Source organism: Periophthalmus magnuspinnatus, chromosome 8 (genome assembly GCF_009829125.3).
Source record: "Periophthalmus magnuspinnatus isolate fPerMag1 chromosome 8, fPerMag1.2.pri, whole genome shotgun sequence".
Lineage (NCBI taxonomy): Eukaryota > Metazoa > Chordata > Actinopteri > Gobiiformes > Gobiidae > Periophthalmus > Periophthalmus magnuspinnatus.
The window spans coordinates 6,456,485-6,564,257 of NC_047133.1; the positions used below are offsets into that span (position 1 = coordinate 6,456,485).

Consider the following 107,773-nt stretch of genomic DNA (forward strand, 5'->3'; position numbering starts at 1 on the left):
CATCCAGAGCTAAAAACAGTTTAAGACGGGCTCACATGGACCCAAACCACAAAGTGCCAGAAACATGAAGGAAAGCGGCGCTGTATAAAAATAGCGCCGCGCGTCGAGACTCAAACTGAATGGATCCAGAACAGCTGCTCCTGACCGGTCACACCACCACAGGGCTTTTACTGTGAAGAGACTTCCGTCAGGTGGCCCGGGGGGAGATACACAGGGGGGAGGAAGAGAGGGAGGAGGGAGATGCACAGGGGGGCTCGAGGGGTGAGGGAGGGGGTGGCCCGGGTGAAGAGTGGGAGGCAGAAAGGGGGGGGGGGGTCCCGGGGCAGAGCGCTGCTGCTCGGCTCTAAGTCCAGCGGCTCAGACTGTGGCCGCGGGCTGACTCTCGCACACGCCGCGCTGCTCGCTCCGTTCCCCGCCTGCCTCCTGCCTCCGTCCCGCTGTCATGGAGCTGGACCCCGTCGTGCTCATCCCCGCGCTGCTCTTCACCGCGGTGGCCCTGTACTTCGCCACTTCGCTGCTCGGGAAGAAGTCCGACGACTCCTCCGCATCCAAGAAGCCGAAGCCCAAAGTGGGCTACGGAGATGACATCCCGCCCTCCAGAGCCCTCGGAGCCCCGCGCCCCGCAGAGCCACAGCCCGAGGCGAAGATAGAGCCTCCTCCCCGGCCAGCGGAGCCCGCCAGACCCGCGCCTGTTGTGGAAGCCAAGGTACGGCTCCAGACTTTTATAAACATGTATAATTTACGTCTCATACCAAAAGTTTACGTTATACTTAAATTCTAAAGCATTTTGTGTTTTATTTTTGTTAAATAGAAGCTTTTAAAAGCTTGTAAAATAGACGCTGAACTTGTCTCCCCAGGGCGGTTTAGGTTTAACGGTTTTGTATGAAGTTTCATTGCTGTTTATTTAGTTCAGTTTAAAGCCATAAACCATCATTGTAATAAGGGTGTTATTAATTTTATATTAATATTGCTATTTTAATAATGTTATTAAGACTAAATCTTGTGTTATTTATGATGTAATTAAGAGGTAATAACCTAACGAATGATGTCATAGTCTGAAATAGAGAGAAGTGCAATCCTGTGAAATGGTGCTCTTTTCTGGTTTAGACCTGGTTCAGTCCTGGTTTAGACCTGGTTCAGTCTTGGTTCAGTCCTGGTTCAGTCTTGGTTCAGTCCTGGTTCAGGTTGGTCCAGTTTGTGCATATACAGTGTATTTCTGGACACTGTTTTGAGCTGTCATTTTGAATGCAAAGGGTGCATTCTTTGGGCCCTGATTTGAGCCCAGTTTAATCCAGATGTAGACCTGGCCCTAGTTTGGTTTATGTGTTTAGACCCTAAATGTGTCAAAATCAAACTGCTGATGCTAAATGCTAATTGTGGTGCTAACAGCTTGTCTCACGGTGAGTTAGTACCTGTAACACTGTAACACCCCCCCCCCCCCCCCCCCCATGGCTGTGCCTGTCTGTGCCTATGGGTGGGGGGGTCTCACGTGTGCTGGGTCTATGGACATCCTCGTGTTGCTGGTGCGAACAACATGCGTAAGATCTTTGAGAACTTGAGGCTGTGACATCTTAAACCACCCCTCCCCAGAGCCAGGTGGTTGCTGGTTCGATTCCCAGTCTGAAGGGTCACTCTGACCATCGGACCAATCACATTGGTGATTTGGGCAAAACTAACATGGCGACACACATGAATAAGCACATTTTCACAGAGGAGGTATAACACGACGTCTATGGGGTATTAAAGAGGGGGTATTTTAGGTCTATGGGATATTAAAATCACTTTTTGTAACTTCCCCTTCAGAGCACTATCACAAAACTCTGAGCATGCATCCCACTAATGAAAGTACTGCACATCACATCAGGTTTGTCAAGTTGCTGTGTACAGTTTTGTATCATGTTTTTGTATATTTATGGAGAATTGTCATGTGGGAGCATGGGTGATGTAGGCTTGTGGGTGGAGCTTATACTGCTAAGGAGGGTTTGAATAGGGCCTGGGAGAGATTGCTAGATTACGCATTATGCATGGATGACATCTAAAATCTCTTCAGACATGTTTTTGATGAGGGAATAGCACCATAACATGGGAGAAAGATACAAAAAATCTATTTTACATAATACCCTCTCTTTAAATACAGACTGTTTAGTTTTTCAAAGATGTCTGAGCTTTTCTCTAACTTGACTTAACCAAACATTTGATTTATCGACTTGTTCTGCTGTTGTGAGGCTTCCACCAATCAGATTCAAGTATTGGTCTGGACATTCTGCTTTGGACCAAAGGCTTCAACGAAGTTTCATAATGTGCAGAACTACAGCTTGAGAGTGTGACTGTGCCAGAGTGGTTAGTCTGTCTCCTCCCTCTAGCCAGGAGGTCGGGGTTAGACTCATAGACTGTATAAAGAAGTGCACTAAGTGAGTGTGATGTCACCCATAGCATTCGGCTTCAGTCAAATGAAGCTCATCGAGGCGAGCAGGTATACGGGTGAATTTGGAGCCAAGTTGCATATTAGAAATTTCAACCATGAGTATCATAGCAACCAAAGAGCCAATCAAGAGCGAAGCCGTTGAACTCCCCTTCCCGCCCGCACAGTTGGTTTAGCAGGGAGTGGGCGCTCAGCAATGCTGTCAATCAAACCTGGGGCTGTGGTAGAGTGGTTATCCTGTCTGGAGGTTGTGGGTTAGACTCCCTGTGTGACTGTGGCAGAGTGGTTATCCTGTCTGGAGGTTGTGGGCTTGATTCCTGCTCGTATGTCCATATCCTTTAGACTGTGGAATGTGCTCAGCGGCTGTAACATGCACCGCCCTGTGGAGAGTATATTTAAACCTGTATTTTTACCTGAGTGTCACCTGTCAGCGTCATGTGCCACAGAGAGAGAGAAGAGGGGGGAGGGGAGGAGAGAGAGAGAAGAGGGTGGATAGGAGAGAGATTCAGAGGGGGGAGAGGAGTGAGAGAGCTGACTCAGGACCAGACCACCCCTCGGTACATTACACAATCCAGAGAACATTTGTGTCTTCCAAAGTCAAATGTTTCTAATACATTTCCTAATGTTGTGCTGTGTCAGATGCCCTCCCATCCTCCCTGTGCTGTGGTTGGATAAATATAGCAGGAGAATGGCGTTGTCACTAATGTAGAACACACACATATAAAACATAATGTCCCTCTCCACATGTCAGTCACAGTCACCGTGTTCTGCTCATAAACTCTATACAGAAGTGACTGAGAGAACGTCACACACCGAGTTCAGCTCCAAATGAAGCTAGTCCAGGCTAGTAGTTATAGTGGCTAATCTGGGGCACAGTTCCATATTAGGACTTTCGACCACAAGTATCATAGCAATCAAAGAGCCAATCTGAAGCCAGGCTGTTGACAGTAAGGGACCTTCCTACCCGCACCACTGTTTTAGCAGGGAGCGGGGGCTTAGTGACGCTGCCAATCAAACAAACAAAGGCGCCTGATTTGTCTGTTTGTCTGTCATATCTTGGAGACAGTAGTGAAAATAAAAACAGGACCATGTAGAGTGGGTTAATATGACCATTTTAGCCAAAATGATGAGGCCACAGTCAATGGAGGCGAAGAATGCCCATGATCACTTCCTGCTTGGAATGCCACGGTTAGCAGGTTAGCTATGCCTGTTTATATTTAGAGTCTATGGTTCTGCTCCAGTCACAGAGTCATGGAGGTCAAAGGTCACCCTGAGGAGTGAAGCAGATTGACCCAGAGTCTAAAGGTCAAAGGTTACACTGAAGAGTAAAGCAGAGTGACCCAGAGTCTGGAGATCTGCACTGTAAAAACATGGAGGAACCAAACCTATTTGTCATTGTCTGATCTGATCTCTAGAGCTAACCAGGGCGAGGTGTGGTTAGTAGTTGGATGGGAGACTGCTGCTGTCCTTTGGCAAGACACTTCACCCACATTACCTAGTATGAATGTGATGAGTAAGTGGTGGGAGGGCTGGTGGCAGCCTCAGTTCTGTTAGTCTGCCCCAGGGCAGCTGTGGCTACAGTAGTGTTACTGTTTTGAGTGAATGAATAATACTGTAAAGTGGCACAAAAGCACGAAGGCCATTCAACACATTATTATGATGATAACGTAAACGTGTGATGCTACAGTGGCTCTTGTGTCGGATTAAACAAGGCCTCAGTGTCTCAGACTGACCTCCCTCCATCCCTCCATTCTACTGTCTCTCTCTCTCTCTCCTCCCATTCATCTCTCTCTCTGTCTCTCTTGCTCTCTCTCTACCTCTTTCTCTCTTCTTCCTCTCTCTCTCTCCCTCCCTCTCTCCCTCTCTCTGCTTCCATCCTGTAGTTGAACAAAAGAACAGAATCCCTTTGTGCCCTGATGCAGAGGTTCTTGTTCTTTGGTCACACACTCGTTCACTCACACGTCAGAATCTGGATCGGGCCTAGTCCAGTTTAAACTGATTTATCAAAATGCTGTAAACCCAGGAACTATGACTGAGGTGTCGTAGGAATCTCCCAGGTCTCAATGACCTATCTGGAGAAGCTGACATGTAACTGCTCAGTCTGATTTACATTTATGTAAGAAACAGCCAGGCAAATATTCGATATGTGTTGAGACGTGTACTCACTCATTTTAGATCAGCAGAGATGTCAAACTACAGCCTCTCCATGAGCACATGAGGTTTTGTTTTGATCGGCTACATTAAAGTGAAAGTTAAACTTACTGGAGCTTCTGTGTTTATTTGTGCTACAGACACAGTGTGTGAAAAGCAAATACTCAAAGTAAATGAGGCTCATTGAGGCTAGCAGTTATAGCGGCTAATCAGGAGGAGCTCACTTTGCCAAAAGTGTGGTTATATGTATGACAGTTGTTTTTATTAGTAATTATAGCTGCAGACTTTTAGTGCTAATGCTAACTTAACTTACCACAAGCACCTGAATGCCTCGTAGCCCTTGTTCATACCTGTTTGAATCTTTGATCTTTGAGAAAGACGATTTGAACTGAGTTGTTTAGGTGAACTGAGTTGTTTAGTGAGTTAGGTGTGCATGCGAGAGGAGATGGAAATGAGACAAATGCAAAGTTCCTGGAGGGGCACTGAACCCCCAACCTCAGGATCAGAGGTCAGGATCAATGCAGTTACAGATGTGTCTCTGTCATGATCAGGGCACATCCCATTTCTCCTCAAACCCTTCTCAGCTCTGTCATGCCTGAGGAGAGGAGCCAGAGGAACGTGTTAAATATGAAACTGATTTAACCTGGTGAATATTCAGACATGTTTCCACGCTAATGGCAGATGACTGTTTCCAAACAGCTCTCACTGTAGACAGGGGACGGGGACAAAGGTTTTAGGAGGCTGGGTTATCATAATCCATTGTAGTGATGACTGTTATTGTCAACAAACAGATGATTTGAACAAATTGAAACTTCAAGTTCAAACTCCATGTGAGGAGTGTGTCCTTTGCATTTGACCCATCCTTCAGTGTCTCTGGGTTAAACCTGCATTTGACCCATTATTCAGTGTCTCTGGGTTAAACCTGCATTTGACCCAAACTTCAGTGTCGCTGTTTTGGGGTGAGGGGGGGAAACCTGAGCCCTTTACTGTTGTTTCTTTGAACAAGACACCTCAGCACCATTGCTGCCTTAGTGAATGTAAAAGATGGAATTGAACCCTGCACTTTCAGGGTCAGGGGCAGTGAAAGTTGGGTCTCAGGGAGCAACCGGTGTGGATGACTCTGGACAGTTGGACACAGCTGCTTCTCTGCACTTTTTCTGTCCCTCCTCCCCTCTCACACATGTACATTCACACATGCACGCATGCGCACACACATACACACACATACAGACACCCATCTTCTACACTGTTCTGGGGTACAGACATGCACTCAGCGCCCCTCCTTCTGTCTGCACCTTCTCTTATTCTCCTACACATTTAAATATACACACCACCATGTGAGGACGGGAGGGCATCTGACACACAGGGATACAGGAGCATGGAAGGGCATCTGACACAGGATTACAGGCATATCCTGTATATAAGTGGACATATCTATCCTGCTAACCACCACGTTACAAACAGGTAGTGAGCCTGGACGCGATTTGGCTCCATTGACTCTGGCTCCAATGGCCTCGCTCTCTGTAACTGCTGCTGTCAGGCTCGGTATTTTGGTCTGAAAATGTTGCTTTTAACTGGCTCTACATGATCCTGGGGTTTTTATTTTATTATTCACTAGTTCTTCCCTCTGCACGTTTGGCACAAACTAGGTAGTCTGTATTTGTTTGAAAATAGGCTCAAGTCTGCCTGCGCCGCCATGTTTGTTTTGGTTCTTTTGGACTCTTCAACTTAGTCTCTGCCCACACCACAATTCTGCTAAGCTATTGGTCAACTACTGGTGAATGCATATATCACTTTGGTGTTGACACAGAACTCCATAGGAGGTTGGAAGGGCATCTGACTCTTCTGTCCTATACTCTTTCATATACCCTCCTCCCCCTCTGCACCTGATCCCCTGTGTGACATTTACTGTATGTTCTTAGTGTGTTGCAATGTTCCCGAGCTCAATTACAACCCCCATGCCTCCCTCCACCCGCATGTGCCAAGTGACCCCCCACCACACCCACACACACATATAGACATACAGACCACTCCCTCTGTGAACTATACCTCAAACACTGCTGCCTATAGATGTCCAGGTTTACAATAAGTGTTTGGTAACAGGCCTGTTACCATAGCAAATGTACCTCACATGTTTTAAAGGCATTTATCTGAGCCTTTGTCCACCACAGACTGTATGAAGAAGTGACTGAGGGTGACATCACCCACAGTAATCAGCTTCAAATGAGCTCATCCAAGCTAGCTGTTTTAGCGGCTAATCTGGAGCAGAGTTCCATATTTGGAAATCCAACCAAAAAGTATCATAGCAACCAAAGAGCCAATCCAGTGCAAGGCTGTTGAAGGTAACACCCATTCCCAATCCCGTCCACACCGCTGGTTTAGCAGGGAGCGAGCGCTCAGCAACTCTGTCAGTCAAACCTATTGCTAACACTAGCTGGTGCGACCTCAGAGAAAGATGGTGCCTGATTGTCTGTTATTAATGTTTATATCTTGATTTAGTGACAGAATTGTGAATAAAAAAACAGGATCATGTAGAGCAGGTTAATACGAACATTTTAAGACCAAAATGACAGGCAGCATTTACAGAGAGAGGGGCCACAGTTTTTCAGTAGAAACTGAATTGGAGCCAGAGCTGATGGAGCCAAAGCACTCCCATGTGCTCTTCCTATTTGGAACGTGACAGCTAGCGCATTAGCTATGTCCATTTATATATACAGTCTATGGTATTGACTTTCTCTCCTCTCTTCTTCCCTCCTCTATCTTTCCCTCTTTTCTTGTTCCCTCTCCTCCTCCAATCCTCTACTCTCTACTGTCTCTCCTCTCCTCTCTTTTTCCCTTCTTTCTTCTTCCCTTGTTCCCTCTCTCGTGCTCAGAGCAGACAGTGTTGCACTCTGAACTAGTCTGAACTATTTCCTGCTCATTCTTTATCAATGACTCCTACAGAGAACAGGGCTACACCTTATATGGGCCTGAACCAGGACTGAACCAGGACTAAACCACTGAAGACACTGAAGGATGGGTCAAATGCAGGTTTAACCCATAGAGTCCTGACCTAATGTTTGTGGAGCTAATTTTTGTTTTTGTTTGTTTTGTTACAGCCTGAACCAGTGGAGGTCCCAGAGCCCACACCGGAACCCGTGGTAGTCCCAGAGCCAGTCCCAGAGGTGATCCCAGAACCCACCCCTGCTCCAGTTATTGCCTCAGAGCCAGAACCAGTACCAGAACCAACACCAGAGCCAGTGAAGGAGCCCGAGCCCGTACCAGAGTCTAAACCAGAGCCAGCCCCAGAGCCAGAGCCGGTGGTACCAGAACCAGAACCAGTGAAGGAGCCAGAGCCTGTGTTACCAGAACCAGAACCAGTGAAGGAGCCAGAGCCAGTGTTACCAGAACCAGAACCAGTGAAGGAGCCAGAGCCAGTGTTACCAGAACCAGAACCAGTGAAGGAGCCAGAGCCAGTGTTACCAGAACCAGAACCAGTGAAGGAACCAGAGCCCCAGCCTGTACCAGAACCCGTGGTACCAGAGTCTAAACCAGAGCCAGCACCAGAGCCGGTGGTGGAGGCTGCACCAGAACCAGAGTCTGTGGTACCAGAACCGGAGCCAGCCCCAGAGACCGTCCCAGTGGAAGAGCCTGTGGTGGTCCCAGAACCAAAGAAACCCAAAGAGACAAAAGTCAAGGAGCTGAAACCCAAGGAGCCGAAAGTGAAAGAGCCAAAAGCCATTCTGGATGGTAGGTGTCACTTTTGTCTAAGCCAGGACTAAACCAGGACTGCACCAGAACTGAACCAGGACTAAACCAGGACTGAACCAGGACTGAACCAGGACTGAACCAGGACTAAACCAGGACTGAACCAGGACTAAACAAAGGACTGAACCAGGACTAAATCAGGACTGAACGAGGATTGAACCAGGGCTGAACCATATTGTTCTTGTTTATGTAAATAGTTTGTGAAACTGTTTACCTCAGCGTCATGTCCAGTGTTTGTTTGGTGTGAGTGATTGTTGGCCCCTCCCCCTGGCCCCTAGCCCCTCCCCCGGCTCTTATCTTCATTGCCAGGCACAGATCCAAGCTGTCAGGGCCGATTACACTGCATTGCAGGTCACTTTTACACAGTTAAAGTAAGGTTACCACACTTTATAGAGTGCATGACTGACAGGCGTATTAACCAATCAGAGAGACGCTTGGTCTGTTTGGGTCAAAACAAACATGGCGGCTCATGTGTAAATACCTCAGAGGACAGAACAGATACATACTCAAAGAAGTGACCAATTTGATACGAGACAAGAATCTGTGATTGGGCCATCCTAAATAAGAAGCTGTGATTGGACCGGCCCAAATTAGAAGCTGTGAGTGGACCGGCCCAATGCCCCAAATAAGAGACCGTGATTGGACCGGCCCAAATAAGCCTGAATATTCTCCCCTGATTGGCTGATTGTGTCTCTCTCTGTTCTCTGATTTCCCACTTGCTGCTCTCTGATTGGTGGATTATTTTTCAGACATAGAGACGCGGCGTTCGATGCTAATGCTATAATCTATTTAGCAACTTAGCTAGTCCAGAAAGATTTGATTGGTCCTCTGTATTTCAGATGCAGCAGCGACCGAGGAAAAGGTCACTTTCATGTGTCTATCTCTCTCCTCTGCTGTTTGCATCTCGCTGTCCTCTGATTTGTTTCTTATGTTTCAGATGTAGCGGCGGCCGAGGAGAAGGTCACATTTGCTCCGGGTAAAAAGAAGAGCAAGTTTGAGACGCTGATGACCAAAGAGGAGATCGAGGAGGAGCAGAGGTCAGTCAGCCCCGCCCCCAACCACGCCCCCTGCATGAGTCCCGCCTCCTGCACCAGCCACACCCATTCACACCTGAGCCTCGCTCCCTCCCACACGCCCCACAGCATGATGGGAAATCAGCTGTGTGTGTGACGTTGCTCTGATGGCCCCGGTTTAGTCATGGGTCAGATTTAACTTCATAATGAACCAATGAGACAGGACCCTCCATTAAAGCTGCAAAGTGTAACTTTTCTAATGGGAGCCTAGAGAGATGTTTAGCGATATTATACTATTATGTTGTTTCCTCATCACAAACATACCTAGAGTTGTGTTTTGTTTCATTCACACATGTTTAACAAACACTGCATATTTAGTTCTTCTCTCAAACAGAAAACACTCTGTTCCACCTTGTGATGTCATGTGGTGATGCAAGAAGTGCTCCACTGTGTTTTTAAACTCCATACACCTGTATCGCTAGAATCATTTAGATCATTTCAGCCCCTGGGACTGTATGAAAACTACCACTTCATGACATCACAAGGTGGAACCGACCATTTTGAGCTTTGGAGATGTAGGCAGACTAATAATAAAGGATTACTCATATATATGTGAATGAAATAAAACACAACTCCAGGTTTTTGAGGAGGTAACATAACATGGCTTAACACTCACAAGATTCCATTTTGTGTAATATAGGACCTTTAAGGTGAAAACCTTCAGATTCAGTTGAACTAAAGTTTGATGAGGTTTAGTTGATGGTGTTGTGAGGTCTTTACATGGTCTAGTCTAGTGTTTCTCAAGCTGTGGTCCCGCTCCTTCAGGTGGGACTGGGGCAGAGCTTCAGTTTATGGGTTTGTCTCATTACAGTTCATTTGATCCACTTTTCTGTCCTTATTTGGATCATTTCTTTTTAAACTCCAATGGAAATGATGTAGTCCACTTTTAGACCTGGTTTAGACCTCGTTTATATCTGGTGTTATTTACATTACCTAAAATAAGATTCACAAATTATTCAAACATCTGCAAAAAACAAAACAAAAGAAAAAACATAATTTTCAAGACACAGATCTGGCAGCCCTGTTTTAAACTGCTCTGTGTCGCCTCGAGCTGTGCACATCTCCATACCTCCTTCCTCCATACCTCCTTCCATACCTCAACATTTGGTATCGATCCTTCTAAGAGCGTAAGTCCTTGTACGAGGACTGGACAGAAACACGACTCTGACGCTTGGAGTGAGGAGGAGGATGAGGAGGAGTGAAGCTCCTCAGTACAATACGGAACTCATTTAGTTATCGATATATCGATATTTAGGATCGATCTGCACAGCCCTGGTGTCTCCTATGTCCTGAGGGACTTTGGTCCCCTCTGTCATTCTGTCCGTCTCTGTCTCTCTCTGTCTCTTTCTATCCTTCTCTGTCTCCCTTTGTCCCTCTCTGTCCCTCTCTCTCCCTCTCTCTCTGTCCCTTTTCTCTCTCTGTCCCTTTGTCCCTCTCTGTCCCTCTCTCTCCCTCTTTCTCTGTCCCTTTTCTCTCTCTGTCCCTTTGTTCCTCTCTGTCCCTCTTTGTCTCTGTCTGTTGCTTGTGTTTCTGCCCAGTCTAAATGTGTGTTGTTTCAGGGTGGAGCTCACGTCAGAGCTCACATCTGTGTAACAGTCTGTGGTAAGACTCACATATTATTATTATTATTATTATTATTATTATTATTATTATTATTATTATTATTATTATTATTATTATTATTATTATTATTATTATTATTATTATTATTATTATTATTATTATTATTATTGTCATAATATTGATTTAATATTCAACAAATTTGATCATTATTAATGACTGACTATAACAGCTAATTTGTCTCACCAGAGGTTTTGTAGTAGTCTTGGAGCAGTCCTGGCTTAGTCCTGGCTTAGTCCTGGTTTAGTCCTGGCTTAGTCCTGGCTTAGTCCTGGTTTAGTCCTGGTTTAGTCCTGGTTGAGTCCTGGTTGAGTCCTGGTTTAGTCCTGGTTTTGTCCTGGTTCAGTCCTGGTTCAGTCCTGGTTCAGTCCTGGTTCAGTCCTGGTTTAGTCCTGGTTGAGTCCTGGTTTAGTTCTGGTTTTGTCCTGGTTTTGTCCTGGTTCAGTCCTGGTTTAATCCTGGTTGAGACCTGGCTGGGTCCTGGTTCAGTCCTGGTTTAGTCCTGGTTTAGTCCTGGAGGCTGTGGGTCAGAGAACAAAAGCTGCTCGAATTACATTGTGTCTCTATAGTGTAGAATCTACTGTAACATATGACCCAGAACAACAGGAGCCACAGTGAGCCCTGAGTCTGACCCACTGATATTTGACCCAGTTAATAGACCTGTCTCACACACGGTCCCCTCCCACTGAAGTGTAGACGCCTCACTCTGGGAAAAATCAGCAGTTAAAATGTGTATTATAACATTTATTCAACCTAATCTGAGCCACGTCTGAGATGAAGAACTGTAATGAAAATGTCAAAAACATCCAGCCGGTGAAACGATTTAATCCGCCCTATTGTGCTTTTGTCTCTCTATAGTTTTAATCTCTGACACCTGTGGATCATTATGTTATAATTTACACATTTTAAATCACATTATTCATCTAAAATGACTTAATAAAAGGAACAAGTCCGCTGAGTTCTACGTTAGAAAACTGAGGTGCCCAGTGCCATAAACGTCATCACAACAAAGTGCCGCATGCTGTCGGCGCCCCCTATGGATAGCTGAACATCACACTAGTGAGTGGCCAATTTGTTTTTCATTTGTACAAAAACTACATGGCGCTGCCGAATCCTACGAGTGTCACCGATTTAGAAAATAAAACTGGAGAAGGGAGTGTGTACGTCACAGTGGGCGTGTACCGGTGGAGGTGAAAACGGGGGTAGATCGGCAAAATGGTGTCTTGAAAATAAGAGATTAAATATTACTCAAACATGTATCACTCCAAATACAAATTCAGAGGCTCAATGAGAAGAAACGACTAGAACATGAATACAGATTTGAACAGAACAGTTTATAGGACTGGAATGATTTAAAGGTTTAACTCACGGATCACAGGGGACAGTACACATATGACACAACTCCTCTACACAGCTCCTCCACACAGCTCTGCTCTGAGATGAATACTCGTATATTTGTATTCAGTATACAAGTATACGAGTACATGTTCTACTCAACAAGAATAAGTCTGAAACTCATAATGATGTTCAGAATCGGAGACTGAACAGAACAGAACAGTGGGACTAATGACTAATGAGATGAAGATTAAATACCTGAGCAGTAGCGCCCTCTGCTGGACTTTATGTGGTGATATGGGACAGGCTGCCCTCTGCTAGACACAACCTGAATGTCTTTAAAGCACTAATGCACTAACTCTGGCTCCTGATACTGCATCATGCTACTAATACTACTACAGCTACTACTACATTTACTACAACTGCTACTGCTGCTGCTGCTGCTGCTGCTGCTGCTGTTGCTGCTGGTACTACTACTACTAGTCCTACTACTGCATCCAGCTCATGGTGAGTGGAAAACACTAACTTCTTTGTCACAGCACAGCCACAAAACTCTAACTAAGATAAATGTGATGGATTATTAGTTATGTAACATCTGTATCTGAGAAACACTGTACCATCACACAGATAACGAGGGCCTGGTTTAGTCCTGTTTTAGATCTGGTTTAGACCTGGTTCAGTCCCGGTTTAGTCCTGATTTAGTCCTGTTTTATATTATTATCATGTTGGACACATTTATCACACTGACGTTTGATTCAGTGAAACAATCTGTGTTTTGTTTTTCAGACCCGAGTGATGCCTCGTCTGAGTCTGCTCCTCCACAGCTGAACAAATATAAGATTTATACAAACACGGTGGACTGCCCCAGGCGGCTGTGGCTCTGTGGACTGGAGCATTGTGGGAAATGTAGTACAGTTTTTACTGGGATTTAGCTCAAGTCCTAGTTTAGTCCTGGTTTAGTTCTGGTTTAGTCCATGTTTAGTCCAGATTTAGGCCCAGGTTTAGTCCAGGTTTAGTCCAGGTTTAGTCCAGGTTTAGTCCAGGTTTAGTTCTGGTTTAGTCCATGTTTAGTCCAGATTTAGGCCCAGGTTTAGTCCAGGTTTAGTCCAGGTTTAGTCCAGGTTTAGTCCAGGTTCAGTCCAGGTTTAGTCCAGGTTTAGACCTGGTTTAGTGCAGGTTTAGTCCAGGTTTAGACCTGGTTTAGTCCAGGTTTAGATCTGCTTTAGATCTGGTTTACTACCTGGTTTAGTACCAGGTTTAGTACCAGGTTTAGTCCAGGTTTAGTCGGATTGTTAATACAGACTTTAAGATGTTTTAGGTAAACTTCAGGTTGACACGTTTGATGCCAGTTTCAGTTTCAAAACTCTAGATTTGACCCAAAACCAGGATGTGGGGTTTGGGTCAGAGCCTTTTACACTAAACCCACTTTTCGAAGGTTTGACTCTGTAAAAAGATGACATCATGTTCTCCTCTTTAATAATTCATTTTTATTTTGATGCATGAAACATTCGCTTGGCTTTAGCGTCTCCTTTTGCTGTTGTGGCTCGTAACAGTCGGACTTTTTACTGTTAATGAAAAACAATATTAAGAACTTTATGAACTTTGTCCAAATATGGTTACATTCAGACTTCAAACTATTTACACTTTTGTGTCTGACTTAAAGCTGCACTCTGTCTCTTTACTGGAGGAGGGAGTCCACCTGCTTGTCTCCAGGGAGATGCTATTGCTTTGTCTGGAATGTCCCACAGAATGGCATTAAACGTATATATCTAACATTTATTCACTTGTGTATACCTTGAAAATATCTTGAAAAACATTTGATTCCTATATTGGATTCTTGAGCTAGCTTGCTTCCCCACAGATCTGACCAGAGTGGCCTTGTGGCATCTCATGTCTGTTTCCACGGAAAAACATGTTGGGATATTCCAAGCAGGTGGCAAACTATCCATCAGTAAAATTACACAGTTCAGCTTTAACTTAAAACTTATTTTTGTTTTCATTTAAGTTATTATTGCGTTTGATGCAGTTTGAGACTCGTGTGATTTCAGATTTTTGAGATTTTATGAATTTGAATTTGAAATGGTGAATGTGTTTACAGTGAAAGAGTGTTCACATCGGGACAAAATAAAGACATTTGTCCAAATCTGTCTCCTGTTTGTTTTTTAATAAAATATATTTGATTAAAAGACCTAAATCTGAACTTTAAACTCAGCCAAAAATTACATTTCACAACATGTTTGTAGAGGTCAAAACTACTGGGTTATAGAAGCTTTTACACAGAATAAGACCCAAGGAGACACAGGGAGGGCATCTGACACACATTGGGGACTTGACTACAGTCGTAGTAATTCATAGTTTAGATTCAACCATTTTAGTTTGAACCTTAAGTCTTTATTGAATCCATTTCATTTCCAGAGCATAAAGCGGCGCACAGAGACACGGTGAAGACGACAAAAAAGGAAACAGTAAAATTTAAATACATAAAGATTAAAATGGTCGATGTTGTGTTTATCCTTGGCCACTGTTTGAGGATCACTCATGAACAACAGAGGGGTTTGAAAAGTCTAAAGTCAAAATAATGTAATAATAATATTGTGTTTTTGTGAAGTACGGCTGCACAAAATATCTCCAAAATATCTATATCACAGTACTGGAATACTGCAGTACAAGTCCATTTTACAAGTCCTCCATTTTATAGAAAACAACAGTAAAAAGACAAAAGGCAGATTTGGTCAGGATTTTAAGTCTGACATCAGACTTGGGTTGGTCTGGTTTAGTTCAGTCTGACATTAGACCTACATAAGTTCAGACCAGATCCTGATGAAGTGTGTGCACATCCTGATGTGTATCTCTTTCTTCCTCTCCTCTTTATCTTCCTGTTCACTATCTCTCTCTTCTTTTTACCCCTCCCTGTTTCACTGTCTCTCTTTCCCTCTATATCTCTTCCCTGTTTCTCCCTCCCCTTCTCCCTGTCTCTCTCTCTCTCTCTGTTTGTCCCTCTCCACCTTCCTCTCTCCCCATCACTCTGTCTCTTTCATCCCTCTCTGCTCCTCTCCTCTTTTTTCCTGTCCTATTTTTCTCTCCACCTCTCTCCTCATTCTCTCTTTCTCTCCCTCCTCTTCTCCTATCTCCTTCTTCCCCTCTCCCTCCTCCTATCCTCTCTCTTTGGCTCTCTCTCCCCTTCTCTCTCTTTCTCTCTCTCCCTTCTTTTCTCCTGTCTCCTTCCCTCTTTCTCTCTCTCCTCCTCTCCTCTCTCTTTTGCTCTCTCCTCCTCTCCTCTCACTTTTGCTCTCTCTCCCTCCTTCTTTCTCTCCCCCCTCTTTCATCCCTTCCCTCCTCTTCTCTGTTTCCCTGTCTTTCTCTCTCATCTCTCCCTCTCCTCCTTTGCCCTCTCCTTCTCTCTTGCTCCTCTCTCTTTCGTTCTCTCCCTCCTCTCCTTCTTTCTCTCCCTCCCTCTTTCACCCCTTTCCCCCTCTTCTCTGTTTCCCTGTCTCTCCTCTCTCCCTCTCCTCCTTCACTATCTCTCTCTCTCCCTGTTTCATCCCTTTCCTCCTCTTCTCTGTCTCTCTCCTCTCTCCCTCTCCTCCTTCACTATCTCTCTCTCCCTGTTTCATCCCTTTCCTCCTCTTCTCTGTCTCTCTCCTCTCTCCCTCTCCTCCTTCACTATCTCTCTCTCCCTGTTTCATCCCTTTCCTCCTCTTCTCTGTCTCTCTCCTCTCTCCCTCTCCTCCTTCACTATCTCTCTCTCTCCCTGTTTCATCCCTTTCCTCCTCTTCTGTTTCTCTGTCTCTCTCCTCTCTCCCTCTCCTCCTTCACTATCTCTCTCTCTCTCCCTGTTTCATCCCATTCCTCCTCTTCTCTGTTTCCCTGTCTCTCTCTCCTCTCCCTCTCCTCCTTTGCCCTCTTCTTTTCTCTCTCCTCCTCTCCTCTATCATTGTTTCTCTTTCTCCCACTTTCACCCCTTTCCCCCTCTTCTTTGTTTCCCTGTCTCTCTCTCCTTCTCGCTCTCTCTCTCTCTCTCTCTGTTTTTCTCCCAGGGTTCAGCAGGAGCAGTTGGCGGCCATTTTCCTTCTGCTCAGAGAGAGTCAGGAGATGAGCGAGGGCGAGATGGAAGAGCAGCTCAAACTCTACTCCCTGTGACCCCGCCCACATCTGTGACACAAGCCCCGCCCACTGCACACACGTGACCCCGCCCACACCTGTGATACAAGCCATGCCCTCTGCACACCTGTGATACAAGCTCCGCCCCCTGCCCCACCCTTTGTACTTGTGAGCGCCGTCATGTGGGACACTCTGAATTTCCTCTATAAACTGTTACTGGACCAGGACTCAACTGGCACTGAAACGGGACCAGACCAGGACTGAACTGGACTGAGACCACCCAAATCTAACCCCAGAGAAAATGAGGCAGATAAACCAGGTTCAAATATGACCTCTGACCTTCTGACCTCAGAGGACGAGCTATGACTAATCTCAGCCTCCAATGATTCTGTTCCAAAATAATGGGGTAAAGTTGTATAAAAAATCATGTTATGTTTTGACTTTTGTGTAGTCCCTCTTCTGTCCACATGATGGCGCTGTCTCCTTTTCAAAAACACTCAGCTTATTTTGTCCAGAGAATTTTTTGTTTGTTTTTTATAGAAATGGCTCATTTTTATTCAACTCGGAAATCTTAAAATAATTTTGGCTCAACGATTCTCTGCTCAAGCATCAAAGAATCGGTATCAGTATCGGTATTGTGAAATGAGAATCGTTCACAGTAGTTTTTACTTTTTTTTTTAAAGAGAGAGAGAATGTGAAATACTGTGTTTTTCAGTTTGAATTTTTTATAGAGAAGTGAAAAATAGAAAGTTTTATTGTGTTTTAAATAAACTGTTTTAGTAACAATAAAAATTTTTTTGAGGTTTTTTTTCTGATGATTTGTGATAACAGCACCAGGACTAAACCAGGACTAAACCAGGACCAAACCAGGACTAAACCAGGACCAAACCAGGACTAAACCAGGACTAAACCAGGGCTGAACCAGGACTAAACCAGGTCCAAACCAGGTCTAAACCAGGACTAAACCAGGTCTAAACCAGGTCTAAACCAGGACTAAACCAGGTCTAAACCAGGACTAAACCAGGACTAAACCAGGACTGAACCAGGACTAATAAAAGCGTCATTTGCAGTGTGACAGACTGTCCAGCAGAGGGCCTCCCTGAGCTGCAGTTGGTCGCGGACTGTAGTTCTATTTTTCCAATTAAAAAACACGATTTATTTTTGCTCAGTCTATTTGAATAATTGACCACACATCATATAAATATGAAATAGAGACTTGTCTGCACGTCTGTGATAACACAGACATGTGCAAGAGAGCGGCAGCATCTGTTCTGCCTCAGAAAACTTTCGTACTTCCAGGTGGACAGGACTTTGATGACTTTGTTTTATAAATCTTGTGTTGAGTCTGTTTTAACTTTTTCTATCTTGTGTTGGTATGGGAATCTGAATATCAAAGCTAAAAACTCACTCAGTAGAATTGTACATTTGAGTGAGAAAATCTTGGGGGCCCAGCAGGCTCTGAGCATCTTGTCTGATGATGCTCATCCTCTTCATGATGAGTTTAGTTTTCTTCCTTCTGGCTCTAGGCTCAGGTTTCCTACAGTGAGGAGTAATAGGTACAAGAACTCTTTTATTCCTGCGGCCATTTTGCTTTTAAATGCTGCTCAGGGTAGAAACACATTTTAATCTTACTTACCGCTGTGTATTTTTCCTGTTCTGTGGATGGACAAATATGTACAGTTTTTTTTTTTTTTTGTGTCCTTTCAATGTTTTTATGTGTTTGTCTTTTTTGTATTCTCTCTGCTGTAAAACTAATTGCCCCATGGGGGACACAAATAAAGTGAAGTTGAAGTTGTATTAATACGTTTGATCGTTTTAGAAGTCACTTTGTGACCACAGCCTCTTAAACTCTCACGTCCCTGACATGAAAACACTTTAACACAGCCGTGCTCTGTGGGAGGGCATCTGTGACACCAGGGCTAAAGGACAAACATACATATACTATTATAATAATTAAAGCTACAGTGTGTAGTTTTCTGAACGTGACACGTCATCTGCATGCTTAAAGCCATACTTTAGAACATTCCCCATGGAGATAGATTTTATACCATACTGTGGAATATTATAGTCAAAGCCCACTCACAGTAAAGACGCATTTCACTGCAATAAACAAACAAAATACACAAACAAAGAAACAAAAAAATTAATTCTTGTTTAAGATGTTTGTCACTGGCTCCTTGACCTTATTTCCGTTATACTGGTTTGACCCGCATGTGTTCTCTTCTTTTTACTAAACATTACTTTTTCCTGTCAGCGGAATAGTTATATTGTTTTGTGTGTTTATTGTGAAAGAGTCTGACTTCCGCTTGTCCCTGCTCCGTGTTTTATTGTGAAGACGCGGCACCGGACGTTCTGTCTGTGCGTAAATCCCGCGCGCTCTCACCTTTCCGAACCTCTCCACTCTCCGCACACTCCAAAGGGAAAAGTCCCGGGATCCGAGCCTTTCCACGGGGCTAAAACTGCTCCTATCCCCGCTCCCATGTCCTCCCGTGTCCCGCTGCAGGGGCCCACGACACTTTTAACAACTTTTATCAACATTTTAACCCATTTCATGTCGGATTTAAGACATTTTAACGGAATTTAGGCACAAATCTGGATATACTTAACTTTTTTTTTCCACCAATGCGACACGACTCTTCCTACAAACTCTGTTAAACGGCAGATTTCTGGCTTCCACGCACGTTTGACCCAACTAAGGTAAATTTCACCACTTTTAAACATTCTACAGCTAAATATTGGTTAGAATTTATCGCATTTTTCACATATTAACGTTAGTAAAGTTGTCGCAAAGGTCGTGAGCAGATCAGACCAACGTCCAGTCTAACTTTATATACTTTCTCGGCTTAAAACCTCACAAATTATCTTGAAAAACTAAAGTATATTACTGTTTTATCGCGTTAAAACGTTATACCTAAGGATACGTAAAAGCAGCGCCGTAAATCGTAGTAAAGTCCCGTGAAATGTGCCGTTTGTTCTGCGTTAAATGATCCGTAGCGGTGTGGGCGTTTTCAAACACTCTACCGGGTATTTAGAAGACTTGTGAAGGTTATAAACAGAAATAAATCGAGCCGAATTTGACAGTTTACCCCGACGTTTAAAATTTATGACATATATCTGTGTTACAACTGATTTATTACGCATTTGTTAACTAAAGATGGAAGAATTATGATATCTCGGGGAGGATTTCGTGCGTAAAGGTGAAAGTTGACGCTTCCCTTGGGATTTGGACATCATTTGAGACTAAAGTGATTACAACACGGACCACAGGATTATAAATACATTTTACGGGCTATTGAGCATTCATAAGAGTTTCACAGAGTTTGTGTAGAGTTTAAAATAGCCCAAACATGTGTCCGAGTCGCGGGTTCCATTCCTCACGGGGCTCGGCTGGACTTCGGCGGTCACATTCTTCATGACATTTGGAGACAAAACGCGTAATTTGAGACTAAATATAGGGAATAATAGTAGAGGACTAAGTTTAGACCTGGTTTAGTCATAATACTGGTTTTAATCCTGTTTTGGACCTGGTTTTGATCTAGTTTAATTCTGGTTCAGTCCTGGTTCAGTCTAAATTCAGACCAGGTTTGTCCTGGTTTAGTCTCGGTTTAGTCCTGGTTTAGTAATAATGCTGGTTTAAATCCTGATTTAGACCTGGTTTATACCAGGTTTAATACTGGTTCATCCCTGATGTAATGCCGGGTTCAGTCCTGGTTTAGTCTTGGTTCAGTTTTGGTTAAGTCCAGATTCAGATCTGGTTTAGTCTTAATTCAGTCCTGGTTTATTCCTGGTTCAGTCCTTATTCAGTCCTGGTTTAGTCCTGGTTTAGTCCTGGTTTAGTCCTGGTTTAGTCCTGGTTCAAGCATGGTTTAGTCCCTGTTTAGTCCTAGTTTAGTCCTGGTTCAGACGTGGTTTTATTCCTGTTTTAGTCCTTGTTTAGTCCTGGTTCAGACGTGGTTTTATTCCTGGTTTAGTCCTGGTTCAGTCCTGGTTCAGTCCTGTAGTAGTCCTGTAGTAGTCCTGGTTTAGTCGTGATTCAGTCCTGCTTCAGTCCTCTTATATAACCCACTTGTAGTTTCTTTAGTTCTGTCTCTGCCTCAGGCTCAGTCCAGCACCACTCACACAGACCTGGACTAAAATCAAATCAGGACTAAACCAGGTCTAAACCAGGCCTAAGCTAAAACTAATTGAAAGCCAATGTTTACTGTTGACTAAACCTAGACTACAACAAAAACTAAACCAGAACTAAACCAGGATCTGAGGACTAAACCAGGATCTGAAACAAGATCTGAGGACTAAACCAGGACCAAAGTCGGGTTCCACGTCTCATTCTGAGTTAATTACACAGTGTTAATAATGTTATATAAAGTTTATGAAGAGCTCTGTGTTTCATCCCGTTTGATGGTTTCAGGTTTTCATTTGGACTGAACCAGGACAGAATTAGGTCCGGATTTTGTGGTCTCGTCCTTGTCCCAAATCTGAGCTGGTTTTAAAGAGACCACATTTTACAACTCAATAAAACTCAAATAAACTTGTTCATTTTGTTCAAACTCAAACAGTAAAAGTTTATTTGAGACGACACATGTCAACAGACCACAAGAACCACCTCTAAACCCGGACTAAGCAAGGACTAAACCAGGACTAAATCTGGTCTAAACCGGGACTAAGCAAGAACTAAACCAGGCCTAAACCAGGTCTAAACCAGGAATTAACCAGGACTGAAACAAGAATAAATCAGGACTGAACCAGGTATAAACCGGGACTAAGCAAGAACTAAACCAGGCCTAAACTAGGCCTAAACCAGATCTAAACCAGGTCTAAGCCAGGTCTAAACCAAGACTAAACAAGGACTGGACCAGGACTGGACCAGGACTGGACCAGGACTGGACCAGGACTGAACCAAGACTAAACCAGATCTAAACTAGGACTAATTCAGGACTAAACAGCACTAAACCAAGTCTAAAACATGGAATTAACCAGGATTTAACCTAGTCTAAGCAGGGAGTAAAATGGTAATAAACTGAGATTAAACCAGGACTAAACCGGGTCTAAACTAGGACTGAACCAGACCTAAACCAGATCTAAAAAAAGAGCTAAACCAGACCTAAACCAAGTCGAAAGCAGAACTGAACCAGGTTGAAACCAGGACTAAATCGGGACTTAACCCGGACTGAATCAGGACTTCCTCACTGAAGTGCTTGTAACATCAGATTTTTGTTTGTTACTGAATCTAGGCCCCTTTTCTCAGTCTGATTTGCTCACACTGCTCTGGAGCCAGATCCCACTCTGGAGCTGAGTCCCGCTCACAGACTGAGGGACTGTGACGTCACACACAGCAGTCAGCGAAAAATGAAGCAGTTATAGGGGCCAATTTGGAGCCGAGAATTCTGACCGCAAGTATCACAGCAACCAAAGAGCCAATCCAGAGTGAGGCTGTTGAAGGTAACGCCCACCTGCACCGCTGGTTTAGCAGGGAGTGGGCGCTTAGCAACGCTGTCATTCACACCTGTTGCTAATGCTAGTGTGAGCAATCTCGGGGAAAGAAGGCACCCGATTTGTCTGTTTTTAATGTTCATATCTTGATCTTGATTTAAGGACAAAATAGCAAAATAAAACCCCCAGGATCCCCCAGAATTTAAAATTTGGAACCGTGCTCCAGATTAGCCGCTATAACTGCTAGCCTCGATGAGCTTCATCTGGAGCCAGACGCTGTGGGTGAGGTCACACTCCCTCAGTCACTTCTTCATGCAGTCTGTGATGACAACACATACCTGCATTTGAACAAGATTCATTTTATCTGCTTCATCTGTGTTAAATATGATTGGCCTGTAGAATATGTGATGTCATCTGTGTTAAATATGATTGGCCTGTAGAATATGTGATGTCATCTGTGTTAAATATGATTGGCCTGTAGAATATGTGATGTCATCTGTGTTAAATATGATCGGCCTGTAGAATATGTGATGTCATCTGTGTTAAATATGATTGGCCTGTAGAATATGTGATGTCATCTGTGTTAAATATGATTGGCCTGTAGAATATGTGATGTCACCTGTGTTAAATATGATTGGTCTGTAGAATGTGGCGATGTCATCTGTGTTAAATATGATTGGTCTGTAGAATGTGGCGATGTCGTCTAAACACAGCTTTTGTGTTGTGTTCTCCTGACAGGTGCGTCTGACCCCGCCTACTGCTCCTGTCCTCTGTGTCCTTAGACCTGGGTCAGTCCTCAGATGGACCTGTCCACAGACCCGCTGTAGTCTGGACTCAGGACCAGGCTGTTGTCTGGTTTCCGGGGTCTAAATTCTTTGGCCTTGGATCAGATCTCTGGTCTAGTCTAAGTCTGATTTTGGGTCTAGTCCTGGTTTAGTCCCAGTCTAGTCCAGGTCTGGAGGAGGACCATGGGGAAGGAGCAGGACCTCCTCCAGGCCGTGAAGAATGGAGACCTGAGCCAGACCCAGAAGCTGCTGTCCAAACTCAAAGCCAACAGGAGCAGTGAGTACTATTACTTTACTACTGCTAGTACCACTATACTACAACACTGTTACTACTACTACTACCTCTACAAATAATACTATTACTATTACAAATACTACTACTACCATTTCAAGTACTGCTACTGCTATTACTTTTAGGAACGGCGTCTACCACAAACAGGATCCCACTCCTTTACACTCGTCTGTCATCCCTCCTTCCTCCCTCATCTCCTCATGTCCTTTCCTTGTCTCCTTTCCTTCCTGCATCTGTTTTTGTTCAACGGTCTCTTTCCAGGACTAAACCAGGACTAAACCAGGACTGAACCAGAACTAAACCAGGACTAAACCAGGACTGAACCAGGACTGAACCAGGACTAAACCCAGTCTAAACCAGGACTAAACCAGGACTAAACCGGGACTAAACCAGGACTAAACCAGGACTAAACCAGGACTAAACCAGGACTGAACCAGGACTAAAGTAGGGCTAAACCAGGACTGAACCAGGACTGCACCAGGACTAAACTAGGATTCTTTTCTTTGTGAGTTACATAACAAGTCTTTTATGTGAGTGTCATGTGACCAACAACAGAACACTGCCCTGAGAGACAGCTCCCACGATGCACTCTGTGTGTCAGATGCCCTCCCATTGTCATGTATCCCTGTGCCTCAGATGCTCTCCCATGCTCCTGTATCCGTGTGTGACAGGATCATGGGAGATGTTCTCTCATGGTCCTGTCCTCTGTGTGACCTGAACAGGAAGTCCCGCCCTGTGCTGCTCCTCACATTTTGGCTCAGGAACAAAAGAAATAGGAAATCTAGATGAGACATGTTTGGGCTTTTATAGACCTGTTTAAGTCCTGTTTAAGTCCTGGTTTAATCTTGTTTAGCTCTAGTTACGTAATGGTTCGGTCCTGGTTCAGACCTGGTTCAGTCCTGGTTTAGCCCTGGTTTAGTCGCGCTTCAGTTCTGGTTCAGACCTGGTTCAGTTCTGGTTCAGACCTGGTTCAGTCCTATTTTAGTCCTGGTTTAGTCCCTGGTTTTGTCCCTGGTTTAGTCCCTGGTTTAGTCCTGGTTCAGTCTTGGTGTAGTCCTGTAGTCCTGGTTTGGTTCTGATGGATTCAGAGTTTCCTGGAAGTGGCCTCCCTGTGATATCACTTCCTTTTCCTGAGGCCATTTCTCATTTCATTCCTGAGACCTGAGCTCAGAACTAAACCAGGACTGAACCAAGACTAAGCCAGAACTAAACCAGGACTGAGCCAGGTCTAAACCAGGACTGAACCAGGATTAAATCAGGACTAAACTAGGACTGAGCCAGGACTAAACCAGGACTGAACCAGGACTAAATCAGGGCTGAACCAGGACTAAACTAGGACTGAACCAGGACAAAACCAGGACTAAAATATCACTGAACCAGGACTAAATCAGAGCTGAACCAAAACTCCTTAGTGTGAGTCTATATGTAGCCTGGACCACACTGACCCTAATCACAGCCTGAGTGCATTCCTCTGCAGCTCCTCCTCCTCTGAAGACCTAGAACCAGACCAGGACTAAACCAGGACTAAACCAGGACTAAACCAGGACTAAACCGGGACTGAACCGGGACTGAACCTGGACTGAACCGGGACTGAACCAGGAATAAACCAAACCAGGACCCAACCAGGACCAAACCAGGACCAAACCAGGACTAAACCAGAACTAAACTAAATCAGGACCAAATCAGAACACCTAATCAGGTCCAAACCAGGACTAAACCAGGAATAAACCAGGACTAAACCGGGACTTAACCGAGACTTAATCAGGACTAAACCAAATCATAACCAAATAAGGACAAAATCAGGACTAAACCAGGACTAAGCCAGGATTTTGCAATCAACCACATAGTAATCAGGATTAACTATTTCTCTCATCAGTCATTTCAGTACTAATAAATGTCTTTCTGAGGAGCCAGGATGCTGGCCTGGACCAGATCTGGTTATGATCCCGGTCAGGACCAGCTCTGGTTAAGGTCCTGTTCAGGACAAGTTCTGGTTAATGTCCTGGTCAGGACCAGATCTGGTTAAGGTCCTGGTCAGGACCAGATCTGATTGGGCTGCTTTAATGTGCTGAGTGGGGTCTTTCTCTGATGAGTTTGCATGTTCTGCCGGTGTCTGCCTAAAACACGCAGAACAATCCTCCAGCGAGATACTCTAGACCAGAATCCTAACCAGATCTGGTCCTGACCAGAATCATAACCAGACCTGGTCCTGACTGGGATCCTGGCAGACCTGTTTTTTCTCCTGATTTGTTTTGTTGTCATTTCTGATTTTGATTTCATATTTTTCAGAGCTGCTCGGATCAACCAAACGCCTGAACGTGAACTACCAGGACTCAGACGGGTGAGTGACCACAGCCACATGGATCTAATATTTGAGAATCACAAACTCCAAGAATCCATCTTGGCTCCCGCTGCTGTGATAGGGCCAGTCACAGAAAGGTGAAGCGCCTAAACGAACCAAAGCAAACATGACGGAGCAGGCAGTCCGCCGACGGTCAGGCTAATTTAAAGCTAATTTCCATCCGTTGTCCCAAGGGCCAAAATAAAACTTAGCATAACTTACTTAGCATAGACTTTAGTTTGTGCCATTCGTGAAGAGGGAAGAATGTTATGCTTTTCTGGAGGGAAAGACATCTGAGCCTTTCAGGATTTCACTGGATTTAGCCAAAGTTAGATTTTTCAGCAGTTCCGCTGTTGTGACGTTTTTACCAATTAGATTCAAGTGTTCGTTTGAACGTCCTGATAGGTCCTGATCAGTGTCAGAGCCGCTACAGATAAATGTGTAGAACTCAATTCAGAGTGACAGTGTCAGTCTGGAATGAGTGAGTACTGGTTAGGTGAGTACTGGTTTAGATCTAGTTTAGACCCGGTTTAGTAGCAGGACTAAACCAGGACTACTCGAGGCCAAAAACCAGGTCTAAGCCAGGACTTCAGCACTGGCTCTGTGAAATGTGAACACTAATATTTGCTGAGACCTTTGTAGATGCTTTCACGTTTCCAGGGAGATGTTGGAGGAAAGATGGCGACTAAATCAACAGGTCATAAATCCAGAAGAAGACTTTAGGGTCAGGGTCAAAGGTCGAGACTCATCTACTCCAAAACCACTTCAGACTAATTTAAGACCGCTCCAGGATAGGGATGGGATGATAATCAATAATATCGTTTATCGTGATAAAAAGGGTTGACAATAATCTTTTGTGGTACTTTTTATATAATTTTGATAATCGCCAACAAAGATAATCACCATTGTGTCACCAGAATGTGCAGAAAAAAAATACTTCTCCCTGATGATCTCTGCATCACTGTTGTTTTCACTTACAACAAAGTACAACATTATAACTGCTGTTTAAATATGGAAGTTATTCATAATATTAAAATTGTAATTATTCATATCCAGAATATTTTTAAACTATCAGCAACAATAATTATCGTGATACAATCGTTCCAGTTATTTTGGACATGATAATTGTGACACCAAATTTCAATATCATCCAGTACCTAGTGCAGGGAATAAACCAGGAGTAAACCAGGGACTAAACCAGGACTGAACCAGGTCTGAACCAGGTCTGAACTAGGACTGAACCAGGTCTGAACCAGGTCTGAACCAGGACTGAACCAGGAATAAACCAGGACTTTTTGTTTGTCTGTGGCCCCAGTTCAAACGCCTGCTTCTCAGTGTTGACAGAAAGGAGAGCAGTGATTGGCCAGTTTAAAGGGGTGCTGCGCTCTGATTGGTCGGTTGAACTGGAATGTGAGTGGAATGTTCAGCTGTAGTGAAAGAGCTCAAACAAAAGACACATCCACATGTAGTCCTGGTTTAGTCCTGGTTTAGTCCTGGTTCAGTCTTGGTTCAGTCCTGGTTCAGTCCTGGTTCAGTCCCGGTTCATTCCTGGTTTAGTTTTATTTTTAGTTTGGACATGCTCCTACTCTGAAAACATAATTCCTTTTTGTTCTTTGAGAGTTATCAGAGAGAGAAGAGGAGAGAGGGTGAATGACGGACAGAGACGGACAGATAGAGAGAGGGGAAGAGGAGAGAGAGAGGGGAGAGAGTGACAGATAGACAGATACAGAGAAGGGAAGAGGAGAGACATACAGATAGAGAGAGGGAAGAGGAGAGAGTGAATGAGACCTGAGTCCATTAGACGCTCTGCCCCCAGGCTCCTCTCATGCACAAGGAGGACACAGAAGAGACGCAAGAGAGAAGAGATGGAAAGAGATGGAGAGTGAGGAATAGGGGAGGAGAGCTGAAGGGAGAGAGATGCAAGAGAGAAAGATGGAGAGAAGTGAAGGGGGGAAGAGGGGGGGGTGTCTGACAGAGAGAAGGGAGGAGAAAGAGAGGCGAAAGGGAGAAATGTGGGTGAGAGAGAGGAGTGAGAGCGAGGGAGGAGAGTATCTGATGGAGAGACGTGTTTTCTCCAGTTCATTGAATGTGTTCAGAATGAGCTGGTTTCATGTCTGACACTAACCCACAGGGATGTCACGTGACTCAAGCGACCCCAGCGAGTGTGCATGTGACCTGAGTGAGCGTGCACTTGACCCGAGCGAGTGTGCACCTACCTTGAGCGAGTGCGCACGTGACCCGAGCGAGTGTGCACGTAACCTGAGCGACCCGAGCTAGCGTGCATGTGACCTGAGCGAGTGTGCACGTGACCTGAGAGAGAGCGTGGATGTGACCCGAGGTTCAGTCCTGGTTCTGTCCTGGTTCTGTTCTGGTTCTGTCCTGGTTCTGTTCTGGTTCTGTACTGGTTCTGTCCGGGTTCTGTCCTAGTTCAGTCCAGTCTAACGGTCGTGTTCTCTTTCAGGTTCTCTGCTCTCCATCATGCTGCTCTCTGTGGATCCTCTGAGCTTCTTTCTGCTCTGCTCGACGCCCAGGCCTCAGTCGACATCAAGGACAGCAACGGTCAGTCTGGGTCCAGACCGGGTCCAGACCGGGTCCAGACCGGGTCCAGACCGGGTCCAGACCGGGTCCAGACCGGGTCCAATTCTGTGCATTGCTTTCTCATTTCTTAAAGAGGGGGTATTATGCAAAATTGACTTTTTTGCTTTCTCCCATGTTCTAAGGCTGTTCCCTCACCAAAAATATGTCTGAAGAGTGTTTAGTGTCATCCATGCATGTTTCAGTAATTTAGTGATCTCTCTTTAATACCCTCTTTAATACCCCAGAGAAGTAAATACCCCAATTTTAATACCCCATAGAAGGAGGAACACAGACATGAAGGAAACACCTTCCTCTCACCTCACAGCCAGAAGGTCCCTGGTTCCACTCCCAGGCCTTTCTGTGTGGAGTTTGTGTATTCTCCCTGTGTCTGTGGCACAATAGTTCAAATTCTCCCACTAAGGTTCTCCTGACCAAGACTAGCTGAAGATCTGGAGATGGGTCCCACTGCTTCTGACAGATTTAACCCAAAGACACTGAAAGATGGGTTTAACCCAGATGATATACTTTTATTTTTACAAAATCCATAAACATCCCTGGATGAAACCAGCAACCTAATGAAAACATTCTCTCAAATCTCAAATCTGACTATTTGATAAACTGGCAAAAGTCTTCCATTCGTTCAATAAACACTACATGGGATGCAACAACAGACAGACTCCTACAACGGATAAACCTCCCACTCTCTCTCACTGGTGGAATAGCTGCAGTCAAAATGCCCATACTCCCCAAAATTAACTACCTTTTTTCCATGCTTCCCACTCACCCTCCAAGTACGTGGTTCAACTCTCTAGACACAATAATCATACAATTCTACTGGAAAAATAAACCATCAAGGATCAAATTGACAACACTACAAGAACCTAAATTACAAGGTGAACTTGATACCCCAAACTTTTACCAATACTTCATCTCCAGCCAGCTTCAATTCATTTTAGAATGGATCCAGTCTGACAGTACTTGGTTAGACCTGGAATGGATGCATAGCCATAATCTCTCACTTTCGGACATGCCATTCCTCAGCCAATCAGTTACATCAAATCCCTGTTTTAGATATACGACAATATCCTCTGCTCTGACTGCCTGGTGGAAACTCCATGAAATTACTAACTCACTCCTAGGCACTTCAAAACCAACACATATCTGGAACAACTCAGAAATTCTTAGCAATAACGAACCGCTTCACTTCCGTACATGGTCAGAGAAAGGCATAACACACATAGAACACATCTTTCACAACAACACAATCTCCTCCTTCAAACATCCTATCCTTGAATATGGCATCGGGATACACCAACAAACACTGATCTTCTCATCCTAAAGACAAGAAAAAAACTCAAAAAACTATCAAACAATCGCAAAAATACATCTCTTTACCTCCCCATGGCCAAATGGGAACAGGACCTGACGGTCACTCCTGATGCCATATCAGATCTGCCAAAAGATCTACACCATGACATCCAACACAAATTTACAACTGATTCAATACAAAATTATCCATAGAATGCACTACACAGGACAAAGATTATCAAAAATGGGTTTCACCTCAGTTAACTACAACTGCAACCAAAACACCCGGGACACCTACATCCACGCCTTCTAGCACTGCACCCCGGTCTATCATTTCTGAGAAAGGATCACAAAACTACTAACACCAGTCTTTGGTCCAAACCCTCTCCTCTGCATACTTGGCAACACATCCACAACCAAACTGAACTACGCAAAAAAAACAAAACACTCTTTCTTACCCTGGCTGTCACCAAGAAAATGATCCTCATGAACTGGAAAACAAGACATAAAATAAAATGAGCATTTCTTAATGGAAAAACCTCCTTCTGGACCATATCACTCATGAAAATACACCCTCCTCATCCAACCATACCAATTTAGACGCCCCCTCCATCAGCTCCCCGCTTATAACTTTACTCACAAATTAATCTGACCTCCTGCACACATCTCATTTTTCTTTTTTTTCTCCTTCCATTCTATTCTCTGTCCCTTTTCTCTCGTATGTATGTATGTATGTATGTATGTATGTGTATATATATATATATATATATATATATATATATATATATATATATATATATATATATATATATATATATACATACTCAAATGCCACCCACATCACTATCAACTTCTCACTTTTTCTTAATTTTTCTGTAAATTTATTAATATTTTGAAAAAACAATTATTATATTACGAAAACAGCTCACCTTAGTCTGAATCAGTAATTCAGAGGGAAGGAAGGGGAGGAAGAGGAGAAGAAGGGAAAAAATAAAAAACAAATCTGACAGAGCTGCTCAACAGATGAGGCAAACCAACTCCCTTATGGGTCAGAAGGTTGCCTCACAATAGAGCCATACTGGTCAGCACCCTCAGGGTCAAGGTGTGACCAGGAAGAAGGCCGCCGCCCCTGGCTGTGCTGATCTTATTTAGCCAAAAAAAAAAAGGAAAAATTGAACCTCACTAAATTACTTATTTACTTATTCTCTCTTTTTTTCCAATATTGTGGCCTTTCCCTCACATTTCCTTGGTTTTCTTTTTCTATTTTATTACTTACCTACTCATACACACACGTGCGCACACACACACACACACCCCCCCCACACACACACACCTACACTCCAATATAAGAAGAACAAATGCCATTCTTAGTGTTGCCATGCCCTTAAAACCTGATGTATGCACTCCCTTTTCCCTCAAATCAAAATGCCTAATGTCTTTTTTAATTATTGTCTCACAATTTCAAAAAATGCAGGTTTAACCCAGAGACACTGAAGGATGGGTCAAATGCAGAGAACACTTTAGGAGAAGGAAGTGTACCATAAAGGGCCTGTATTACTCTATGTTATGACCTCTGCTCTAATGTTGTTTCCTCATCACAGACAGACCTGGAGTTGTGTTTTGTTTCATTTGCACATGTTTAAAACATAAATCCTGCATATTTAGGCTGTGTTCTTCTCTCTAACAGAAAATACTCTGTTGCACCTTGTGATGTCATGTGGTAATACAGGAAGTGCTCCACTGTGTTTTTAAACTCCATGCATCTTCATTAAAATAATTTGGATGTTTTCACCCCTGGAATTGCCACTGAACTAAAGGTAAAAGGAGCTGTTAACTTGAAAACTACAACGTCATGACATCACAGGGTGGAACAGAGCATTTTGAGCTTTGGAGATGTAAACAGACTAATAATAAAGTGTTACTCAAACATGTGTGAATGAAACAAAACACAACTCCAGGTATGTTTTTGAGGAGGTAACATTATGTGTAATATAGGACCTTTAACATTCCCTCTGTACTGCCCCCTACAGGCATGCGTCCTCTGCACTACGCGGCGTGGAGGGGCGGGGCTGACTCTGTGCTGCTGCTGCTCAGGGGCGGCGCTTCTGTGAATGGGACATCACAGGACGGACACACACCCCTGCACCTGTCCGCCCAGTACGGACACTTCCAGGTGGTGAGTACTGGACCAGGACTAGACCAGGACCAGACCAGGACTGAACCAGGACTAAACCAGGACTAGACCAGGACTGAACCAGGGCTAAACCAGGACTAAACCAGGACTAAACCAGGACTAAACCGGGTTCTTTCCTCTTTCAGTCTGAGATGTTGCTGCAGCACCAGTCAAACCCATGTCTCCTGAACAAAGCCAAAAAGACTCCTCTGGACCTGGCCTGTGAGTTTGGACGCTTCCAGGTCAGTGCTCCCTGTTCTTGTCTTCATCCTCTCATCTCCTCGTCTCCTCTGTTCATCCCCTCTCCTCGTCTCTTCCTTTGTCCTCTGTCCACCTCCCTCCTCGTCTCCTCTGTCGCCTCCTCTCCATGTCTCCTCCTCTGTCCTTTGTCCACCTCCCTCTTTGTCTCCCCTGTCTCCTTCTCTCGTCTCCTCTTGTCTCCTCATTCCTCTTCTCTTCGTCTTCTCTCGTCTCCTCTTCTGTCTCCTTCTCTCCTCTTGTTTCCTTTTTCCCTCCTCTCCTATTCTCTTGTCTCCTCTTTCCCTCCTCTCCTCATCTCCTCTGTCTCCTCATCTCCTCTTGTCTCCTCATCTCCTCCGTCTCCTTGTCTTCTCTGTCTCCTCGTCTCCTGTTTCCTCCTCTGTCCTCTGTCCACGTCCCTCCTTGTCTCCTCTTGTCTCCTCCTCTCATCTCCTCGTGTCTCCTCTGGGGGTTGGAGCTTACAAAACTTCCAGCTACAGACTCTACTGAGACTTTTTTTTCACGGACCTTTAATATTTGGACGAATGATGAAAAAGACCCAACATTTGACTGATATCAGAGCATTAATGATCACTGAGAGACCAGACCAGAGACCAGACCAGAGACCAGACCAGAGACCAGACCAGAGACCAGACCAGAGACCAGACCAGAGACCAGACCAGAGACCAGACCAGAGACCAGACCAGACTAGACGAGTCCAAATCTGAGGGGTCTATGTTTAGAGGGACAGCTGTCGGATTTCATTCTTTCACTTGCTACTCTCAGCACCCCCCCAGTGGACATTTACAGACACTTCACCTGTGCATGTGCGTGACAGGGACATTCACCTGTACATGTGTGTGTGACAGGGACATTCACCTGTACATGTGTGTGTGACAGGGACATTCACCTGTACATGTGTGGCAGGGACATTCACGTGTACATGTGCGCGTGGCAGGGACATTCACGTGTACATGTGCGCGTGACAGGAAAATTCACGTGTACATGTGTGTGGACATGTTGGACAGGTGGCTCAGCTCCTGCTCAGTAGTAACATGGCTGCCGGGCTGTTGGAGGGCGAGAGGAAGGAGCCGTCAGACTCGTCCTTCACGACTCCTCTGCATCTGGCTGCGCGCAATGGACACAAAGACGTCATTAGGTCAGTCAATCCATTGCTTTTTTTCCTTTTTCATTTAAGATGGATTGTGTTTCGTACTGTGCAGTACTGTGTAGTACTTTACAGTGCTTTGCAGTACTTTATATCTTGTATTTTCAGATGGCTGTTGAAGTTGTAATGTGTAGTACTGTGTAGTACTGTTTAGTACTTTACAGTACTTAACAGTACCTTGTATCTTATATTGTCAGACTGCTGTTAAAGTCGGGCATCGACATAAACAAAACTACCAAATCAGGTACAGCTCTGCATGAGGCTGCCCTCTATGGGAAGACCGAGGTGGTGCGACTGCTGCTGGATGTGAGTCTGTTAAGGATTCCAGTATTTTAATAGTAATTGGTATTTTTACAGGAATAAATACATAAATAAAATAATAACTGTTCCTTCAGTCTGTGCTGCCCTAGGGCAAGTCTGACTGCAAAGGTCACACAGAGGTCACACAGAGGTCACAGGTCACAAACGTTCTGCACTTTACGTTCCTCAGGCCGGAGTCGACGTGAACATCAGAAACACATACAACCAAACGGCTCTGGACATTGTCAACCAGTTCACCACCTCCACAGCCAGCAGAGACATCAAGCAACTGCTCCGAGGTACAAGCCTGTCCTGGTTTAGTCCTGATTTAGACCTGGTTTAGACCTGTTTTACTCTTGGTTCAGTCCTGGCTCAGTCTTGGCTTAGACCTGGTTTAGTCCTGGTTTTGTCCAGGTTCAGTTGTGGTTCCGTCCTGGTTTATTCCTGGTTCGGTCCTGGTTCAGGTCTGGTTTAGTCTTGTTTCAGTCCTGGTTTACTCCTGGTTTAGACCTGGTTTACTCCTGATTTAGTCCTGGTTTGGTCCTGGTTTAATCCTGGTTTAGTCCTTGTTGAGTCCTGGTTCAGACCTGGTTTAATCCTGGTTTAGTCCTGGTTCAGTCCTGGTTCAGTCCTGGTTTAAACCTGGTTGAGTCCTTTTCAGTCCTAGTTTAGTCTTGGTTTAGTTCTGGTTTTTACCTGGTCTTGTTGCAGATGCCACTGGGGTGCTGCAGGTCAGAGCGCTGAAGGATTATTGGAACGTCCACGACCCCACGGCCCTGAACATCCGAGCGGGCGACATCATCACGGTAACAACACAGAGTTTGCTGTAGTAGTAGTAGTAGTACTGTAATACTACTTGTAGTAGTAACAGTACTTTTTTATATTCAGGTGATGGAGCAGCATGCCGACGGCCGGTGGAAGGGTCACATTCACGACTCTCAGAGAGGAACCGACCGAGTGGGATTCTTCCCCCCGAGTATCGTTGAAGTACTGAGCCGACGCCTTGGTAAGTACTACGAATACTATCACTACTACTACTACTGCTATTACTACTGTCTGTACTACTACGACTACTTTGACCATAAAACAACTCTACTTACCTACCTGCCTACTCTGCACCCAATGTTATTGTAACTGCTTTCACAAAGTCTCTGGTCCAGACCTGGTCCAGACCTGGTCCAGACCTGGTCCAGACCTGGTCCAGACCTGGTCCAGACCTGGTCCAGACCTGGTCCAGACCCGATCCAGACCTGGTTTAGACCTTTTGTCATTTCCCAGCCATCACTGAAACAAATATGTTTTACAGAGTTCTGGTCCAGTCTGAGCCTCGTCAGCCTCGTCTGAACAATCACAGAATAAAAAAAAAATACATTTTCAAAATTGTGTGAAAAAAGCATTGCTTAAAGACAAGCGCTGTGATTGGTTGTGGGCTGACCAGGCTCCACCCCTCCACTCCTCTGTGTCTAACCTCACCCTGCTCCTAACCTCCTGCAGGGGGCGCTCTCTGTAGACACGCCTCTCTGCCCACTGCCCACCGCCTGCCCCGCCCCCTGGATCTGCCCCGCCCCCTGGACCTGCCCCGTCCCCTCGTCACGCCGCTCCTCTCTCAGACGGACGACGGCTACACACTGTACGCCCACTTCACTAACACAGGTACGGCAGGTCAGCCAATCAGAGAGCAGAACGCACCTGTACCAGCCAATCAGAGAGTTCCTTTGTGACTCATTCTGATTGTTTCACTACAAAACTAATCAGAGACAAACGCACACTCTCCTCAGCCAAACACGGTGTCTCTCCCTGTTAACCCAAAGTCACGGTTTGTTTGTTGTGTTAATAACAATTTTACAGTAATAACACGTAACTTTAAAACCATGAAACTAAAACCTTAAAACATTTTGTATTTTCATTCTTGGTATTTTAACCCTGCATATTCACAGACCTGGTTTAGTCCTGGTTCAGTCCTGGTTCAGTCCTTGTTTAGTCCTGGGTCAGTCTTGCTTTAGCCCTGGCTCAGTTCTTGTTTAGTCCTGGTTTAGTCCTGATTCAGTCTCGGTTCAGTTCATGTTTGATCCTGGTTTAGTCCTGGTTCAGTCACAGATCTTAAGACCTATTTTACCTGAAATAGTTTGGTTATAGTCCATGTTTAGACCAGTTGTAGTCCTGGTGTAGTCCTGTTATAGTCCTGGTTTAGACCTGGTTAAGTCCAGGTTTAGAACTTGATTAGTTCTAGTTTTGACTAGATTTAGACCTGGTTCAGTCCTGGTTCAGTCCTGGTTTAGTCCCGATTCAGTCCTGGTTCAGTTCTTGTTTAATCTTGGTTTAGTCCTGGTTTAGACTCATTAGGTGCTTCATTACAGACAGTGGTGTTTAGAGCCAAAATTGCATCTGTTGTTGCAGCGGGAGACCGCAGCAGTGTGGGCAGCACTGCGAGCGTGGCGAGCACACGCAGCGCCGGCAGCGGACAAAGCACAGAGAGCAACAGCGCTACCAACGGGTCCACACAGAACTGCAGCCACACGCACCATGATAAGGTACTGTCTTTCCTGGGGTTTATCCTGTAAAGGGTTAAGGTTCAGATTTAAACATGTGTAGAAATATGTTAAACACTATATCCTTAAAAGGTCTCCTGATTTTACTGTTAAAGTCATTAAAAACAGAATTTGCTGTGGTCCATAGTTATTCCTCACTTACCTTATGCATTCTGAGCATCTCAAGTATTCACCACTTTTGTCGTCTCAAGATGGCTGCTGCATCAAACAGACAAAGATGCAGACATAGAGACTTTACTTTATCTAACATTATAAACAATGAAGCAGGAAAAAGGGATAATCCTTTCACATGTAAAGCAAAATACTGCTTCAGATTTGTTAGTTTAGCTAAGCTAGCAGCCAGTAAATGTAAATATAACAGTTATTTTGAACTGTTTTTAAAACCAATTAAGACTACAAAATAAGTGTTTTTATCTGTAAAGGTATTGAAACTAACAAACAAAACATACGTAGCAGAAAACTATTGTTCCCATTGACACTTCAGTCCTGTCAATTATTAGTTTAAATCCCTTTTAAATCCCACAGGTTTAGAACTGGTGTGGCTTCTATGATTTCTATGGTTCCTCAGGAGCATTAGGCCCTACTTCTCTGACATAGATGTTTTGTGTCTTTTTGCAGTTGACACCATCTAGTGGAGACTTCAAACAGCATGACTCCCCCACAGGTGCGTTAAAACATCACAATTTATATCTGAGACACAGGTATGTACGACATCACAGTTTATACCTGAGACACAGGTGTGTACGACATCACAGTTTATACCTGAGACACAGGTATGTACGACATCACAGTTTATACCTGAGACGCAGGTGTGTACGACATCACAGTTTATACCTGAGACACAGGTGTGTACGACATCACAGTTTATACCTGAGACACAGGTCTCTTCTAAACACCTGCTCACACCTGCACACAGGGGTGTGTTATATACATATTAACTTTAAAGAGGGAGTATTATTCAAAATGTACTGGCACTCTCTCCCATGTTCTAACATCAAAAACATGCTTGAAGCGGTTTTAGATGTCATCCATCCATGTTTGAGTAATCTAGCGATCTCTCCAAAGCCCTATTCAAACCCTCCTCACGATTAACAGTACGAGCCTGTAGACTCCGCCCACAAGCCTACATGATGCACAACTACACCACAACTTCACAAACCTGATGTGATGTGCTGTAGTTTCATTAGTGGGATGCACACTGAGTGTGTTGTGATGTCACTCTGAAGGGGGAGTGACTTAGCTCAGAGCGAAGAGCAAAGAGAGGGGAGACTCAAAGCGTCAAAAACAAAAGTGACACTTTGTTAATACATTGTTTGCAGTGAATATAATAATAATTCAAGACACATACAGTGATAAAGGCCCCCGCCACCCCTTGCGACCACGGGGATCATGCCTCTCGTCTGCAATTTCATTGCCCCTCCCCCCAAAACTGCGTCTAAATGTCACTATCAATGTCACTGTCACTATCCTATTCAGTAGGAGGTATGTCCTCATTGGGTTTTTTGTTACGTATGTTGTGGAGAATAAGTGCCAAATTTCAGTGATCTATGACAAAGTAATTTTTTCAATCGAGTTAACCAAAACCCATGTATTTTTATGACAAATGTCATAAAATGGGCGCTGTAGAGCAATGTAATGTCTCTACATCGCTATGTATATTGTATATCATTGCGTTCAGAAAATCATTATGGAGGAAATGTATATTAATGCAGGTGAAAAGAACACTACATGTGTGAGTTACACACAGTTGAATTCTTGTAAAAAAGTTTTTTTTTTCTTTGCATGTTGGCCACACCCACATTTTATGACTTATCCTAATTCAAGAGTAATCTGTAATTGCACATGGGTCTAGTTCATTTTTTCTAGTTCCAATTTTCAAGCTTTTTTAATGAAAATCCACATGTAAAAAAATTCAAAAGTGAGAGGTAAACATTTGCAAAAATTTTGTTCTCCCCACAATGGCCAACTTCCTGTAGGGTTTAGGATGGGATCATAATATAATTTTTTACTTGACTAGAGATGTGCTATGCTTGTACCAAATTGCATTTGTCTACAATGAAAAAGGTCTGGCATTGCCATAATATATTTTCATTTTTGAGATGGTGCTATTGAGTCATTTTGAAAGATTTTTTTTTTTAAAGTTGAAAATAGAACATTCACTTTGTGACTGGCGAGGGCCAATAATGAATATGAGTGATAACCTCCCTCTCTCTGCCTGTAGGGGGCGCTCCTCGGCGGCACACAGTCACAGTTCAGTCCAGAGCAGAGCCAGTCACGCAGCAGTTTGTGAGACCTCAGCAGCTCCTAGACGGAAAGGTCAGACCACCCTCATGTACACATATTTACAGGAACACACAGACACACACTGACGTCACACACATCAACAGCAACTCACATGTTGGGTTTCCATGGTTTTTGAGGATATTCCATTGATTTTTGAATCACTGGAAAAATGGAAAGTAGTCCAGTATTGTCCAGTATTGTCCAGTATTGTCCAGCATTGTCCAACATTGATTCTTGTTTGTAGAGGTCTAAACTACAGGGTTAGGAGCTTTTACACAGAAAGAAACCCCATGGAGACACAGGGAAGGCATCTGACACACAGGGAGGGCATGTGACACACAGGGAGGGCATGTGACACACAGGGAGGGCATCTGACACACAGGGAGGGCATCTGACACACAGGGAGGGTATCTCGCTCCTGTAGCTTAACCCTGTTTGTTGCAGGATGCGGAGGCCATCTTGCAGTGGCTGAGTGAGTTCCAGCTGGAGCAGTACACGCCAAACTTCTTGAACAACGGATACGACGTTCCGACCATCAGCCGCATGACGCCCGAGGTTTGGGTTCTTAAGTCTGTTCCATCAGGGCTTTTAAGGGGAGCTATTTACATTTATGTCATTGGTAAAAGTTGCAGTTCGTTTTTATCAATAATTGAAAAAACGTACAGCTGTGAAAAGTATCAGTCATTTCATAATCAGTCCAAATGCAGAAAAGGTGAATGGCCATTTTGAAAATACAGTCACTCAGTGAGTGAGCAATTTAAATGAGTCTGAAGGCGGCACTGCGTTAAGGCGGCGCTGTGTGTTTAAGGCGGCACTGTACGTTTAAGGCTAACCTCTGCTCTCCTCAGGACCTGACAGCGATCGGAGTAACCAAACCTGGACACCGCAAGAAGATCGCCATGGAGATTACTAACCTCAGCATCCCCGAGTGGCTCCCGGACTACATCCCTGTGAGATTAATAACCAAAAATACACAGAAAATACACAAACACTGCACTAGTACAAGTGTACAAGTAGTGCACATCGATACTACTGGACTACTGCAGTTTTATTATACTGTAGTAGTACTGGTAGTATCAGTAGTAGTAGTATTTGTACTTACAGACAGACCTGGGTGCCTGGCTCAGTACCATCGGGTTACTGCAGTACCAGAGGAGACTGTGTGAAAACGGCTATGACTCTATGGAGATTGTCAGAGACCTGAGCTGGGAGGACCTGCAGGAGATCGGCATCACCAAACTGGGTCAGTCCTTCCCTCTTTGTACTCTGTGTACTAGTACTGTACTCTGTGGCCTCTGTGTACTTCAGTATGTATGTACCAGTGCTGCATGTGTGTACTAGCAGTACATAGATGTGACTGCAGACAGAGTAATAATACTGAGGTGTTTGTGCAGTGCACTGATGAAGTATGTCACTGCAGAGACTGTATATATAAATAAACTTCATGTGTTGGAAATTTAAGAATATTCATGTTGTGGAAAAAATATTCTTACCGTATGTCTTCAAATGCATTTGATCTGTGTCAGTGTGTCAGACCCAGACCAAACCTTAACATGTGTGACGGCTCTGTCTCCATCACACAGGAAACTCTATGTTGTTCTACCTGTGTAAGTGTAAAGTTCATTTTCTCATTCACAAATAGATCATTTTTCATCTAGAATTGTAATTTCCACAACAATTAGCTAACTGGCTAGCTGCAGCATTCCAAATAGGAAGTGAGCATGAGTGATTCGGCTCCAATTCACTTTCTATGTAAAAAGCGTGACCCTTCGGTCAGACTCGCCCTTCTGACCTCAAAATGTTCGTATTAACCCACTCCACATGACCCTAGGGTTTTTATTTTACTATTTTGTCCCTTTACTATTTTGTCCCTAAATCAAGATTAATGAGAACATCAATAACAGACAAATCAGGCGCCTTCTTTCCCTGAGGTCACACCCGCTAGCTTTAGCAACAGATTTGATTGACAGTGTTGTAAAGCGTTTGCTTCTTGCTAAACCAGCACCGTGGGCAGGAAGGGGCCTTACCTTCAACAGCCTCGCTCCTGATTGGCTCTTTGGTTGCTATGATACTCACAATAGGAATTCGAAATATGGAACTCAGCTACAGATTAGCCGCTATAACTGCTAACCTCGATGAGCTTCATTTGAATCACAATCTTTATTCAGTCTGTGTTGCAGACAGAGTAATAATACTGAGTGTTTGTGCAGGTCACCAGAAGAAGCTGATGTTGGCTGTGCGTCGTGTGTGTGAGCTGCACAGAGCTGCGGAGCAAGAGGAGGGGCCCCTGAGGAGACGAGCCCCGGGGCCCCCGAGCCCCAGGAACCCCAGCCTCCAGGTAACAGCGTGTATCCACTGCTGGTGCAGGGGCAGGGTAAATGAGGCTAACGCTGTAGCTGTTTGTGTTTAGGACAGTGACCTGAGCGCGGAGTTACAGTGCGCCCCCTGTGGGCCAGACCAGTCCCTGAGCCTGTCCCAGAGCGAGGAGAGTCTGAGTGCACGCTCCCGAGGCTCCGGGCGGTCACAGGACACACCTCTGGACACGCCCCTTGACCCTCTTGAGTCCAGAGACCAGTCCCGCCCCAAACAGGTCCCCCAAGGAACTGCCACGGTCTTCAAGTACCCACCCATCCCCGCCAAACCCTCGCATTATGGCCCTGCCTCATCCCCCCGTGGCCCCTCCTCTTCCCCCCGTGGGCCCTCCCTCCTGAAGCAGCCGCACGTGTCCCGGGGCTCTCTGTCCGATGGCGAGCAGGGCGAGGATGAGGAAGAGGCAGTTCTTCCTCCATCCTACGCCACATTGAGCCGGCGGCGCTCGCAGAGGGGTGCCCCCGGTGGCTCTGAGGGGGAACGTGTGGGGCGGAGCCAGTCCTTTGCTGTCAGAGCACGGAGGAAAGGCCCACCCCCTCCCCCTCCTAAACGCCTCAGCTCCGTCAGCTCACCAAGTGACGAGCACAGCGACAGCAGCGTGTCCGATAGCCCCGGGCGAGTCCGGACCCTTGCAAAGGCCCTTGAAGGGCCTGCAGCAGAGACCAGCCACCAGGTACGTGTAGACCTGGGTCAGATCTGGTTTAGACCTGGTTTAGACCTGGTTTAGTCCTCGTTTAGTCGCTGTTTAAACCTTATTCAGTCCTGGTTTAGATCTGGTTTAGATCTGGTTTAGACCTGAGTCAGACCTGGGTTAATCCTGGGTTAGATCTGGTTTAGACCTGAGTTAGTCCTGGGTTAAACCTGGGTCAGACCTGGTTTAGACCTGGTTTAGTCCTCATTTAGACCTGGATCATACTTTGGTCAGACTTGGGTTAATACTGGGTTAGATCTGGGTTCAAACTGATTTAATCCTGACCTTGGGCTGTCCATTTGTTAGTTTTTTCAGTCCTAACAGCTCATTGGCTGTGTCCTCTCCTTCTGTTCAATCACAGGAGGGTGTTGTGGTGCGAAGGCGGGTCCAGAGGTTGGACTCAGATTCGGAGGAGCCGCGAGCTTTGGGCGGAGCCTCTCAGAGCAGCTCCAGTGAGTGCATCCCATTCGCCGAAGAGGGGAATCTAACCATCAAGCAGAGACCCAAAGCCCCTCCCCCACCCCGAGCTGAAGAGGTCCTGCAACTGAGCCAGAACCAGGACAAGACCAGAGACCAGACCAGAGACCAGACCAGAGACCAGACCAGGGACCAGAACAGGGACCAGAACAGGGACCAGAACAGGGACCAGACCAAGGACCAGACCAGAGACCAGACTTTGGAGTTTAACCTGAAAGAGTCAGACACAGTGAAGCGAAGACACAAACCCAAAGACCAGGGTGAGGGGTCTCCCAGTCGTGGCTCCCAGGAGCAGGGGCCTGACAGCACCACGTCCAGTCAGGAGGAGCTCAGGGCCTTTCCTCTAAAGCCTGCCCAGGATCGAGCCCCCTCCCCTGGGTCCCCTCTCCGGCCAGAGCCCCCCTTCCGACCTGGATCTCCACTGAGAGCAGGATCTCCTCTCAGACTGACCCAGGACCGAGCCCCTTCCCCTGGGTCTCCTCTCAGACTGACCCATGAACGAGCCCCTTCCCCTAGGTCTCCTCTCAGACTGACCCAGGACCGAGCCCCTTCCCCAGGGTCTCCTCTCAGACTGACCCAGGACCGAGCCCCTTCCCCTGGGTCTCCTCTCAGACTGACCCAGGACCGAGCCCCTTCCCCTGGGTCTCCTCTGAGACTGACCCAGGACCGAGCACCCTTCCCTGGGTCTCCTCTCAGGCCAGAGCCCCTTTTCAGACCTGGTTCTCCCGTTTCTTCTCCGGGTTCTCTGCACAGACCTCCTCTCTCTCCCAAACCTGTGGTGGCTCCTAAACCAGTGCGCCAGAGTCTGCTGAACCACGGTCAGTCTTTTTGGGTTTCATAATAATCTGTTAACGTTAATGTTAGCATTAGTGATGAGCAATACTTAGTTACAATGATTTAAAGAGTCGAGTTGTCAGTTATTCCTATTAATTCTTGCAGCTTTCACCCTGCTCCATAGCCTGGACATATCACACTTCTTTACAGTCTACGGAGTGCTCCTGTTTGCTCCAGTCTGTTCTTGTCTTTGCTCTTGTCTCTTTAACCCTGTCTGTTTCTCTGCTCCTCAGGTTCTGGTCGGTCGTCTCCTGGCGTCTCCGTCTCTGTGGTCCAGAGTGTGGCCTTCTCCTCCCCCTCCTCCCCACGCAGCCTAAGCCCCGCCTTCAGTCCTTCCCACTCCCTAAGCCCCGCCCTCAGCCCCGCCCGCTCGCCCTCCCGTAGTCACATGATCTCTCCCGGGTCACATGATTCAGAAGTGCAGCTGCGATTGGATCAGACCAGTGTGAGTCTGGAGGCGGCTCTACATGACGTGGAGCGCAGCCTGGAGCACGGCACCGCCAGGTGAGAATAGAGTACTGCAAAGCACTACTGTCAAAGTACTGCTCTCAAGGTACTACTGTCACAGTACAACTGTCAATAAAAATAATAGCAGACCAATCAGGTGCCTTCTTTCTCAGAAGTCGCTTCCGCTACCGTTAGCAATAGGTTTTATTGACAGCATTGCTAAGAGGGAAGGAGTCTTACCTTCAATACCCTCACTCTTGATTTGCTCTTTGGTTGCTATGATATTCATGGAATTCCAAATATGGAACTCCAGGTTAGCCGCTATAACAGCTAGCCTCGGTGAACTTCCTGTGGGTGGTGTCAAACTCCCTCAGTCTCTTCTTTATACAGTCTGTGACACTAGTGTAGTCAGAGGGTCAGAGTTCAGGGTCAGTAAACGACTCTAGATGTGATTAATCAGTAAACTGGTGTCAGTGAAGTTACAGGACATATCAATTTAACTTATTTTTATTCTCAACAATCACGTTTTAAAATGTTTTAAAATACAGATTCACAAACTCCGTTTTTGACTAAAGTGTCTCTTTCCTCAGCTCCATCGGCTCCGTCAAATCTGCAGGGACCATTCTGGACGACATCGGGACCATGTTTGACGACCTCGCCGATCAGCTGGACGCCATGTTGGAATGACCTCCCACAAACACAAGAGACACTGACATCACTCTTTGAACAGTTTTACAGTAAAGGACTGAGCCGATTGAAGAACCTAGTTACAAAAACACAAACTTCACTGAAGAAAGAGCATAAACAAGCTCAGTGATCTCACAGAAAGCCGCCATGTTGGAATGACCCTTCAGATCCTAAAAATCTGCACTAAAAACTGATGCAAAGCAAAGAGATGAGAGAGCGCTGTTACAAAGGGACCTGCCGCACCACGTTAGAGTGACCTTTACTGACCCCGAGAGATGCTGGATCCAGATGAAATCTACTAAGAGACGCCATGTTGGAATGATCTTTGAAATTATAGTATGAAGTATAGACTTTAAATACAGAATAACTGACTCAAAACAAGCATCCTCTGCTCCTCCAACCCTCTTCTCCTCTGCTCCTCTCCTCTGCTCTTCTGACCCTCTCCTTTGCTCCTCTCGTCTGCTCCTGTGACCCTCTCCTCTGCTTCTCTGCTCTCCACCTCTCCTTCTCGTCTTCTCTGACACTCTCCTCTTTTCCAAATGTATTTTCTGTGTAAAAAGTACTTTATATTTGATGTCAAATTCCATAATTCCTGAAATGTATGAAGTTTATTTTTGTTGACTTTTATACTTAATATTTTATTGAGAATTCTGATCCGTCCAAATGACTTAAAAATATATGTTTTATTTTATTCTCTGATTAAGAGTAATGTGAGAGATGTTCATCAAAACGCACACTCCTGATTCAGAAGAGCAAGAACTGAACCAGGACTAAACCAGGACTAAACCAGGACTAAACCAGGACTAAACCAGGACTAAACCAGGACTAAACCTGAACTAACCTAGGACTGGACCACGACTGAACCAGGACTAATACAGAACTGGACCAGGACTGAACTGGGAGTATTATGACCACTGTTCCTTTAAGCATGTTCAGGTCATTCCTTTATATTTTGAATTATGACTGAAACAAAACCACATTCATATAAAAGTATGTGTTTATTTGGTGTATTTTCATGTATTTAAAAGTATTTTAATCTTGTATTCTCCATAAAGCTCTTTGTACTTTTATTTTTCTTATGTTGTTCATAAGAGTCGTCGATAAGCTGCAACGAGACCACAGCAAAACATTACAGAATATTAAATTAATTAATGTGTCTTTATTCATGAAATGTCCACAGGCCCGTATGTGCAGGGTCATCTGCACTTGACCCATCCTTCAGTGTCTCAGGGTTAAACCTGCATTTGACCCATTCTTCAGGATCGGTGCTCCTCAAAAGAAGAATAAAACCATTGTCACATTTGACTTGACACAAAAGGGCGTTTGATCAGATCACACTCGACCTTTACACACAGCACACACAGCTGATCTGAGGAGGAGAATGTGAGGAGCAGACTGCAAGCAGGAGTAGACTGTGAGGAGCAGAGTGAGGAGACTGTGAGGAGCAGACTGGGAAGCAGACTGAAAAGGAGGAGACTGAGGCATAAACTGAGAGGAGAAGACTGAGGAGCAAACTGGGGAGCAGACTGTGAGGAGGAGGAGACTGAGGAGGAGAGTGAGGAGTACACTGTGAGGAGGAGAAGGCTGTGAGTAGACCAAGGAGCAGACTGTGAGGAGCAAACTGTGAGGAGCAGAGTGAGGAGCACACTGTGAGGAGGAGACTGAGAAGGAGAGTGAGGAGCACACTGTGAGGAGGAGAGTGAGGTGCAGACTGTGAGGAGGAGGAGACTGTGAGGAGCAAACTGGAGAGCAGAATATGAGGAGCAGACTGTGGAGGAGACTGAGGAGGAAGAGACTGAGGAGTAAACTGTGAGGAGCAGACTGAGGAGGCGAATCAGGAGCACACTGTGAGGAGGAGACTAAGGAGGAGTAAACTCTGGAGCAAACTGAGAAGCAGACTGTGAGGAAAAGACTGAGGAGCAGACTGTGAGGAGGAGGAGACTATAAGGAGCAGACTGAGGGGGAGACTGTGAGAAGCAGACGAGGAGGAGACTGTGGAGGAGACTGTGATGAGGAGGAGACTGTGATGAGGAGGAGACTGTGGAGGAAAGTGAGGAGCAGACTGAGGAGGAGGAGACTGTAAGGAGCAGACTAGAGGGCAGATTGTGAGGCGGAGCAGACTGACAAGCAGACTGTGAGGAGGAGGGTGAGGAGACTGTGCGGAGCAGACTGAGGAGGAGGAGACTGAGGAGGAGACTACGGCAAGCAGACTGTGAGAAGCAGACTGTGGGGAGCAGACTAAGGAGCAGACTGTGAGGAGCAGACTGTGAGGAGGACATTGTGAGGAGCAGACTGTGAGGAGGACATTGTGAGGAGCAGACTGTGAGGAGGACATTGTGAGGAGCAGACTGAGGAGGAGGAGGAGATTGTAAGGAGCAGACTCTGAGGAGGGGGAGGAGGAGATTGTGAGGAGCAGACTGTGAGGAGGAGATTGTGAGGAGCAGACTGTGAGGAGGAGGAGGAGGACATTGTGAGGAGCAGACTGTGAGGAGGAGGAGCAGACTGAGGAAGCAGGAGGAGGAGATTGTGAGCAGCAGACTGTGAGGAGGAGACTGTGAGGAGGAGAAAGAGGAGATTGTGAGGAGCAGACTGTGAGGAGGAGAAGGAGGAGATTGTGAGGAGCAGACTGTGAGGAGGAGACTGTGAGGAGGAGGAGCAGACTGAGAGAAGGAGGAGCAGACTGAGGAGGAGGAGATTGTGAGGAGCAGACTGTGAGGAGGAGGAGCAGACTGTGAGGAGCAGACTGTGAGGAGCAGACTGAGGAGGAGGAGATTGTGAGGAGCAGACTGTGAGGAGGAGGAGCAGACTGTGAGGAGGAGACTGTGAGGAGCAGACTGTGAGGAGCAGACTATGAGGAGCAGACTATGAGGAGCAGACTGTGAGGAGGAGACTGTGAGGAGCAGACTGTGAGGAGGAGGAGCAGACTGTGAGGAGCAGACTATGAGGAGCAGACTGTGAGGAGGAGACTGAGGAGCAGACTGTGAGGAGCAGACTGTGAGGAGGAGACTGTGAGGAGGAAGAGACTGAGGAGTAAACTGTGAGGAGCAGACTGAGGAGGCGAATCAGGAGCACACTGTGAGGAGGAGACTAAGGAGGAGTAAACTCTGGAGCAAACTGAGAAGCAGACTGTGAGGAAAAGACTGAGGAGCAGACTGTGAGGAGGAGGAGACTATAAGGAGCAGACTGAGGGGGAGACTGTGAGAAGCAGACGAGGAGGAGACTGTGGAGGAGACAGTGATGAGGAGGAGACTGTGGAGGAAAGTGAGGAGCAGACTGTGAGGAGGAGGAGACTGTAAGGAGCAGACTAGAGGGCAGACTGTGAGGCGGAGCAGACTGACAAGCAGACTGGGGAGCAGACTGTGAAGAGGAGGGTGAGGAGACTGTGCGGAGCAGACTGAGGAGGAGGAGACTGAGGAGGAGACTACGGCAAGCAGACTGGGGAGCAGACTGTGGGGAGCAGACTCTGAGGAGCAGACTGAGGAGCAGACTGTGAGGAGGAGACTGTGAGGAGGACATTGTGAGGAGCAGACTGTGAGGAGGACATTGTGAGGAGCAGACTGTGAGGAGGACATTGTGAGGAGCAGACTGAGGAGGAGGAGGAGATTGTAAGGAGCAGACTGTGAGGAGGGGGAGGAGCAGACTGTGAGGAGGGGGAGGAGGAGATTGTGAGGAGCAGACTGTGAGGAGGGGGTGGAGGAGATTGTGAGGAGCAGACTGTGAGGAGGAGGAGCAGACTGAGGAGCAGGAGGAGGAGATTGTGAGCAGCAGACTGTGAGGAGGGGGTGGAGGAGATTGTGAGGAGCAGACTGTGAGGAGGAGGAGATTGTGAGGAGCAGACTGTGAGGAGGAGGAGCAGACTGAGGAGCAGGAGGAGGAGATTGTGAGCAGCAGACTGTGAGGAGGAGACTGTGAGGAGGAAGAGGAGACTGTGAGGAGGAGAAGGAGGAGATTGTGAGCAGCAGACTGTGAGGAGCAGACTGTGAGGAGGAGGAGGAGATTGTGAGGAGCAGACTGTGAGGAGGAGACTGTGAGGAGGAGACTGTGAGGAGCAGACTGAGGAGGAGACTGTGAGGAGCAGACTGTGAGGAGGAGACTGTGAGGAGGAGACTATGAGGAGGAGACTGTGAGGAGGAAGAGCAGACTGTGAGGAGGAGGAGCAGACTGTGAGGAGGAGACTGTGAGGAGGAGACTGAGGAGCAGACTGTGAGGAGCAGACTGTGAGGAGCAGACTGTGAGGAGGAGACTGTGAGGAGGAGGAGGAGGAGCAGACTGACGAGGAGACTGTGAGGAGGAGGAGCAGACTGTGAGGAGGAGACTGTGAGGAGGAGCAGACTGTGAGGAGCAGACTGTGAGGAGGAGACTGTGAGGAGGAGACTGTGAGGAGCAGACTGTGAGGAGGAGACTGTGAGGAGGAGACTGTGAGGAGCAGACTGTGAGGAGGAGACTGTGAGGAGGAGGAGCAGACTGTGTGTCACAGTTCTCCATGATTTTCCTCAGTCCGGCTCCGTTTTTCAGCCTGTTCCGGTCCTTCTTTTGGCCCCTCCCTGGTTTCCCTGCCTTGTTTTGCTCTTGTTTTGTTACTCAGCCCAGAGTCGCCTATTTACGCCGCTTCTGTTCAGTTAGTTCTTGCTCGATCGTTGACGCGTCAAGAGCAACATTCAAGCTCATCTGAAAAACTCTGTTTACTTTTCTGCAATTCTGAACTTACATTTATATCTGTTTGAGTTCTGTTCCTGAGTTTATTTGCCCAGCCTGTTTCTCTTTTTGAATCCCCAGTGTGGGAGAGATTTTTGTTGACATTAAATAAGACATTATTCCTCAGTTGTTTAGTCCCTGATTTACCTTCTTAAAGGACACTTTCTGTTGTAGTTTGAGACATTTGACGGTTCTCTTTGTGTTGCATTTGAGTCCAGTTTACCCGTGTGACGCTGAGTCTGTACTGACGCGCTCTTTCCAGTTGGGGTCAGATTGGTAAAAACACCTGGGACTTTTCTTGTATAAAACTGGGTTAGGGTTAGGGCGGTGGGACAGGGAGCACGGGGGTCTAACCTGGAACTGTCCCGGGTCAATAGAGACGTCACAGATCCACGCGCTCTCCCCAGATGTAATCAAAGCTACAGTCCTGACCACGCGCGCACACGTACCGTCAGAGCCGAGAAACCACGTGACTGTTCACTGCGAGGATTTCCGGGATCGCACTCACTCAGCGACGCACCAGGGCACGGACTCGAAACCGTCCTGTACCTGAGTCTGAGGTTTTCTCCGAGTCCGAGCTGAACCAGAGTCCGTCCTGGTCTAGAGCTGGTCCTGATTCAGACCCTCCGTCCTGGTGCACGAGCCTCTGCGCGCACGAGCTTTGGTAAGTGACCCGAGGAGCGCGCGCTCTCCTTTAAGAATCTTTTTTAAATTATAATAAACTATGCCACTTTTATTCCAGCGTTCTGGCGCAGTTGGAGCTCGGTCTGCGCTTCCGCGTTTTCAGACTTTACGTTTGATTTCCGCGTTAGACAAACCTCCACAGAAACCGCAGAAATTCAATGTGCTGTTTTAAAATGAAAAACAGTTTTTGTTTTTTTTCATTCATCGTGGTTCAAACTCTCCCTGGAAACCCTTCTGTGCGCTCATTTGCACTTTTAACATGCGCAGTTTACAACATTTTGTTTTTGTTTTGTTACTGTATCAATTTGAAGTCTCAAGATGTTGATGCAAAGAGTCGAGTCTGAAATAGTCTTAGGGGGAAATAGTTTGCAGACCTACTCAATTTAAAAGTCTTATCTTATCTGCGTCAAAATGTGAATTAATCATTATAATCTGATGAGTTTCTATAAAGCTGCGCATGCGCAGCTCGGCCTCTCGTGTGTCATTGATCCTCGGGGCCAGATTCAGTCATAATAATGTGATTTCATGTTTTTCTGTTGATCTTTTTCCTAATGTGAAAAATCTGTGCAGTATCACGCATGCGCAGTGGGAAGAGTGCGTGGACGTTTCTTCCTCGTTTCAAACAGTCAAAATCTCTGCAGTAATAAAAGTATCAGTATTAGCAGTAGTAGTAGCAGTAGTAATAACAGTAGTAATAGTAGTAGTGATGCATAGATCTTTTTTTTTTTTTTAACTTTAGTACTTTATCAATATATTCATAAACCAAATGTCACATGACTAAAAGTGATCCTGGGCTCTGGTCTCTGGCCTCAGTCCCGGTCTCAGTCGCAGTCTCAGTCCCGGTCTGGCCCGGGACATGGCTCTGATCCTGATACAAAGGGTAGTTTGCGATGATGTCATTGAGCTGTGCAAATAATCACATTAAAGTCCTATATGACTCTTCTGAGCTTTAAGGCGTGTTATAATGCTGTTACCTTCTCAAATTCACACATTTTTGATCTCCAAAGCTCAAAATGCTGTGTTCCACCTTGTGATGTCGTGAAGTGGTAGGTAGTTTTCAAGTTAACAGCTGCTTTTACTTTTAGTTCAGTAGAGTTAGGCAATTCCAGGGTTGAAATGATCCAAATGATTCTCGTGAAGGTGTGTGGAGTTTAAAACACAGTGCAGCACTTCTGTATTACCACTTGATGACATCACAAGGTGGAACAGACTGTTTCTGTTTGAGAGACTGTGGTTTGGAGGAAGACATGGGGTGTTAAATATTTAAAAGTCTTGTTTTTGTTCAGGAAATTGGTTATTATTTAGAAAAATCATTTCAAGTGACAGTGGCTCAGTGGTTAAAGCATGTGTCCTGAAGGTCAGAGGTTTGATTCCTGCTGGGGCCAAGTGCTGTTGCTGTGTCCTTCGGCAAGACACTTCACCCACATTGCTTAGTATAAATGTGATTTGTGAGTATGAGTGTTGGTGGTGGGAGAGGCTGATTGTGTGATTGGCAGTCTCATTTCTGTCATATGGAACAATTTGGCCCCTATAACCTCGATGAGCTTCATTTGACTGGAGCCGAACGCTGTGAGTGACGTCACTTCTTTATACAGTCTGTGATCTGAAAACTGCAGTGCTGTTTGTGGAGCATCATCATCAGACTCTCGCAGAACAAAATCTATACAGAGAAGAGTGTGGTGTGCAGAGGAGCAGTGCATTCTGGGAGTAATGTAGGACTGCAGGTCTTAAGTCGATTAGTCACTGGGAGGTAGAATATGATGATGTGAGGGAGTATTTACTTCTATGGGGTATTAAAGAGGAGGTATTTTACTTCTATGGGGTATTAAAGAGGAGGTATTTTACTTCTATGGGGTATTAAAGAGGAGGTATTTTACTTCTATGGGGTATTAAAGAGGAGGTATTTACTTCTATGGGGTATTAAAGAGGAGGTATTTTACTTCTATGGGGTATTAAAGAGGAGGTATTTTACTTCTATGGGGTATTAAAGAGGAGGTATTTTACTTCTATGGGGTATTAACTGTAACACGTAAGATATTTAGATCACCATGTTTCCTTTGATTGTTTTGAAAATGCTATATTCGCCCAAAACAACATATTAACATGTTTTATAAATTGCACTTTAGTTTTTGTCGCTCTAAGTTTCCCCTACCTTTGCTGTCTGTGCTAAGTCACTCCCCCTTCAGAGCATTATCGCAGCACAAGCAGCTGCACCTCACTAATGAAACTACTGCACATCACAGGTGTTGTGCTGTGCACAGTTTTGTATCATGATTTTGTATATTTATGGATAATTGTCGTGACGTATGTTTGTGGGCGGAGCCTTGTACAGAATCTTACAGCTAACTGTAGCGAGGGTTTGAATGTTATAACTTGGTAGAAAGCTCAAAAACATTTATTTTGCATAATACCCCCACTTTAATAAAGATTTGAAGTTTTCTATAGTTCTACAGTTTTCTAATGCTCAGAGGGACAGTTTCCTCGACGTCTGGACTGAGGGCGGTGCAGCAGACACAGCTCAGACCTGAGGCTCTGGCCCTGGTGTGAAACACAGCATTTCTGATAAATGTTAAAACAAGGCAGGCAATGACAAGGAGCCCACAGAGTGATGTTCAGATGGACTGGCTCCATTGAGCAGCTGCTCTGAGGAGATCTGTAAACAAGGCTTTGGGGTCTAATTTACATCAGAATATAGAACAGTCCAAACAGGAGGTGATGAGTATACCACCACCTGCTCAGACTGGTTTAAAAACCAACGGGTGATTCACTTTTCCAAGAAGTCAGAGCCGGAAGCAACTGGTTGTATTGATGGATCTGTCCATTCCTCTTATGTCAAACATGTGGTGGGTCAGAATCAAGATTTAGAGCTTTTGTCAGTTCCACACCTCATTTATTTGATTCATGTCCACCATGTATTTGGTTTTTATACAGTACATACAGTCTATAGATACAGCATGAGAGCAGTGCATTGTGGAAGCTCAGGTGTGGCTCATACCTCACAGGCTTATCAGAGTTTACTGTTCCCTCAGACCCATAGCAACACACATCAACACTGTCACACACCTTATAGATAGTTAGATAATAACTACAGAGGGACACAAGCACAACAGCTGATTCAAGAGTCACTCCTCTGGATTCTGAGGCAGTAAAGAAGGAGCCGCTCCCCTCTGCACAGTGTAATGTATGTGTATGTTCATGGACATACATACATACACATGCAGTATATATGTATGTATATATGTCTCTACTCTCTCTCCTCTTCTCTCACCTCTCACTTCTCCTCCTCCTCTCCTCCAGATCTTACAGTGATCCCTAGGAATGTCGAGGAAGTCTAGCTCTCGTGCTGCTGATGTAGAAATGTCTGTAGACGCGTCCATCATCCGTATCCCTCCTCATCACTACATCCATGTCCTGGACCAGAACACCAACATCGCCCGGGTGGAGATAGGACCACTTACCTACATCCGCCAAGACAATGAGAGGTCAGTCCTGGTGTAGTCCTGGTGTAGTCCTGGTGTAGTCCTGGTGTAGTCCTGGTGTAGTCCTGGTGTGGTCCTGGTGTAGTCCTGGTGTAGTCCTGGTGTAATCCTGGTTCAGTCCTGGTTCAGCCCTGGTCTTTTTGTAGGGTCCTCTTCCCTCCCATGAGGATGGTGATGGTTCCACCGCGCCACTATTGCATCGTGCTGAATCCTGTTGCCCGTGACGACAATGGCCAGGTGCAGTTCGACCAGTCAGGACAGGCCAAGCTGCGGCACGCTGACCAGGAGATCCGCCTCACCCAGGATCCATTTCCCCTGTACCCCGGGGAGGAGGTCCAACAGGTACTGCCACCTATGGGAGGGCATCTGACACACCACAGGGAGGGCATCTGTCACACAGGATACAGGTCTTTGGGAAGGCACAGCACCTGACTCTTTGTCTCTACAGGATGTGACTGCACTGCAGATTGTGTTCCCGGACACGGCTCTCAGACTTCAGGCTCTGCTCGACTTCACTGATGCCTCAGGGACCAAGAGGACCGCAGGAGACGAGTGGCTCTTTGAGGGACCAGGTCTGAGACTAGTCTGGCTTTAGTCCCTGGTTTAGTCCCTGGTTTAGTCCAGGTTTAGTCCAGGTTCTGACCCAGTCTTTCCTCTCTATAGGGACTTATATTCCGCATAAGGAGGTTGTGGTTCTGGAGACCATCAAAGCCACAGTGATCCGAGAGAACCAGGCCATCAGACTGAGAGCCCGGAAGGAGGGAGTGGACCGCAGCGGAGTCAAGAGGGTCACAGGTAAGGATATGCTAAAAACACGCCAAAAACACACCAACAGCAAAATAGGAACATGCCAAGAACACACCAAAAACCTGCCAGAAACACCACAAAACACTCTCAAACCAGGCCATCTGACCATCTCCTTAGAGTGTGAAGTGAATAAAGCCACATTGCGGAGCTTTGAGACACAAGGAACAGTTCCCCAACTCTGCAGGGACGAGCTGAATTATTTTGTCCCTGGTTTCAAATTGCAATGTATATTTAATGTAATATTTAGTCAGTTTGATATTTTTGATGTGAATGTTTCTTGATACTGATCTCTCGTGTTTGCGTCTCTTCAGGGGAGGAGTGGCTGGTGTCTAAAGTCGGGGCTTATCTCCCTGGAGCTCATGAAGAAGTCATCGACATTGTCAACGCTTTTATCCTCACAGACAAGGTCTGAACCAGGACTGAACCAGGACTGAACCAGGACTAAACCAGGACTGAACCAAGTCTAGACCTCTGCTCCTGTCTACCTTTAGAGGGCGCTGCATGTCCGTGCGCTCCGGCCCTTTAAGGACGCAGGGGGGCGGGACCGGCGCACAGGGGAGGAGTGGCTCGTGACGATGGCGGAGCGAGAGGCGCACATCCCGTCTGTATCCGAGGAGGTAGTGGGTGTCGTCGCGGTAACCACGCTCAGCAGCCGCCAGTACTGCGTGATCCTCGACCCGGTGGGAGATGATGGGAAACCCCAACTCGGAAAGAAGAGGGTCATCAAGGTGAGTCTGTCTGCTCCTGTCTGCTTTGGCTCCTCTCCTCTGGCTCCTCTGGCTCTACTCCCTCTGATGGTTTTTCTCGTTCAGGGGGAGAAATCCTTCTTCCTTCAGCCCGGAGAGCGTCTGGAGAACGGGATCCAGGATGTGTTCGTTCTGTCTGAGGAGGAGGGGCTGGTGCTCAGAGCTGTGGAGGCCTTTGACGATACAGACCCGGTAAGACCCCGGACTAGACCCCGGACTAGACCCCGGACTAGACCCCGGACTAGACCCCGGACTAGACCCCGGACTAGACCCCGGACTAGACCCCGGACTAACTCATAGACCATATATGTAAATTGACATAGCTAAACTGCTAGCCGCCACGTTCCAAACAGGAAGTGAGGGGCGCACTACGACACCACTGACTCTGGCTCTGATTCTCTTTCTATGTAAAAAGCGTAGCTCCTCTCTCTGTACCTGCTGCTGTCAGGCTCATCGTTCTGACCTTAAAGTGTTTGTATTAACACTACATGATCCTGGGGGTTTATTTCATTATTGTGTTCCTAAATCAAGACATGAACGTTAATAACAGACCAATTGGGTGAATTCTTTCCCCGAAAGTCGCACCCGATAGCAACAGGTTTGACTGATTGATTTTGGCTGCTATGATACTCGCCATTGGAATTCCAAATATGGAACTCGGCTCCAAATCCGGCCCTATAACTGCCAGCCTCAAAGAGCTTCATTTGACTGGAGCCGAACACTGTCACACTCCATCAGTCCACTTCTTTATACAGTCTTTATGTCTAGTCTGAACCGGGTCTAAACCGGGTCTGAACCGGGTCTGAACCAGGTCTGAACCGGGTCTGAACCAGGTCTGAACCGGGTCTGAACCGGGTCTGAACCGGGTCTGAACCAGGTCTGAACCAGGTCTTTACTGCCTGGTGTGACTGCAGGGCTGTGTCCGTTCCCACAGTTCAGGACTGAGGCTTTGTTAATGTTGATAAATGAGTTTGTCAAAGACTTGTTGGTGTAGAACATGAGTCAGAGACAGGCCTCAGATCTGTGAGGACCCAACAAAGGATTACACAGATATGTATAAACTTTATTTGTGTTTGTGGTGGGGCAGAGTGGCATGTGCTGCGCCCGGTTCAGCCCAAACATACGTTCTGTTCACTGGAAAAATGTACATGGATTTAAGACTGAGAAACAGGTCCAGTGACGTCCTGTTCTAAACCGACAGACTCCACCTCCTCAGAGCAACACTGGAACACGTAGCAAATTTCAATTATGTTTCTGCTGAAAAACATTTTTGAACCCACACATCTGTTTTTTTTAATATTATTAAAGCATATTGTACAGAGCAGTGGGCAGGGAAAGGGGGTAGGTGAAAACAGAAATTTGAGTACTCAACCTTCCAATGCAGGACTACAGAATTACTCAAACCTGTAGGAGTCACTCTAAATACAAGGTTAAATAAAAATAATGAGTACGGTTAAGGTACGCTTTATTGTCTGTGTCTCTGGGTTAAACCTGCATTTGACCCATCCATCAGTGTCTCTGGATTAAAACTGTCACCCTGAAGGCTTATAAAAGGCAATTTTGTCTCCTTTAATCCAGGTTTACTACCAGTTTAGCACTGGTTAGACTGGTTTAGACCTGATATAGTCCTGGTTTAGTGTTGGTTTAGTAACTGGGGTGTTTAAAATAAGTGTTATTTTAATTTGACTGCCTGTGCTGCAGTTTCAAGATGATGAGGAGGATGACGAGGAAGAAGAGGAGGCAAGCGGGGCCAAACGCCGGCGCCGCTACGGGGTCCTGCGTCGCCCTGGAGACCGGTGGATGCTCCGCGGGCCCATCGAGTATGTGCCTCCTGCTACTGTCGAGGTGGTACTGCGACGCCAGGCCATTCCTCTGGATGAGAACGAAGGAATCTATGTGAGAGACATCAAGACTGGGAAAGTGAGTCATCCTCTGCATCTCTGGTCCTCTGCACCTCTGCATCCTCTGTACTACCGTCCTGCCTTTTTACCATATGTTCCCTGCCTCCTCTCTGTCCCCCTCTGCCCCTGTCTGCCCCCGTCTGTCTCTCTGCCCCTCTCTGCCTCTCTGCCCCTCTCTGCCCCTCACTGCCTCTCACTACATCTCTCTGCCTCTCTCTCTCTCTGTCCCTCTCTGCCCCTCTCTGTCCCTCTCTGCCCCTCTCTGTCCCTCTCTGTCCCTCTCTGTCCCTCTCTGTCCCTCTCTGTCCCTCTCTGCCCCTCTCTGCCCCTCTCTGCCCCTCTCTGCCCCTCACTGCCTCTCACTACATCTCTCTGCCCCTCTCTCTCTCTGTCCCTCTCTGTCCCTCTCTGTCCCTCTCTGCCCCTCTCTGCCCCTCACTGCCTATCACTACATCTCTCTGCCCCTCTCTGCCCCTTTCTGCCCCTCTCTGTCCCTCTTTGTCCCTCTCTGCCCCTCTCTGTCCCTCTCTGCCCCTCACTACCTCTCTCTGCCTCTCTCTGTCTCTTTGCCCCTCTCTGCCCCTCTCTGTCTCTCTCTGTCTCTCTCTGCCCTTCTCTGTCTCTCTCTGTCTCTCTCTGTCTCTCTCTGTCCCTCTCTGTCTCTCTCTGTCTCTCTCTGCCCCTCTCTGTCTCTCTCTGTCCCTCTCTGCCCCTCTCTGTCTCTCTCTGCCCTTCTCTGTCTCTCTCTGACCCTCTCTGTCCCTCTCTGCCCCTCTCTGTCTCTCTCTGCCCTTCTCTGTCTCTCTCTGCCCCTCTCTGCCCCTCTCTGTCCCTCTCTGTCCCTCTCTGTCTCTCTCTGCCCCTCTCTGCCCCTCTCTGTCCCTCTCTGCCCCTCTCTGCCCCTCACTGCCTCTCACTACATCTCTCTGCCCCTGTCTGCCCCTCTCTGTTCCTGTCTGGCCCTCTTTGTCCCTCTCTGTCCCTCTCTGCCCCTCACTGACTCTCTCTGACCCTCTCTGTCCCTCTCTGCCCCTCTCTGTCTCTCTCTGCCCTTCTCTGTCTCTCTCTGACCCTCTCTGTCCCTCTCTGCCCCTCTCTGTCTCTCTCTGCCCTTCTCTGTCTCTCTCTGCCCTTCTCTGTCTCTCTCTGCCCCTCTCTGTCCCTCTCTGCCCCTCTCTGTCTCTCTCTCTGCCCCTCTCTGTCCCTCTCTGCCCCTCTCTGCCCCTCACTGCCTCTCACTACATCTCTCTGCCCCTGTCTGCCCCTCTCTGTTCCTGTCTGGCCCTCTTTGTCCCTCTCTGTCCCTCTCTGCCCCTCACTGACTCTCTCTGCCCCTCTCTGCCTCTCTCTGTCTCTTTGCCTCTCTCTGCCCCTGTCTGCCCCTCTCTGTTCCTCTCTGTCTCTCTCTGCCCTTCTCTGTCTCTCTCTGTCCCTCTCTGTCCCTCTCTGCCCCTCTCTGTCCCTCTCTGCCCCTCTCTGTCCCTCTCTGCCCCTCTCTGTCCCTCTCTGCCCCTCTCTGTCCCTCTCTGCCCCTCTCTGCCCCTGTCTGCCCCTCTTTGTCCCTCTCTGTCCCTCTCTGCCCCTCACTACCTCTCTCTGCCTCTCTCTGTCTCTTTGCCCCTCTCTGCCCCTCTCTGTCTCTCTCTGCCCCTCTCTGTCTCTCTCTGCCCTTCTCTGTCTCCCTCTGTCTCCCTCTGTCTCTCTCTGTCCCTCTCCGTCCCTCTCTGTCCTTCTCTGTCTCTCTCTGCCCCTCTCTGTCTCTCTCTGCCCCTCTCTGTCTCTCTGCCCCTCTCTGTCTCTCTCTGCCCCTCTCTGTCTCTCTCTGTCCCTCTCTGCCCCTCTCTGTCCCTCTCTGCCCCTCACTGCCTCTCACTACATCTCTCTGCCCCTGTCTGCCCCTCTCTGTTCCTGTCTGCCCCTCTCTGTTCCTGTCTGTCCCTCTCTGTCCCTCTCTGTCCCTCTCTGTCCCTCTCTGTCTCTCTCTGCCCCTCTCTGCCCCTCTCTGTCTCTCTCTGTCCCTCTCTGTCCCTCTCTGTCCCTCTCTGTCTCTCTGTCCCTCTCTGTCCCTCTCTGTCTCTCTCTGTCCCTCTCTGTCCCTCTCTGTCTCTCTCTGCCCCTCTCTGTCCCTCTCTGTCTCTCTCTGCCCCTCTCTGTCCCTCTCTGTCTCTCTCTGTCTCTCTCTGTCTCTCTCTGTCCCTCTCTGTCTCTCTCTGTCTCTCTCTGTCCCTCTCTGTCTCTCTCTGTTTCTCTGTCCCTCTCTGTCTCTCTCTGTCTCTCTGTCCCTCTCTGCCCCTCTCTGTTTCTCTCTGCCCCTCTCTGCCCCTCTCTGTCTCTCTCTGCCCCTCTCTGTCTCTCTCTGCCCCTCTCTGTCCCTCTCTGCCCCTCTCTGTCCCTCTCTGCCCCTCTCTGTCCCTCTCTGTCCCTCTCTGTCCCTCTCTGTCTTTCTCTGCCCCTCTCTGCCCCTCTCTGCCCCTGTCCCTACTCTAACGTTGTGCTCTTGGGCCTTAGGTGCGCGCCGTCATCGGACACACGTACATGTTGACTCAGGATGAGGAGCTGTGGAGGAAGGAGCTTCCCGGGAATGTGGAGGCACTGTTGGCATCTCCTCTTGACCCTTTGGCCGATCGTTCCGACCGGAATCGTGCTACAGACCAACGCCTCAGAGATAAGACCCGTGTGGTGTCCTACAGGGTCCCACACAACGCCGCCGTGCAGGTGTACGACTACAGGGAGAAGAAGGCTCGGTCAGTGCCAAACACAGTAACACAAGGGGGTCAGGGGTTAGTGGTAGGGGGTTAGGATCTGGGGGTTAGGGGTTGGTCTTGGGGGGGTTAAGAGTCAGGGGGTTGGGGTCAGGCAGTGGGCAGGGACCTGTGGGTGGATGTCACTGACATGTTAAACACTTTACAAATGAAGAGAAAACTTTACTGCAGGACATTTCTGTGTTTACAAAGGAAGAGGTTTGTGTCTTTAATGCTAATGCTAATTTTGAGGCATAATAGATGTTTCATAGGTTTTTATATTTTATGCTTTAATCAATGTTAGCATTAGCTTTGAGACACAGTGAGCTTGTTCTGTTATTAGGATCTTGCTCAAAAACTATGACGCAAACAAGAGGTATGAGGATGTTTTTGCCGTGGTATGTACTGTACATGTTTATGGCATGTTACTTACATATTTTTGGCTGCTTACATGTTTAGTATGTTACATGTTTTTTTGCGTGTTAAATGTATTTGGCGTGTTACTTACATGTTTTTGGTGGTTTTTTTGGCATGTTTCAGGGTGGTTTTTGGCCCAGAGCTCGTCATGTTGGGGCCTGATGAGCAGTTCACTGTCCTCTCTCTCTCTGGGGACAAACCAAAGCGAGCGAACGTGATCAAAGCCGTGTGTTTGCTGCTGGGACCCGACTTCTGCACCGACATCATCACCATAGAAACGGCTGACCACGCCCGCCTGCAGCTGCAGCTCGCATACAACTGGTACAAATACCACAGACACTGTTACTATGAATATCACTTCAAATACTACTACTACTGCTGCAGCTCTCATATAACTGGTGCTCGTATACGTATGTGAATCACATAATTGGCTGGAGCAGCTCGTCCCCAGTCACACTCACTGAATCACACTGAAAAATAGCGCAGAATGAATTGTTGTGTGTTTATTTTATTTTCAATCCCGGTTCGATTTTTTTGTGCGCAGCACAGATTTTCTGTGCGCAGAGACCGTGTTAGCAGTGCGCAATTGCACACGCGCGCAGTTTAGACTGAACAGTGACTACAACTAATAGTACTACTATACTACTGCTGCTACAAATTGCTACTAATTACTACTGCAGCTCGCATACAGCTAGTACGCACACTTATAATATTAGTATAGCTACTACTACTACTACAGGTCGTACAACTGTTACTACAAATAGTGCCACTAATAGTACTGTTCCTGCTCCTCATCTGTGTACAGGCACTTTGCTGTGAAGTCCCCTGTGAGCGCAGAGGACGCCGCTGCCCTTTTCTCTGTCCCAGACTTTGTAGGAGACGCCTGTAAAGCCATCGCCTCCAAGATCAGAGGAGCTGTGGCCTCTGTGCAGTTCGACGACTTCCACAAGGTAAGGAGGAGGAGAGCGGGAGGAGCAAGGAGAGACAGAGGTTGAGTGAGGAGAGAGGGAGGAGGAGAGAGAAGGAGAAAAGGGAGGAGAGGGTCAGAGAAGCAATGGCGTCTGTGCACTTTGACTTCCACAAGATGAAAAGGAGGATGAGGAGAGAGGAGGAGAAGAGAGTCAAAGGACCGGTGACTTCCTTCAATTTGACTTCCACAAGGTGAGCAGGAGAATGAGGGAGGAGGAGAGGGAGGAGGAGAGAGAGGAGAAGAGAGTCAGAGGAGCTGTGGCCTCTATGCAGTTCGATGACTTCCACAAGTTGAACGAGAGGAGAGGCGCAAATGATGCAGAGGATGGTCAGATGGTAGAGAGGATGGTCAGATGGTAGAGAGGATGGTCAGATGGTAGAGAGGATGGTCAGATGGTGCAGAGGATGAGAGATGTCTCTCCCACAGAACTCAAACCGCATCATCTGTTCTGCGGTGTTTGGCTTCGATGAGAAAGTAAACATTCGCCACAGTCTGGAGTTCCCTCAGAACCGTTTGGTCATCAGCAGCGTGGACATTCAATCTGTGGAGCCCGTGGACCAGAGGACGAGAGATGCTCTGCAGAAGAGCGTGCAGCTCGCCATCGAAATCACCACCAACTCCCAGGAGGCCACAGCACGGTCAGTACCACAGGCTAACACAGGGGGGCGTTGCACGGTCAGTACCACAGGCTAACACAGGGGGGCGTTGCACGGTCAGTACCACAGGCTAACACAGGGGGGCGTTGCACGGTCAGTACCACAGGCTAACACAGGGGGGCGTTGCACGGTCAGTACCACAGGCTAACACAGGGGGGCGTTGCACGGTCAGTACCACAGGCTAACACAGGGGGGCGTTGCACGGTCAGTACCACAGGCTAACACAGGGGGGCGTTGCATGGTCAGGACCACAGGCTAACACAGGGGGGCGTTGCATGGTCAGGACCACAGGCTTATACTGCGTTCAAATCGGAGCATCAAAAACGTGTTGGACGTCTCTAGTTGAATGCCTCTAATTGAATGGCTTTGCATTGCATGGTCCATAATTTGCCTTTTTTTCTAACTGGTGCGCCCAGCATAATTAAGTTGCCACTAGTTTGTAGCTGATGTCTTTCTACTTTTTCCGGATAATAACATCACTACATCACTGCGCGTAGTCTCTGATTGGTTGACGCTGTGCCAAACACCACAAGGTCAACTTTTTCAACTCTGGCATCTGACGTTTTGGACAGAGCGTCCAGTGCGTGAACACTCACGACACACTGCATCAGACTAGTGCCGCTCTGCTGTTTGAAAACACACCACAGAAACACAGGGCAGTCTAGACTTTACAGGTAAAATGCTCCTGATGCCCCAGTGTGAACGCATCATTACACAGGGGGGCGCCGCACAGTGACTATCACAGACTAACACAGAGGGGCGCCGCACAGTGCGACTGTAGTACCACACACAGGCACAGTTTGTGTTTGTCATTCAGTGCTAATGCAAATGCTAATTTTGAGACAATAAATATCTTAAAGTTTGGATTAGCTTTGAGACACAGTGAGCTAGTAAGCACACTGCTGGGTACAGAGCCTATACTGATTTAAATAGACTTAAAATATTGAAAAATAGTCAACCTTGGTTGGTTGTTCTTGTGTTCAGTCACGAGGCAGAGCGTCTGGAGCAGGAGGCCAAAGGGAAACTGGAACGCCAGAGAATCACAGACCAGGCCGAAGCCGAGAGAGCCAGAAAAGAGCTCCTGGAACTGGAAGCACTCAGGTAAAAGCAGGACTAAAGCAGGACTAAAGCAGGACTAAAGCAGGACCAAAGCAGGACCAAAGCAGGACCAAAGCAGGACCAAAGCAGGACCAAAGCAGGACCAAAGCAGGACCAAAGCAGGACCAAAGCAGGACCAAAGCAGGACCAAAGCAGGACCAGTAGTACTACACAGGGGCTACACCCATACTCCAACAGGACTCCACCAGGACTGAACCAGAGACCAAAGGACTTTGTGAGTTCCAGTCTGGATGTCTCTCTTTCTCCTTTAGTTGCCGTTGATTAAAATAATTTGAATAATATTTATGAGTCTCAAATCATGTCTGTTGTGTGCCATCTGTTACGTCATGTCTGTTATTTGCTGTGTGTAACGTTGCGTCCGTTGTGTGCTGCGTGTTACATCGTGTTTGTTGTGTGCTGTGTGTTACGTCATGTCTGTGTGCTGTGTGTTACAATGTGCCTGTTGTGTTGCCAGCGCGGCGGTGGAGAGCACCGGAGCTGCCAAAGCTGAGGCTCAGTCCAGAGCAGAAGCCGCCCGGATCCAGGGAGAAGCTGCAGTGAACGAGGCCAAACTGAAGGCCGAGGCCCAGAGGATCGAGGCTGTGAGTGACTCCTGACCCCAGACTGACCCCTGACCTCTAACCCTCAACCTAACCCAGAGTGACCACTGACCCCTAATCCTTAACGAGGCCAAGCTGAAGGCTGAGGCCCAGACTGACCCTTAACCCCAACACTGACCCTAATTCTCAATGAGGCCAAAGTGAAGGCTGAGGAATCTTGGAGGGTCCTGTACCTGTTTGTTCCCCTGTGTCTGAGCAGTGTGTCTGGCCCAGTGCAGATATGTTGTAAAAGCAGGTCAGAAATAAGTCCACTGTGTTCTGTCTGAACATGATTAGAAAGTGTTATCAGAATGATCAGCAAGTGCACTGTTAGAATGCTAAAGTTTATTAGCATTACCATCACAGCTAAACCCTGCTATGAGTTGTGAAAAGTGCTTATAAACTCACCTTATGCATTCAGAACATTCTAATTATTCACCACGGTAAGTGAGGAATAACTTTGGACCACTACAAACCACTTAAAATGAATGTTTCACATTTTTAAGATGATAAAAATCAGGTACAAAGACTTTAATTAAAAACGTGTTTATCAAAGTTTACAGTAATACTCGTCAGTTGCACATTTTTCTGTGTCTCGTAACTGGTGATGGTGTTGTGGGTCCCCAGGAGGGAGAGCTGCAGCGTCTTGCCCAGGCTCGGGAGCAGGAGCTGGGGTACAAGAAGGACATGGACCACCTGGATGTGCAGAAGCAGGAGAAGCTGGCCCAGATCGAGAGCAATAAGTTCAGTCAGCTGGTGCAGAGTCTGGGGGCCGACACGCTCAAAGAGATGGCCAAGGCCGGGCCCGAGCTACAGGTGAGGGAGGGGCTAAAGCGGTGAGGGAGGGGCTAAAGCGGTGAGGGAGGGGCTAAAAGATACTAACCATAGACTGTATATAAGTTGGCATAGCTAAAGAGAAAAGCATGATGGTCTCTGTAGTCTGTGTCGCTCACTCTCTCCCTTTGTATGTTTCAGGTTAAGATGCTGCAGGCTCTGGGGCTGAAGTCCACTCTGATCACAGATGGCACCTCCCCTATTAACCTGTTCACTACCGCCAATGGCCTGCTGGGGAATCTGCCGGGACAAGGACAGGAGTAGAGACCCGAGTTCAGAGATCGAGATCCAAGTCCAGAGACAGAGATCCAAGTCCAGAGGAGGAGAAGGCGAGAAGGAATGTCGTGAAAGAAGGTTTATTTTGTTAGTTAAGTCTCTTCACCTGAAATGTGTAAAAAGCCAAAATGCCTTTTTATAAAAATATAACCAAATGAAGAAAAATAACAATTTTAATTTGAAGTAAAACAGCTTGAATCCAAATGAACACTGTGAGAGCCATTTTAGCTCATATAAAACGCTGTTTCCTTGTCTCCTCTCTCGTCTTGCCCCCTTGTCTCCTTGCCTCCTCGTCTCCTCAGGCCAAGGCTTTTGTTGAAATGAAGTTTACATTTGTTGCACTTTTTCCCCCAAAGCCTTAAATAAATGAAGTGCTGCTTATTCTGTCTACAGAGGGTTTTTTTTTTACTCAGGGTTCAGTCCTGTTTTAGCTCTGGTTTATTCCTGGCTTATTCCTGATTTAGTCCTGATTTAATCCTGGTTTAGTCCTGGTTTAGTCCTGGTTTAGCCCTGGTTTACATAGACTCATGGTTTGTGCCATACTGTGGAAAATTACAGCCAACATCATTTCCATGGAAACAAGCCAAACAAATGACAAACTAATGAGAGTCATGTTTGTGGAGATTCAAACTCACAATTAGGGCTCATATTTTTAAAGAAAACATGTTTTATGTACAGTGAAAACATAAAAAAAAAACATGCTTTTATTTTAGTCTATTTTTGGCTAAAAGTTACACTATGACTTTAATATAACTTTAATTAAAAGTGTGTTAAAATATCACAATAATACAAATATGTCAGTACTGAACATGTTTCTGTTTCGTGGCGCTGGTCTAATGATGGTTTACACTTCAGTGGCTCAGAGCTGATAAATGTGTTTAAACTGTGCTACATTTCATTTTCCACCAGAGGGCGCTCTCTAACACCTGAACAAATCTGAACATATAATACAGAGGAGAACAGTGAATACATGACACAGAGGAGGTTAATACAAAGAATTAAGATTTATTTAAGACTGGCAACTGACAGGGATATGGAAGGATGGGAGGGCATCTGACACAGGGATACGGGAGGATGGGAGGGCATCTGACACAGGGATACGGGAGGATGGGAGGGCATCCGACACAGGGATACGGGAGGATGGGAGGGCATCCGACACAGGGATACAGAAGGATGGGAGGGCATCCGACACAGGGATACAGAAGGATGGGAGGGCATCTGACACAGGGATACGGGAGGATGGGAGGGCATCTGGTGGTGGGTGCAGTTGAAGCCCCTCCCTCCTCTGCATTATGACACTGGCTCTGTCTCTGCGTCTCTTCTTTTCACTGAAACGCTGATTTTTCTCTCTCCCTCCTCCTCCTCTGAACTCTTCACTCCTCCCCCTCTTCTCTCTCATTCCTTTACTCATCCCTCTCTCCTTTAGCTCTCTCCTCCTCCTCCCTCTGAACGCTACACTCCTCCCCTCCCTCTCTCCCTCCTCTCCCCTCCTGCTCTCTCTCCCTTCCTCTTCTAAACACTTCACTCCTCCCCCTCTCTTCCTCTTCTCTCTCTCTCTTTCTAGGCTCTTGTCTTTCGCTGCGGACAGAGTTTTTAATAATTTATCACCATCTAAAATTCAAATGACCCACCACCAGGAGCAGCTCTCAGGAGAAGAGGAAGAGCAGAGGAAGGAGGGGGAGGGGGAGGAAGGGTAAAGGAATGGAGAGAGGGAGAGAGGAGGAGAGACAAGAGGGGGAGATGAGAGGAAAGAGGAGATGAAGGACAGGGAGAAAGAAGGATAGCGGGAGAGGAAGGAGGTAAAAGAATGGGGAGAGCGCGGAGGTAGGAAGAGAGGAAAGAGGAGAAATAGAGGGAAGACGAGGAGAGAGGGAGGAAAGAGAAGGGTAAAGGAATGTAGGGAGTGAAAAGAGAGAGAGAGAACAAAGAGAAAGGAGAGAGAACAGTGCAAAGATGCTGTTTGTGATGGAGCCGCAGCCCGGTCCCTTAGTGATGGTTACCATGACAACCGACTCCGACTCGCCCTAGAAACAAGAAGAAAAAATATATATAAATAAATAAATAAAACACAGCGGTTAAGAAACGTTTAGACCAGCAGAAGTTAGTAGGCGTTTAAAGCTACAGTGTGGAGTTTTTGTCCAGACACTTTAGACCTTGTATTTACGGTTTTATAGCTTCAAATATTCAGTGTAAACGAGGTATGTTAAGAGTGTGGTATGTTAGAGTGTAATGAAACTCACCATCACAGACACTGGACCTGTGGAAGGGCATCTGGTGCATCTGGAAGAACACTTCAGTGAAAGTAACAGCATATTTTACATGAATTATTAACTGGTCATCTAAGTTACAGGGTCAGCAGCTTTCACACAGAATAAGACCCCATGGAGACACGGGGAGGGCATCTGACACATGGGGAGAAGTCCAGGTCTCCTACAGGACAAAAAACTGCAGATTTCAATGGTCACAGTTATCTAAGTTTAAACTATAAACTGTTTAAAACCAGTGGGATAAACCAGGACTAAACCAGGACTAAACCAGGACCAAACCAGGAGTAAACCAGGACTAAACCAGGGATAAACTAGGACTAAACTGGGACTGAACAAGGACTAAACCAGGGATAAACCAGGGATAAACCAGGACTAAACCAGGACTAAACCAGGGATAAACCAGGACTAAACCAGGGATAAACTAGGACTAAACGGGGACTGAACCAGGACTAAACCAGGACTAAACCAGGGATAAACCAGGACCAAACCGGGACTAAACCAGGACTAAACCAGGACTAAACCAGGGATAAACCAGGACCAAACCAGGACTAAACCAGGGCTAAACCAGGGATAAACCAGGACCAAACCAGGACTAAACCAGGACTAAACCAGGGATAAACCAGGACTAAACCAGGACTAAACTGGGACTAAACCAGGACTAAACCAGGACTAAACCAGGATTAAACCAAGATTAAACCAGAACTGAACCAAGACTGAAATAGGACCAAACCAGGACTAAACTGGGACTGAACCAGGACTGAACCAGGACCAAACCAGGACCAAACCAGGACTAAACCAGGACTAAACTGGGACTGAACCAGGACTAAACTGGGACTGAACCAGGACTAAACCAGGACTGAACTAGGACTAAACCAGGACTAAACTGGGACTGAACCAGGACTAAACCATAACTAAACCAGAACTGAACTAGGACTAAACCAGGACTAAACCAGGACTAAACCAAGTCAACAAATCTGTAATCTGACAGTTAAACAGCAAATTCCTCCTGATAACTCTGACCTGCCTCCAGCTCAGGTCAAACTGTGGCTGTTGTGTTGATGAATCCTAAAAGAGACGGGGTCAGAGGTCAGGGGTCAGGTGGTTCTTGTGTTTATTGGTCAGCTGTGAGGCCGGGTCAGTCCACAGTCACATGCAGCTAAAGACATGCTTTGAACATGAAAAAACCTCGTACAAAAATACAAAGGTACAAAAGAACCAACGTAAGAAAAACTGCAGAGATCCGCAGGTCTCTGAAGGCGCTTCAAACCCCAACTTTCACTTTCATATGCCTTTAAAGCTGCACTCTGGGACTTTTTAAGTTAAGGGCTTGCCACCTGTTCAGCTCCATGGAGATGTTATTGTTTTGCTGTTACTGAAATTTTTTGATACTAAGGAATAGATATGATAATTGATACTGATTCTGAACCAGGACTGAACCAGGACTGAATCAGGACTAAACCGGGACTAAACTAGGAGTAAACAAGGACTGAACCGAGACTAAACCGGGACTAAACTGGGACTAAACTGGGACTAAACCAGGAGTAAACTGGGACTAAACCAGGACTGAACCAGAATTTAATCAAAAATATTGATACCTGACAAAAATGAATATCTGGTATCGATACTAGATTTGGTATAAATTCGTATCAGATTTGACCGGTGAAGTTACAGGTCAGATCTGTGGAGAGGCGACATGTTTTTCATTGTATTTTTGAGCAATAGAAAGTCCTGTGATTGAATAAATGCAACACAGATCAGACGCCATACTGTGGAGCATTTCAGGTAAAGCAACAGCATCTCCATGGAGACAGGCCTGGCACATCCCTCATTAGAAAAGTTCCACTGTGCAGCTTTAACACAAACTAAAGCTGAGGATCTGAAGGTCAAAGGTCAAAGGGACATTGTGGTTGAATAATACTATTTATTATTAATTAATATTTATACTTTTTATATTTCATTTCCGGGTTACATTTTAGGATATTTTCTTCCACATACTTTTTTTTTTTCAAACATTTAAATCATTTTGAAAATATTTTGCCAGTGACATAATCTCATCTTAAAGGGGAGGTATTTTACTTTAATGAGGTATTAACTATAACACGTAACATATTTTGATCACCATGCTACCTTTTATTGTTTTGAAAATGTTTTAAAAGTTTCACTTTCGTTTTTGACGCTCAGAGTCTCCCTTCCCTTTGCTAATTCGAGTAGGGTCCAGGAGAGATCTCTAGATTACTCAAACTTTAACAGATGACATCTAAAACCTCGTCAGGCATGTTTTTGATGAGGGAACAAAGCTAATAATTCTCCCTCTTTAAACTTTTTACATAGAAGTGAATAATTTGGTCCAAAAATGTCTCTTTCACCTTTGGATTCTCGGCTCTTTAAATATAAAAACATTGGAACATTAGGTGGAAAACTGTGAGAATTGAACAATTTGAGTTTTAAATAATGGATTCTGTTCTGTAAAAGTTATAAACATATTTGTAGAATGAATAAATACATTTGAGTGTGATTTTTGTGTGATGTTTTGACGTTATAGTCCTGTATTAAATAAAAAGTGACCGTTGCAATGGTCTTGTTTTCTCACAGTTGTCCTCACACTCATCTGAAAAACACATTTTGTACATCACATGTTAAATACTGGGGTATAGTGTAATATAAGTTCTCCTGTTAAATGAAACATTAACAACAAACGAGGCAAAAGTATAAACAGGTGCGTGTCGTCTCCATAGAAACACAGAATACAGCTGATTAAATATGTGGAAGAGCGTTTTTTACTTTAACGATGCCGTGTTTTGCAGCTGTGAGAAATTAGCTCTCTGGGCCACCGTAGCACAGTGACATCTTTCACACAGGACAGGCCAGGGACAGAATGGGGCAAAGTAAAACTAAAAACCTAGTCTCAGCTCGCTCAGATGTGGAGGCAGGTCAAATTACCTCACGAGCCAGAACCACACGCTTTGACAAAACCAAAACCAAACGACACCAGTTTCAGAGGGCCTGAGTAACAGAGAGACGTACAAGAGACGGTTCTGCCTTAAACAAATATGGGGGCTTACACATAAAAAAAAAAGATTAAAAAAAAGATAAAAAATAGATATAATTAAAACAAATAATAAATAAATAAATAATATGCCCCACTCTTATTGATCTCAGACCATACACACTGCCTGGCCAAAAAAAAAAAAGGTCACACTCTAATAACCTGGTCATTCAGTATATTCATATAGTCAGCTGACCTCATTCTTTGAGCAGATACTGTTGTTGAACCTAGACCTGACCAACTGAAGGAGGCTGTGTATATTATTATGATTATTATGGTTATATATACAGTGTGTGGTTAGGATGGAGGCTCATCTCTCTCTGTGCTTTCACTACAGACACTTCAGGAGTCACCCATTCGTGCACCAGTGAACATGGACACTGGGAATGAGGTGGATGAAGTGTTTTGCCCAAGGACACAACGACACGCACTTCGATCCCACTGTGAGGTCTCACATCCAACAACTACTGTCCTTTCTGTTCAGGGGAATCTCATTCATTTCAATGGAGAATTTGAGATACATTTCGCTGCTAAAATGTGACATAAAGTGGTGTTGATTTGTGACTCTGAAGGCTTTAAAAAGGCTTTGGAGTCCAGATAAAACACATTTACTGTGAGATCTGTCTCATGCAAAATAAAACAACCACAATGACAACGCCCACGGCAACTTCCTGGATAAGATGAATATTTGATCAACAAATTAGAGATTATAATGAACTGACCCTTACTGCGTTTAGTTTAGGGCCGCGGTAAAGGCCTGATCCTGTGTGAAAGAGTCTAAAGCGAAGATTACAGGGTGAAATGAGGAGTAATAACAGTCTGAATCCAGGCGGGGGCTCTAGAGGGTCAGACGAAAAGCGAGCAGCATCAGTCAAACAGCATTCACGTTTGTGATTATTAGAGACATGCTACATACAGTACGAGCCGACGGAAACACTGCCCCCTGTCTGCAGGTCACACAGGCGCAGGTGCAAAGGCGCGTTTCTGCTGTGACGCTAACCCACAATGCATCTCGGCTGTGTGTGTGAAACTACATAACCCACAATGCACCTCGACTGTGTCTGTGAAACTACCTAACCCACAATGCACCTCGGCTGTGTGTGTCAAACTACCTAACCCACAATGCACCTCCGCTGTGTGTGAAACTACATAACCCACAATGCACCTCCGCTGTGTGTGAAACTACATAACCCACAATGCACCTCAGAGGGTTAGTGCTGATAGTCGGGTCCAGAGGGACGCAAGTGATCATGCAGCTCTGGTTGTCACGGTAACACCTTAGTTCTGCTGGTATGAACGGGCCTAATATGGGATATTTTTGAGAGATTGATGTTTTATTTTATGGTGTAAGGCCAGTGTGCCCAAACTTTTTTCATCAAGAGCCACAATCAAAACACAGACAAAACTGAGGGCCGATGCAGGGCCATAGACAGGTGGTCAACACAGTGAATAATGGTGCATTTATAACAGGTTAGAATGAGCCACCAGGCCTTTATTCTTGCTTAGATCCTCAAAGGGACACACTAAATATTTGATATTAGATTTATCAAGGTAGATTTTTCAAAACTTGCAGTAAAAATATACTGTTTAAAAGTAATATGGGCCAATTCATGTGGAAGGCTGAGGGCCTAGAAAAGTTGGTCTGAGGACCGCATTTGGCCCCTGGGCCATAGTTTGGACATGTCTGGTGTAAGGTGAGATGAGGCTGTGGGCGACGCATTTGTGTTTTAAAGTTAGTTCTGTTAACTACCTCAAAACATTTCCCAAACCCAAACCTTAACTCAAACCATAACTCTAACCTAAACCCAAACCCATTTCCTAACGTCAAAAATAACCTGTCCTTAGACTTCATTAGTGGACCAGTCCCAGCAGAGCGTCCCTCCTGACACTACATTTTAGCACTAATCCTCCTCAGAACTGTGAACTGCAACATTCTGTATTTATATAAAGCAAAATGAGGTTTAAGCCAAGTTCCATGCAATGTTAGCATCACAGCAGCAACAGAACCTCCTCTTTCACAGCGACCAAAATCAGAGCTACCAAAACAAAGGGTTAAATAAAAAGTATAAATGATATTAGGAGGCTGTGCTCAGCCCTGGGCTTAAGGAGGAGCAAAAAAATGTCCCTCTGCTCTGCAAACTGTGCCCATCCAAATGCCACAGACCTGTCCCAGAATGCACCACGACAGAAACCACGAGTTACATTTGTGCTGAGGTTTGTCTACAGATTACCTCAAATAAAACGTTAAAGCCACGTTGGAGTTTGGTCGCTGTGAAAGGGGTCAAAGTTCAAAGTTTTAAAAGAGTGCATTTTGTGGTACTGAGTAACTCCAGCGACAGTTCAGTTTTTTTCCTCAAAAGTTCAAATGTCATGATAAAATCTTCAGGCAAACATTGCACATGTTCCAGTTTATGTACAAGGTGCTTCTCCGTTAGCGTCCATTAGCTTCTGTTAGCGCCCGCAGCTAACGGACGCTACAGTCATTCGTAGTAAATATTGTAAACATGCACAGGATCCGAAAGGTCAAAAGTCACATTCAAAAACAGGCAAAGTCCGGGAGTTCGTTCCCAAAATATCCGCAGCAAATTCCGAAGCGTCGTGATTCAGGAAAAGGAGGAGTTAAAAATCTCAAACTTCTGTCCCAAAATCTACATTCACATCTGCTCCAACAGTCCAAACATGAAAATCAAAGCAATTAGAGGTACAACTTTTAAAATGGGATTCGTAACAGGCACAAGATCTGATTTTCCCGATTCTGGAATGTGGGGAATTCTTTTAACTTTTATTGATACGTCGCACCTCGGCATAATTATCACTCTGGTTTAAAACTTTACAAATCAGCTTATCTGGTTCATAAACGTCTTTTGATTAAAAACTACTGCGTTTCATTTTCAAAGTTACTGTAATAGTTCAGATTTATGTTCCGACTTCCTACTTTTAATTCTACAAATACTTTTTATGATTTGCTGAAATAAATAAATAATTGACAATATTAAATGTAAGAAAAGATGAGTCGTAAACTTGAGACTAAATATAAAATGTTATTTTCAGATTTTTTAATTTGTGACATAACAAAATGAATTTATCATTTGTTTGGAAAATTCTTTTTTAACTTTTATAAATTCGCTAAACTTTAAAATCTGTTAAAATGACCAATACAATGTTCATGTTTTTTATTTTTTTCAATTATTAAAATAGGTTTAGTTAAACTGACCCAACGCTGTAAACTTGGCAATTTTCACTTGAGAGTTTTCCGCAGAGGAGGTCATGTGACACGGCGGTCCAGGCCTCCCTCGCTGCGTCTGTGGTCAATAATTGAATACAGTTTTGAGTGGAGTCGACACAGGGTCAATCCATTATTCAAACCATAATTTCATTTTAAAACTCGTCTGCAGATTCGTTTTAACACAGAAAACACAGCTGTCAGAGTTTGGCATGTTTTGGGCACTTTGGTTCTTTGCTTAAACAAGTCCAGGGTGAAAACGTGATTATACTCGACTTTACAGGTTTAAAAAAGGGATTTGTTTCTAATCTGTGTCTATTATGAAACTGTTGAAAGGATTATTTTCTAAAAACATTTGCGCTCTGAACCTAAAATCATAGTTCTGTCATTGGTCTCTCAAATTCAAAGTTATTTTTATTGTAAACTTTGTCGTATTCGCACAGTGGGTCTCAGGGTTTGGGTTTGGGCTGCACAATATATTGCAAAAGTATCGATATCACAACAAACTCGATATATTGCGATAACACCAAGGTTCCATCCAGGGGAGTCGACAGAGGGGGGGGCAAAAGGGTCTGCTGTCCCGGGCCCCAGGGTTTTAGGGGCCCAGAATTAGACCATCGTCCTCATCATTTATATCAAATTGGAGGAGGTCTGACTCCATCTGACAAAAGAGTTTTTTATGAATATGTGAAATAAAGCTGATTTGATTCATTTTTTTCCTTAAGTTCAAAATTTGCCTCAATTTGTCCTGTTTTCTTTGTTACTTTTTCATATTCACTTCTTGTAGGGGTGGAACGAGACGCATTTTCCACGAGACGAGACACGAGACACGAGATTAAGTCGATGAGAACGAGATTTTGACATAATTTCAGTTAAATCATTTGTTTGTGGCTTCACTGTTTTTTAGTTTATTTCATATTTTTGCTTTTGTGGTAATGTTGCTTTGTGAACTACAGCTTCTCAAAGAAACGTAATGTAATTTTCCTCATGTAGCACTTTTGTCTCACGGATCTCGTCCTGTCCCTTTTCGCCACTGAATTAAAGTCTGAACTTCTTGTTTTTTCTAGTATTTTCAAACATCGTCATAATATCGAAGTCGCATTTCTGAACATCCATAACACAAACATAATATCGTGCCTCTTCTGTTCTGTGTCTATTTTAATGATGAAAATTGGCTTCAGTTTGTAATTCTTTTAGAGTGTAGATTGATGTTTGAACCTTTCATGAGTCGTCCTTATTCAAGGTTTAGACCAAATTCTGAACTAGTACTGATTTAGTCCAGGCAACTGTTTTTTGTCCCATTTTCTAGTGTTTGTTACATGATGGGTTTTTTTTTAAATCTCAACAGTCGTGAATCGGCTGAAATGTCTTAAAGTCTCAAAGAAAGGCAATCTGTGATCACATGGTGTTTGGGTCAGTCTAAAGAGTGGTCTAAAGAGCGGTCTAAAGTCTGGTCTAAAGTCTGGTCTAAAGTCTGGTCTAAAGTCTGGTCTAAAGTCTGGTCTAAAGTCTGGTCTAAAGTCCGGTCTAAAGTCTGGTCTAAAGTCTGGTCTAAAGTAAAGAGGGGCTTTGTAAACGACAGAGCAGCTTTAGGATCCACAGATCTTCATGTTTCACTTGCATTTTTTTCACTTCTTAAAAGCATTTCCACTTCGCAGCAGCTTTTTTCTGTTCAGTTTTTGGCATATAACGTTGAGTTTTGGAGCAGAGTATTTCCGTAAAATGAACAGATGTCGGTCCCACCGAGCAACAGTGGGGGCGCTGTGGTGCGCTTGTGCGCTCATGTTGGAGGTAGAGTCGGGAGGAAGACCATGCGTGACGTGCAGCAGCAAACAGCAAAGAAAAAACAAAAACTGAAGATTTATAATATTTGAGCGAATCAGGGGGACGAGTCTAAGAGGAGGAGGAGCTTTAAAGGAGGAGGAGCTTGAGAGAAGAGGGGGGGGGGGGCTTAAGAGAAGGAGCTTCAGAGGAGTTGGAGCTTGCACGTTGAAGAGGGACAGTAGTTGTCAGATCCAGATATCCGGGTTCATCAGGACTTTAGAATCACTGCAGAGAGAAAAAAAAGGACCAAGTTTTTACTATGAACTGAAAAAGAGCTGTGCTATATATATATATATATATATATATATATATATATATATATATATATATATATCTTTTTTTTCACTGTATAACTTTTCTGGTGAAGGTTGGACTACCTGCTGGAGGTGTCGTTGCAAACGAGATGGATTCTCGCGATTTTTATGAGTACAGAAACTCTAGAGCATCAGCTCCAGTTTGCATGTGATAGGGCTGACCAATCACAGAGCAGCACTGTGGTTTTGCATGGAGATCAGCGCCAAATAACCCAAAACAAGCATGGTGGCGCAGACAGATGAACTTCAGTCTATTTTAGCAGAAATACCGACTCTAGACTCTTTCAGCGAGAGCCATCCCAGAATGATGTAGAACTCAGAGGTCACCACACAGAGAGTCAGGGCAAGAGATGGGACAGGAAACTGAACACTCCAGGCAAAGCAATCACATCGTCATGGAGACAAACAGATAGAGGACCCCCAACCAGAAAAGTTTCACGGTGCACCTTTAAAGCCCTCTGAGTCAGAATGTATAAGACTGTAGCAGACTCACAGCCCCAATTGAAGACGATGGTGGCTGTGATGATGGCGATTCCTCCCAAAATGGACACAACCGACAGAATCATGGCATTCCGACCCAAACGCCGCGCGCCATCCACGTTCCCCTGCTGCAGGCTGTTCCTCGACTGAACACAAGGGGGGGCCAAAGAGGAAAGTCACTTTACATCACTGCATGAATATAAACCTGTGTGTCAGATGCCCTCCCATCCTCCTGTGTCCCTGTAGTGTTAGACTGAGATGGGGGCAGGTGAAATGTCGCTAATAAATCTGCAGATAGTGGTTAGATAAATATAGCAGGACATGAGGGGAGGGGCTCGTACCATGACGGAGAAGGTGAGTGCGACGATGTTGATTGGCCACAGGGGGCAGAAGCAGGACAGGATGGCCAGGAGCAGGTAGTCGCGTGGCTTGGATCCATCCTGCACGGCATCTGGACTAGTGCTGGGCTGGCGGCACAGGGAGGGTCTGGGGGAACCTCCGGCCACAGAGCCAGACCTGCTCCCGGGTTTGGGCCTGGAGGCGGTGGGCGAGCTTTGGACCGGGACCACACCGTTACCTGAACACACATACGTCGGGTTAACATGCGTGCTGGGGACATCACATTAACTTCCATTCTTTTCCTGGAGACTGATTCTTACTCACCAAACCTTAACCCAAAGCCTAACCTTAACCTATTATAACCCAGATCTGAACTTTAAACCATGTTGTTGATCTTATACTAAAGAATTTATATCATGAACCTGATTTTGTCCACATAAAGCTGGTGTCCACTGCAGGCGTCCGTCTGTGATGAAACATTTCTGAGGAGAATCTTGAGTCGTAGCTAAAATGGCGGGTGTTTGGTGTCAGAAAGAGACCGGGACAAAGATCAAACTTAGACCTGTCGTACGACTAAAGACGAGACTGAGATCAAACTGTCTGATATTGTGCAGTCTTGGTGCAGAGTGAACCCTCCTCTCACTGCGTCTATGAGTAATCTTTGTGACCAACATTAACACAGTGACAGCAGAAAAGCTCCGCCATGAAGCGGCGTGTAGCGCTAGCCTCAGCGAACTGCTACAGTCACAGAGACATTAGCACATGGAGCTTGAGATTCACTCTGGCTGTATTTGAATATTCACAATTTTGTTCTGTCCGAATGTCCAGTTGGTGAAAAGTAGTGCACTCAAAATTTCCCACAATGCACTTTGAAAAGTAGTGGTCACTAGACCGGTCAGTATAGACCACAATGCATTTAGAGTTTATCGCACTGTTGATCCTGATTATGAATAAAACTCTCTTAAATGAACTGTTATGGTGTAAAGGTGCTCGCGTAAGCTGCTTTAGCTCAAGCTGTTAACACGGTGGTAAAAGCATGTGTACCATCACAGTGTCACGCCCTCATGTTGTGTAGTGTGATGTCCACAATCACATGAGTCAAATAAAGTGGTGCAGTGGACACCAGGCTGAAGGTCCCCACGATGTAGAGTGTGTACAGAGTTTAGTTCCCACACTGTGAGAAATACCTGCCCACAGGCTCAATCAGCCATAATACAGCAAATTATTATTTAAAGTACCGAGGATTATGGAGGCACTGACATTACCTTAAAAACATAAAGAGTCTTATAAAGGGAGAGCTGAGTCACACACAGAATGGACTTTTCTCAATTCTGTTTTAAAGAGACAAATGGGAGCGTTCAGTCTGAGGCGTGTGGTCCATCACAACATCACTGTCAGACTAAAAACACACGGACATTTTGATTTTTACATTTGTTTTAGAGTTTGAATAATCCAGTTAACAATGATCAAAATACGATTAGTACAGTTACTTTTACTGTCACAATTATTTTTTTCCAGTGTTAATTTCCAGAACAAAAACCATACAGACTTTTGATTGGTGCCATTTCACACTAAAACGTGACTCTGACCTCTGCATTACAAACACCTTAGACCAGTGGTTGTTTGTGTTGTGTTTAAATGACTTTTGCCTTATATGTCCTCTTTGTATCTAAGCTGTTAGATCTTACTGCTCTCGGAGGCGTCGGCGACCACGGTCAGGTGATCCATGTGCTGCCCTTCCTCGGTGGGCGGGGCTTGTGAGTCAGGCTGCGCGCTGATTGGCTGCTCCTCCATGCTGCCGGGCGTATGGACGGGGCTTGGGTCGAGAGCGGAGGGTCACAGGTGAGAAACAAAGAAGACGAGATCTGAGGAGGAGAAAGAGGAGACATGAAGAGACAAGGAGGAGTAACACTGAACTAAAGAAGTGAAGAGACTGATCCAGACTGATATCCCTCTCTGTGTTTTATACAGACGGTCTGGTCCTAACTGGCTCGTCGTGCTTTGAGTCCAGCCAATCATAATCGTCCATTCAGATTTGTTCTTTTCAGTGACGCATGTGAAACAAAGGTCGCCCATCATTTACAAACAAAATTACATTTCTCACTCATTGACCCGTTATTGTCTTTTCTTTTTTCCCTATAAACAGCCATATTTGTTTTGATACGGACGAACCATGCACACCCCTGATTGGCAAACCCACCTGTCAATCATGCCCATCTGACCTTGAGTGACCAGACTCACATCTTCACAAAGTATTCTAGAAGTGTGAGTTCTGAATCGCAGACAAGACGAGAGATGGAGCAGAGGCTTTGTCTGAGGAACATCCTGACGGTCAAAATTTAAAATTGTTTAGAATTTAATAACACGCAGAGCATAAAACTTTAAATAAATGCTGTTTTTATATTCAAATGTTCAGGGGAGTATCATGAGAATCCATCTGACACGGCTTTCTTGACTCTCAACTTGTCCGCTGTTGTGTCGCTCGCTTCGACCAATCGGATTCAAGTATTTGCCTGGACGTCCCGCATTTTCCTGATCACTGTTTTGTGTTTGCAGTCTGATCTTTTGATATGTTTTTTTTTAACCAAATTAAAATGTTTGATGACTGATTCTCAAACTTTACTGAGATATCGTGAGTTTCCGGTTTTGTAAATACTCCTTTTTCTCTAAAATGTCAGTAAAAAGGAGCAAAGGATCATGGTCTCTGTAGTTCCCTTTGAGCATCTGCAGTAAAACAAAGATTAAAAATGAGAGAGAACAGTTTGTCTGTGACTCTTGGTCTCTGGTCTCGGGGACAGGTCCCTCGAGAGTCACTGCGGCCCCTCTAAACGCTGACACGAGCAGCAGATAGAGTTACGCCGCGCTGCACTTATCACCACAATGTCCCACAATACGGCTTTAACTGCATTTAATATTCCACTATTCATCATATCAGAGTTTGGGATGTGATTAAAAGTCATTTACTGTCAAAGACGAGATACGATCAGAGTCATTCTACACCACAGCAAACGTCATGAAGAGCAGCAAGAACACAATCTACTGTTACACACACACACCGCACACAGACACTGCACACACACCCCTACACCACACACACACACACACACACACACCGCACACAGACACTGCACACACACCCCACACACGCGCACACACACCCCTACACCACACACACACCGCACACAGACACATACACCACATACACACTGCATACACACCCCACACACGCGCACACACACACATACACCACACACACACTACACACACACTGCATTCACAACCCCCCCCCCACATCCACACACCTCCTACACACACACCTCACACCGCATACACACACATACTACACACATGCACAAACACCACACACTACACACACACACTACACACACACTATACAAACGCACACAAACACCACACATACTACACGCACACACACTCCACACACTACACACACACACACACACATACTACACAAACGCACACACACAAACACCACACATACTACACACACACACACAACACAGACGCACACACACAAACACTGCACACTACACACAAGCACACACACACTAACACACACAAGTTTAGTCTCTACTTGCTATTTTGAAAAATCTAAGTTGTTCTCTCACCAAAAACCTGCCTGAAGAACTTTTCGATGTCATCCATGTTTGAGTAATTTAGTGATCTCTCCCTATTCAAGCCCTCCTTATGGTCTTGTAAGACTCCGCCCACAAGCCTACGTCACCCATGCTCCCACACAACATTTTTTCATAAATATACAAAAACATGATACAAAACTGTACACGGCAACTTGACAAACCTGATGTGCAGTAGTTTGATGCAGCTGATTGTTGTTGTGATAGTGCTCTGAAGGGGGAGCGATTCAGAAAGTGAGACTTATAAAACAAGCTAACATGTTTTGGGCGGATATAGCATTTTCAAAACAATAAAAGCTAACATGGTGATCTAAAGATGTTCTGAGTTAATAACCTATAAAAGTAGAATACCCCCTTTAACATAAAACCAAACCTTAACCTATTTTAACCAAGATATGAACTTTAAATCATTTGGATCTAATAATAAAAGATTTACTTCAGAGACCTGTGTTTTTGTCCCATAAGAGCAGCAGGTCCCCATAATGTGAGAAACACCCGCCCCCCTCCTGTATGAGTAAACAGAGTGTGGGGAAGAATCCTGCGCCCCTCCCCATAATTAGTAGTAATTAGTAATTAGCAGAGGTTTTTGTTCGTGATATGAAGTAATACTATGTCCAGTGTCACAGTATCGATCTAATACTGCACCAATGAGTTCTGTAATAAAATGCTTTGAAACTCGTATACTACAGAATTACACCTTCGCTTTTTCGCTCCACCCAGAGCTGATCTAAAAATTTAATATACGAGCAGATAAACATGTAAACTGTGTATTTCAAGAACTGATTTGAAATTTGAGTATAAAAAATATCAAGAATCACGAGTTGTAAGTTTGTACAAGAATCGATACCTCATCAGTATAAATATATCAACATTATACCGACCTCAGCCTAAACCAGGACTAAACCAGGACTAAAGCAGGACTAAACCAGGACAAAACCAGGATTAAGCCAGGACTAAAGCAGAACTAAGCAGGACTAAAGCAGGACTAAAGCAGGACTAAAGCAGGACTAAAGCAGGACTAAAGCAGGACTAAAGCAGGACTAAACCAGGTCTAAACCAGGACTAAACCAGGACTAAACCAGGACTAAACCAGGACTAAAGCAGGACTAAAGCAGTACCAAACCAGGACCAAACCAGGACTAAGACAGGACTAAAACAGGACTAAATCAGAACTAAACCAGGACTAAAACAGGACCAAACCAGGACTAAACCAGGATTAATAAGCCAGGACTAAACCAGGACTAAAACAGGACTAAATCAGGACTAAATCAGGACTAAATCAGGACTGAACTAGGACCAAACTAGGACTAAACCAGGACCAAACCAGGACTAAAACAGGACCAAACCAGGACTAAACCAGGACTGAACCAGGACTAAACCGGGACTAAACCAGGACTGAACCGGGACTGAACCAGGACTAAACCAGGACCAAACTGGGACTAAACCAGGACTGAGCCAGGACTATAACGAACACCATAGTAATTTTTCACAAAGCAATTTACAATTTATATTTAATACATTCGCTCCACCTGGACATGTGTGTGACGGGGACACTCACCTGTACATATGTGTGTGCGTGTGCGTGTGGGGGTGTGTGTGTGTGTGTGGATGTGTGTGGATTAGAACACTAAGATTGGCCATTCATCTTCATTATGTCTAGGAGCCGGGACTGCACATACAACTGATTACACAATGAGACAAAACCAGGACTAAACAAGGACTAAACCAGGACTAAACGTAAACGAAACGAAATCTCAAACCTGATTCAAAACCTTAGTTAGTCTTGGTTTAGTCTTTATATCATGTGTGAAAGGACAGACACACCCATTGAGCCAAACGCAGTCACAGCAAATCATTTCAAACCAGAATTCTCCATTGGAAGCATTAGCTGAATGAACAAAAGTGTGTCTTACCTAATTGTGAGGCATCCAGCGTTCCATGTCCCAGTCCGGGCTGCCTCGTCCTGTCCGGAGGGTTCTGGAAAATTCTGTTCGGGAAAAATAAATAAAAGAAATGAAGAAAAATGGCCTCAGATGTAACGGCTCAGGGTGAAGGAAGAGGGAGGATAATGCAGGCGTCTGTGTGTTTAGACTGGACTGGTTTGATGCAGTGACCGTTTGTAAGGCTGCAGGTCCACGATGCACTGCAAGAAGTGAACGGGAGGGAGGGGGGAGGAGAGAGGGAGGAGAGAGGAGAGACAGACGGAGAAGAGAGGGAGAGGTGCTCTGCAAAAAGAGAACAGGAGGGAGGAGGAGCAGAGGAGAGAGGAGGGAGAGAGTTGCTCTGCAAGAAGTGAACAGGAGGGAGGGGGAGGAGAGAGGGAGAGAGGTGCTTCGCAAAAAGAGAACAGGAGAGAGGAGGAGGAAGAAGAGAGAGAGGAGGGAGAGAGGTGCTTCGCAAAAAGAGAACAGGAGAGAGGAGGGAGGAGAGAGGGAGAGAGGAAGAAGATAAAAAAAGGCAGGGAGAGAGAAGTGCAAGAAGTGAAGCAAAAAGGAGGGGTGAGGAGAGGGAGAAGGAGGGAGGAGGGGGGTTTAGAGAAAGTGGAGAGGGAAAGGGAGAGAGGGGGAGAAAGGGAGGGAGGAGGGAAGGAGAGAGGGATACACTGCAAGAAGTGAAACTGAAGAGAGGGAGGGGGGAAGAGAGGAAGAGGGAGGGGGGGAGGGCAGTGGGAGAGAGTGGGGGTACACTGCAAGAGGTGAAGCTGAAGGAAGGGGTGAGGGGGCAGAGAGGAAAGAGGGAAGAGGAGAGAGAGAGGTGAGGAGAGAGGGAAGACAAGAAGGTGGGATGAGAGAGAAGATGAAAGAGGAGAAAGTGAATAGAAAAGAGGAGAGAAAAAATCACATTGGGACTAAAGACCATTTCCTGTTGTGCAGATGTGAGACGTAATGGACCCAACACAAACAAACCACAGCAGAGCATCTCAACCTGCGGTACGGCCCCCTGGTGGCACTCACGAGTCACTCACCACATTCATACACTGCCTGGTATGAATGTGGCGAGTGAGTGTTGTTCGTAGGAGGGTCCGATGGTGCAGAATGGCAGCCTCACTTCTGTCAGTCTGTCCCAGGGCAGCTGTGGCTACAGTAGTGAATAATGTTGTGAAGCACTTTTGGTGCTTTAAAAAAACAATAGTTTATTCATTTCACCACTGTTTTTTTCTCCACTGAAACATTATTGTAAATAACTGATGTTATGGCACAACATAAAAAAGACAGACCGCCAGACCTCCTCTTCATCTGACCCTCTCCTCTGCATCCTCCTCCCCATCTGACCCTCTCCTCTGCATCCTCCTCCTCATCTGACCCTCTCCTCTGCATCCTCCTCCTCATCTGACCCTCTCCTCTGCATCCTCCTCCTCATCTGACCCTCTCCTCTGCATCCTCCTCCTCTTCATCTGACCCTCTCCTTTGCATCCTCGTCCTCATCTGACCCTCTCCTCTGCATCCTCCTCTCCATCTGACGGTCTCTTCTGCAGCCTTTGCTCCATCTAACCCTCTCCGCTGCATCTTCTGACCCTCTCCTCTGCTCCATCTGACCCTCTCCTCTGCATCCTCTGCTCCATCTGACCCTCTCCTCTGCATCCTCTGCTCCATCTGACCCTCTCCTCTGCATCTTCCTCTCCATCTGACCCTCTCCTCCACATCCTCCTCCTCCTCATCTGACCCTCTCCTCTTCTCCATCTGACCCTCTCCTCTAACCACCTTCTCTTTCAGTACACCATTAATCCTCCTCTTTATTTTTCCTCTGGTCCTCCCGTTTCCTGGAAGCTCTATCCTCAAAATCCTCCTGCTCACATATTCACTGTCCCTCCTCTGTACCACATTGTCACTGTTCCTCACATTATGCTCTTATTGTGGTGAGCCATAGCTGCAGTTGAGTGACTTCCTGTGGCTTTCTGCTGATGGAGCACAAACCTCCAATGCACCACACTCACTTTTGAAGCTGGACCAGGACTAGACCAGGTTTAACACAACTCAAAATATAACTATGATCAAGTACTGGGGATGAATAAAAGATGAGAATAATTAGGGGCTGAATGCATGAGCAGTCTGCTGTCTTCAGAGCCTTTGAGTGATATATTTAAACTTGAATTGTAGTTAATAGGCTGTGTGTGTTGTACAACTGCCCTCATGTGGACAAACAACGCAAGAGCAGTTGGATGGGGCAATAAAGCCAGTTCTTATTTTTCTTTAATCTCAAAAGCAAGAGACAAGGATGGGCAATTCAACCCCAGAAGCTGAGAGAAAATATTTGGAGATCTCTAACTCACAACCTCAAATATATCTCAGATGGCTCTACTTCACATTTCCTGTTGTAATTAAATATTCCTTTGGTGAGATTAGGGCTTTTGACTTTGTACTTGAGCGTATTTATTGGGAGATATGGTGTGTAAACCTCTTTATTGACACACAGAGTCTCTATCAGCTATTAGCTTAGTTATTAACACATACGACTAGAGGCGACTAGAGTGGCCCAAGACGATCCCAAGAAAATAATGTTACTCAAATGCAACAACACATATTAGACACTCAGACTTTGAAAAGAACCCACCTCTTCACCACTGACACAGCCCATGTTCTGTTTATTTTTTTGTTTTCTGTGGCACTTTGTAAAGCGTTTTTGAAAAGTACTATATAAAGAGCATGTATTATTCTTATTAATAAACAATCTGGTGTTTTTGAAGGATAAAAACAAACATTTGGAGTAAATAAAACCTATACATCTGAAGGAGCAGTGCAAGAAGCAAATGTTCAAATCATTTTATGTTGTCAACAAATGTGTTCTCAGCTCTAGATATATTACTCAAGTAGGAGTCAGTCTGAAAATTACTCAGAAGCAGAAATACCAAAACAAAAGTCCTCTGATTTAATTATTTTGTTTAGTTTGTGAACATTTCTTCCATAATGATTCATGTATTGTGTGGCAAATAAGCATATAATGAAAGTACAATATAAAGTCAGAGTTAGGCTCAGCGCTACTTGACCCACCTACAAGATCAGACTTTGACCTTAAAACAGGGAGGAGGGTTTATCTGAAAAGCCATTTCATAATCAGAGGTTCAGAGAAAGAAACCAGAAGGAACTAAAGGATCTTCAGCTGTGAGCACTGCACTGAGGTGGGTCTGGAGACGACTGGAGGGGTGGGACAGGCTTTGCTTTAGGGGAGTCTAGATCATAGAGATGTAGGTGAAAAACAAGAAAAGACTAGCTCAGTGTTTTTCACCCACAAGAACGAAACATGAGCTGAAATGCAGATGTGCAAAGTCATGAGGTACAAAGCTAAAAGTGTACTTAACATTAATCATTTTTACAGTGGATACTTTTTACTTTTACTTCACCACATTTCGAGCAGGTATCTGCACTTTCTACTCTCAACTGAGCTGAAAAGCACATTTTTAACAGTTTTTGTTATAGACCTGCTGAAATCCAGCTGACGGGGTTATTTTGATGCATGATTATAGTGACACCCTGCCTACGAGTTTTGACTTCAACACAAACAAAAATAGAAACCAATACAGTCCCTGTTTACCAAAAATCAACACTATTTTTAATCAAGATCTCTACATTTGACTCAATAGTTCTCAAAGCCTGCCTGAAATATATTTTCCTACTTTTATTGCTAAAGAAGATACATTATAAAAAAAATATTTGTTTCGGTCTTTTTTTCAAATTACTCTTTTGTTTTGATCTAACAGACCAGTTTGTTCATTTGCCTTAAACATGGTTCCACTACTTGTCTGTAGTATCAGAAAAGTCACGTGATGTCGCTGTGATGAGTCTTGAGGCTGATTTACAGAATCTCCTTCCAGAACAGGGAGGACGACAGCGCCCTCTGCAGCCCCACTTCTTCAGAGCAGTATCCCAAGTGTGGGAAAGCACCAATGTCTGATTGTCTCGGTTTAGTGTATTATGGGCACATTTTTGGATTTCTTTTGTCAGCGACAGTGTTTATTCTGCTCTGTCCCAATCACTTTGGCTCCATCCCGGTCCATAACATGCTTCTCCCTTTTGCAGTGGACTGAGATGGCAGACTTCTGTTGTTCTTTTCTACTTTTTATTGTACTGCTTGTGTGTAGGCTCATGATGTTTTTTGTTTGTTTGTTTTATTTCGCATTTTGATCTGTGTTCTTTCTTTCGAGTAGTGATCGCCCTCCATGTCTCCCCAATATACAATTGAAACCAGAAGTTTACATACACTATATTTAAAAACAAAACAAAAACAAAACATATACTCTTTTTTCCTCACTGTCTGACATGAAATCAGACTAAACTTTTAGGTCAAATAGAAATCATTTTGGTAATTCTATTTGCTAAATGCCAGAATAATGAGAGAAGGATTTGTTTAGACATTTTTTCATTACTTTCTTCAAAGTCAGAAGTTTACATACATTTCATCAGTATTTGGTGCAATTGCCTTTAAACTGTATAACTTAGGTCAAACGCTTTGGATAACCTTCTACAAGCTTCTCCCAATAGTTGGCAGGAATTTTGGCACATTCCTCCTGACAGAATTGGTGTAACTGAGCCAAGTCTGTAGGCCGCCTTGTTCACGCATGCCTTTTCAGTTGCCATACATTTTTAATAGAACTGATATCAGGACTTTGTGAAGTGCACCAGTTCCTCCTGCAGCAAAACAACCCCACGGCATGATGCTGCCACCCCCATATTTCACAGTTGGGATGGTGTTCTCAGGTTTGCAAAGTTCCCCCTTTTTCCTCCAAACGCAACAGTGCTCATTATGGCCAAACAGTTCAATTTTAGTTTGGTCAGACCACAGGAAATATCTCCAAAAATAAAGGTCTTTGTCCCTGTGTGCATTTGCAAAAGCAGCATCTTTACAAAGTCTTTTGCTTTTGTTCTTGGGTTGATCTGTGCATTTCGGACCAAAGATTCCAAAGACATGACATCATCATCTGGGTTTCCACAAATTGTTTAAATCCAAAGTAATCTCACTGTATGTAAACTTCTGACTTTGAAGAAAGTCATGGAAAATCGTATAAAAAATCCTTCAACTCATTATTCTGGCATTTAGCAAATAGAAAGAATTTTAGTAGTCCAAATTGTCTAAAAGTCTCTAGTCTAAAAAGTCTGATTTCACACAGTGAAAAAGGTGCATATCTTTTAAATAAATTGAATTTAATTCTTTCTCTCTGTGGTTTTAAATGTAGAGACAAAATGGCTTCCAGGCTGGAGGAGGACCTGACTTGTTACATTTGCCATGATCTCTTCAAAGATCCTCTGGTTCTGTTCTGCAGCCACAGCTTCTGTAAAGAGTGTCTGGAGAATTGGTGGAAGGACAAACCCATAAAGACTTGTCCAGTTTGTAAGAGAAGGTCCTCAAAAGAGGCTCCCCTGAACCTGTCCCTGAGGAACCTGGTGCAGAAGTATGAAGAGGAGAAAGAGCGAAGCACTGCAGAGCAGAAAGAGCAGAGAGAGCAGAGAGAGCAGCAAGAGCAGAGAGAGCAGAGAGAGCAGAGAGAGCAGAGCGCTGCAGAGCCTCCTCTGTGCACACTTCACTCAGAGAAGCTCCGACTCTTCTGTCTGGACCATCAGCAGCCAGTGTGCCTGGTCTGCAAAGACTCCAAGGATCACATAGACCACAGCTTTATTCCCATCGAGGAGCTGGCTGAGGATCTGAGAGAGCAGCTGAGGACGTCCATCAAGCCTCTGCAGGACAAACTACAGGTGCAGATCTAAAATATTTACATTTATAAGTAAATCAAGGATACATCTGTTTTCATACTGTGCTGGTTTATAACTGTATTCATGGACATAAATGATTCAATACAATGTACAAAAAATAATTATCATCACATTAAATATCTTACCACCTGCGATATTAGTCTTTGGTAATGGATAAGTTACCCAGACCAGTGCAAAGATATGAGATTAAGTCGCTACTAGTCACAGGAAGAAAAGTGTTATAAGAAATCCATCCATTTTCTTCTGCTTATCCGGGGCCGAGTCGTGGGGGCAGCAGTCTAAGCAGGGACTCCCAGACTTCCCTCACCCCAGACACATCTTCCAGCTCCTCCAGTGGGACCCCAAGGCGTTCCCAGGCCAGAGAGACATAGTCCCTCCAGTGTGTCCTGGGTCTTCGCCGGGGCCTCTTCCCGGTGGGATATGCCTGGAACACCTCCCTAGGGGGCGTCCAGGAGGCATCTTGAACAGATGCCCGAGCCACCTCAGCTGGTTCCTCTTGACGTGTAGGAGCAAGAGCTCTACTCCGAGCTCCTCGTGTGTGACCGAGCTCCTCACCCTATCCTTAAGGGTTATAAGAAGTCTAGCACAGGGTCATTGTGCTGCAAATCACATCTTTTACTCCACATCAGCTCCATGTTTAATGCAGCCACAACACAGTTAGATTATCTCATTCATAAAATGGCCAGTGGCCAACGGGTTAAATATGATCACTTCAGAATACAAGCTTTTGTGGTAAAGAAGGAGCTGAGCCGGAAGGCGAAGCTCTCGATTTACCGGTCAATCTACGTTCCTACCCTCACCTATGGTCATGAGCTCTGGGTAATGACCGAAAGGGCAAGATCGCGGATACAAGCGGCTGAAATGGGTTTCCTCCGCAGAGTGGCCGGGCGCACCCTTAGGGATAGGGTGAGGAGCTCGGTCACACGGGAGGAGCTCGGAGTAGAGCCGCTGCTCCTACACGTTGAGAGGAACCAGCTGAGGTGGCTCGGGCATCTGCTCAGGATGCCTCCTGGACGCCTCCCTAGGGAGGTGTTCTGGGCATGTCCCACCGGGAGGAGGCCCCGGGGAAGACCCAGGACACGCTGGAGGGACTATGTCTCTCGGCTGGCCTGGGAACGCCTTGGGGTCCCACCGGAGGAGCTGGAGGACGTGTCCGGGGTGAGGGAAGTCTGGGAATCCCTGCTTAGACTGCTGCCCCCGCGACCCAGCCCCGGATAAAGCGGAAGAAGATGGATGGATGGAGCCTTTTCTAGTGCACAACAAAAATGAACATTTTAAACTATATACATATATATGTATATATACATACATAAATATATACACACACACACATACACACACACACACACACATACATATATGTGTGTATATATGTATATATATATAGTGATTTTTTGTGTGTGCTTTAGTTGGTCTATTCAAATCTAACGTTTCTAAAACATCACATTTTTTAATACATTTTTTTTCCAAAAATTTATATTTTGTTGAAAAATCGCCACAACAACGCCCCAACATTTTATTTAAAAGTTAATTGATAACCTCCTATTGCACATGGGTTTTCTGTATTTTGGCAAAGTTTTAAGTGTTTTTGATGAAAACTGTTGGAGGAGATGTCAAAGATTATGATGAGTGATTTTGTCCTGGTCTGATCCATTATGGCCGACTTCGGTTTAGGGCGGGGCCATAATATAATTTTTTACATGGCCTGACGTGACCTGTTTTTGATACTAAGTGTATTTGCTTTTCCGAGATCCACGCTACATACTGAAGTTGAGTTATTCTATGTATATATAAACATAAGTTCAAACAACACTGCTTTCTGCTCATTGTTTTTCATAAATGTTATTTTAATCTATGTTAAAATGTTTTTTATACTTGTACCGCATCATCCTCTGTCTGGGGACAGAGGACAGCTGCTTTGTGATCGCAGAGGAAAAGGGGAGTTTTACACCGTTAATTAAACAGAAAAATGCTTCATTAGTATTCAAATATGCTTCAAAGTTTACAGGAAATGTGATAGTATGGACCTCTTTTTTTTACTTAATCTCAAATCATGTTGTGCTCAAGAAATTACCTCTGAAATGCAAAATATATTTGCCAAAGCCGAGGAAGTCCACACACGAGGAGGAAGAGGCAAGCAACAAGTGATGCTTGTAAAATAAAAGTGGCCATGCCAGCTTGTCAAAGCCTCATCTTGTCAGATCTCAGATGGCCTGTGCCTGGTTAGTTCTTGAATGGGACCAGGTGCCACAGTGGGACAACAGTGGCAGCCTCACTTCTATCAGTCTGTCCCAGGGCAGTTGCTACAATACAATCAAGGAGTGAATGAATAATGCTTAATAAAATGCTGTGGGTGCCTTAAAACGTGCTATATAAATCCAATGGTTGATTAATAAACCCCCCCCCCCCAAAAAATTGTTTCATATTTTTATCTACTTCAGTATACACGAGACTGTAGGAGTAGGCTACATAAGCCGCGGCCTCGGGCCTCATAGATCTTTAATCCAGCCCTGGCTGTGCATAGTATCGTTACAGCCCTAATTCACACTGATGTGTCAGGGACCTCACAGACTGCAGACTTCTCTCTGATTCACTCTGATGCTTTCTGCAGGCTCTGACTGGGAGGAAACAGCAGTTTGAAGATGCGGCGGCTTACATCACAGTCCAGGCCCAACACACAGAGGCACAGATCCGAGAACAGTTTAAGAAAATGCACCAGTTTCTGTTGGAGGAAGAACAGACCAGGATGAAGGCTCTGAGGGAGGAGGAGAAGCAGAAGACTCAGAGCATGAAAGACAAGATGGCCGCCGTGTGCAGAGACATGGAGACTGTGTCCAAAACCATCGCAGAGACAGAGAAGCAGCTGAGGGCCACAGACACCTCCTTCCTGCTACAGTACAGGTCCACTGTGGAGATAATGCAACGCTGCCCCCTGGTGGAGGAGCCAAAGATGGAACGTGACGCTTTGATAGACCAGGCCGAACATCTGGGCAACCTGGGCTTCTACATCCTGAGGAACATGGAGAAACGGGTGAGGTTCTACCCTGTCGTTCTGGATCCAAACACTGCAGACCCTGAACTCATCCTGTCTGAAGATCTGAGCTCAGCGAGGCGTGGAGAGAGACAGAGGCTTCCACAGAATCCAGAGAGACTCAATGATCAGCGTGTAGAAAGCTCTTTAGCGTTTATATCAGGGACTCACAGCTGGAACGTGGAGGTCGGGGAAAATAAAGACTGGGATGTCGGAGTGAGAGGGTGGGTTCAGAGAGGCCAAGAAACTGAGGTTGGAGTTTGGTGCATTTGTTTCTTTGAAGATAGATACCAAGCCTATTCTCACCCAGACACAGTTATGGCACTGTCTGTGAGGAGGAGGCTGCAGAGAGTCAGAGTGATGCTCGACTTTGACAGAGCAACAGTGACCTTTAGTGACCCCGACACAAACATTGACCTGCTCACCTTCACAGACATTTTCACTGGTGAGCTGACTCCACTTTTAAGCACAAGGGATAAGACGCCTCTGAAGATTTTACCAAAGGACGTCACTGCACAAGTGTAGGTCTGGATCTGACTTCTTAATGTCCTTTTAGGTGAATGACTCTTTTTTTAAGATGAATATGAGCATATCGTTTCCTATTATGGAGTAAAAGAATTATTCCTTTTACTATGGAGCCCAGGAACTAAAAACCCAGGTATTTTATTCACCCACATTTAATCGACCTCACCTGCATCGCCTGCTCTGATTGGCCAGAGCACAGAGAATATGTGGATTGTGGTTTAAAACTAGGGCTGCAACAAGTCAATCAAGTAATCACCAACTAATCAATTATTGAAATAGTTGCCAACTTTTTTAGTATTCAAATAATTGTTAAATGGTTCAGTTAATGATTATTTAGCTCAATTCATGTCATGAGCTCAGAGAAGAGGTTTTAGGGCTCAGACTGATCAGGAGTTACATACATATACACAATAAACAAATGAAATACGTAAATGTTGTATTTTTGATGTCAATAAGTTCCACCAGGACGTCATCAAGCAGCTTCACTTCAGCTTTATCTGGCTACAATTTAAAAAATAAAAAATCTCATAATCACAGGCCTTTTCTCTGGCTAAGATCAGAGAAAAGAAATGGTTTGTGAGCGGAGTTAAAGAAGTTATTTTTGTTAGGAAAGACAATTCTTCCTTAAACAACAATGGGGGCCTGAGACATAATCTCTCCCCCATCTATAATTACATTCTCAGACCCAAAGCAAAGCGAAACAAAGAGAACAATAGAGCTAGCTATAAGTGCCAATAAAGATTGAATAGGGCCGTGAAGGCTGAAACTGGAGACAATAGCTGTTTACAGTTTCAGTGTAGGCAGCCCCTCCCTTCAGATCAATATAACGCAGTGTCCACCAGCAATCTGACCAGAACTGAAGAAACACAAAAAACAAAACGCAGGATTAGGAACAAATATTCTAAATGTAATAATTAAAAATATTAGCTGCAAAAAATAAATAGCTGAATGAAATACTTCAGTATTTAACACACATCTAGACTGAGTCATAGAAGTCATTTATTCAACCCTCTTAAACTGAAATCTAATCGTAGTACAGAGAAAGAACAAAAAGTCCCCTGCCAGTACAAAGAAGAAGTACCCCATAAATACTGACCCATAAATGATTGTTCCATCTTTCATTTATTAAAGAGGAGTAATCTGCAAAATCTATTTATTGATCTTCCTCTCATGTTCTAGCGTTCCCTCATCAAAAACATGAAGAGGTTTTAGATGTCATTGAATATGTGTTTGAGTAATCTAGCGATCTCTCCCAGGCCCTATTCAAACCCTCTTTACAATTAGCAGTATGGTGAGGCAAGTTTATTTGTACAGCACAATTTGTACACAAAGTAATTCTAAGTGCTTTACTGAATAAGGAAGACATTAAAATCCCAGTACAACAAAATCTAAACATATCATTTTATCATTTTCAGGAAGACTGTTCCTGGTTTTAGCTGCATAAAACTGAAAAGCCAATTCCCCATGTTTAGTTCTGACTCTGGGCACCAACAGGAGGCCGGTCCCTGAAGTGTGAGATGGTTCATATGGCACTAATAAGTCTGAGATGTACTTTGGTGCTAGGAGCTGCTTTAAAGTCTATTCTCTGAGCCACAGGAGCCGGTGCAGAGAGGCCAGTGAACAGGCTGTTACAGTAGTAGTCTAACCTACTGGAGACAAATGCATGGATAACTCTGGTTTTGACAGTTTACCTTTGATTTTTGCAGTGTCAAAAACAGCACTCAGATCTAACAGGATCAAGACTGAGACTTTGCCTGCATCAGTGTTCAGGCGGATGTCATTTGTCATCTTGATAAGAGCAGTTTCAGTGCTGAAGTGTGGTCTAAAACCTGACTGGAAAAAATCAGAGGAGTTGTTCATTTGGAGAAAGTTAATAAGCCGTTGGCAAACAGAAGGACTCTGTTTAAAAATGACAGATTTGAGATTGGTCGGTAATTGTTCAGTATTGTGGCATCAAGACTGCTCTTTTTCAAGATTAAAAGAAGAAATAAAATCATTCATTAAAAATTATTTGTTACATAAATATCTGACATTGAGCACAGCAAGTTTCAGATTAGTTTCAGTAGGGCTGAATGTGATCTTCTTACAGGGAATGTGAACTAAATTTCTCTGATTGGACAGTCTAACTGTCCTTCTGTTTATCAGTCTATGTGGATATTATCTTTATCATGACTGTATGTCCTGGGACAGTAGAGGCCCTGTGTGTCCTAGCTCTTGGTGATAACAGCTCTGGAGGAGGCTGGGAAGGAGGAGCAGGGGGGAGTTTGAGTGAAAGTCGAGGGGGGGTAGGTGGGAGAGCCTTTGGTGGTGAAACAGGCATAGTTTTCTAAGGGGAAGAGTTCAGCATAGTTGATGTCAGAACTCTTGATTGTGCTATACTGGGTGTGAGGGGAGCATCTTAATTCCTGAACTGAATGCTTTTCTCATTCCTCTTTTCTCTCACTGGCCCAGGACCCTGTCCAGGCCGGTGCCTTGGAGCGTGGAGGAGGTTCTCCGTCAGCGCTCTCACTCCACCTCAGCTCAGGTGTGGACCATTTTCGTTGAACAGGTCCTCTCGTTTCCAGAATAGATCAAAGTTCTCAATGTAGTGCAATTCTCTGGGCGCACACACGTTGAACAGTCATGCGTTCAGGTGAAACATTTGTTCATCTTTCTTCTGTCTGTTAGGAATAGGTCCACTGACAAATGTCTTAAACTCCACTTTATCAAGCTCCTCAAATAATGTAGTAAAATCCCTTTTCAAGATTTCAGTCTGTTTGATTCTAGTGTCAACTGCACCAACAGGTACAATCAGCTGTTAAACTCCTCGGTATAGGGACAAAACTTTTGGCAGGACTTTTGCAATGTCAGAAACAGTGTGACTGGGATAGAAGAAAGTTTGGATTTCTCTGTGGCTCACATCTCTGATAGCACCGTCTCTTAACAGCAGCGTATCTCTGACCATGACGTTTGGCACAGATCGTCTGTCTGCCTGACTCTTTTGCCAACTTCATTACATTTTTTTGTGATAAAAATCAATTTTCTGTTTGTATGTTAACATCAATCTGTGACAGTCGTAAAAATCTGTTTGTAAGCTGTATTATGGGTGATGTAATTATATTAGCATTAACTTCTATCACTTGTTGCGTTGGCTTAGAATTCTTGTCTTGTCAAAGTTTTGTAAATACACTGTATCACTCAGGTTTAAGTTGAAAGCAGCAGTTTTTTCACCCTCTTCTCTGAAAGTAACTGGACTGCTGACCACTGGAAGTCACAGGCAGCGTCTGGTGAAGTACTTTTTCAGATTCAGAAGCTAATATCCGTGCTTGTAGCTCATTAATTTGTTGTTGATAGTTCTGACAGTGTTCACAGAAAGAATTCCATTGGCTTCTTCCTCCGGACATGTCACTGCCTTGTCAGAAATTTGATTAAAAAACGTAAAAATGTAAAAGTCTTGGTTTGCATAAAAGAAAATCATAACTAAACAAATTTATGAGCACTGGGAGATGTAAAATGATTAAAAAGCAAAGTAAATAAGGAAGCAGCAGAAGCAGGCAAGGCCTGTACGTGACTCCACCTGCAAGCCTCCTTCTCCATAAATATACAAAAACATGATACAAAACTGTACACAGCAACTTGACAAACCTTATTTGTTTGTGCAGTAGTTTCATTAGTGGGATGCACGCGGATTGTGTTGTGATAGCGCTCTGAAGCAAAAGTGACTTAGCACGGCATTTTGTGAGTAAACTAATTGCAATTAAGTCTGTTAGAATCTTCTGTTTGACAGATAAACTGAGCAGGGGTTATAAAGCTGTGAGGCGTGTTACTGCTTTTAGTCAGACGTACACCATAAATATAACTGAATTAGGTCAGAACTTTATTACAGCAAATGATTAAAGCCATAATATAAAATTAAACAAACTATAGCTCATTTAATTAAATTTCTGGAAGTATGTTTATAAGGTGTTTTACAGCCATTTCATTGTTATAAACAACTTAAATCAGTAAGCTAAAGACCAGTTAACTATAAATCTATATTATCAATTTAATATAGAAATGTTTATTTCTTTCACCACCATGCATGTGTATGTGATCGTGCATGTGTATGTGATTGTGCACATGATCGTGTGCGTACATGTACGAGCTCAAACTCCCTCTGCCAAACCTGTAAACCTGAAACTCTGAACCTCAACTTTACTTTATCAGAAAGTTTGATTTCATAAACCAGGCCACGAACTGTAACATGTGACAGAAATAGAGGTCTGGAGTGAGACGTCACACCTCAGAGAACATTCAGTGAGCCTCATGTTTTACCGACTAATGGTTTCCTAATTCTAAAATGTGATGATGTCAAACTCCAGATGGGGCCAAGAGACAGATTTTCCTCTTGATTGTACTTTACCATGAAATATCCAAAAGGTACATTCACCTGATGAACCTGATCATTTCTATCAGTGACTAGACCCAAGAACTCACTGTATTACAATACAAATCTGCTTTTGAACTATATTCATTTTAGCTGCCCCCATCTGCATAGAATGTTGTGAGGTCTGAAAGCCAACAGACTTTAAGATACTAAATACTATCCTTAGCGTTCATTCAAATGTTTTCTGGTGCAAAAGAGTGATAGATGTATTTACAGCAGTGAACCAGCAGTTTATCGAGTTCCACCGCGTTTACTTTTTAATGTTGATTTGGCTAATATATCTCTATGAGAGTTTTGCACTATAGCCACAAATATGGTGGACTTTTCTAACTATGATAATGGTCATTTTTTGACAACCCATCCCAGAACTATTAAGGAAAATTAAGGATTTCACTGTTGTTTGATCGTCAGTTGTTGGTTTAGTAATCGTGAATCATAGTGGAAAAAATCATGACTGTAAATCTGATATTCTGACATCCCTTGTGACAGCCCTAACACACAGTGGATACTTTTATAAACGTTACTCAGCTTCTGTAAAATGATGGAAGAACTGGGGAACTGGGCTTCCCCAGGCCAGAACTACGGCAATCAAAATGACCTTGAAATGATCCCAGCCAATGAGAAACAGGGTGATTTATAATTTAATAATGACGTCATATGACAATAATTTTAACATTAGAGAATTGTAGTTAATATGTTAGACGCATGTTATTTTTTTACAAGCAGTTAACCTACCTTTGGCTACTCTACCCATCTCCAGTTATCGAAGATGGGTAGAGTAACTTAAAATTGTACTCAAGTACTGAAAAATAATATTACTCAAATAAAGTCTTTTGAGAAAAATATACTCCAGTAAGAGTAACTTAAAGAGTAACTGTCGACAGGAAACATCTGATTTATAATTTTGATGATTGTGACAAAACATTAAATAATGCACAAAATATGGTATTTTCAAAGAGACACAAAACTGCAAGCAAGACAAATGTTCAAATAATTTCATATCGTCAACATAAAGCTCAAGTCACTTTAGACTTACTCTGGGGAAGAGGAACCACAACATTTACTCAAGTAAGACTTTTGTTACACTGTACTAAAAATTACTCAAGTAGGAGTAAAAATATGTTAGAATTGTGAAGGAAATTTAAGTGTACTAATTGTGTAAATGAACAGACCCAGGCAACACATTAACATGTGTGAAGGCTCCTCCAGGAAAGTCTCTGTTGTCTTAGCTGTCCTCAGGTGCAAAAGTTCATTGTGTAACAAAAGTCACTGTTTTGAAATGTATGCAGCTTTGTCAAACTGGTATAAATACTCAGAGCTCAGAGGTTCGGGGGAGACTAAGGACCAGAGGGAGAGATGCTCTTGGAGAAAGACTCAGAGAGACTTGGGACGCCGAAAGGCTACCAGTTTGTGTCCAGGACAGGTCCCTGTCCTGACCGTATCTGCTGTAACAAAGAATTTCAAAACTCACCAGGCTTGTGTTTTTTTTCCCAGAAGATACCTTTTCTGTTAGAAAAGTACTCTGAAAAGTACACATTTTTAACAGTAACAGTAAATGTAACTGAGTAAATGTAACTGGGTACTCTTCTGCCAGATATTAAAGTTTGCCTGGCAAATACAGAATGAATTCTGGATCCCAGGCAATAGTAAAGTGGTAAAATTAGTAAAACTGAAATAATTTCTCATTCACATACTGTTTAATATTTTCATTAAACTTATTTGAATGGGGAATCAGAAAACATAGCCTATATACAGTCATAATCTGCTAAAAGGAAAGATGAAACTTAATTTTAAATAATATTGCAAGATATAGAGAGCATGTTAAGTCCTATTAATAAATATATCCATTAGACTGTATCAAATGATTTACTGTAATATGAATTTTATTTTATCATTTCATTCATAAGCGGAGCACGTGCTTTTACTGTGGAGGTCTCGTGGCACTTCCGGTGTGGTTTGTTGTTCTTCCGGTCCCGGTGCTGTGTCCGCTGCTCTTGTCCGCTGCTCCGTGTCCGCTGCTCAGTGTGCGGCTGGAGGCTGATCATGAGCGGACTGCAGTTGCTCGGAGCCTACCTGACGGAGGTGGTGAAGGAGATCCTGCGGGTGGTGGAGGAAGCGGTCACCGAGTACCGAGAGGAGGCGGCCCGCACCCGGAGAGAGAACCAGAGCCTCCGGAGCCAGCTGCGGGACGTGCTGCTGCTGGAGGCCCGCGCCGAGTGGCCCAGAGCCGGTGAGAGGGCTGGGGACACACCGCTCACACATCACCTCAGGCTAAACTCACCAGCTGTTCATCTTTTGGTTGTATTACGGATATTTAAACCTCAGTCCACCTATTTAGAGACTGTTATATGTTTAAAATCTGACTCTTGTGAGCTTTAAACCATGTTATAATGCTGTTACCTCATCGAGTGTTTTGTTTCATTCACACATGTTTGAGTAACTCTTTATTATTAGTCTCTCTACGATCAACATGCTCTGTTCCACCTTGTGATGTCACGTAGTGGTACTTTTCAGAGTAACAGACCCTTAATTCAGTAGAGATTGACAATTGCAGTACTGAAATTATTCAAATGATTCTAGTGAAGATGTGTGGTGTTTAAAAACATAGTGGAGCGGTTCCTGTGTTACCTCATGACACACAAGGTGGAACAGAGACAAGAACTAAGCATAAATATGCAGGGTTTGTGTGTTAAACATGTGGGAATGAAAGTAAAACCAAAGTTAAATCTGTCAACTAGACAAAACGTTGTAGGAGTGAAGACGTTTTGCTGCTCATTCAAGCCGCTTCTTCAGTTCTGGTCAGATTGCTGGTGGACACTGCTTTGTATCTGTCTAAAGGGAGGAGCTAGCTACACAGAAACTGTAAACAGCTATTGTTTCCAGTTTCAGCCTTAATGGCTCCATTCAACCTTTAATGGCACTACTGGCTTGCTCTATTGTTCTCTTTTGTTTCCCTTGCCTTCCTTTGGCCCCCATTCCTGTCCAAGGAAGGATTGTCTTTCCTAACAAAAAACTGCTTCTTTAACTCCCCTCTCAAACCGTTTCTTTTCTCTGGTTGGACAACTAAGGGATTACACAGACATATGTGAATGAAACAAAACAAAACTCCGGGTATGTCTGTGTAATCCCTCAGTCGTCCAGGTCTGATCCATAGTAAAAAGACAAAGTTAAATCTGTCAACTGGACAAAAAGTTGTAGGAGTGAAGACCGCTGTATATCTCCATCTCAAAACTACTAACCACTCCTCTGAAGATAGTGACCTACAGATCTTAGCCAGAGAAAAGAAATTGTTTGAGAGTGGAGTTAAAGAAGCAGTTTTTTGTTAGGAAAGACAATCCTTCCTTAAACAGGAATGGGGGCCTGAGACATCACCTGTCCCCCATAGATAACTTGATCCTCAGACCCAAACAAAGTAAACAAAGAGAACAATAGAGCTAGCCAGCAGGGCCATTAAAGCTGAATGTAGGCCCATTCGGCTGAAACTGTAAACAATACCTGTTTACAGTTTCAGTGTAGGTAGCCCCTCCCTTTCAGATATATATAAGGCAGTGTCCACCAGTAATCTGACCAGAACTGAATGTCTGTTTTGGATGAGCAGCCAAACGTCTTCACTCGTACAACTTTTTGTCCAGTTGTCAGATTTAGCTTAGGCTTTTACTATAAAACTCTGGATATGTTTTTGACAAGGAAAAACTACGTTATAACATAGATCAGAAAATAGCGTAATATGGGCCCTCAACATTTGTATTAAAATGTTGATTTATGTAGGCTTATAAACTTAATAACATACATTTAAAATATACACTATTTTCTAAATTTGTCTGACATGACCCAAAGCATACTACCAAACTGGTTACAAAGTGGCTTAAGGATTACAAAGTCAGTGTTTTGGAGAGGCCATCACGAAGCCCTGATGTCAATCCTATGGAACACTTATGGAAAGACCTGAAAAGGCATGTGCAAGCAAGGCGGCCTACAAATTTGGCTCAGTTACTAACCTGCCCACTACTGTGAGAAACTTGTGGAAGGATATTCAAAACATCTTACCCAAGTCATACAGTTTAAAAGCAATGGTACTAAATACTAATGAAATGTATGTAAACTTCTGACTTTGAAGAAAGTAATGAAAAAATGTCACCTGTACATGTGTGTGACAGAGACGCTTCACTTTTACATGTGTGTGACAGAGACGCTTCACTTTTACATGTGTGTGACAGAGACGCTTCACTTTTACATGTGTGTGACAGAGACGCTTCACTTTTACATGTGTGTGACAGAGAGACGCTTCACTTTTACATGTGTGTGACAGGGACGCTTCACTTTTACATGTGTGTGATAGAGACGCTTCACTTTTACATGTGTGTGACAGAGACGCTTCACTTTTACATGTGTGTGACAGAGACGCTTCACTTTTACATGTGTGTAATAGAGACGTTTCACTTTTACATGTGTGTGACAGAGACGCTTCACTTTTACATGTGTGTAATAGAGACGTTTCACTTTTACATGTGTGTGACAGAGGCGCTTCACTTTTACATGTGTGTAATAGAGACGTTTTACTTTTACATGTGTGTGACATAGACGCTTCACTTTTACATGTGTGTGACAGGGATGCTTCACTTTTACATGTGTGTGATAGAGACGTTTCACTTTTACATGTGTGTTTACATGTGTGTGACAGGGATGCTTCACTTTTACATGTGTGTGACAGGGACATTTCACTTTTACATGTGTGTGACAGGGACATTTCACTTTTACATGTGTGTGACAGCATCCCTGTCACACACATTTGTACGTGTGTGTGTAGATATTTACCTGTACCTGTTTGGTTTCAGGGCCGTTTCTGGAGCATCTGTCTCTTTCGGACCACCCCACTGTGACTCCTCCCATCTATGGCTACGTCCCCACCTCTCAGGTAAAATCTCGCCTGTGCATTTTCATCTACACATGTTAAAGCTCAACATCAAAATATGAGTTAACTCAAGTTAAAAATGTTCCATTAAAGAGGGGGTATTATACAAAATGGGCACTTCCATGTTATAACGTAGTTCCCTCATCAAAAACATGCCTGAAGAGATTTTAGATGTCATCCATGCATGTTTGAGTAATGTAGAGATCTCTCCTGGGCCCTATTCAAACCCTCCTTATAGTTAGCGGTATGAGCTTGTATGAGGCTCCGCCCACCAGCCTACATCACCCATGCTTCCACATGACTATTCTCCATAAATATACAAAAACATGATACAAAACTGTACACAGCAACTTGACAAACCTGATGTGTGCAGTAGTTTCATTAGTGGGATGCAGCTGATTGGGCTGTGATAGCGCTCTGAAGGGGGAGTGATTTAGCGCGGTGAGCAGGGAGAGGGGGACTCAGAGCATAAAAAACAAAACTGAAACTTATAAAACATGTTAATATGTTTTTTCCACTGAATATGTCAACAATAAAATGTGACACTGTGATTTAAATATGGTATGTGTCATAATTAATACCCCATAATGTAAAATACCCAGTTTAATGCCTGATAGAAGTAAAAAAAAACAACAACCCCCATAATAATACCCCTTAAGATGTTGCTTCAGTATTTCCACTTTCTTTCTTTTCTCCTGATGCCGTCTATTTTGTGAAGTGCACCAGTCGCTCCTGCAGCAAAACAACCCCACAACATGATGCTGCCACCCCCGTATTTCACAGTTGGGATGGTGTTCTCAGGCTTGAAAGCTTCTCCCTTTTTCCTCCAAACATAACGATGCTCATTATGGCCAAACAGTTCAATTTTAGTGTCGCCAGATCACAGGAGATATCTAAAAAAGTGAAGGTCTTTGTCCCTGTGTGCATTTGCAAACTGTAATGTGACTTTTTTTTTGCCTTTTATGTTTCTTTTGGAGTAATGGCTTCTTCCTGGCAGAGTGGCCTCAGCACAGTCCTCGTTTCACTGTGGATAATGACACACTCTTACCAGCTTCAGCAGCATCTTCACAAGGTCTTTTGCTTTTGTTCTTGGGTTGAAATTGTCTAAAAAATCCTGCTCTCATTATTCAGGCATTTAGCAAACCAAACGAATTTTTTATCTTTTAAATTTTTTTTAAATACCCCATAGAAGTCAATACCCCCTCTTTAAAGACCTGTGTTCCCTGGTTTCTTGTTTTGTAGTCCTGGTTTAGTCCTTCATTTTCTCCACCACGGTTATAAACACCACTGTGTAAAATTAAATATATTTTTATTTGGCAGCTATTGACCTGCACATTATATTTCATTTCTCATCACAGCGGGATCATGTCTTTTGTTTGGAGATTTACTTTAAAATTATACTATGCACAGAGACTGAGTGCCATTTTAAGGACATGCAGAAAAAAGACACACAAGATGAGGTAAGAGTGTGTCATTATCCACAGTGAAACGAGTACTGTACCGACATGGGCTGAAAGGACACTCTGCAGGAAGAAGCCATTACTCCAAAAGAAACATAAAAAAGCCAGATTACAGTTTGCAAATGCACACAGGGACAAAGATCTTCATTTTTGGAGACATGTCCTGTGGTCTGATGAAACTAAAATTGAACTGTTTGGCCATAATGAGCATCGTTATGTTTGGAGGAAAAAGGGAGAAGCTTTCAAGCCTGAGAACACCATCCCAACTGTGAAATATGGGGTGGCAGCGTCATGTTGTGGGGTTGTTTTGCTGCAGGAGGGACTGGTGCACTTCACAAAATAGACGGCATCAGGAGAAAAGAATATTATGTGTAAATACTGAAGCAACATCTCGAGACCTCAGCCAGGAAGTTAAAGCTTGGGTGCAAATGGGTCTTCCAAATGGACAATGGCCCGAAGCATGGAAACTGGTTACAAAGTGGTTTAAGGGTAACAAGGTGTTTTCGAGGGACCATCGCAAAGCCCTGATCTCAATCCTACTGAAAATTGATGGGTAGACCTGAAAAGATATGTGCGAGTTACCAACCTGCCAACTGTTGTGAGAAGCCTGTGGAAGGAAATCCAAAACATTTGACTCAAGTCATACAGTTTAAAAGCAATGGTATAAAATACTAATGAAACCTTTGACTTTGACGAAAGTAGTGAAAAAAAAACCTCTAAAAAATCCTCATTATTTTAACATTTAGAAACAAATAGAAATAATTTGAGTAAACCTAAATGACCTAAAACAGGAAAAGTTTAGTCTGGTTTCATGTCAGACAGGGAGAAAAAAAGCATATGTGTTTTTGTATACATCTGTGTAGTCCCTCAGTTGTCCAGGGCTGATCCATAGCAAAAGACAAAAGACGAAGTTTAAATCTATCAACTGGACAAATCTTTGTCAGAGTGAAGATGTTTTGCTGCTCATTCAAACCGCTTCTTCAGTTCTGGTCAGATTGGTGGTGGAAGAGTCTAACCACACTGAAACTGTAAACAGCTGTTGTCTCCAGTTTCAGATGAAACTACCCTATTCAACCTTTAACGACCCTACTATTGTCTTTGTTTTGGGTCTGAGGATGGGGTTATAGATGGAGGAGAGATTATGTCTCAGGCAGCAATCTAATACTGTCTGAAAATTCTCTGAAGTTTTTCAGACACACCCGCTGTGTAAGAAATATTCACACCTTTCCTTCTAGGTTCAGATTGCTTCTTGTCCTGTTTTTTAGCTCTCTTAGATCTACTTAAGGCCCATTTTGGATATCCTCAAGCTGAGAGGGTTTTCTCCACGTGTTGTTCCTCCTTCACTTTTCCTTCTCTGTTTGTGGACACCATTTGAGCTCTGTGTTGTTCCTGTCTTTTTCAACCCTACAAACATTTTAAGACAGAAACTGGTTCACCCAAAGGACAAAACCCTGAGCCATAAACAAAGTAATGTGGGCTACTCTATTCAGTGTAGTAAAGAGTGCAGTGAGCGTTACATTGGAGAAACTAAACAGCTACTTCATAAGAAGATGCACCAACACTGGCGCGAAAGCTCCTCTGGACCCCAGTCCACCGTACATCTCCATCTCAAAGCCACTAACTGCTCCTTTGAAGACAGTGAGGTTCAGATCTTAGCCAGAGAAAAGACGTGGTTTGAGAGAGGAGTTAAAGAAGCAATTTTTGTTAGGAAAAACAATCCTTCCTTAACCAGGAATGGGGGACTGAGACATAATCTCTTCCCCATTTATAACCCCATTCTCAGAGCCAGAACAATAGGAACAATAGCAGGGTCGTTAAGGGCTGAATAGGGTAGTTTCAGATGAAACTGGAGACAATAGCGGTTTACAGTTTCAGTGTGGTTAGCCTTTCCCTCCAGATAGATATTAAGGCCGAGGCCACTTGCAATGTGAACTGAAGAAGCGGCTTGGATTGGCAGCGAAACGTCTTCACTCCTACAATGATTTGTCCAGTTGACAGATTTAAATTTTGTCTTTTGCTACATCTTTACATATGGTGTGTGTCTTTGTATATAGTAAATGTAAACTTCTGGTTTACACTCACTGTAGAGGCACTAAAGGTCTGATTTAAAGTGTCTTTCGTTGGAGCAGGTGACGCTGGCGCCTCTCGAGCAGCAGCAGCGAGTCTCATGTTCACGCTCTGAAGACACAAAGTCGTTCGTCTCCACACAAGTCCAGAAGGCCCACAGCAGATGGACTACAGACGGACCGGGGACCAGACGTTTCTCCACACCTCCTGCGGCAGTGAAGGAGGAACTGGAGGAGAGGGGCCTGAGCGACGAGGAGGGGGAGGGGGAGGAGAGGAGGAGAGAAGAGGGGGAGGAGGAGAGAGGGAGAAAGAAAGGAGAGGAGGAGAGAGGGCTGAGGAGAGGAGAGAAGGAGGAAAGGAGGAGAGAGGAAGGAGAGGATGAGAGAGGGCTGAGTGAAGGAGAGAGGGAGGAGAGGAGAGAGGACGGAGAGGAGGAGAGAGGGAGCAAGAGAAAACAGGAGGAGAGAGGGGTGATGGAGGGAGAGGAAAGAGGGAACAAGAGAAAACAGGAGGAGAGAGGGGTGAGAGAGAGATGGAGAAAGAGAGGTAATGAAACAGGAGAGGAAGAGGGAGAGCTGAGTGAAAGTGAGGGGGAGGAGAGAGGGAAGAAGGGAGCAGATGGGGAGAAAAGGCTGAGCGAGGGAGAGGGGAGTGGGTGTGACAGGGGAGAGGAGAAGAGAGGGAGAAGAAGTGGAGAGGAGGATGGAGGGCTGAGTGAGGGGGAGGAGAAAGGAAAGTATCCAAGAAGAGAGAGAGAGAGTGAAATAAGAGAGGAGGATACAAAAACAGAGGAGACAGGAGACCACGACATTGAAGGAGAGGAGGACAGAGAGGATGAGAGTATTAAAGTAGGAGAGGAGGAGAGATGGAGCGAGGGAGAAGAGGACAGAGGATCTACAGTCCTGCTGGATTTTGGGTTTAGGCTGAAGACTGAGCCAGAACACACATATATGACTGAGAGAACAGCGCCCCCTGTGGACCAGGTCAGGAACATGTTTGATTTATCGATAATCCAGATTATACCTGTCACTAAATATTCATACAAGAACTGAATGTATTTAATGATCAAGTCTCTGTACCTGGTTTTTACTGTTTTTAAAAACATGAAAAACAGAAGTGGTTCATTTTAAACAGGTTGCAGTGGCCTAAAGTTATTCCTCTCTTACCTTATGCTTTCAGCGCATCCTAATTATTCACCACGATGAGTTTATAAGGGTTTTTCATAACCCTCAGAGAACAGAGCAGAGTTTTGCCATCAAGGTAAAGCTAGAAATAACTAGCATGATAAAACACACTTTCTGATTATTGGACAGTAAAAAAACTTTATAATCAGATGCAGACAGCACATGGGATTATTTTGACAACATATACAACATATCTGTACTGGGAGAGGACACAGTTTGCTCAAATACATGGTTCTGGGACCTGCTGTGGGGGTGGAATTTGCCTGTTTTTTTTGTTTTTTTTTGCCAGACCAATAACACTGCTCCTTAAACTTCCAGACTCTGCCCAGTTTAGCAGCATCAAACAGAGACTGCAGTCGTTCTAAGCTAACAAGGTCGTAAACATGGATCTATGGTTATAACTGTGACAGCAAGTGTACAAGGCAGGCTGAGATAAGAAGCTAGGCTAAGCTAGCGTTAGTGCTGCCCAGCAGTTAGTGAGATATACACACTGCTAATCCTATGTTACAGATTATTATTACATTATTTATTTGTGTAATCCCTCAGTCGTCCAAGTCTGATCCAAAGTAAAAGCTGAAGTTAAATCTGTCAACTGGACAAAACGTTGTACGAGTGAAGATGTTTCGCTGCTCAGCCAAGCTGCTTCTTCAGTTGTGGTCAGATTGATGCCTTATATCTATCTGAATGAAGGGGCTGTCTACACTGAAATTGTAAACAGCTATTGTCGCCAGTTTCATTCTTAATGGCCTCCATTCAACCTTTAATGGTCCTACTGGGTCACCCTGTTGTTCTCTTTGTTCCTTTTGTTTGTTTTGGGTCTGAATATGGGGATTGTAGATACATCTATAATCCGTCCAGTTGACAGATTTAACTTTGGCTTTTACAATATTACATTATTTACATATTTGATACAGGTTGTGGTTAAACACTTTTGAAATGAAACTATTCTAACTCTTCTTTGATGAATAAGGAACACAGACAGAGTTAGAAATCAGCGTTGAAGTTTCTGGTTAAACCTGGAAGTGACATGATCACTTAAGAACTGTATACTGACAAACCGTCATCTCCCGTGTGTCCTGCAGATGTCTCCTCGCTGTCCCATGCCCCCGCCCCATAACGCTCCACGGTGTCCACGCTGCAGTGACACCTTCCCCTCAGGCTCTGCCCTCCTCCTCCACCTGCAGCAGCCGAAGAAGTCGCACGGCTGTGACTTTTGCTGTAAGTCCTTCGCCCAGTCCGCAGATCTACGACGCCACCTCAGGACGCACACAGGAGAGCGCCCACACCGCTGTGGCTTCTGCGCTCGCGGCTTCAGCCAGAGAGGAAACCTGCGGCGCCACCTCCGCATCCACACTGGAGAAAGACCCTATGTCTGCGCTGTGTGCGGCCGCCGCTTCAGTGACGGAGACACGCTCAAGAAGCACCAGCGCACGCACAACTGAACCAGGACCAGGACTAAACTAGGACTGAACCAGGATCAGGACTAAACCAGGACCAGAACCAGGACTGAACCGTGACTGAGCCAGGAGTGAACCAGGACGAACCGGGACTGAATCAGAAGCAGTACTGAACCAGGAGTGACCAGGACCAGGAATGAACGCGGACTGGGACTGAATCAGGACTGAACCAGGGTCTAGACTGAACCGGGACTAAACTCGAATGGAACCAGGACTTGTACTAAACCAGGACTAAACCAGGAATTAACCAGACCGAACCAGGACCGGGGCTGAACCAGGACTAAACCAGGACTAACCAGGACCGAACCAGGTTTAGTCCTAGTTGAATCTTGGTTTATTCTGGTCTGGTTCAGTCCGGGTTTAGTCCGGGTTTAGTCCGTGTTTAGTCTGGTCTGGTTCAGATTGGTTCAGATTGGTGCAGCTCTTTCAGTGCAGCTGCTTCTTTTCCTGTTTGATCTTTGTAATTCTACTGTATTTATTTGTATTTATGTGTGTCATGTCGTTCGTTTGTATAAAGAGATTTTTGTAACTCGTTTATTATAAACACAAACTGTCACTTGTTTCTCAGTTTTTCTCCAGAAGAGTTTTTCAAACGTGAACTTCTTACACGCTTATCTTCAGTCACTGTAATAAGGATAAGACCAAAATGTTCACTTTAAACCCTGTTTAAAGGTGTACTATGTCACTTTTCTGGTACTTTTATTTCAAAATTACAGAGTAATAGTAAGTGAAAGTATAAGGTAGTGGTAAAAAGGTATTTGGTGATATTACTCCACTGTCGGGACGTGACATTTGAATTTTGGTGAATGTGACAAAAAAAAGAAATGAGTCATAAAATGTGATATTTTCAAAAAGACACACAAATAAGGCAAATTAAATCATATCTGAAGGAGAAACACAAATGTTCAAATTATTTCATATTGTTACATAAAGCTCAAGTGACTTTAGACTTACAGTGGGAAGAGGAACCACAACCTTTACTCCAGTAAGAGTACTGTTACACTGTACTATATATTACTGCAGTAAGAGTACTGTTACACTACTATATATTACTGCAGTAAGAGTACTGTTACACTGTACTATATATTACTGCAGTAAGAGTACTGTTACACTGTACTATATATTACTGCAGTAAGAGTACTGTTACACTGTACTATATATTACTGCAGTAAGAGTACTGTTACACTACTATATATTACTGCAGTAAGAGTACTGTTACACTGTACTATATATTACTGCAGTAAGAGTACTGTTACACTACTATATATTACTGCAGTAAGAGTACTGTTACACTACTATATATTACTGCAGTAAGAGTACTGTTACACTGTACTATGTATTACTGCAGTAAAAGTACTGTTACACTACTATATATTACTGCAGTAAGAGTACTGTTACACTACTATATATTATTGGAGTAAGAGTACTGTTACACTGTACTATATATTGTCTGTAGTTCCTTAGTCGTTCAGGTCTGATCCATAGCAAAGGCCAAAGTTAAATCTGTCAAATGAACAAATTATTGTAGTAGTGAAGACATTTTGCTGCTCATCCAAGACGCTTCTTCAGTTGTGGTTAGATTACTGGTTTACACTGCCTTAATATCTATCTGAAGGGAGGGGCCAACGACACTGAAACTGTAAACAGCTATTGTCTCCAGTTTCAGCTGAAACTACCCTATTCAGCCCTTAATGACCCTGCTATTGTTCCTATTGTTCTGGGTCTGAGAATAGGGTTATAGATGGGGGAGAGATTATGTCTCAGGCCCCCATTCCTGGAAGGATTGTCTTTCCTACAAAAAAATGCTTCTTTAACTCCTCTCTCAAACCACGTCTTTTCTCTGGCTCAGATCTGAACCTCACTCTCTTCAAAGGAGTGGTTAGTGTCTTTGAGATGGACATGTACGGTGGACTGGGGTCCAGAGGAGCGCTTTTGGCGGTGTTGGTACATTCTCTTATGGAGTAGGTGTTTAGTTTCTCCAATGTAACACTCACTGCACTCGAGCCATAAACAAAGTAATGTGGTCTACTCCATTCAGTGTAGTAAAGAGTGCAGTGAGTGTTACACTGGAGAAACTAAACCGCCACTTCATAAGAGAATTTACCAACACCATCTCAAGATTTCCTCTGGACCCCAGTTTGTGCTACATCTCCATCTGAAAGCCACTAACCACTCCTTTGAAGAGAGTGAGGTACAGAGAAAGTATATGGTTTGAGAGGAGAGTTAAAGAAGCAGTTTTTGTTAGGAAAAACAGTCCTTCCTTAAACAGGAATGGGGGCCTGAGACATAATCTCTCCCTCATCTATAATTCCATCCTCAGACTCAAAACAAAGAGAACAATAGCCGGGTTGTTAAAGGTTGAATAGGGTGGTTTCAGCTGAAACTGGAGACAATAGCTGTTTACAGTTTCAGTGTAGTTGGCCCCTCCCTTCAGACAGATATAAGGCAGTGTAAACCAGTAATCTAACCACAACTGAAGAAGTGTCTTGGATGAGCAGCAAAATGTCTTCACTACTACAATAATTTGTCTAGTTGACAGTTTTAAACTTTGTCTTTTTCTGTGTACTATATATTAC

The 107,773-nt window shown here is 44.7% G+C and overlaps 6 protein-coding genes across 7 annotated transcripts; 5 read left to right on the forward strand and 1 right to left on the reverse strand.

Annotated features, from left to right (window-relative positions):
- Positions 1 to 284: 284 nt before the first annotated feature.
- Positions 285 to 13,384, forward strand: si:ch73-366l1.5 (FILIA-N KH-like domain-containing protein). Its single transcript, XM_055223432.1, has 5 exons — positions 285 to 706; positions 7,672 to 8,302; positions 9,258 to 9,357; positions 10,953 to 10,995; positions 13,135 to 13,384. Exons 1-4 carry the CDS (start codon positions 443 to 445, stop codon positions 10,984 to 10,986), a joined length of 1,029 nt encoding a protein of 342 aa, XP_055079407.1. The 5' UTR covers positions 285 to 442; the 3' UTR covers positions 10,987 to 10,995; positions 13,135 to 13,384.
- A 5,477-nt stretch (positions 13,385 to 18,861) lies between these two features.
- On the forward strand, positions 18,862 to 44,471 carry LOC117374697 (caskin-2-like). 2 transcript variants are annotated; one of them, XM_033970883.2, is made up of 23 exons: positions 18,868 to 19,146; positions 22,618 to 22,941; positions 25,246 to 25,297; positions 27,759 to 27,856; positions 31,213 to 31,358; positions 31,502 to 31,597; positions 32,624 to 32,754; positions 32,961 to 33,069; positions 33,254 to 33,362; positions 33,775 to 33,869; positions 33,952 to 34,069; positions 34,558 to 34,716; positions 35,461 to 35,594; positions 36,231 to 36,276; positions 37,834 to 37,928; positions 38,340 to 38,450; positions 38,744 to 38,845; positions 39,000 to 39,138; positions 40,106 to 40,233; positions 40,306 to 40,938; positions 41,318 to 42,251; positions 42,501 to 42,771; positions 43,305 to 44,471. In XM_033970883.2, exons 2-23 carry the CDS (start codon positions 22,848 to 22,850, stop codon positions 43,399 to 43,401), a joined length of 3,897 nt encoding a protein of 1,298 aa, XP_033826774.1. In that variant the 5' UTR covers positions 18,868 to 19,146; positions 22,618 to 22,847; the 3' UTR covers positions 43,402 to 44,471. The 2 variants fall into 2 exon arrangements, with proteins under 2 accessions (XP_055079375.1, XP_033826774.1); XM_055223400.1 differs by lacking the exon at positions 34,558 to 34,716 and having other exon boundaries at positions 18,862 to 19,146.
- Positions 44,472 to 48,530: 4,059 nt separating this feature from the next.
- mvp (major vault protein) lies at positions 48,531 to 63,684 on the forward strand. The gene is made up of 17 exons (XM_033970470.2): positions 48,531 to 48,760; positions 52,078 to 52,262; positions 52,406 to 52,601; positions 52,708 to 52,831; positions 52,923 to 53,054; positions 53,378 to 53,472; positions 53,558 to 53,794; positions 53,879 to 54,004; positions 55,514 to 55,732; positions 58,222 to 58,457; positions 58,995 to 59,192; positions 59,677 to 59,821; positions 60,268 to 60,479; positions 61,482 to 61,598; positions 62,071 to 62,197; positions 62,822 to 63,010; positions 63,170 to 63,684. The coding sequence occupies exons 2-17, from the start codon at positions 52,099 to 52,101 to the stop codon at positions 63,290 to 63,292; spliced, it is 2,640 nt and encodes an 879-aa protein (XP_033826361.1). The 5' UTR covers positions 48,531 to 48,760; positions 52,078 to 52,098; the 3' UTR covers positions 63,293 to 63,684.
- An 8,116-nt stretch (positions 63,685 to 71,800) lies between these two features.
- LOC117374698 (proline-rich transmembrane protein 2) lies at positions 71,801 to 80,574 on the reverse strand. The gene is made up of 5 exons (XM_033970884.2): positions 80,367 to 80,574; positions 76,486 to 76,662; positions 74,800 to 75,035; positions 74,472 to 74,604; positions 71,801 to 73,889 (listed from the first exon to the last, which is right to left on the reverse strand). The coding sequence occupies exons 2-5, from the start codon at positions 76,589 to 76,591 to the stop codon at positions 73,873 to 73,875; spliced, it is 492 nt and encodes a 163-aa protein (XP_033826775.1). The 5' UTR covers positions 76,592 to 76,662; positions 80,367 to 80,574; the 3' UTR covers positions 71,801 to 73,872.
- Positions 80,575 to 83,525: 2,951 nt separating this feature from the next.
- Positions 83,526 to 89,971, forward strand: LOC117374421 (E3 ubiquitin-protein ligase TRIM39-like). Its single transcript, XM_055223422.1, has 3 exons — positions 83,526 to 83,569; positions 85,622 to 86,138; positions 88,768 to 89,971. The coding sequence occupies exons 2-3, from the start codon at positions 85,629 to 85,631 to the stop codon at positions 89,710 to 89,712; spliced, it is 1,455 nt and encodes a 484-aa protein (XP_055079397.1). The 5' UTR covers positions 83,526 to 83,569; positions 85,622 to 85,628; the 3' UTR covers positions 89,713 to 89,971.
- Positions 89,972 to 102,900: 12,929 nt separating this feature from the next.
- On the forward strand, positions 102,901 to 105,337 carry LOC117374699 (zinc finger protein 79-like). The gene is made up of 2 exons (XM_033970886.2): positions 102,901 to 103,539; positions 104,823 to 105,337. The coding sequence occupies exons 1-2, from the start codon at positions 103,030 to 103,032 to the stop codon at positions 105,180 to 105,182; spliced, it is 870 nt and encodes a 289-aa protein (XP_033826777.2). The 5' UTR covers positions 102,901 to 103,029; the 3' UTR covers positions 105,183 to 105,337.
- Positions 105,338 to 107,773: the final 2,436 nt, after the last annotated feature.

Bases quoted from the DNA above. Each gene is read 5' to 3' on its own strand.
- si:ch73-366l1.5 (XM_055223432.1), top strand. From the start codon at position 443: ATGGAGCTGGACCCCGTCGTGCTCATCCCCGCGCTGCTCTTCACCGCG. The intron at 707-7,671 runs GTACGGCTCCAG...GTTTTGTTACAG, and splicing joins CGCCTGTTGTGGAAGCCAAG to CCTGAACCAGTGGAGGTCCC. The intron at 8,303-9,257 runs GTAGGTGTCACT...CTTATGTTTCAG, and splicing joins GCCAAAAGCCATTCTGGATG to ATGTAGCGGCGGCCGAGGAG.
- LOC117374697 (XM_033970883.2), top strand. From the start codon at position 22,848: ATGGGGAAGGAGCAGGACCTCCTCCAGGCCGTGAAGAATGGAGACCTG. The intron at 27,857-31,212 runs GTCAGTCTGGGT...TGCCCCCTACAG, and splicing joins CGACATCAAGGACAGCAACG to GCATGCGTCCTCTGCACTAC. The intron at 31,598-32,623 runs GTCAGTGCTCCC...CATGTTGGACAG, and splicing joins GTGAGTTTGGACGCTTCCAG to GTGGCTCAGCTCCTGCTCAG.
- mvp (XM_033970470.2), top strand. From the start codon at position 52,099: ATGTCGAGGAAGTCTAGCTCTCGTGCTGCTGATGTAGAAATGTCTGTA. The intron at 53,473-53,557 runs GTCTGAACCAGG...GTCTACCTTTAG, and splicing joins CTTTTATCCTCACAGACAAG to AGGGCGCTGCATGTCCGTGC. The intron at 53,795-53,878 runs GTGAGTCTGTCT...TTTCTCGTTCAG, and splicing joins GAAAGAAGAGGGTCATCAAG to GGGGAGAAATCCTTCTTCCT.
- LOC117374698 (XM_033970884.2), bottom strand. From the start codon at position 76,591: ATGGAGGAGCAGCCAATCAGCGCGCAGCCTGACTCACAAGCCCCGCCC. The intron at 75,036-76,485 runs GTAAGATCTAAC...ATGTGTGTTCAG, and splicing joins CGCCGACGCCTCCGAGAGCA to GTAACGGTGTGGTCCCGGTC. The intron at 74,605-74,799 runs GTACGAGCCCCT...CCTTGTGTTCAG, and splicing joins CACTCACCTTCTCCGTCATG to TCGAGGAACAGCCTGCAGCA.
- LOC117374421 (XM_055223422.1), top strand. From the start codon at position 85,629: ATGGCTTCCAGGCTGGAGGAGGACCTGACTTGTTACATTTGCCATGAT. The intron at 86,139-88,767 runs GTGCAGATCTAA...TGCTTTCTGCAG, and splicing joins CTCTGCAGGACAAACTACAG to GCTCTGACTGGGAGGAAACA.
- LOC117374699 (XM_033970886.2), top strand. From the start codon at position 103,030: ATGGAGGGAGAGGAAAGAGGGAACAAGAGAAAACAGGAGGAGAGAGGG. The intron at 103,540-104,822 runs GTCAGGAACATG...TGTGTCCTGCAG, and splicing joins CAGCGCCCCCTGTGGACCAG to ATGTCTCCTCGCTGTCCCAT.